Source organism: Staurois parvus, unplaced genomic scaffold, assembly GCF_062004578.1.
Source record: "Staurois parvus isolate SC_StPar_1 unplaced genomic scaffold, SC_StPar_1.0 ptg000221l, whole genome shotgun sequence".
NCBI classification, from domain to species: domain Eukaryota; kingdom Metazoa; phylum Chordata; class Amphibia; order Anura; family Ranidae; genus Staurois; species Staurois parvus.
In genome coordinates, this window is record NW_028318017.1 from 2,572,157 (window position 1) to 2,716,335 (window position 144,179).

Genomic DNA, 144,179 nt, shown 5'->3' on the forward strand with positions numbered 1-144,179 from the left:
TCCCTCCAAAGATGTTCTATTGGATTTAGGTCTGGCTAGGCCACTCCAGAACCTTGATATGCTTCTTACGGAGCCACTCCTTGGTTATCCTGGCTGTGTGCTTCGGGTCGTTGTCATGTTGGAAGACCCAGCCATGACCCATCTTCAATGCTCTGACTGAGGGAAGAAGGTTGTTGCTCAAAATCTCACAATAAATGGCCCCATTCATCCTCTCCTTAATACAGTGCAGTCGTCCTGTCCCCTTTGCAGAAAAGCACCCCCAAAGCATGATGTTACCACCCCCATGCTTCACAGTAGGGATGGTGTTCTTGGGATGCAAGTCATCCTTCTTTTTCCTCCAAACACGATGAGTGAAGTTTAGACCAAAAAGTTCTACTTTGGTCTCATCTGACCACATGATTTTCTCCCATGCCTCCTCTGGATCATCCAGATGGTCATTGGCAAACTTCAGACGGGCCTGGACATGCGATGGCTTGAGCAGGGGAACCTTCCATGCAATGCATGATTTGAAACCATGATGACGTAGTGTTCTACCGACAGTGACCTTTGAAACTGTGGTCCCAGATCTCTTCATGTCATTGACCAGCTCCTCCCTTGTAGTTCTGGGCTGATTCCTCACCTTTCTTATCATCAGTGATACCCCACGAGGTGAGATCTTGCATGGAGCCCCAGTCCGAGGGAGACTGACAGTCGTCTTTAGCCTCTTCCATTTTCTAACAATTGCTCCAATAGTTGATCTATTTTCACCAAGCTGCTTGGCAATTGCTCCGTAGCCCTTTCCAGCTTTGTGGAGGTCCACAATTTTGTCTCTGGTGTCTTTTGACAGCTCTTTAGTCTTGCCCATGGTAGTAGTTGGCGTCTGACTGACTGTGGGATGGACAGGTGTGATTTCCTGAATTTTTTTTTAAATTCTGTCTCTCAGAGTGGGGATGCACCTACAACGTGAATTTCAGACCCCTCCATGATTTCTAAGTGGGAGAACTTGCAAAATCGCAGGGTGTTCAAATACTTCTGTTCCTCACTGTATAAGGATCTATATAGATAAATCAGGACCTCCCTCCTCTTGCCAGTGACCGCTCTAGTGATCTAAAGATCTATATAGGGGAATCGGGACCTCCTTCCTCCAGTTGGTGACCCCTCTAGTGATATAAACATCTATGTGGAGGAATCAGGACTTCCTTCCTCCTGCTGGGGAACCCTCTAGTGATATAAGGAGCTATATAGAGGAATCGGGACCTTCTTCCTCCTGCCAGTGACCCCTCTAGTGATATAAAGATCTATATAGAGTGATCGGAACCTCCTTCCTCCTGCCAGTGACCCCTCTAGCGATATAAAGATCTATATAGGGGAATTGGGACCTCCTTCCTCCAGTTGGTGACCCCTCTAGTGATATAAAGATCTATATAGAGGAACCAGAACCTCCTTCTTCCCGCCGGTGACCCCTCTAGTGTTATAGAGATCTATATAGAGGAATTGGGACCCCATTCCTCTCACTAGGGACACTTCTAGTGATATAAGGATCTATATAGAGGAATCAGGACCTCCTTCTTCCCGCTGGGGACCCCTCTAGTGATATAAGGAACTATATAGAGGAATCAGGACCTCTTTCCTCCTGCCGGTGACCCCTCTAGTGATATAAAGGTCTTTATAGAGGAATCGGGACCTCCTTCCTCCAGTTGGTGACCCCTCTAGTGATATAAAGATCTATATGGAGGAATTGGACCTTCTTCCTCCTGCCGGTGACCCCTCTAGCTGTATAAAGAGCTATATAGAGGAATCTGGACCTCTTTCCTCCTGCCGGTGACCCCTTTAGTGATATAAAGATCTATATAGAGGAATCAGGACCTCCCTCCTCTCACCAGTGACCCCTCTTGTGATATAAAGATCTATATAGAGGAATCGGGACCTCTTTCCTCCTGCCGGTGACCTCTCTAGTGATATAAAGATCTATATAGAGGAATCAGGACCTTCTTCCTCCCGCCGGTGACCCTTCTAGTGATATAAAGATCTATATAGAGGAATCAGGACCTCCTTCCTCCTGCCGGTGACCCCTCTAGTGATATAAAGATCTATATAGAGGAATTGGGACCTCCTTCCTCCTGCCGGTGACCTCTCTAGTGATACAAAGATCTATATAGAGGAATCGGGACATTCCTTCCTCCTGCTGGTGACCCCTCTAGTGATATAAAGATCTATATAGAGGAATCGGGACCTCCTTCCACTATGCATGTCTGGGGGGTGTCTGTGGGGAAGAACACTGCCAGCTGCTTACAGCACTCGGAGACTCTCCATGAATACTTTGGAAGCATGGCTGTGCTGCCCAACATGGACGCAGATACAGGAACCGCCACACTCCTGACATCTTCTGGCCATACTGCACATGTATGTACACGGTCCATCATTCAGAGGAGGGAGTGGAGAAAGAATTCTGCCACCTCCCAATTGATGCTAAAAGTCTCCTAGGCCTCCCTGAGTGCCAATTGCAAGTTCTCCAGCAGCCCAGAGTGCAGCTCCATCAAGTGTCCATAGCATAGTAATAGTACCACAGTGCCTCATTATTACCACTACATCACGTGTGTCAAACACAAGGCCCATGGGACCAATTCAGCCCACCAGGCAATTTAATGTGGTCCTTGCACCTTTCCTACAGCTGTGGCACCCCCCTCACCTGCCCCCACCTTGTTTTAGCAGTCGGCAGCAGAGAGGACAGAACTCCACCAGATCCTGCACTTCTTTGTGCAGCCATGGAGAGGTTCATCTCTGCTACTCCCCATCCCAGCAGTCGGCAGCAGAGAGGAGGACAGAACTCCTCCACCAGATCCTGTGCTTCTCTGTGAAGCTGTAGAGAGGTTCATCTCTGCTACTCCCCATCCCAGCAGTCGGCAGCAGAGAGGAGGACAGAACTCCTCCACCAAATCCTGTGCTTCTCTGTGAAGCTGTAGAGAGGGTCATCTTTTCTACTCCTTGTCCCAGCAGTCGGCAGCAGAGAGGAGGACAGAACTCCTCCACCAAATCCTGTGCTTCTCTGTGAAGCTGTGGAGAGGGTCATCTTTTCTACTCCTCGTCCCAGCAGTCAGCAGCAGAGAGGAGGACAGAACTCCTCCACCAGATCCTGTGCTTCTCTGTGAAGCCGTGGAGAGGGTCATCTCTGCTACTCCCTGTCCCAGCAGTCAGTAGCAGAAAGGAGGACAGAACTCCTACACCAGATCCTGTGCTTCTGTTACCAGCCACAGCCCCCCCTCATCTCTGCCTCCCCTGACCTCAGCATCCAGACGCTGGCAGCTGATTCCAGTCTTCTTCCAGACTCTGCACTTTCTACTTCCCAGCAACCCCCCCCAGCTTCTTCCCAGGAGCAGCACAAGGTACAATTGGTAATATTTGTCTTTCATATACAGCCGGCCCTTTGAGGGCCCCCATATTGCTGGTGTGCCCGCAGTGACAGAGTCTGACAGCCCTGCACTAGATGGTCATAGGAAACCACTATATGAAATAAAATACAGACAACATCTGTCATGGCAGAGCAAATGCATTTTATATTTATTCCACTCATTTTATAAACATAGACCTCTAACAATTTGTGAAAGATTACATTGAAAAATGGCCAACCCGGTCCCACACTTCATCCATGTCTTTGGAGACCTCTGATCTCCTTATGAACTGTTTCTTCCATGATGAAGATCAGCCATGGAGTATATCTGAGGTGTATATCAGGGGGTGCTTCTTCCCCACATGAGAGCTGGGATGTCCAGCAACATTCATCTAGAAGACATTTCCCGCACTCAAGGCACTAATAAACCTCCAGGGTTGTCTGGGATCCCTGCTGTACAGGAAGACAGAACTTCAGTGAGGAACATTTCCCTCACTCAGGACAGGAAAGTGGCTTCTCTCCCGTGTGACATTTCTGATGTCTGTAAAGATGCGACTTCCGTGAAAAACATCTGCTGCACCCAGGACAAGAATACGGCTTCAACCCTGTGTGACATCCCTGATGTCTGGAAAGACCGGACTTCTGCGAAAAACATTTCCCGCACTCAGGACAGGAATACGGTTTCTCACGCGTGTGAGATCTCTGATGTATGTAAAGATAGGACTTCTGTGAAAAACATTTTCCGCACTCAGAACAGAAATATGGCTTCTCCCCTGTGTGAGATCTCTGATGGCTGTAAAGATTGGACTTCGCTGAAAAACATTTCCCGCACTCAGGACAGCAATGAGGCTTCTCCCCAGTGTGAGATCTCTGATGGGTAAGAAGATCTGATTTATGTAAAAAACATTTCCCGCACTCAGGACAGCAATGAGGCTTCTCCCCCGTGTGAGATCTCTGATGCATAAGAAGATCGGATTTATGTAAAAAACATTTCTCACACTCAGAACAGGAAAGGGGCTTCTCCACGGTGTGAGATCTCTGATGTCTGTGAAGAACAGACATCTGTGAAAAACATTTCCCGCACTCAGGACAGGCATACGGCTTCTCCCCTGTGTGAGATCTCTGGTGGCTGTAAAGATTGGACTTCACTGAAAAACATTTCCCGCACTCAGGACAGGCATACGGCTTCTCCCCTGTGTGAGATCTCTGATGTATGTAAAGATTGGACATCTGTGAAAAACATTTCCCGCACTCAGAACAGGAATACGGTTTCTCCCCTGTGTGAGATCTTTTATGCCTATTAAGACGGGATTTAGAATGGAAACCCTTCCCACACTCAGTACAGGAGAAGCTCTTCTCTGTTGGAAGGCTGGCCCGGTCCCGCACACTCTGAGGTTTCTCAGGATATGAGGAATCCGATGGTCCATCTACACTGGGTGGTGCTGGATGGACATTGGAGGGAGTTGGGTTTTCTCCTGGACAATACTGTGTGATGTCCTCATCTTCTACTTTCCAGTCTGGAGACAAAGTGAGACAATCCTCAGAGGTTTTCCTCATCTCCCGGCCATGGACTAAAATACAAAGACAAAGAGGATTACTAGACAGGAGCTGATTGGTTCCCCCAAACCAGGACTCCGCCCACATCAGGCAGCTTGGTCTCTAAGGAGCTTACAATTCCACCCTCAAGGGAACTAGGAAATGGAACCTCTGATCTCCTACCTGGTCATTTCTTTATTCATGGACCTTAGTCAGAGAGTGAGGAAACAACCAGAACTGTCTTTTATAGGAGGGACAGCGATGAGGGGATTATAGGACGAGGGTCCCCACCCCCTCTATCACTCATCGCCATCTTCCCAACACAAGAAGTACTGCACTTCCTTATTTAGTCCATGATTTAGTCATGAAGAACAGGGGGGCTGAGCCCCACCAGAGGTCAGAGAGTGAGGATGGGGGGAGAACAACCAAGATGAAGACTGGACTGATCCTGAAGACCACCATCATTGGGGTATTGACTCCTCCCTCATTATCACTTTCTGTTTAAGGGTCCAAAGTTTTAGGATGTTATCACATTATTATCACCATGTAAAAGTCTGTGCTCCAATCACATCATCCGATATAAAATGTCCAGCTGGTAGGAAATGGGGGGAACAAAAGAGAATCCATATTATGTGTATATATAGCAGTGGGGGGAGGGGGGAGAGCAGAATTTAGGACTATGTAATGTACAACATAGAGTATATAGTGCAGGGGTCAGGAGTATGTAATGTACAACATAGAGTATATAGTGCAGGGGTCAGGAGTATGTAAAGTACAACATAGAGTATATAGTGCAGGGGTCAGGAGTATGTAATGTACAATATAAATTATACAGTGTAAGGGTCAGGACTCATAATATTGGTATTCAGTAATCAGTGGAACATTAAATGTTTACTGTAGACAAGTTGCAGAGATACCACACCGCTGCCTCCCATCTCCTGAGACTGCACTCAGTGACTTGGGTCTGAGACTATACAGACATATCCCTCCACCCGGCACAGCCAGCAGACAACAGAGTAACCCTGGGAGAAATGATTGGTCAGTGATTTTACTAGACCTGCTGACATGTGGCAAAAGACCCAATACACATGTCCCAGGTCAACCAACACCTATGTTGAACATGAACATTTTTCTGCCAGCTGAACCCCAGAACCTCCATAAATCCAGTCTAGATACATAAATTGTGTCTGCAGCACAGAGAAGGAAGATTATCCGAGAGAAATCCAGGAATACAGGACGGGGAACACAGCTCAGGAAAGTGACCAGGGGATTACAGGCTGATATCACCCAGTCCCCGCCCTACTCTGGACCAATCAGTGAGCAGTATGGGTGGAGGAATGGATTTAGTGTTCATGACCCACCTGTGCTGATCTCTGTAGGAGTGTCCTCCTCTATAAATGTCCCCGTTATTCCATCCTCCTCCATAGACTGCTGATCATCCCTCACATACGCCTCTTCTTCTTCTGCTTTCACCTCAAATTCTATATCGATTGGATCTCCACTCTAAATCAAGGAAATGAAAGAGAATATCATCTGTAAAATAGAAGCTCACATAAACAATCCACACATCATCTTTAAAAGTCCATGTTCTAGATGCTCCGTCCCACCAACCTTGTAATGATGAGGGATGGTGTGACCTTCCTGTGTGGAATCCCGGGAATACAGAGGACGGGGACATCTCTCTGGGGGGTTCCTGGTATTAGGTGGCTCCATCATATCCTTGTGTCCTTCTGAAAACTCCTCCATCACTCCATACTCCTCATCCTCCTCTTTATACTCTTCTTTAACAACAACATTATCCCCGAGGATTCCACTCTGACAAAAATAAATAAATTATTGTAACAAACAAGCCTGTTAATAAAGCAGAACTTCCAATAATTATCAATCATCTACCTGATGATGGTGAGGGATGGTGTGACCTTCCTGTGTGGAATCCCAGGAATACAGAGGACGGGGACATCTCTCTGGTGGGTTCCTGTAGCTGGATGACTCCACCATGGTGTCCTGGTACAGATCTTTGTGTTTTTCTGGACCCTCTGACTCATCTGACATCCTGACACCTTATAGGAACCTGACACACACAATGATACAGTCACCATCCAGACACATCCCTTGTCTGTTACTGGAGAATGTCCCAGAATTCCCGGCACCGCTCACCTCTCCTGTCAGCAGCTCAGTGATCTCTCTGGTGACTTCTAGAATCTTCTTCTTCTTTCTCTCTTCTATCAGGGAGGGAGGTGGAGGCAATGTGATGTCATATGATCTCCAGACTTCACAGGAGGAAAACTCTACATCTGAACACAAATAGTCACATCAAATGATATTCCCAGAATCCTCCTCACCTCTCCATTCAGGTCTCCATTTTATTAAAGCCCCACTTCAGGCTGAGGTATAATTTCCCCCCACAGGACCCCCACACTACACAGGTTAAAATTTGTAAGCAATTCTGACGTCATTACATACAACATACATGACAAATAGTTCAACTTTGCTACAGATGATGCCAAGGACCCCTCACATTCTAAGAGCTATGAGGTCAGTGTGATGTCATAGAATTCTCTGACTCTGGATGGAGGGACATTGGGAGGAGCTGTGAGGTCAGTGTGATGTCATAGGATTCTCTGACTCTGGATGGAGGGACATTGGGAGGAGGAGCTGTGAGGTCAGTGTGATGTCATAGGATTCTCTGACTCTGGATGGAGGGACATTGGGGAGGAGGAGCTGTGAGGTCAGTGTGATGTCATAGATTATCTGGGTCTTGATGGCGGGGCATTGGGAGCAGGAGCTGTGAGGTAAGTGTGATGTCATAGAATTGTCTGACTCTGGATGGAGGGAAATGAGGAGGAGGAGCCGTGAAGTCAGTGTGTTGTTATAGGACATATAGACTCTGGATGGAGGGACATTGAAAAGAGGGCCTGTGAGGTCAATGTGATGTCATAGGATTCTCTGACTCTGGATGGAGGGACATTGGAAGGAGGAGCCATGAAGTCAGTGTGATTTCATAGGATTCTCTGACTCTGGATGGAGGGAAATGGGGAGGAGGAGCCATGAGGTCAGTGTGATGTCATAGGATTCTCTGACTCTGGATGGAGGGACATTGGGAGGAGGAGCTATGAGGTCAGTGTGATGTCATAGGACATATAGACTTTGGATGGGGAGATTTGAGGGGTCCTCTATATGAGGCTCCCATGCAAACCAAATCCTAGTTCCTGGGTGCGCCCTACCTCTCCTAAACTGAAGAGTGACCTTTGACCTTTACCATCCAGAAATCTGTCCGGAATCTGTGGAAGTAAGCTGTCATGTGATCAGGTGACATGCGGAGGAACGGAGTGTAAATAGTAGACAATTGTCTCCAGAGCCCCTAATGGTGGGGATGGATTTGGTGGCGTGCTGGTGCCAAGTTTCCTCCCCCCAGGGTCACTGCAGGTGTGGAGAAAAGCTGTGTAAGAGGATATGGAGGAGAGATGAGGAGGAGATCCAGGAATCAGGAGAAAGGTCAGGGCAAGCAACAGACGAGCGCATCCAAGAGACCAAGCCGGGGTCACTACACAGAAAATCAATCCAAGGAAACAACAGGCAGGACGAGGAATAGCAAGAAGGAGCTGAGAGACAAATGAGAATATTGCTCAGCCAATGGGAGATGATCTCAGCATGACTTCCATCATGAAGGAGATGAGGGGGAGGGGAGGAAGTCACTGAAGGTGACCATAGATCCATGGAAATTCAGCTGGTTCAGCAGGGATCGCTCACATTTCCATCCATGTGTGGCCACTGCCGGATAAAAGCCACTCCCCCAGCGGCTGCAGCCAATAGCTTCAGTGCTGATCCGTGTATTCTGAGAGCGGAGGAGTCCATCCATCATTTTCTTTTTCCCTTCTAATATGCCTTTTATTAGATATATGTTATTATATGTATACATACACACTCATATACTTTTTAACCCCAAAGCATTAAAGCTTTTCTCTCGTGTGTTTTTATATCTGTATTAATTCCTGTACAATGCAGGAAAACATGGAGGTTCTTAGGACCCCGGAACTACTTGCCTCCCCCATTCCCTTCACGCTATAAAATTGTCAGTGTTCTATTGGGGCTCAGGTCTGAAGAAAGAGCCTACTAAGCATGCTCCAAAATGCGTTAGAACCCCCTTCACCTACATCCGACTCTGCTCTCCAAGCCTCATTTTGATACACATCCTAGTTCATACTTCCTGATCCTATAGACTGAGCAACTGCTGGACAGTTGGAAGTCTCACCTGGATCCTATTACATCACACCATGAGTCTTTTTTTTTTTTTTTTATTTATCTTGTAAGTGCAATTCATCTATTGTTCACTAATAAATTGTCTATACTGCACTCAGAGGAGCCTTCCTCCCTTTTACATGTTTACTGCATTAGAGCCTTGCTTCCACTCTAAGAAGAGCTGCCTCAGTGTTACTGCTCCCATCCATCCATCCATCCCTGATATCCCTCTGGCACCTTTAACCTACAGCTACAAAGGTTGGGCTCTAACAAGCACGGCCTATATAATATACATTATCAGAAGAGGAAAGTGTTGAGGGAGGTTTAGTATAAGGTATGCTAAGTGGGATGGATGTCTGTGCAGTGGAGATGCCCCTATAAATTGCGTCAATCTTGTTGTTGAAATGATTTGCAATCTCGTGAGCAGTGAATGAGGTACTGGGTGGAGGTGGAGAAAGTAGAGAGTTAAAAGAGACGACAAGGACTGGATGAGAAGGTATTGATGAGAGAGATAAAGTAGGCTTGTCTGGCAGCATGGACGGAGGAATTTTATGTGAAGAAAGCAGATTTATATGGGTTGAATGCTTGCTGGGATTTGGTTTTCCGCCACAATCGCTCCAGCACATGGCTATGTCGTTTAAGATGTCCGGTGTGGTCAGTCTGCCAAGGTTGTAATGGTTGGGGCCTGATGCTTTGTATTGTTAGACGAGCAAGTGAGTCTAATGTGGATGACAGTGAACTGTTGTAGACAGCAGTGGCCAGGTCAGGGCAGGACAGGGGAGAGATTCTGTCATAGAGTTGGTCAGTTGCAGAGTGGAAAGGAGCCGGGTTCAAGTTGTGAAGGTTTCTGCGGGTAATTGTTTGCTGCTTGGAGGGATAGGTGTTTGAAGACGAGGAGACTGTGAAGGTGATGAGATTGTAATCAGAGAGAGGAAAGGGGGTGTTTGTGAGGTTGTAGGGAGTGCAAAGATGGGAGAAAACAAGGTCTAATGTATTCCCATCAGAGTGAGTGGAGGACGGTATACATTGTGATAGGGCAAAGATCAACTCATCCCCCTGAAGGGATTCATATACATATTACCTCCTCCGCCACCAGATCCAACAATGTCTCATCTGCTTCCTAATTCATGGAATGTCCTGTCTGTACCTGACATCACTTCCTGTCTGTACCTGACATCACTTCCTGTCTGTACCTGACATCACTTCCTGTCTGTACCTGACATCACTTCCTGTCTGTACCTGACATCACTTCCTGTCTGTACCTGACATCACTTCCTGTCTTCTATAGAGACTTCCTGTCTGGGTAGAAGTGAGATCCCCACCTTGTGGAGCTCAGAGGAACTGCAGCCCCGAGAAGCGTCTGGTAGTGTGACCCCGGCCTTGTGCTGGGTGTGTATGGACTGTAGATCCTTATAGAGGGGTCACCTCCACTCCCACCAAGGGGGACAGAAATATATGACTGCTCGGGGGAGGGGTTTTGGCCCCTTTGATTTTGCAGTAACATTGATTGCAGATTTAGTCCTGTAGAACATCTGGTATATGGATACAAAGCCCCCCAGCTGGGAGTAAAGGTTGGAGAGTGATTGAAGTAGATGCAAAGTGTAAGCGGTGGACTTGCAGAGAACACTACACTATACTATCCATGCATTTGCACAGGATTTGAGATGATTTCCTATAGCAGCAAATCTGATGAGATGAATGAAGTGGGTGTAAAGTGGAAGCAGTGGATCTGCAGGGAGCAGCATCTTGAGCACAAAGCACTTTATGTTGTGGATGGATTTGCACACGGTTCAGTTTCCTTCATTTATTGATAAACCCCATAAGACCAATGAAGTGGGTGTAAAGTGGAAGCAGTGGATGTGCAGAGAATAGGATTTGGAGCCCCGAGCTCTTTATCTCTGAATGTCTCCACATATTTGTAGTGTATTTGTGATGATTTCTGTGCACACACAATAGGACAGCGCTGTGACACATAATGCTCTTCTAGATGACAGGGAATCCTTCCCTTTGTTACAGCAGCAGTCCGCTAGAAGGTTTTTGTAGGTTTGGAGTTGTTACACATAGCGCGGGTTTTATCCATTTATAGTGATGACATCATTGCCCAAATCTGGGGGTCACCAGCCATTTCCACCCTTTACTCCCAGCTGGGGGGCTTTGTATCCATATACCAGATGTTCTACAGGACTAAATCTGCAATCAATGTTACTGCAAAATCAAAGGGGCCAAAATCCCTCCCCCGAGCAGTCATATATTTCTGTCCCCCTTGGTGGGAGTGGAGGTGACCCCTCTATAAGGATCTACAGTCCATACACACCCAGCACAAGGCCGGGGTCACACTACCAGACGCTTCTCGGGGCTGCAGTTCCTCTGAGCTCCACAAGGTGCGGATCTCACTTCTACCCAGACAGGAAGTCTCTATGGAAGACAGACAGGAAGTGATGTCAGACAGGAAGTGATGTCAGGTACAGACAGGAAGTGATGTCAGGTACAGACAGGAAATTACATGAATAAGGAAGTAGAGAATCCACATTCCTGGATCTGGCAGCAGAGGAGGTAATACGTAGATTATCCCCTTCAGTGGTTTAGTTGATGATAATATATTTGCTCCCAAAGCTGGCCTACATGGTTCAGTTTTATCGTTCAGCCAGCGGGATGAGCATAAAAACTGAAGTGATTCCCCCATCCACACATTGGATGTGGATGGGGGAATCCTCCCCGCTGCACTCTTGTATTCTGACAATGGGGGGACTCCTCCGCTCTCAGAATACACAGATCAGTACTGAAGCTATTGGCTGCAGCCGCTGGGGGAGTGGCTTTTATCCGGCAGTGGCCACACATGGATGGAAATGTGAGCGATCCCTGCTGAACCAGCTGAATTTCCATGGATCTATGGTCACCTTCAGTGACTTCCTCCCCTCCCCCTCATCTCCTTCATGATGGAAGTCATGCTGAGATCATCTCCCATTGGCTGAGCAATATTCTCATTTGTCTCTCAGCTCCTTCTTGCTATTCCTCGTCCTGCCTGTTGTTTCCTTGGATTGATTTTCTGTGTAGTGACCCCGGCTTGGTCTCTTGGATGCGCTTGTCTGTTGCTTGCCCTGACCTTTCTCCTGATTCCTGGATCTCCTCCTCATCTCTCCTCCATATCCTCTTACACAGCTTTTCTCCACACCTGCAGTGACCCTGGGGGGGAGGAAACTTGGCACCAGCACGCCGCCAAATCCATCCCCACCATTAGGGGCTCTGGAGACAATTGTCTGCTATTTACACTCCGTTCCTCCGCACGTCACCTGATCACATGACAGCTTACTTCCACAGATTCCGGACAGATTTCTGGATGGTAAAGATCAAAGGTCACTCTTCAGTTTAGGAGAGGTAGGACGCACCCAGGAACAAGGATTTGGTTTATACGGGAGCCTCATATAGAGGACCCCTCAAATCTCCCCATCCAAATGTCCCTCCAGCCAGAGTCTATATGACATCACACTGACCTCACAGCTCCTCCTCTCAATGTCCCTCCATCCGGAGTCAGAGAATCCTATGACATCACACTGACCTCACAGCTCCTCCTCCCAATGTCCCTCCATCCGGCTATTTTTTCTGATGCTTTTAGGATGTGGGGGGTCCCTTGGTATCCTCACATGTAAAGTGGGACTGTTGGTCCTGCGTTGTATGTAATGACACCAGAATGCTGCAACAAGCCTATACCCTGCGTAGTGTGGGGGTCCTGTGGGGGGGAATTATACCTCAGCCTGAAGTGGGGCTTTAATAAAATGGAGACCTGAATGGAGAGGTGAGGAGGATTCTGGGAATATCATTTGATGTGACTATTTGTGTTCAGATGTAGAGTTTTCCTCCTGTGAAGTCTGGAGATCATATGACATCACATTGCCTCCACCTCCCTCCCTGATAGAAGAGAGAAAGAAGAAGAAGATTCTAGAAGTCACCAGAGAGATCACTGAGCTGCTGACAGGAGAGGTGAGCGGTGCCGGGAATTCTGGGACATTCTCCAGTAACAGACAAGGGATGTGTCTGGATGGTGACTGTATCATTGTGTGTGTCAGGTTCCTATAAGGTGTCAGGGTGTCACTGTCTATTTCTCCATGGAGGAGTGGGAGTATTTAGAAGGACACAAGGATCTCTACAAGGACGTCATGATGGACAATCAGCCGCCCCTCACATCACCGGGTAAGAGGAGACTTTATTGTAAAGGAGAGAGCAGTACGGAGGATCCACCTAGATCCCCCATCATCTGATAAACACATAGAAACAATGGATTCAGTCAGTGTGTGTGTTTCCTACAGATGGATCCAGTCATGGGAACCCACCAGAGAGATGTCCCCGTCCTCTGTATTCCCGGGATTCCACACAGGAAGGTCACACCATCCCTCACCATCATCAGGTAGATGAGGAACAATCACTGATAGTATCATTAGGATCTGTACATTATCTGCATTGTTACCATTGATGTCATTTTTATTATATATTCAGAGTGGAAACCTGAGAGATCCTAAAGTTGAGGTTAAAGAAGAGATAAAAGAGGAGGAGGATGAAGATGGGGTGATGGAGTCTCCAAAAGTACACAAAGATCTGTACCAGGACACCATGGTGGAGTCATCCAGCTACAGGAACCCACCAGAGAGATGTCCCCATCCTCTGTATTCCCGGGATTCCACACAGGAAGGTCACACCATCCCTCACTATTACAAGGTTGGTGGGATGGAGCATCTAGAACATGAACTTATAGAGACAATGTGTGGATTTTGTATGTGATGTCACAATATTAATGCTTATGTCTTACAGAAGATATTTTCTCACTTTCTTGGTTTAGGGTGAAGATCTGATAGCTATAAAAGTTGAGGTGAAAGCAGAAGAAGAAGAGGCGTATGTGAGGGATGATCAGCAGTCTATGGAGGAGGATGGAATAACGGGGACATTTATAGAGGAGGACACTCCTACAGAGATCAGCACAGGTGGGTCATGAACACTAAATCCATTCCTCCACCCATACTGCTCATTGATTGGTCCAGAGTAGGGCGGGGACTGGGTGATATCAGCCTGTAATCCCCTGGTCACTTTCCTGAGCTGTGTTCTCTGTCCTGCCTAATGTGGGCGGAGTCCTGGTTTGGGGGAACCAATAAGCTCCTGTCTAGTAATCCTCTTTGTCTTTGTATTTTAGTCCATGGCCGGGAGATGAGGAAAACCTCCGAGGATTGTCTCACTTTGTCTCCAGACTGGAAAGTAGAAGATGAGGACATCACACAGTATAGTCCAGGAGAAAACCCGGCTCCCTCCAATGTCCATCCGGCACCACCCAGTGTAGATGGACCATCAGATTCCTTGTATCCTGAGGAACCTCAGATTGTGCGGGACCGGGCCGGTCTTCCAACAGGGAAGAGCTTCTCCTGTACTCAGTGCGGGAAATGTTTCCGTTATAAATGCTATCTTAATAGGCATGAAAGATCTCACACGGGAGAGAAGCCGTATTCCTGTCCTGAGTGCGGGAAATGTTTTTCAATGAAGTCCCATCTTTCTACACATCAGAGATCTCACACGGGGGAAAAACCTTATTCTTGTTCTGATTGTGGGAAATGTTTTGTACAAAAATCAGATCTTGTCACACATTGGAGGTCTCACACAGGGGAAAAGCCATATTCCTGTGCTGAGTGTGGGAAATGTTTTTCAAACAAGTCCTCCCAATCCAGACATCAGAGATTACACACAGGTGAAAAGCTGTATTGCTGTACTGAGTGTGGGAAATGTTTTTTAAAAAAATCAGAAATTGTCATACATCAGAGATCTCACACGGGGGAAAAGCCATATTTATGTCCTGAGTGCGGGAAATGTTTTTCAAAGGACTCCAGCCTTTACAGACATCAGAGATCTCACACGGGGGAGAAGGTATACTACTGTTCTGAGTGTGGAAAATGTTTTTCAGATAAATCCAGTCTGAATTATCATCAGAAATCTCACACAGGTGAGAAGCCATATTCCTGTTCTGAGTGTGGGAAATGTTTTATTCAAAAATCAACTCTTGTCAAACATCAGCGATCTCACACGGGGGAAAAGCCATATTCCTGTCCTGAGTGTGCGAAATGTTTTTCAGATAAGTCCAGTCTTTACAAACATCAAAGATCTCACATGGGGGAGAAGCCGTATTTCTGTCCTGAGTGCGGGAAAGTTTTTGTTCAAAAATCAGATCTTGTCATACATCAGGGGTCTCACATGGGCAAAACGCCATATTCCTGTCCTCAGTGCAGGAAATGTTTTGTACAAAGATCAGATCTTATCAAACATCAAAGAACTCACACAGGGGAAAAGCCGTATTCCTGTCCTGAGTGCGGGAAATGTTTTTCAGTGAAGTCCAATCTTTACAGACATCAGAGATGTCACACGGGGGAGAAGCCACTTTCCTGTCCTGAGTGAGGGAAATGTCCCTCACTGAAGTCCTGTCTTCTTGTACATCAGGGGTCCCACACAACCCTGGAGGTGTATTAGTGCCTTGAGTGCAGGAAATGTCTTCTAGATGAATGTTGCTGGACATCCCAGCTCTCATGTGGGGAAGAAGCACACCCTGATATACACCTCAGATATACTCCATGGCTGATCCTCATCATGGAAGAAACAGTTCATAAGGAGATGAGAGGTCACCAAAGACACGGATGAAGTGTGGGACCGGGTTGGTCATTGATGGCAGGAGAAGAATAACAATGGAGTCCTGCCTTGTGATTGGCTGAGTACATTTTGTGGTGGAAGCTTTTGTAACTGTTTAGAGGTCTATTAAGAAAAGTAGTTGAATGAATGTGAGCGGCATTCTCCCAGCTGTGATGAATATTGGATGTATTTTATCTCTCACACTGATTCCCTTGGCTCCATCTAGTGGTCATAATACGGTATTGAAATATTTTTACTGATTGAGTTATTTTCAGGACACATACCCCATTTTGGTCTCTAGATGGAGCTGATGATTATAGGAAATCACTGTATTACATTAAATTACAGCCAGAATTTGTCATGGCTGGATGAATTATTGTCACATTTTTTATAAGTGGACCCCTTAGTTTCTCTCTTCAGGCACGGTCTCATACTGATCCCTGAGATCATACTCCTGCAGGTATGAGTACATCAGACATAGAACAACATAAGTCCAATAAACCAGCCATTGATTTAACCCCTTCCATACCGGGCACTTTTGCCCCTTCCTGCCCAGGCCAGTTTTCACGTTTCAGCTCTCTCTCACACTGAATGACAATTGCGCGGTCATACAACATTGTACCCAAACTAAAATGTTATAATTTTCTTCACACAACTAGAGCTTTCTTTTGGTGGTATTTAATCACCGCTGGGGTTTTTATTTTTTGCTTAATTAACAAAAAAAGACCAAACATTTTGAAAAAAAAACACGTTTTTCTTTGTTTCTGTTATAAAAGTTTACAAATAAATAATTGTTCTTCATAAATTTAGGCCGAGATGTATTCTGCTACATGTCTTTGGTGAAAATAACCCAAATTAGGATGTATTATTTAGTTTGTAGGAAAGTTATAGAGTTCACAAACTATGGTATAGATCTGAATATTGATCAATCCTGAAGTACTGACAGCCAATCTAATTTCTTGAGGTCCAAGAATGTCAGCACAGTAGAGATATCCCCCAAATGTCAGGACGGTACGGATATCCCCCAAATGTCAGGACAGTACAGATATCCCCCAAATGTCAGGACGGGACGGATATCCCCCAAATGTCAGGACGGGACGGATATCTCCCAAATGTCAGGACGGTACGGATATCCCCCAAATGTCAGGACGGTACGGATATCCCCCAAATGTCAGAACGGTACAGATATCCCCCAAATGTCAGGACGGTACAGATATCCCCCAAATGTAAGGACAGATATCCCCCAAATGTCAGGACGGTACAGATATCCCCAAATGTCAGAACGGTACAGATATCCCCAAATGTCAGAACGGTACGGATATCCCCCAAATGTCAGGACGGTACGGATATCCCCCAAATGTCAGAACGGTACGGATATCCCCCAAATGTCAGGACGGGACGGATATCCCCCAAATGTCAGGACGGTACAGATATCCCCCAAATGTCAGCACGGTACAGATATCCCCCAAATGTCAGGACGGTACAGATATCCCCCAAATGTCAGAACGGTACAGATATCCCCCAAATGTCAGGACGGTACAGATATCCCCCAAATGTCAGAATGGTACAGATATCCCCCAAATGTCAGGACGGTACAGATATCCCCCAAATGTCAGAACGGTACAGATATCCCCCAAATGACAGGACGGTACAGATATCCCCCAAATGTCAGGACGGGACGGATATCCCCCAAATGTCAGGACGGGACGGATATCCCCCAAATGTCAGGACGGTACGGATATCCCCCAAATGTCAGAACGGTACGGATATCCCCCAAATGTCAGGACAGATATCCCCCAAATGTCAGGACGGTACAGATATCCCCCAAATGTCAGAACGGTACAGATATTCCCCAAATGTCAGGACGGTACAGATATCCCCCAAATGTCAGGACGGTACAGATATCCCCCAAATGTCAGAACGGCAAGCATTTACCTGAATGACATCGATTCATTCAGGTTTTTTTTTTTTTTGTGCTTTGCTGTGATTTGGCCACGGCTAATCACATGACATGTGCATGTGACCCGCTGTGACCATTCACAGCTAGGCACTAGTATACAATGGATGGCATGAATGAAGCCATCCATTGTATACAACTGTCATATGACCTGCTGATTGGTCGCAGCAGGTCACATGGTAACGGGGGCCGGTACTCAGATCTGTCATCGGCCGTGTCTGAGGTACACGGCCGGTGACAGATCGCGCCGCAGCACGGCTCTGCAACCGCGCGAATTGCGCATGGGCGGGAGGACGCCAAATGGCGTGCACCCGGAAAGCTACAGCATTTTTGCGGCTGCCAAACAGCTATAGGCCGGGCGGCTAATGGTTAATATGGAAAATACCACATTTGGCCTTTAGATGGTATTTTAGCAATAATCTCCATCTAGTGGCACGTGGTATTTTTCATTTTAAATCAATGGAAATCATTCGACCAGCAAATATCCTAATAACATCCATCATTCCCCCAGTCACACAGAAGGAATGGACACGCACTCTTGCCGAATAAATTGTTATGCAATTTTTTTTATGAATGGACCCCTAAATGTCAAGAGATCCTTATTATTAATATTTTTATTGCATGTTACAAAAAGTAATTGTACATCAAACTTGGTACAAAGAAGAACACGAAGAAAAGATAATAAAAAAATAATCTCATCCATTGTGTTGATCATCATTGACCAGTAGGGTGATGAACAGAAGACATTGGCCTGCAATGTGCACTCATCTTACTTGGACAGCAGACATATTATAGTAATGTACAACCAAGACAGCCAACAAAGTGCTGAACGTAACAACATCTGTATATTCAACCGAGATATAAAGGAAGAGGTGACAAAAGGAGGTTCAGATCCATTCACACCACAAACCAATGCAGTCACCAGTCATTCCAATTGAGATCAGGTGAACTGCATTGGAGGTGGGGAAGGAGGAGACGGCAAACCATGTTCCGGATGGTCCCATACTTTATGGAACAGGTCCAGCTGGTCAGCTTGGGTTGGTGTAAGGTGTTCCATGCCTGGAACCAATGTTATAGTATACGGAAGCTGAGTGTGGGGTTAGAAAGCCAAGACTTAGAGAAAACTCATCTGACACCAATAAAATATGGTGGGCTAATTCCTTAGACCAGCGGTTCTCAACCTGGGGGTCGCGACCCCTTCGGGGGTCGAACGACCATTTCCCAGGGGTCGCCTAAGACCATCGGAAAACTCATATTTCCGATGGTCTTAGGAACCGAGACACCGCTGCTGTCTCCGGCGATGTGTGGGCGGGATGATATGCTGCCCCTGTCACCGCCTCCTCGCCGCTGATTGGCCACCGGAACTGTAGCTCAGGAGAGGCACACAGGCGGCCAATCACCGGCGAGAAGGTGGAGCTTGGAGAGGAGGAGCCGAGCGGCAGCGCGCGGAGATCGAAGAAGATCGAGGGAGCTGCAGGAACGAGTGAAGAGAGAGGCCAGAGAAGGAAGACAGCTGACAGGTAAGTGCAAATTTTGCTGCTGCAGCCAGGTATGCTGGCTGTAGATGGGAGAGGGAGAGAGCGAGCCCAGGCTGGAGCAGGAGTCAGCAAGGTAAGTATCATTGGTGTCAGTGGAAGGGATAGTGCCCCATCATTTATGTCACTAACACCAACGATGGGGCACTATTCCTCCCCCCACTGACACCAACGATGGGGCACTATTCCTCCCCTCACTGACACCAACGATGGGGCACTATTCCTCCCCCCACTGACACCAACGATGGGGCACTATTCCTCCCCCTACTGACACCAACGATGAGACAGTATTCCTCCCCTCACTGACACCAACGATGGGGCACTATTCCTCCCCCCACTGACACCAACGATGGGGCACTATTCCTCCCCCCACTGACACCAACGATGGGGCACTATTCCTCCCCCCACTGACACCAACGATGGGGCACTATTCCTCCCCCCACTGACACCAACGATGGGGCACTATTCCTCCCCCCACTGACACCAACGATGGGGCACTATTCCTCCCACTAACGCCAATGATGGGGCACTATTCCTCCCACTGACACCAACGATGGGGCACTATTCCTCCCCCCACTGACACCAACGATGGGGCACTATTCCTCCCCCCACTGACACCAACGATGGGGCACTATTCCTCCCCCCACTGACACCAACGATGGGGCACTATTCCTCCCCCCACTGACACCAACGATGGGGCACTATTCCTCCCCCCACTGACACCAACGATGGGGCACTATTCCTCCCACTAACGCCAATGATGGGGCACTATTCCTCCCACTGATACCAATGATGGGGCACTATTCCTCCCACTGATACCAATGATGGGGCACTATTCCTCCCACTGACACCAATGATGGGGCACTATTCCTCCCACTCATACCAATGATGGGGCACTATTCCTCCCACTCATACCAATGATGGGGCACTATTCCTCCCACTCATACCAATGATGGGGCACTATTCCTTCCACTGACACCAATGATGGGGCACTATTCCTCCCACTCATACCAATGATGGGGCACTATTCCTCCCACTCATACCAATGATGGGGCACTATTCCTTCCACTGACACCAATGATGGGGCACTATTCCTCCCACTCATACCAATGATGGGGCACTATTCCTCCCACTGATACTAATGATGGGGCACTATTCCTCCCACTCATACCAATGATGGGGCACTATTCCTTCCACTGACACCAATGATGGGGCACTATTCCTCCCACTGATACTAATGATGGGGCACTATTCCTTCCACTGACACCAATGATGGGGCACTATTCCTCCCACTGATACCAATGATGGGGCACTATTCCTCCCACTGATACCAATGATGGAGCACTATTCCCCCCACTGATACCAATGATGGGGCACTATTCCCCCCACTGACACCAATGATGGGACACTATTCCTCCCACTGACACCAATGATGGGACACTATTCCTCCCACTGACACCAATGATGGGACACTATTCCTCCCACTGACACCAATGATGGGACACTATTCCTCCCACTGACGCCAATGATGGGGCACTATTCCTCCCACTGACGCCAATGATTGGGCACTATTCCTCCCACTGACACCAATGATGGAGCACTATTCCTCCCACTGACACCAATGATGGGGCACTATTCCTCCCACTGACACCAATGATGGGGCACTATTCCTCCCACTGACACCAATGATGGGACACTATTCCTCCCACTGACACCAATGATGGGGCACTACTCCTCCCACTGATACCAACGATGGGACACTATTCATCCCACTGACATCAGTGATGGGGCGCTAGTCCTCCCACTGCAAAATTACAGTTATGAAGTAGCAACGAAAATAATTTTATGGTTGGGGGTCACCACAACATGAGGAACTGTATTAAAGGGTCGCGGCATTAGAAAGGTTGAGAACCACTGCCTTAGACTGTTTAAAGATTCCCAAAAAAAGGTAACCCCAATAGAAAATGAACGGGGTCATTAGGAAGAGACACATCAAGAACTCTCTCATGCAGAGATTTTAGGGCTGGAGGGTAGGACATTGCCATAGTATATGGAATAATGAGCCCTCGCCTTGACGGCACCTCCATAGCCTGGGGTAAGGTTCCAGGCATGGAGCACTTCAGGTGTTCCATACCAAACCTTCATCACTTTGTAGGTAGGTAGTTAGTTTGATATAATAAAGAGTACCCGTCTGTTATATAAACACCCAAATGCCTGAGTACACCAATGGTATGGATAAGCAGACTGAAGGGAAGGTCATACTGGGGATATGTAAGGGAAGTGCTTCCATCTTGGATATATTTATTTTGTAGCCCAATAGTTTGCTAAAGGCAGTTAATGTTTGGTGGAGCACTGGAAGGGAACTATGAGGTTCAGTCAAGGTCAAAAGGATGTCATCCATAAATAGTGATCATTTATATTCCCTGTGACACAAGGACGCCTCATGAGTGTCCACATTTGAATGTATAGCAGCTGCTGGGGGTTCTAGGCACAGAACAAGTAATAGGGGTGAGAGCGGACATCCCTGTCTGGTGCCATTGCTCATAGGATTGTAAGATCAAAAGAGCAGGGCCCTCGAACCCCTCGTGTTTTGTCTTGTTACTGTATTGTCTCATGTTCTGTCCCCCACTATAATGTACAGTGCTGAGCAAATCTTTTGGCGCTATATAAATAATGTATAATAATAGGAAAAAAAGTGGAAAAGAAAAATGTGGGGTGAGAGTATACCGGATGGCATTTAAAAAAGTGCCCATGAAGCCAACACAAGTCAAGGACACTAACATGTAGGGCCAACCTAACCTATCCAACTCCTTTTGGGCATCTCAGCTCCATAGCAGTGCAGGTGTCTGAGTTTTGTTGAGAATGCCATCCAGGTTTTCCATCCATCGGGTGTTGTCCCCTGCTTGTCTAGTTGGGATAATCTCAACCTGGTCTCTGGATAAGTCATGGAAGGAGCCGGGAAAGCCTGTTGGCTAGAATCTTTGTGAAAATGGTATAATCAGAAATAATCCATGTTATCGGCCGGTAATTATCTGGGGAGGTGAGATTTTACCGGGCTTTGGAAAGACTGTGATGTAAGAATGCATAAAGTCTGAATGGGGAATCCCCCTTGAGTAAAGAGTGATAAAGGTCTAGTAGGTAGGGGGGCCAATATTGGAGAGAATTTCCTGTAATATTGATAGGAGTCCATCAGGACCTGGAGATTTATGAAGGGGGAATTTTTCAATAACCTCCATGAGTTCCTCAATAGTTATGTCAGAGATAAAAGTTTCAGATCAGAGGAGTTCAGTTTGGGTGTCTGTAAAGAGGCAGTAAATCCGTCAGATGTTTCTGGACTATAAGGTGGGTGCTCGCCCGCTGTAAGGCCGTCATACAAGTTATGATGAAACTTGGCACAGGTCCCAGCCATAGTATAGGGGCAGTAAATGGGGGAACCGTCTTGTTGGAGTGATCAGTGGGGGATGGATTGTGGTGGCCTAACTCTGACTTTGTTCTCCATCATCACATGTGACTTATTGGATCAGTCATACATTTCCTGTTGAGTCCAGAGATTTTAGTCCCGTATGTCTATCTAATTCTCTGATTTGGTTTTGCAGCTGTGACACCAGGCAAAGGCGTAACACTGGGATGGCGCTAAAGCTGCTCCTCTCTAGTTGGTGTAAAAGAAGGAGTCTGGACCGATTCTTATCACGTTTCAGACGGGTGAATGTGGAAATGCATTGACCTCAGAAGAAAGCTTTATGTGCCTCCCACAGGGTAGACGCCTTGTACACTGAGCCAGTATTAAGCTGAACAAATTCGGTCAGAGCGAAGGGAAGTGTATCCCGGATTTCTGGGACCTGAAGGAGGGACTCATTTATACTCCAGTGGTGGGATTTGGTTCCTGAGTCAGAGATCAGTATGTCCAGGCTAACAGAAGCATGATCTGACCAGGTGATTGGGTTTATGTCAGGGTTAAGCAGATTAGGGAGAAGGGGGCAGAGATGAGGAAGTAGTCCAAGCCAGAGGACATCTTATGTGGGGCAGAATAAAAGTTGTATTCATTATGGGTGAGGTGCTTGAGGCAGGTGAAGTCTGCTTTCTCCACTGTAGGTGGCGCTCGACCCGGGTGGCACCACAGCCTAGAGAGGGAGTCCAGGGGAAAAAGTTTCTCTATGGTTTCCTGGGGCAATGGAGCAGCCTTCTGGTTGGCTAAACTATGGCCATGTGACCTTTGGTGGCCATCTTGGGTAAGCAAAGTTTTTATAGGTCCCTGCTCCAGGGTTTTGGCACTCATTTTGCGAGTGGCTAGTGTAGGGAGTGAGACCCTGCTTGTTAGGGAAAGTAACTAGCAGTAGGGAAAGTTCCTAGAGTGGAGGTGGAAAGGCAACAGACTCATTAACCTGAAAAGAATTCTCCTCTCATGGGATCAAACTGGCCAGTCCATACTTCACCCTCTGAAACAGACGCTGTTGGCACCTCTCCTCAGCCACATCTTTGACTGCTTTGAAATGTGAGTTATTTCACTACAGCATCACTCTCCTACCGGGGTGTTTGTAACATTGGAATTCTGCTCAATGAAAGTTCAAGTTTTATTGCAACAAGACTAGTGTGTTCACTGCCCCCGCACCCGCACTGCACCTCTCCACATGCTTAACCCCTCGCCCTCCAGAGGATTTACCCCCCTTCCTGACCAGGCCATTTTTTGCAATACGGCACTGCATTACTTTAACTGACAATTGCGCAGTCATGCAACGCTGCAACCAAATGAAATTTATGTCCTTTTTTTCACACAAATAGAGCTTTCTTTTGGTGGTATTTGATCACCACTGTGTTTTTTATTTTTTGCTCTATAAACAAAAAAAACTGACATTTTAAAAAAAAAACACTATATTTTTTACTTTTTGCTATTAAACATGTCCAGTAAAACAAAATTTATAAAATCTAATTTTGTTATAAATTTAGGACAAAATGTATTCTGCTTCGTGGCTTTGCTAAAAAAAATCCCAATACGTGTAAATTAATTGGTTTATGTGAAAGTTATATCAGTATATATACTGCAATTTATTTTTTTTTACTAGTAATGGCTGCAATCAGCGACTTATAGCAGGACTGTGGTGGGCATTCTGACACTGGGGGGAACTGACTTGGTGTCACTGACATCCCCAGTGACATCAATGCTAATAAAAAGCACTGACACTATACTAATGACACTGGGCAGGAAGGGGTTAACATGAGGAGCAATCAAATGGTAAACTGTGCGTTTCACTGTGTGCATGCTGCTATGCAGAGCCATACAAAGCAGTGTGTAGGAGCTGACAGGGGAGAGATGTGTGTTGTTTATACACAGGTCTCTCCCTGGTCAGAGATACTCGGTGAACACCGGGTGCCAGCGAGTAATCACCATCCGGAACCCAGTGACTGACAGCCGAGGCGTGAATGGCGGTGCAGGTAGGGCGTGCGCCCCCTACCCGGAACTACAACACCACATATATATAGGTGATCTAGCGCAACCCTGCTGCCCTGTAGCAGTATTTCTTCTATAGGGGGAGGGGAAGCGGATACATTGGTATTTTATCAGGATGTCACCATGGAGAGCGTCTTTTCCTTTGTCATTCTACTATATCACACTGAGTCTATCTGCACAGCGATCTGATGGGACACAGCACAGCCATCGTCTGACATGGGGGTTGGAGGAAAGCTGGAGATCTCAGATTGATAGACAAGTGCTGGGTGATCCTCTGAATTGGGGGTCATAGGATTCTGGGAATCCCCCCGGTGTTGTACCCCGAGGTGCTATGTGCTTCATCATGAAGAAGTGTTGGTGACATCCACATCTGTCATTTCCCTCGTCATCGGAGAACCACACAATTCAACTTTTGGCTTCACATTTGCTTTATTTATTCAATTTGTGGTGAAACATAAGAAATTGATAGATTTCCATCATAGTATTGTATTGTGACCACTTCATCCATGTCTCTGGGGACCTCTGATCTCCTTATGAACTGTTCATTCCATGATGAAGATCAGCCATGGAGTATATCTGAGGTGTATATCAGGGGGTGCTTCTTCCCCACATGAGAGCTGGGATGTCCAGCAACATTCATCTAGAAGACATTTCCCGCACTAATACACCTCCAGGGTTGTGTGGGACCCCTGATGTACAGGGAGACAGGACTTCAGTGAGGAACATTTCCCTCACTCAGGACAGGAAAGTAGCTTATCCCCTGTGTGAGATCTCTGATGTCTGGAAAGACTGGACTTCACTGAAAAACATTTCCCACACTCGGGACATGAATAAGGTTTCTCCCCCGTGTGAGATCTCTGGTGTTTGTAAAGACTGGACTTGTCTGAAAAACATTTCCCACACTCGGGACATGAATATGGCTTCTCTCCCGTATGAGATCTCTGATGTATGTCAAGACTAGACTTCTGTGAAAAACATTTCCTGCACTCAGGACAGGAATATGGCTTCTCCCCTGTATGCAATCTCTGATGTGTGTAAAGACTGGCTTTTAGTGAAAAACATTTCCCGCACTCAGGACAGGAATACGGCTTTTCCCCCGTGTGAGATCTCTGATGTTTGTAAAGATTAGACTTCTGTAAAAAGCATTTTCCGCACTCAGAACAAGAATATGTCTTCTGCCCTGTGTGCAATTTCCGATGTGTGTAAACACTGGAATTGTCTGAAAAACATTTACCACACTCAGGACAGGAATATGGCTTTTGCCCCGTATGCAATCTCTGATGTGTGTAAAGAGTGGACGTCTGTGAAAAACATTTCCCGCATTCAGAACAGGAATACGGCTTTGCACCCGTGTGAGATTTCTGATGTGTGTAAAGACTGGACTTCTGTGAAAAACATTTCCCGCACTCAGAACAGGAATACGACTTCACACCTGAGTGAGATCTTTGATGTGTGTAAAGATTGAACTTCTCTGAAAAACATTTCCCACACTCAGAACAGGAATATGGCTTTTGACCCGTATGCAATCTCTGATGTTTGTAAAGATTGGAGTTCTGTGAAAAACACTTCCCACACTCAGGACAGGAATACGGCTTCTCCCCCGTGTGAGATCTTTTATGCACATTAAGACGGGATTTAGAAAGGAACCCCTTCCCGCACTCAGTACAGGAGAAACTCTTCCCTCTTGGAAGGCCGGCCCGGTCCCGCACAGTCTGAGGTTCCTCAGGATGGACATTGGAGGGAGCCGGGTTTTCTCCTGGACTATACTGTGTGATGTCCTCATCTTCTACTTTCCAGTCTGGAGACAAAGTGAGACAATCCTCGGAGGTTTTCCTCATCTCCCGGCCATGGACTAAAATACAAAGACAAAGAGGATTACTAGACAGGAGCTGATTGGTTCCCCCAAACCAGGACTCCGCCCACATCAGGCAGCTTGGTCTCTGAGGAGCTTACAATTCCACCTTCAAGGGAACTAGGAAATGGCTCCTCTGATCTCCTACCAGGTCATTTCTTTATTCATAGACCTTAGTCAGAGAGTGAGGAAACAACCAGAACTGTCTTTTATAGGAGGGACAGTGATGAGGGGATTATAGGACGAGGGTCCCCACCCCCTCTATCACTCATCGCCATCTTCCCAACACAAGAAGTACTGCACTTCCTTATTTAGTCCATGATTTAGTCATGAAGAACAGCGGGGCTGAGCCCCACCAGAGGTCAGAGAGTGAGGATGGGGGGAGAACAACCAAGATGAAGACTGGACTGATCCTGAAGACCACCATCATTGGGGTTTTGACTCCTCCCTCATTATCACTTTCTGTTTAAGGGTCCAAAGTTGGAGGATGTTATCACATTATTATCACCATGTAAAAGTCTGTGCTCCAATCACATCATCCGATATAAAATGTCCAGCTGGGAGGAAATGGGAGCAATATAAGTAAGGCCTATTTAATGTACAATTTATTATATCAGAAACAAAAGTTATGACTATACAGTCAGATAATGTATTGTACAACAGAGTATATAGTGCAGGGGTCAGGAGTGCGTAATGTACAACACAGAGTATACAGTGGAGACAATAATGATTTGACTCCCTGCAGATTGTGTACATTTGGCCACTTACAGGGAAATGAAGGGTCTATAATTTTTATCATAGATGTATTTTAAATGAGACAGACAGGATATCAACCTAAAATCCAAACAAACCACAATCCAAATGTTATAAATTGAGTTGCAGTTCAGTGAGTAAAATAAGTATTTGATCCCCCACCAACCAACAATGATTCTGGCTCCCACAGACTGGCTAGGTGCTCATGTGGTCACAGATCAGTCCTGTCAATATAAAGTGCTGCTAACGACAACTCATTATGTGTATAAAAGACACCTGTCCACAGAATCTCTTTCTTGGGCACCACCATGGGCAGGACCAAAGAGCTGTCAAAGGATGTCAAAGACATGATTGTAGACCTGCACAAGGCTGGAATGGGCTACAAGACCACCAGCAAGAAGCTTGGTGAGAAGGAGACAACTGTTGGAGCGATTATTCACAAATGGAACAAAGTAACCATCAATTGCCCTCAGTCTGGAGCTCCATGCAGAATGTCACCTCATGGGGTAAAGATGATCATAAGAAAAGTGAGGGATCAGCCCAGAACTACATGGGAGGAGCTTGTGAATGATCTCAAGGCAGTTGGGACCACAGTCACCAAACCATTGGCAATACAATCTGCTGCCTTGGACTGAAATCCTACAGTGCCCGCAAGGTCCCACTCCTCAAGAAGGTACATGTACAGGCCTGTCTGAAGTTTGCCAATGAACATCTAAATGATTCAGAGAAGGATTGGGAGAAAGTGCTGTGGTCAGAGGAGACCAAAATTGAGCTCTTTGGCATTAACTTGACTCGCCGTGTTTAAAGGAAGTAAAATTCTGACTATGACCCTAAGAACACCATCACTACAGTCAAGCACGGAGGTGGAAACATTATGCTTTGGGGCTGTTTCTCTGCTAAAGGTACAGAACAATGTTGCTGCCATGAGGGGCCAATGGACGGGGCCATGTATTGTGAAAACTTTGATTAGAACCTTCTTTCCTCAGCCAGAACACTGAAGATTGGTCGTGGATGGGTTTTCCAGTATGACAATGACCCAAAATACACCCCCAATGCAACAAAGGAATGGCTCAAGAAATAGCACGTTATGGTCATGGAGTGGCCTAGCCAGTCTCCAGACCTTCATCCTATAGAACATTTATGGAGGGAGCTGAAACTTTGTGTTGCCAAGCAACAGCCAAGAAACCTTCAGGATTTAGAGAAGATCTGTAAGGAAGAGTGGACCAAAATCCCTCCTGAGATGTCTGCAAACCTGGGAACCAACTACAAGAAACGTCTGACCTCTGTGCTCGCCAACAAGGGTTCCTCCACAAGTACTAAGTCTTCTTTTGCTCGGGGATCGAATACTTATTTTACTCACTGAACTGCCACTCCATTTATAACATTTGTATCGTGCATTGTTTCTGGATTTTTGGTTGATATTTTGTCTCTACAATTTAAAATACACGTATGACAAACGATATAGACCCTTCATTTCTTTGTAAATGGGCACATTTACAAAATCTGCAGGGGATAAAATAATTATTTTCCCCACTGTATAGTGCAGGGGTCAGGAGTATGTAATGTACAACATACAGTATATAGTGCAGGGGTCAGGAGTATGTAATGTACAACATGGAGTATATAGTGCAGGGGTCAGGAGTATGTAATGTACAACATGGAGTATATAGTGCAGGGGTCAGGAGTATGTAATGTACAGCATAGAGTATATAGTGCAGGGGTCAGGAGTATGTAATGTACAATATAAATGATACAGTGTAAGGGTCAGGACTCATAATATTGGCAATCAATAGAAGCTTAAATGTTTACTGTAGACAAGTTGCAGAGGTCCCACACCGCTGCCTCCCATCTCCTGAGACTGCACTCAGTGACTTGGGCCTGAGACACTACAGACATATCCCTCCACCCGGCACAGCCAGCAAGGAGAACAAGTAACCCTGGGAGAATTATTCTGTCAGAGATTTTGCTGGACCCGGGCATGGGGAAGGAGACCTAAATCACATGTCTATGTCCATAGACATCTATGGTGAAAATGAACATTTTTCTGCCAGCTGAACCCCAGAACCTCCATAAATCCAGTCTAGATACATAAATTGTGTCTGCAGCACAGAGAAGGAAGATTATCCGAGAGAAATCCAGGAATACAGGACGGGGAACACAGCTCAGGAAAGTGACCAGGGGATTACAGGCTGATATCACCCAGTCCCCGCCCTACTCTGGACCAATCAGTGAGCAGTATGGGTGGAGGAATGGATTTAGTGTTCATGACCCACCTGTGCTGATCTCTGTAGGAGTGTCCTCCTCTATAAATGTCCCCGTTATTCCATCCTCCTCCATAGACTGCTGATCATCCCTCACATACGCCTCTTCTTCTTCTGATTTAACCTCAACTTTTATATCGATTGGATCTCCACTCTAAATCAAGAGAATGAGAGAAAATAACATCTGTAAAGTGTCATGAGTACCCCCACACGCCACGCCCACAGCAACTAGCTAACCGAGGTGCGCACGTGCGGCCGTGACTTGGGGTAAGAGGGAACAAGGAGGACTTAACTTTGAATATATAAAACCGTATATAAGATCAGCCGTGATGTACTTCCACAGCCCGTACTACATTTTGGTCACCACCAGTGGGAGACTCCACTCAAATCCAGCTGGTCGACCACACACAGGCAGATACAAATCTTACATACAATCTGGTGCACTGATTAGAGTTGAGGAGCAACTTAGTAATTACACACCCTCTAGGGTCCCTCCAGCTATCCTACAGCTTGAAACCCGGTGTTAATCACTCTTCCACTGTCCACACACCCCCACACCAGACACAAAACAAATGGTAGCTTGCCACCACCCAACAGTTTGACCGCAGACTAGCCTGCTAGGCCACCACACACACACACACAGATCTCCATCTGGCACAAAAGGTAGCATGCCACCACCCAGCAGTTTATCCACAGAACAGTCTGCTGAGACACCCCACACACAGATCTCCGTCTGGCCGATCTGTTACCTTTACAATCTGCATGCAATCTGCCCACATGCAGTGCAATTGCATACAGATTGGCAATGAGCTTAACCGAGTGTTTAAAGGCACTAAAATACAATACAATCTAATCTAATCCAATACAATCTAATCTTTGCAATCTAATCTCTCTGAAGATATGAGCACGTGCTTAAATACACAGAAGTCACTAATTAATTTTAAGATTTAATATCCCAAAAGTGGGCAGTGCATAAAATATGTACAAAGTATAAAAAGTTACAGAAAATACAAAAAATACAAGAAGACACACAAATGACTATTCACTATAGAATAAAAGACAGAAGTAAAACTTCACCGAGATTTATCCTGCGACTGGAGCAAGCCAGAAAAGTCAGCAATCCGTTGGTCGATCAACCAGCTCCATACGAATTACCGTGTCCCAATGTCCGGGTACTCCATTTATGGGGATATGGACGTAGGCAGGACATTAGTCCTCGGCCAATTGACCCTGGGGGATTTTCCTGGAGCTGCCCACAGAATGTTCTGGGTGCTGACCTGCCCAAGTTCAATCGGACCAAGACTAGCTTGAAACACGAAGTCGGGGATTGGATTTCCGACACCAGTCCGATCGCGACAGTACCACTATTCAACTGTCGCACTCCAGCGCCACCTAACCATTTCCTGTATTTTCCTGGCCTTCTACCTAAACCACAAATATGGTTTTCATACGTCGGTGTGACGCACAGCGTGCATTATTAGAAGGAAGTATCTCCATCTCTCTGCAACTAATATTTTAGCTTTTATGAGAGATGAAACAAACCCCTTTGATGTATGGATATACTTTTATCTCCCCAGACAGATCGGAGACCCTCTGCTGTCATGAAGCCAAAATGTCTGGAGCCATTTCCTCCAAACCAGTTTCCCCAGAAGGTGACAAAACCTCATTAGCACTTAGGTGTCACATCCAGAGGAAGGCAGGCTTTTCAGCCACTAATTGATGAGCCTCCATGTCTGAGTACCTCTGACTGAATACATCTTTAATGACAATGGAATGCAACTACGGTTACGATTGCATATTGCTACTGATCACATCTTATCTACACATATCTGCACATTTATGTCACATGTACGTTACATAAAGTATAAGCTAATATAATATTATTGTGACTCACAAAAAATCCACATATTGTCTCTATAAGTCCATGTTCTAGATGCTCTGTCCCACCAACCTTGTAATGGTGAGGGATGGTGTGACCTTCCTGTGTGGAATCCCGGGAATACAGAGGACAGGGACATCTCTCTGGTGGGTTCCTGGTATTAGGTGGCTCCATCATATCCTTGTGTCCTTCTGAAAACTCCTCCATCACTCCATACTCCTCATCCTCCTCTTTATACTCTTCTTTAACAATATTATAATCCCCGAGGATTCCACTCTGAATATATAATAAAAATGACATCAATGGTAACAATGCAGATAATGTACAGATCCTAATGATACTATCAGTGATTGTTCCTCATCTACCTGATGATGGTGAGGGATGGTGTGACCTTCCTGTGTAGAATCCCGGGAATACAGAGGACGGGGACATCTCTCTGGTGGGTTCCCATGACTGGATCCATCTGTAGGAAACACACACACTGACTGAATCCATTGTTTCTATGTGTTTATCAGATGATGGGGGATCTAGGTGGATCCTCCGTACTGCTCTCTCCTTTACAATAAAGTCTCCTCTTACCCGGTGATGTGAGGGGCGGCTGATTGTCCATCATGACGTCCTTGTAGAGATCCTTGTGTCCTTCTAAATACTCCCACTCCTCCATGGAGAAATAGACAGTGACACCCTGACACCTTATAGGAACCTGACACACACAATGATACAGTCACCATCCAGACACATCCCTTGTCTGTTACTGGAGAATGTCCCAGAATTCCCGGCACCGCTCACCTCTCCTGTCAGCAGATGTCACAAATAAAATGAATAGTAAAATAAAATTACATTCCCAGAATCCTCCTCACCTCTCCAGTTAGGTCTGTGTTTTAGTGAAGGATCAACAGTTCTGCTTTAGTTGTGAAGATGCAAAGGGTCCGCCTACATCCTAAGAGCACCAGAAAAAAAGAACAAAGAGCTGGATGGAGGATATTGGGGGAGGAGCTGTGATGTTGGTGTGATGTCATAGGATTCTCTGACTCTGGATGGATGGACATTGGGAGGAGGAGCTGTGAGGTCAGTGTGATGTCATAGGATTCTCTGACTCTGGATGGAGGGACATTGGGAGGAGGAGCTGTGAGGTCAGTGTTATGCCATAGGATTCTCTGACTCTGGATGGAGGGACATTGGGAGGAGGAGCTGTGAGGTCAGTGTGATGTCATAGGATTCTCTGACTCTGGATGGATGGATATTGGGAGGAGGAGCTGTGAGGTCAGTGTGATGTCATAGGATTCTCTGACTCTGGATGGAGGGACATTGGGAGGAGGAGCTGTGAGGTCAGTGTGATGTCAAAGGATTCTCCGACTCTGGTTGGAGGGACATTGGGAGGAGGAGCTGTGAGGTCAGTGTGATGTCATAGGATTCTCTGACTCTGGATGGGGGGACATTGGGGGGAGGAGCTGTGAGGTCAGTGTGATGTCATAGGATTCTCTGACTCTGGATGGGGGGACATTGGGAGGAGGAGCTGTGAGGTCAGTGTGATGTCAAAGGATTCTCTGACTGTGGATGGGGGGACATTGGGGGGAGGAGCTGTGAGGTCAGTGTGATGTCATAGGATTCTCTGACTTTGGTTGGAGGGACATTGGGAGGAGGAGCTGTGAGGTCAGTGTGATGTCAAAGGATTCTCTGACTCTGGATGGGGGGACATTGGGGGGAGGAGCTGTGAGGTCAGTGTGATGTAATATGATTCTCTGACTGTGGTTGGAGGGACATTGGGAGGAGGAGCTGTGAGGTCAGTGTGATGTCATAGGATTCTTTGACTCTGGATGAGGGGACATGAGAGGAGGAGCTGTGAGGTCAGTGTGATGTCATAGGATTCTCTGACTCTGGATGAAGGGACATTGGGAGGAGGAGCTGTGGGGGGCGCTCTGTTCACAGAATCAATTCTCCCGGGTGCGTCCCACCTCTCCTAAACTGAAAGATGAACATTGTCTTTGGGCTTTGCCAGCACACATTATATTCCTGTGTTCTCCGGACACTTTACTGATCACATTTTAGGATAAATATCTGAGACTGGGGTCATTATGGAATAATAGGTTTATTAGGACATTCGGTACATAGTTAGTCTGGCTGAAAAAAGACAAAAGTCCATCCAGTTCAACCATAAAAATAAAAGTTATAATCCTACACCCACAGTTGATCCAGAGGAAGGCAAAGCGTGATCCAATTTGCTCCTACTGGGAAAAAAATTCCTTCCTGATCCCCCGAGAGGCAATCGGATGATATTTTTCCCTCTTTATCCTTTTTGATTCTAAACATAAATATTCCAATCCCCCTAAATAATTCCCCATCCCCCGCCACTAATAAGTGCCATATAATCCATTAGTATAGACCGATGAGGTGAGAAGGTGACCCATCTCCACAATGAGGAGAATGTTCCGGCCCCGGAAGTGGGGGAATGTTGTGCCCCTGAAGGGGTTAATCTGGGTTCCCACACTATATATGTGTGTATCATCATCTGCTGGAGATAAAAGATGTCACAGTGACTATGGAGGGAGAGGACGGACGTGACTATGGAGGGAGAGGACGGACGTGACTATGGAGGGAGAGGACGGACGTGACTATGGAGGGAGAGGACGGACGTGACTATGGAGGGAGAGGACGGACGTGACTATGGAGGGAGAGGACGGACGTGACTATGGAGGGAGAGGACGGACGTGACTATGGAGGGAGAGGACGGACGTGACTATGGAGGGAGAGGACGGACGTGACTATGGAGGGAGAGGACGGACAGGACTATGGAGGGAGAGGACGGACAGGACTATGGAGGGAGAGGACGGACAGGACTATGGAGGGAGAGGACGGACAGGACTATGGAGGGAGAGGACGGACAGGACTATGGAGGGAGAGGACGGACAGGACTATGGAGGGAGAGGACGGACAGGACTATGGAGGGAGAGGACGGACAGGACTATGGAGGGAGAGGACGGACAGGACTATGGAGGGAGAGGACGGACAGGACTATGGAGGGAGAGGACGGACAGGACTATGGAGGGAGAGGACGGACAGGACTATGGAGGGAGAGGACGGACAGGACTATGGAGGGAGAGGACGGACGTGACTATGGAGGGAGAGGACGGACGTGACTATGGAGGGAGAGGACGGACGTGACTATGGAGGGAGAGGACGGACGTGACTATGGAGGGAGAGGACGGACGTGACTATGGAGGGAGAGGACGGACGTGACTATGGAGGGAGAGGACGGACGTGACTATGGAGGGAGAGGACGGACGTGACTATGGAGGGAGAGGACGGACGTGACTATGGAGGGAGAGGACGGACGTGACTATGGAGGGAGAGGACGGACGTGACTATGGAGGGAGAGGACGGACATGACGGAGGTTACTGGGTTTAAATAGAACATAACACTTTATTACCTCTTCTGCTTCATGCCTCATGGAATTTCCTGCCTGTACCCAACATCACTTCCTGCCTGTCTTCCATAGAGACTTCCTGTCTGGGTAGAAGTGGGATCACCACCTTGTGGAGATCAGAGGAACTGCAGCCCCGAGAATCATCTGGTAGTGTGACCCCGGCCTTGTGCTGTGTGTGTATGGACCAGGAGCGGACTGACAACTCATGGGGCCCCCAGGCAATAGGGGCAAAAGCCTATGAAAAAGGTACCAGGGGCATCTCATGGGGCCCCCTACTGACCCCGGGCCCTCGGGCAGTGCCCGAGTTTCCAAATGGTCAGTCCGCCCCTGGTATGGACTGTAGATCTTTATAGAGGGGTCACCTCCACTCCCACCAAGGGGGACAAAAATATAGAAGTTCTCAGCCAGGGGTCCTCCAAAAGTTTCTAGGGGCTCCTTCAGCAATGAACAATTCCTGTCTCTCAGTAACATCTGACATCAATGATTTCTAAGGGAGGCAGTCTTCCTGCTGATGAAGTATTAAGAATGTCCTTCTACTGCCCACTGATATAAGGGGGCCCTTCTACTACTGATCACTGATAAAAGGGGGTAGTTTTCCTACTGATCACTAATATATGTGGTCCTTCTTCTACTGACCACTGATATAAGGGGGGTCTACTGAACACTGATATAAGGGGGTCCTTCTCCTACTGAACACTGATATAAGGGGTCCTTCTACGGACCACTGATATAAGGGGGTCCTTCTACTACTGATCACTGATATAAGGGGGTCCTTCTACTACTGATCACTAATATAAGTGGTCTTTCTCTTACTGATCACTGATATAAGGGGGTCCTTCTCCTACTGAACACTGTTATAAGGGGTCCTTATACTGACCACTGTTATAAGGGGGTCCTTCTCCTACTGACCACTGATATAAGGGGGTCCTTCTACTTATCACTGATATAAGGGGGGTCCTACTACTGACCACAGATATAAGGGGGTCCTTCTCCTACTGACCACTGATATAAGGGGGGTCCTTCTCCTACTGACCACTGATAGGGGGGATCCTTCTACTGACCACTGATAAGGGGGATCCTTCTACTGATCACTGATATAAGGGGGGCCCTTTTCCTACTGAACACTGTTATAAGGGGTCCTTCTACTGACCACTGTTATAAGGGGGTCCTTCTCCTACTGACCACTGATATAAGGGGGTCCTTCTACTGATCACTGATATAAGGGGGTCCTTCTCCTACTGATCAATGATATAAGGGGGTCCTTCTACTGACCACTGATATAAGTGGGGTCCTTCTCCTACTGACCACTGATATAAGGGGGTTCTTCTACTGACCACTGATATAAGGGAATCCATCTCCCATTGGTCACCAATAAGGTACCAATAAATGGACCACTTGGAATGAGCTTTGGGTTTGGACTAAACCCATGTCTCTACAGAATTTGTCTTTTTGGGGGGTCAGAGAATGGCTGAACTAAATGGGTATTCAGCCATGTCGATGGGGTTCAGGCTGGTGGAGGGGTACAGGCTGGCCATTCCTTGTGCAAAGTGCCATTCCAATGCTAAGTGTATGGCACTTTGAACATCTCACCATCCTCTGATCAAGTCTCCTCCACTGTTCAGGTAACCACTGATTTCCTCCTCTCTCAAACACTAAGCTACTTTGTCTGCAACTGACACCTGCTTGCTGTTGCCCTCGGTAACCACATGTTCCCTCCTCTCTCAAACGCTAAGCTATTTTGCATAACTGGAATCATCGTCTTTGTTACTGTAACTGCTGTCTATACTTGTCTGTATTACATGAACTTACTCTCTTAGAGCCTTGATGGAGATCAAACACGGTGCCTTATCTTGTGTCCACTCTGCTTGCAATTTGTTGAGGGCAGAAAACCTTCACCATGTGTCATTTATCAGCCCTTAATTGAATAGTTATCTAACCTCCCCCAGTCCATCCAAGTATCAATTCAGTCCAATGCTTGGGACGGCTGGTGAGGGGGTATAAGCTGGCTATTCCTTATCCTAAGTATTCGGCACTTTAACTAAGGCAAGTACAAACAGTAGTGCTCCACCCCAAGTTGTCTGAAAATGCTCTTTTCTCTCCCATCTCTTCTCCTCACCCTCCAACATGCTCTTGCTAACTTTCCCTTTTGCTATAATGTCCTCCCTCCTCAAACTTTCATTCCTTCACCCCTCCACCTGTACATATCACCCTTACTTCTGCCCTCTCAACGTTACAGCACTTATCTCCTGCTCTTTCTGAGCCCAGATAATGTCACTGATTCCAAATCACTGTGGCATCTTCCCACATATAAATCCCACTCTCACCCTCCTACTAACTTCTGGAGACTTTTGCCCTAAACCCTGGCCCTCCACCTTTAAATGCCCACCCACAGTACCAGCAGTCTCCCTTCTCTGGCACCAGCTGCAACCCTCAATCTCTTATCTCAATTCCCATGCTTCCACAAGACAGCTCCCCTTTTATGTGCCCTCTGGAATGCCCCAATCAACTTGCCTCTGTCATTTACCTCTTCCACTCTCTCTATTTACTTGCTATTACAGAAACTAGGAATCTGACTCCTCAGCTGCTCTCTCCTATGGTGGCCTCCTCTGGACTCACTCGCCAAGACCCAAAGGATGGAATTGGAGCAGAGTTGGACTTCTTTCCCCAGAAAGCACCTTTCAGATTCTTCCTACACCTCCCTCTCTGTCCCTCTGCTCTTTTGAAGTGCACTGTATTCATCTTTTATTTCCTGTTGGTCTACGCAATGCAGTAATTTACCACCTTTTGGCCTCGTGTCACACTTTCTTGATGACTTCTCTGCATGGCTAGCCTACTTTCTCTCCTTTGAGGTCTCCATCATCCTTGGTGACCTTAACATTCCAGTCAGTGTTAACACCTCTCAACTGCTCAACCTAACCTCCTCTTTTAACCTAGCACAATGGACACAAACCATGCACTCCCTAACTCCCCCTTTCCTCTCTCTGATCACATCTTTATCAGTTTCTCACTGTCTTCTACCTTCAATGCCTCCAACCTGTAGAAACCTCCACCATCTCAGCCCTTCCCTTCTTCATTGTGCTACTGAGTGTCTTTATGATAAAATTGCAGCCCTGTCCTGCCTACAACTTACTCTCATCCTCCTGGGATGCACTTGCTCCTTTCTACACACAGATCCAGGCCTCACCTGCTACAACCCTGGCAAACAAAGGACACCAAAAGTCTCAAGAGACACAAACGAGCTCTTGAGTGAGCATGGTGTGAAAACAAATCCCTACAAGACTTCACCCTCAGCAAATCCACCCTTTTCAAATACAACTCCGGCCTCCACGCTGCCAAACAAACCTACTACACCACTCTCATAAAAACCCTATATTCAATCCTTGTCCACTATCTTCCACCCTTAATTCCTTACTTCACCCTCACTGCCTCCACCCACCAACTTACTGCCCAGGAGATTGCCAGTGATTTCAAGAAAAAGATTGACACAATTCCTGATGAGATATCCAGTGTCAAGCTTTTTCCTCCATCCAGCATACCAGGCCCAACACCACACTCAAAACTCTTCTCCTTTTGTCCCTGTTACCACTGCGGAAGCTCCCAAACTTCTTTCCGAGGCCCACCTCACCATTTGTCCCCTGGACCCTGTCCCCTCACAATTATTGTGGCCTCCTTCCTGCTAAACTCTCTAACCCACATCTTCAACCTCTACCTCTCCATTAGCACCTTTCCCTCCCTGATCAACAATGCATTGGTTATTCCCATACTTAAAAAAAAAAAAAACATGCTGAACCTCCCCTGTTTGAATAACTTAAGACCCATCTCCCTGTAGCATTACCCCATAGGAGTCGCTTGAGATTTGGGTCCCCCTATTGTCCCGCACAGCCAGGCAACACGCATTTTCCATTTAGACTTGCATCCAGGAAACCGTAACCAGTCCTTTAGCTTGTATTTTGGATTTTATTAGGGGAATTCAACTTGGATGGGGTAAGGGGTGTATGGCTTCCAATACCACCTTTGTGATGATGACACCCAAATCTATCTCTCCACTCCCCAATCCCTCAGATATCACAAATCTACTGAGCGACATATGGATGTCACATCACACCCTCAAACTCAGTCTGTCTAAAACCGAGCTTGTAACTTTTCCTCCTCCCCAATCCTCTCTTCATGACTTTACCATAAAGATCAACAGACCAGCTTTTGGTCTTTCCCCACATGCCAGGGTGCTAGGCGTAATCCTAGACTCTGACCTCTCCTTCAGCTAGGGTTGCCACCTCATTCCTTTAAAACCAAACACATTAATTACACAGATTCTGTGGCTGATTAAGGTGGTAATTAAACACACAGGCTAGTGGAAGTATTGACTTATATCCGTAGTCAGCAGCAGAAGGGCCCCCTTATATCAGTAGCCCGTAGGAAAAGGACCCCTCATATCAGTGGTCAGTAGGAGAGAGAGACCCCCTTATATCAGTGGTCAGTAGGAGAAGGACATCCTTAATCTTCATCATCAGGAAGACTGCCCCCCATTCCTCAAGGGACCCTGGCTGAGAAAGACTGGACTAAGCAGTAATATATTTCTGTTTCCCTTGGTGGGAGTGAAGATATCCCCTCTAAAAGGATCTACAGTCCATAAACACACAGCACAAGGCCGGGGTCACACTACTAGACAATTCTCGGGGCTGCAGTTCCTATGAGCTCCACAAGGAGGTAATCTCACTTCTATCCAGACAGGAAGTCTCTATGGAAGACAGGAATAGATGTCAGATACAGACAGGAAGTGATGCCAGGTACAGACAGGAAGTTCCATGTGATATGAAGTAGAGAGGAGACATTGCTGGAAGTGACAGCAGAGGAGATAATAAGATTTTTTTTTTCCTATTTACACCCAGTAATCCCCCGTCATGTCCGTCCTCTTCCTCCATAGTCACTGTGACGTCTTTTATCTCCAGCAGATGATGATACACACATATATAGTGTGGGAACCCAGATTAACCCCTTTGAGGCAGAACATTCTCTTCATTGTAAAGATGTGTCACCTTCATACCTCATCAGTCTATACTATTGGATTATACAACTTATATTAGTGGCAGGGGATGAGGGGTTTATTTAGGCGGATTGGAATATGTCTTTTATTATTATTTAGGCATTCTCTAGCACCAACAGTTTGTACAGTGCTTTACAATATAAAGGGAGATATTACAGCTACAAAACAAGAGGATTAAGAGGGCCCTACTCATGAGAGCTTTCAATCTAATAGGGTGGGGCAATTGGTACAAAAGGTTATAACTGTGGGGGATGGGCTGATGGAAGTGATATCTATTCAGAGGCATGATGAGCTTCTCTAAAGAGATGAGTATTCAGGGATAGCCTAATGGTAGTCAGAGTAGAGGATAGCTGGACAGACTGGGGTAGGGAGTTCCAGAGGATGGGAGAGGCTCTGGCAAAGTCCTAGAGAAGAGCATGAGAGGAGACAAGTGACCTAGAAAGCAGGAGATCATGAGAGGAGTGAAAAGGACAGTTTGCGTGATACCTGGAGACAAAATTAGTGATGTAGCTTGGTGCAGAGTTGTGGATGGCTTTGTGTGTTAGTTTTTTTTTATTTATTTAGTTGGGAATTTGGAATCCATTGGAGGGATTGGCAGAGAGGGATGGCAGACACTGAGTGGAGGCCAGTGGAGGGATTGGCAGAGAGGAGTGGCAGAAACTGAGCGGAGGCCAGTGAAGGGATGGCAGACACCGAGTGGTTGGTAAGGTGGATGAGTCTGGCAGCAGCATCCATGATAGACTGAAGAGCAATAGCTTAGGTAGAGGTCGGCCAATGAGAAGGGAGTTGCAATGGTCAAGGCAAGAGATAAAAAGGGAGTGAAGGAGTATCTTGGTGGTTTTGTTGGTTAAAAAGGGGCAAATTTTAGAGATGTTACAGAGGTGAAGTCTACGAGCTTTTGATAGCGATTGGATTTGGGGCCAAAAGGATAGGTCAGAGTCCAGGATTACACCTAGTACCCTCATGTGAGGGGGAGAACTTATAGTTGTAGTATTGATCTTTATGGAAAGGTTATGTGGGAGTGTAGCGGAGGCCACCATGGGAGAGGCAGAGTCAGATTCTTGATGCCAGGTTTCAGTTATGGCAAATATGTTAAAGCAATGGGAGATAAAAAGGTCAGGGACAGATGTGAGCTTGCTACATCCTGACCTGGCATTCCAGAGGGCAAATGAGATTGGGGGATAGTTTTTGGGAGCAGGGGGATAGAAATACATTGAGTAGATTGCGGCTGTTGCCAGAGGAGGAAGGGTGTCAGATATGGGGTTTGCAGTTAGAAAATGTCGGGCCAGAATTGGGGGGGGGGATGTCCCTAGAAATTAGGAAGAGAAGGAAGGTGAGGAAAGTAAGATGGTAGCGGGCTGTATATGAGCGCACATATCTCACTGCCCAGTGTTTGTGTCAGCATGCGGGTTCAGTATTTGCAGGGGATGATGGGTGTAGTAATGGGGAGGGTAGGAGTGAGGGTGATCTGTAGAAGCTGTGGGGTGGAGATGAGGGGTAAAGTAAGGACAATTGGAGGACAGAGAATACTAATGTGAGAAGGAAGAGTAGAGGGAACATATTAGTGGGAATCTATGTCATAGGAAAGGAAATATCAAATGTTGATTTGTTTGCCATCCTTCCAGAGTGGAGCCGAGTTCTTGTGTCTTCATACAGCTTTCCTTCTCCTGATTTCATTATCTTGGGGCAGTAAAACTGCAACAACACTCGTAAAAGACACACTCCTGAAAGAAAGATGGTATCCCGTCTGCCACTTCCCCATATGCTGAACTATATTTATAGGGAGATGGGGCTGGCAAACATTTGTCACTTGATGAAATTAGGATCTGATGACACAAACTTGAATGGGAAGGGAGGGGAAAAGACCAGACACAGGCCAAAGTCATGAAAGGGATTGATTCTTTGATTACCAAGTGTAACATAAAGGTAAGATTTGGGTAGCTGAGATGTGATTAGTAGAAATATGTCATTGTATATCTAGCTTAGTTCCATGTTATTAAAGATAACAAGTTAAGTGATCAGTATTCATTCATAGACATATGTTCACCAATTAGCATCTGAAAGGACATACAGCTTCTAGACTGGAGGTGACACCTGGATGCCAATAAAACCTTGTCACCTATGTATTCACCTTCTTGAAGTCTAAAAGAGGAGCTCCAGCCATTCTAGCTTTGGTAAGCAGCAGGAGACTAGGAGTGGCTCCGATGTGTCTGGGAGCTCTGATGTATACCCACAGATCAAAGGAATAGATTTCATCTCTCATAAAAGCTAAAATATTAGTTGCAGAGAGATGAAAATACTTCCTTCTGATTGGACACACCGTAGGCTACATCGTCATGTAACTGTATTTGTAGCCTCTGAAGAATCCCAGAGAAACACAGAAAATGGTTATATGGCGCCTGATTGTGACAGCTGAACAGCAATTGGTACTGTCGCGATCGGACTGATGCTCTGGTGTGGGAAATTCTATCCCTGACTTGGTGATTCAAACCATTCCTGGTCCAATCGACTTTGGGCACTTCAGAACTCAGAACGTCCTGTGGGCTTCTACAGGAACACCCCCCAGGGTTGATTGGCCAAGGGCTAATGTCCAGCCTATGTCCATATTTCAATAAATTGAGGACCCTGAGATATGGAAGGGGTAATTCGTATGGAGCCGGTTCTATTTGACTGGCAAATCGCGGACTTTCTCTGACTTGCTCCAGTCACAGGATAACTCTTGGTAAAAGTTTTATTTCTGTTTTTATTCCCTTTTATTTTATAGTGAATAGCCAATGTGTGTCTTTTTGCATTTCCGTAATTGTTTTTTTCTTTGTGCATATTTTATGCACTACCCACTTTCTGGATATTAAATCATAAAATTAGTAAGTGGCTTCTGGGTACTTGAGCTCGGGCTCATATCCCTGGATAAATTGTATTGTATTGAGGTGTCTATATATGCTCAGTCAAGTTTATTGCCAATCTGTATGCTATTGCACTGCATGTTGGCAGATTGCATGCAGATTGTAAAGTAGCAGATCTGGCAGACAGATCTGTGTGTGGTGGCCCAGCAGACCAGTCTGCGGACAAACTGTTGGGTGGTGGCAAACTACCGTTTGTTGTGTGTCCTGGTGTGGGGGTGTGTGCACAGTGGAAGAGTGATTAACACCGGGGTTCTAGCTTGTAGGATAGCTGGAGGAATCCTAGAAGGGTGTGCCAATTGCTAGGCTGCAACTCAATGCTTAGAGTGCACCAGATTGTATATAGGATTTGTATCTGCCTGTGTGTGGTGAGCCAGCTGGATTGGAGTGGAGTCTATCTCTAGTGGTGGCCAGAGGTAGTGCGGGCTGTGAAAGTGTATCACGGACGGTCATAAGTATTCAAAGTTAGTCCCCCTCATTCCCTCTTTACCCCAAGTCACGGCCGGACATGCACGCCATCGGTTAGCTAGTCGCTACGGGTGTGTGGGTGGAATCAGTGACACCAAGGCAAAAATGAGGTAAGAATCAAATCACCGAGTATATAGACAAGTGTGAGGGATATTGCACAGGGACATTTCCCATATAGCAGTGTAAATGAGCAGTTATACATGGCAAGGAGGCATAAAGATGGAGAGGTACAGATGCATATTGCACACAGACATTTACCTGAGAATGAGCAGAGAAGACATGACGAGCAGAAAGTGATAGAAGTGGCGATAATACTGAGACAACACTTGTACAAAAATCACTCAGGATAGAACCATATTGTCTGTGACTTACCCCTGTATGTCTTTATTTTATAAGATTCAGAGGAAGAAAGAGAGAAAAATGTCATTTGTAGTGAATGTCCTAATAAACCAATTTCTCCATATTGTTCCCAGTCTCAGGTATTCATCCGAAAATGTGATCAGTCTCTGGAGAGCACAGGAATATAATGTGTGCTGGCAAAGCCCAAAGGCAAAGTTCATCTTTCAGTTTAGGAGAGGTGGGACGCACCCGGGAGAAATGATTTTGTGTACAGAAACCTCACTGTGTGCCCCCCCACAGCTCCTCCTGCCAATGTCCCTCCATCCAAAGTCAGAGAATCCTATGACATCACACCGACCTCACAGCTCCTCCTGCCAATGTCCCTCCATCCAGCTATTTGTTCTTTTTTTTTCCAGTGCTCTTAGGATGTGGGTGGACCCTTTACATCCTCACAACCAAAGCAGAACTGTTGATCCTGAATGTTATGTAATGATGTCAGAATTCCTTATACCTCAGCCTGAAATGGAGCTTCACTAAAACAGATGTTGCACATACGGTAAATAATTCAACTGTGCGAAGGATGGGTCGGGTGAAACCAGAAGTGTTTTATTAGGAATGGCTGTAACAAACACAGAAAACCCTTAATTACATGTGACTGGATATGTTCACTGTAATCACTGTCCTGTAGGAAACAAAGTGTTAGACTTTTAGTTCCTACTTCTGTGTCTTCCTATTATCACAGGAAGTAGTTCTGCCCTCTTGTGATGGTACAATAAAAATGCAATCACTAGTATCTTCTATTGACAAAGATAGATTACTGTTATATTAGGTATTAGGCTTTAGATTTAAATTTTATGGGGCTGCCTATTTTCTACACCTCTTACACAGACCTGAATGGAGAGGTGAGGAGGATTCTGGGAATATAATTTGATTTTACTATTTGTGTTATTTGTGACAAAGGATGTGTCTGGATGGTGACTGTATCATTGTGTGTGTCAGGTTCCTATAAGGTGTCAGGGTGTCACTGTCTATTTCTCCATGGAGGAGTGGGAGTATTTAGAAGGACACAAGGATCTCTACAAGGACGTCATGATGGACAATCAGCCGCCCCTCACATCACCGGGTAAGAGGAGACTTTATTGTAAAGGAGAGAGCAGTACGGAGGATCCACCTAGATCCCCCATCATCTGATAAACACATAGAAACAATGGATTCAGTCAGTGTGTGTGTTTCCTACAGATGGATCCAGTCATGGGAACCCACCAGGGACATGTCCCCGTCCTCTGTATTCCCTGGATTCTACACAGGAAGGTCACACCATCCCTCACCATCATCAGGTAGATGGATCCAGTCATGGGAACCCACCAGAGAGATGTCCCCGTCCTCTGTATTCCCGGGATTCCACACAGGAAGGTCACACCATCCCTCACCATCAGGTAGATGATGACAATTATTGGTAGTTGTGATTTATACACAGCATGTTTGTTACAATGAATGTTTTATTATATATTCCGAGTGGAATCCTCGGGGATGATAATATTGATGTTAAAGAAGAGTATAAGGAGGAGGATGAGGAGTATGGAGTGATGGAGGAGTTTTCAGAAGGACACAAGGAAATGATGGAGCCACCTAATACCAGGAACCCACCAGAGAGATCTCCCCGTCCTCAGGATTCCACACAGGAAGGTTACACCATCCCTCACCATTACAAAGTTGGTTGAATGGAGCAACTAGAGCATGGACTCGTGGAGATCATTTGTGCATTTTTCATGTGAGATTATTTTTTTTTTTCTTGGTTTAGGGAGAAGATCTTATAGATGTTAAAGCAAAAGAGGCGTATGTGAGGGATGATCAGCAGTCTATGGAGGAGGATGGAATAACGGGGACATTTATAGAGGAGGACACTCCTACAGAGATCAGCACAGGTGGGTCATTAAAGTGGAGTTCCACTCACTCTAAAAAAAAAATAAGTCAGCAGCTAGAAAAACAGCCACTCGCCTGTCCCATGATCCCTCAGTGCCCCCACCACAGCCTGTTTCACTGGCCGTCCTGTATTCCAGGCTCCGTCATCTTCAGTGTGGGCACCTGTCTGTAACAGTTTGCGGCTTCACAGCCGGATTTCCATTGCACATGCGCGAGTAGCGCTGCACTTCCTGAATGGCCCCATCTTCTTCTGGGACCTGCCATGTGTCCCACAAGACTTCAGGGAGGGAGGGTAGGAGGACAACTTCCGCTTCCGACCACCTAGGCCAGGGGTGGGCAACTGTTGCCCTCCAGCTGTTGTAGAACTACAAGTCCCATGAGGCATTGCAAAACTGACAGTTACAAGCATGACTCCCAAAGGCAGAGGCATGATGATGTGACGGTGTGCGGCGGCAGACCCCAGCCCTTCTCACCAGCTTGTGACTGAAGGACCAGCCGATCGCAGACTGCGCTGTCACTTGCATAACAATGCCACTCTCAGCTGCACCCTGCACAAAGATTTTCCAGCTCACTGGACCACAGTCTATGTGCCAGCAGCCTGAGAGCGATTGTTACTGGGTCAGGTTAATTACACAATTGACACTTCAAAGTGCCGCCACCACCACCTTTTTACAGAGAAGGAGGAAACTCACAAATCTTAGCAGTGACACTATGATAATAGTATAAGCGTCTGTAACACACACTGTCATCTCAGACAGGGATATTCAGAGGATTATCACATACAGGAACACTCTCCAGAGACGGGGATTCTTTTAGTTTGCATTAAAAGCTTTACAGCCAGTTTCAACACTTTTCAGAAAATAGGATTTATTACATCACCACATTACTGCAACTGGCAGATTAATATGTAGAATTATATTCCAAACGTACAGATACTAGACGGTAGCATATCCTGCCACTCCGGATAAGATATTGTTTTCTACCCTCTTGTAGATGCTACATAGTGATGTAAGGTGTCATGTGACTCGTATTAAAATGTCCTATCGAAATATATACTTCTTATCAATGTGCCCAGTTTCTGCTGAAGTTTATGAGTTTGTATGAAAAATGACTCATGTGGGATGTATGTTTTATGGCCCCTGCTGTCATGCTTACAGGTCGTGACCGACTGAGTTATGGTTTTACGACCGGGCAGAGGAAAGTTTGTCACTCTGGAACCAGGCTAATTAAGGATTGCAACCATGAAGTTTTTTTCAGCTTGTGCCTATGCACTTGTGACCCCCAGTTCACATACAGACCACATTCCATTCAGCAGGGAGGGGGTAGGACGGAGTGTAATGATATTTGCAGGTTATGATACAAAATGGTTGTCAGTGTCCATGTATCTAAGCGCACAATTGTCACAGATGGGACTTGTAGTTCACCAACAGCTGGAGGGCCACAATTACCCACCCCTGGCCTAAGCAATTGCAGTGGGAGCGGGTACCTGTCAATTTTAGGTACCCGCTCCCCAAAGGTGCCAATCCTTAATGGGTAGCGGGGATCAGTCTTTTAAAGCAGAACTTCCCCTTTTGACCGGCGCCATTTTGCCGAAGAGCGGCCATCTTAACTAATGGTCAGTGCACCCATTTTATCCTTTACTGTAATTTTCTGGTTTTAAATAAATTAATTGATTTGACAATACTACACTATGGGCACTTTTCTTATGGCTTCTTTATGGAGCCTTTAAGCCTGCAGGACCTGTGGAGAGCACAAATCTGAACCAGTATCCAGAGGAAGGGAATCCCTGTAAACAGATGGCTGACCCTATCCAAACCTAAAGGGGACCTGTGGAGCTAAGCAGACATCATCCATTGATCGCAGAGCTGCCCATTCCTAGACGGATGTTCCATATACACCTACCACACATCACTACCCTAAGTTCTCGAGGTCGATATATTAATGCGCACTGGCGGACTGACAACTCATGGGGCCCCTGGGGAATGGGGGATCATGGGGGGGGTCCCTGTGTCCTTGCCCAAGCTCAAAAAAGCCTATGAAAAAGGTAGCAGGGGCATCTCATGGGGCCCCCGGGGAATGGGGGATCATGGGGGGGGTCCCTGTGTCCTTGCCCAAGCTCAAAAAAGCCTATGAAAAAGGTAGCAGGGGCATCTCATGGGGCCCCCGGGGAATGGGGGATCATGGGGGGGGTCCCTGTGTCCTTGCCCAAGCTCAAAAAAGCCTATGAAAAAGGTAGCAGGGGCATCTCATGGGGCCCCCGGGGAATGGGGGATCATGGGGGGGGTCCCTGTGTCCTTGCCCAAGCTCAAAAAAGCCTATGAAAAAGGTAGCAGGGGCCCCCGGGGAATGGGGGATCATGGGGGGGGTCCCTGTGTCCTTGCCCAAGCTCAAAAAAGCCTATGAAAAAGGTAGCAGGGGCCCCCGGGGAATGGGGGATCATGGGGGGGGGTCCCTGTGTCCTTGCCCAAGCTCAAAAAAGCCTATGAAAAAGGTAGCAGGGGCCCCCGGGGAATGGGGGATCATGGGGGGGGTCCCTGTGTCCTTGCCCAAGCTCAAAAAAGCCTATGAAAAAGGTAGCAGGGGCCCCCGGGGAATGGGGGATCATGGGGGGGGTCCCTGTGTCCTTGCCCAAGCTCAAAAAAGCCTATGAAAAAGGTAGCAGGGGCCCCCGGGGAATGGGGGATCATGGGGGGGGTCCCTGTGTCCTTGCCCAAGCTCAAAAAAGCCTATGAAAAAGGTAGCAGGGGCCCCCGGGGAATGGGGGATCATGGGGGGGGTCCCTGTGTCCTTGCCCAAGCTCAAAAAAGCCTATGAAAAAGGTAGCAGGGGCCCCCGGGGAATGGGGGATCATGGGGGGGGTCCCTGTGTCCTTGCCCAAGCTCAAAAAAGCCTATGAAAAAGGTCGCAGGGGCATCTCATGGGGCCCCCGGGGAATGGGGGATCATGGGGGGGGTCCCTGTGTCCTTGCCCAAGCTCAAAAAAGCCTATGAAAAAGGTCGCAGGGGCATCTCATGGGGCCCCCGGGGAATGGGGGATCATGGGGGGGGTCCCTGTGTCCTTGCCCAAGCTCAAAAAAGCCTATGAAAAAGGTCGCAGGGGCATCTCATGGGGCCCCCGGGGAATGGGGGATCATGGGGGGGGTCCCTGTGTCCTTGCCCAAGCTCAAAAAAGCCTATGAAAAAGGTCGCAGGGGCATCTCATGGGGCCCCCGGGGAATGGGGGATCATGGGGGGGGTCCCTGTGTCCTTGCCCAAGCTCAAAAAAGCCTATGAAAAAGGTCGCAGGGGCATCTCATGGGGCCCCCGGGGAATGGGGGATCATGGGGGGGGTCCCTGTGTCCTTGCCCAAGCTCAAAAAAGCCTATGAAAAAGGTCGCAGGGGCATCTCATGGGGCCCCCGGGGAATGGGGGATCATGGGGGGGGTCCCTGTGTCCTTGCCCAAGCTCAAAAAAGCCTATGAAAAAGGTCGCAGGGGCATCTCATGGGGCCCCCGGGGAATGGGGGATCATGGGGGGGGTCCCTGTGTCCTTGCCCAAGCTCAAAAAAGCCTATGAAAAAGGTCGCAGGGGCATCTCATGGGGCCCCCGGGGAATGGGGGATCATGGGGGGGGTCCCTGTGTCCTTGCCCAAGCTCAAAAAAGCCTATGAAAAAGGTCGCAGGGGCATCTCATGGGGCCCCCGGGGAATGGGGGATCATGGGGGGGGTCCCTGTGTCCTTGCCCAAGCTCAAAAAAGCCTATGAAAAAGGTCGCAGGGGCATCTCATGGGGCCCCCGGGGAATGGGGGATCATGGGGGGGGTCCCTGTGTCCTTGCCCAAGCTCAAAAAAGCCTATGAAAAAGGTCGCAGGGGCATCTCATGGGGCCCCCGGGGAATGGGGGGGTCCCTGTGTCCTTGCCCAAGCTCAAAAAAGCCTATGAAAAAGGTCGCAGGGGCATCTCATGGGGCCCCCGGGGAATGGGGGGGCCCCTGTGTCCTTGCCCAAGCTCAAAAAAGCCTATGAAAAAGGTCGCAGGGGCATCTCATGGGGCCCCCTACTGACCCCGGGCCCTTGGGCAATGCCCGAGTTTCCAAATGGTCAGTCTGCCCCTGTTAACGCGCATAATCCATGCACATCTGGTAAACACGCAATCCTACCATTTTTCCAAAGCACCTTATTGATATTGGCATACTCCTGGATTTATCATATCTAAACAGACTGATCCATATCTAGTTTGTATCGCAATTATATCTTTATTTATCCTACCGCTGCACTTTATTATTTATTGATTGCTAGGCTGCTCCCCAATCCTTAGTGTGCACCAGATTGTATATAAGATTCGTGTCTGCCTGTGCGTGTGGTCAGCCAGCTGGAGTGGAGTCTCCCTCTAGTGGTGGCCAGAGATAGTGTGGGCTGTGAAAGTGTATCAAGGCTGATCTTATACACTTATTTATATTCAGAGTAAGTCCCTCTTACCCCAAGTCACGGCCGCATGTGCACGCCTCGGTTAGCTAGTCGCTGTGGGCGTGTGCATGTGTGTTTGGATCCGTGACTCTCATATTTTTTATATATATATATATATATATTAATTGCACCATTTTTGACTTTTTTTTTTTTTTTTTGTAATAAATCCTATTTTCTGAAAAGTGTTGAAACTGTCTCTAAAGCTTTTTAATGCAAACTAAAATAATCCTTGTCTCTGGAGAGTGCTACTGCATGTATAACCCTCTGAATACATCTGTCTGCGGTGGCAGTGTGTATACAGATGCTTATTTAAATATCATAGTGTTACTGCTAAGATTTGTGAGTTTCCTCCTTCTCTGTAAAAAGGTGGTGGCAATGTGAAGGGTTAATTGCGTAATTAACCTGACCCAGTAACAATCGCTCTCAGGCTGCTGGCACATAGATTGTGGTCCAGCGAGCTGGAAAATCTTTGTGCAGGGTGAAGCTAAGAGTGGCATTGTTACGCAAGTGACAGCGCAGTCTGGGATCGGCTGGTACTTCTGTCACAAGTTGGTGAGAAGGGCTGGGGTCTGACACCGCGCACCATCACACTGACCCTTACACTATATAATTTATATTGTACATTACATCCTCCTGACCCCTGCACTATACACTCTGTTGTACATTACACACTCTTGACTTCTGCTCTCCACCCACTGCTATATATATATATATATATATATATATATATATATATATATATTACACACACATAATATGAATTCTCTTTGGTTACACCCATTTCCTCCCAGCTGGACATTTTATATCGGATGATGTGATTGGAGCACAGACTTTTACATGGTGATGATAATGTGATAACATCCTCCAACTTTGGACCCTTAAACAGAAAGTGATAATGAGGGAGGAGTCAATGCCCCAATGATGGTGGTCTTCAGGATCAGTTCAGTCTTCATCTTGGTTGTTCTCCCCCCATCCTCACTCTCTGACCTCTGGTGGGGCTCAGCCCTGCTGTTCTTCATGACTAAATCATGGACTAAATAAGGAAGTTCAGTACTTCTTGTGTTGGGAAGATGGCGGTGAGTGATAGAGGGGGTGGGGACCCTCGTCCTATAATCCTCATCACTGTCCCTCCTATAAAAGACAGTTCTGGTTGTTTCCTCACTCTCTGACTAAGGTCCATGAATAAAGAAATGACCTGGTAGGAGATCAGAGGAGCCATTTCCTAGTTCTCTTGAGGGTTGAATTGTAAGCTCCTCAGAGACCAAGCTGCCTGATGTGGGTGGAGTCCTGGTTTGGGGGAACCAATCCATTCCTTCTAGTAATCCTCCCTTTTTTTTTTTTTTTTTTTTGTATTTTAGTCCATGGCCGGGAGATGAGGAAAACCTCCGAGGATTGTCTCACTTTGTCTCCAGACTGGAACGTAGAAGATGAGGACATCACACCGTATAATCCAGGAGAAGACCCGGCTCCCTCCAATGTCCATCCGGCACCACCCAGTGTAGATGGACCATCGGATTCCTCGTATCCTGAGGAACCTCCGACTGTGCAGGACTGGGCCGGCCTTGCCACAGGGAAGAGCTTCTCCTGTCCTGAGTGTGGGAAGGGTTTCCATTATAAATCCCATCTTAACATCCATAAAAGATCTCACACAGGGAAGAAGCTTTTTTCCTGTCCTGAGTGCGGGAAATGTTTTTCATGTGAGTCCCACCTTTCAACACATCAGAGATTTCACACGGGTGAAAAGCCATTTTCCTGTCCTGAGTGCGGGAAATGTTTTTCAGTGAAGTCCAGTCTTTACAGACATCAGAGTACTCACAGACGAAGAAGCCGCTCTCCTGTCCTGAGTGAGGGAAATGTTCCTCACTGAAGTCCTGCCTTCCTGTACATCAGGAATCCCACACAACCCTGGAGGTGTATTAGTGCCTTGAGTGCGGGAAATGTCTTCTAGATGAATGTTGCTGGACATCCCAGCTCTCATGTGGGGAAGAAGCACACCCTGATATACACCTCAGATATACTCCATGGCTGATCTTCATCATGGAAGAAACTGTTCATAAGGAGATCAGAGGTCACTAAAGACGTGGATGAAGTGTGGGACAAGGTTGGCCATTGATGGCAGAAGAAAGTGTTTTTTTAATCAATGGAAGACATTCCAGCAGCTCAGATGTGATCGTAATAACATTGGTTCCCCCATTCACACAGGAGGAATGGACATCAACACTGATTGACTGAATGGACACTGATTGAATTGCTATACAAATGTTCTATGAATAGACCCCCAAATGTCAGGAGACGTTTATATAAAGACGGGAAGTATGGAACAGAGAAATGAATAGACCTCCCAGCAATGTTATTACCAGGCTGCAGCTAGGGGGAGCTCTGTCACCCCAGCAGAGGGATCCCATCTAGCCCACATTAACCCTCTCACTGCCAGAGCTGTTTCTGCATGATTTTGCACAGATGGGAAAATGCAGATTTTGGTCCTGAAGATGAGATAAACCCCCAAACATCTATTTTGTGACATCAGAGGCCCTGGAGAATAAAATGGTGATTGTTACAGTGTATTGTACCCCAATAATGACTGCGCCCCACATTCCACACAAGGAATCTTCCTGACCAATCAGATTTCTTTCTTTTACGATTTCCTGATTTTTATGCTTCAATCTTGTTAAATGTAAAATTATAATAAAACATTTATTGAACAAAAACTATTGTGTGTGTCGGTGCAATGACGGCAAACTTCAATATAGAACATTGCTCCTCGGTGACACCTCACACCCTTCAATAATGGCGCAGAGTGCGGGGGTCAGCAGTATATCATATACAGCCCACCATACAGAGTGCAGAGGTGGGCTGTAGTGTCGTCCCCCCCCCCCCCCCCCCCCCCCCCGAACCACCATACCAGGCCACATACCCACAACATGGGGGTCACCTTACAAGTGGGATTCCCCCAGGCACCTTGTCACTGTGGCTGTGGGTATCAGAATCATATTGGATTCTGGAACCCCCCCTTTAATAACAAGGGGCCCCCATATACCGTTCCCCCCACATGAATGAGTATGGGGTATATAGTACCCGACAATAGCACCAGCCCAATGACAGCTCCCTAAACTGTCATCATCTACATAAGTGAAGGGACAGGGATGGTGGGGACCTTATTACCCAAATGTGACCAGTGACCATATTTGGTCAGTGATGTCACTGCTATCCCCACCCCCTAACTTACATGGCAGGGATTCCCAATGACATCACTGATTCCTGGGGGTGTGGCCACTGTACCCATCCATGTCTTCCTCAGGCACCAGTGACAGCGGGAAGCTGTTATATATAGAAGTGGTAGAAATGTCTCTTCTATATGTGATGATCGGCTCCTGCAAAACACGGGACCAGAACAGGCAAAGTTTGGTTTGAACTGTCATCTCATCCCTACTCTCCGACAACTAAACCCAGAGCTCTTCCCAAGTGGTCATTGTAGTTGTCCCTTAGATGGGTGACCAATGGGAGAAGGACCTCCTTATATCAGTGGTCAGTGTAGTGGTCCCTTACATTGGTGACCAATGGGAGAAGGACCCCCTTATATCAGTGGTCAGTGTAGTGGCCCTTTACTCTGGTGACCAATGGGAGAAGGATCCTCTTATATCAGTGGTCAGTGTAGTGGTCCCTTACATTGGTGACCAATGGGAGAAGGACCCCCTTATATCAGTGGTCAGTAGGAGAAGGACATTGTTACATGCCAGTTTGTAGACAGGTGCAGTTTGTCCTCCATCCATAAAGTGGCGCTGTGCAGTTGTACTAATGGAGAGGAATCACTGAAGGAACATTTTTCCCTGAGAGACTCCATAGTTGTCTCGGAGGCTGCAGCTGTCTGATTGGTTGCTGCAACTTCTGATGACCTCTGTCAGCCAGAAGTGTTATAAATCCGAAAACGTTCTTCCTCCCCACAGGGACTCTATAAATGAGGGTGTCCATGTTACTATGGGGTTCCTGGAGGAAATGGTGAGGTGGGGGACAGAGACCCATTGGTTCGGGGTAGTAACAATGCAGGGAGAGGTTCCTGGTGGAGTAGGGACAATGTAAGGACACCTCTGGTCTCTCTGCAGGCACTCCTCTATCCGGTCAATATTTGGGGATCTCTCTAGCAGAATGCACAGCCCACCACCCCTCCAGCAGACGCCGTCCTCTTGTAAATCAGGCCAAGCCTGGAATATGGCCTTCCTGCAATGCCGGGCCACACTGACTATACTATGATTGTGCCAATAATGACCGTTCTCCTCCAACTGGATGATCTCCCACACGGGGTTTCCTGGATACGACTTCCTGAAACAACCAATTACATTCACTTCTGTTCATTATATTACATTATAAAAGAAACCATATAACTTCCTGGACTGGGTGTGATTTCTCTGAGATCGGAGAGCTCCGCCTACAAGCTGTTACTAGGAGACAGGAATTGTTCATTGCTGAAGGAGCCCCTAGAAACCTTTGGAGGACCCCTGGCTGAGAAAGGCTGGACTAGGCAGTCATATATTTCTGTCCCCCTTGGTGGGAGTGGAGGTGACCCCTCTATAAGGATCTACAGTCCATACACACCCAGCACAAGGCCGGGGTCACACTACCAGACGCTTCTCGGGGCTGCAGTTCCTCTGAGCTCCACAAGGTGGGGATCTCACTTCTATCCAGACAGGAAGTCTATATGGAAGACAGGAAGTGATGTCAGGTACAGACAGGAACTATAGAGATGTTGGTGGAAATGGCAGCAGAGGAGGTAATAAGATGTTATGTTCTATTTACACCCAGTAACCCCCCGTCACATCCGTCCTCTTCCTCCATAGTCACGTCCGTCCTCTTCCTCCATAGTCACGTCCGTCCTCTTCCTCCATAATCACGTCCGTCCTCTTCCTCCATAGTCACGTCCGTCCTCTTCCTCCATAGTCATGTCCATCCTCTTCCTCCATAGTCATGTCCGTCCTCTTCCTCCAAAGTCACTGTGACTATGGGAGGGAAATGTCATCTGCAGAACATTTCAAACTCTTCTCTAGATCTGTAAATGTCAGCGATGTGCGATGATTGACACCCCTTTACCCAGGTAATGGGGACTTGTAATCTGAGAGATTCACACAGGAATTGTTCATTGCTGAAGGAGCCCCGAGAAACCTTTGGAGGACCCCTGGCTGGCAAAGGCTGGACTAGGCAGTCATATATTTCTGTCCCCCTTGGTGGGAGTGGAGGTGACCCCTTTATAAGGATCTACAGTCCATACACACCCAGCACAAGGCCGGGGTCACACTACCAGACGCTTCTCGGGGCTGCAGTTCCTCTGAGCTCCACATGGTGGGGATCTCACTTCTACCCAGACAGGAAGTCTCTATGGAAGACAGGCAGTGATGTCAGGCACAGACAGGAAGTGATGTCAGGTAAGGACAGGAAGTGATGTCAGGTACAGAGAGGAAGTAGAGAGGAGACATTGGTGGAAGTGGCTGCAGAGGAGGTAATAAGATGTTATGTTCTGTTTAAACCCAGTAACCACCCCCCTGTCATGTTCTCCCTCTTCCTCCGTAGTCACGTCCGTCCTCTTCCTCCGTAGTCACGTCCGTCCTCTTCCTCCGTAGTCACGTCCGTCCTCTTCCTCCGTAGTCACGTCCGTCCTCTTCCCCCTTAGTCACGTCCGTCCTCTTCCCCCATAGTCACGCCCGTCCTCTTCCCCCATAGTCACGCCCGTCCTCTTCCTCCATAGTCACGCCCGTCCTCTTCCTCCATAGTCACGCCCGTCCTCTTCCTCCATAGTCACGCCCGTCCTCTTCCTCCATAGTCACGCCCGTCCTCTTCCTCCATAGTCACGTCCGTCCTCTTCCTCCATAGTCACGTCCGTCCTCTTCCTCCATAGCCATGTCTGTCCTCTTCCCCCATAGTCATGTCCGTCCTCTTCCTCCATAGTCACGTCCATCCTCTTCCTCCATAGTCACGTCCGTCCTTTTCCTCCATAGTCACGTCCGTCCTCTTCCTCCATAGTTATGTCCGTCCTCTTCCTCCATAGTCACTGTGACGTCTTTTATCTCCCCAGATTAACCCCGTATATTCCAATGAGGGAATTTCTGGTCTGTACCAGGAGGGGAGGTATTGGTGTCATGAAATGCCGGTTCCAGACATTGTATGTGGGGGGAATGAAATGATAAGGAAAGGTTGGGATTCGGGAAGATTTCTTTGCTTGAGGTGATTGTAGCCGTATTAGTGCATTTGCGACAGAAAAAATTGAGTACTGTCTGTGATACTTTTTTTATTTGCACTAACATACAATTTTGAGGACAAGCTTTCAAGGAGTGTCCCCTTCTTCAAGGTACTGCTTAGACCTTGAAGAAGGGGACACTCCCCGAAAGCTTGTCCTCAAAATTGTATGTTAGTGCAAATAAAAACAGTATCACGGACAGTACTCAATTGTTTCTGTCTGGGAAGATTTCTGTAAGATTTTACACGGGAATGATCAGCGCCCTCCAGAGACACTATGATGAGTCTCACAATAGGAGTCTGAAAGGGACTGGATTTTGGGGGATGAGATGGTGAACCCAGAGTGGAGGGGGAGGGGCAATTTTATCAAAAAGACGTCCAGATGGGAATCAAAATGGATTTTTCAACTGAATACAATTGTTCGGACTGGACTGAAAATTGATATTGAGCTGGTAGCTTTTGAGTCATCAGTTTTATGCATTTTTATAGTGTTTATCATTTTACCAGTTATTGATGATAATAAATGAAGTTTTGTATGAATTTAGTGATATATGATGATATAGAAAATGTTATACGTTATTCTGTGGGTAAGGAATGTGGGGGGGTAGGAGCTCTTTTTCGGACCTCTTCACCTGCCAATAGCCCTCCTGGACCAAGATTGGCGTTTCCCAATCCAAACACATTGGATGTCACCAGGTTAGGAGAGCGCCCTTTCTGTTTACATCTAAGCGGTATCCCACCCGTCATCCACTGGAATATCTGTGATCGGGACCCTGGTGGTGGATTAGTACTTCTGCCCCTTATGCCGGTATTCCCCCTTTACTGCAATAGAGGTGTCTATTTCTTCACAGGCACCATGAACTCTGCGGGACTACAGAGCCCAGCACACCTAGTCATCTACAGTCGGGGTTTTTCTGAGTAAGTGCGGCCAGGTTACCCCAGGAGTTGTCTGACACTTTGTGATCAGAAGGTTTTATTGGAACCATCGTGTTGTGGATTCAGATATTTTGTCCATAGTGCCAGCGCTGACCGAACATTTATTATTTGTAGATTAACCCCTTCAGGGGCAGAACATTCCCCCACTTCCGGGGCCGGAACATTCTCCTCATTGTGGAGATAAATTCTAGTAATATGGTCCTCTAAACAAACAGCACTGACAATAAATAGACAAGACAAGGACCATCCTGACCATACATGGCCTACAAAGGGCAATGATGACACTACACAGGCAGCCAATGGGCAATCATTACACTATGCAGCCAACACAATGATGGAGTGCCGGGGTCAGGAGTATGGAGCCTTTTTGGAAGTACTAGGACTGAACAACTCTGAGAGGTTAGTGGGGCTTAAGGACTGTGGGGGCCACTAAGGGCATAGTCAGGCTGCAAGGACCAGAGGTAAGAGGGGGCTTTAGGGCTCATAGGGGATATTGCTCTCTGATGGTCCTCCCACCCCACCTGTGCTTACTTCTCTGACCTCCTTAACCACTTCAGGTCTGGACACTTTTACCCCTTCCTGCCCAGGCCAATTTTCAGCTTTCAGTGCTATCACACTTTGAATGACAATTGCGCGGTCATGCAACCATGTACCCATATTAATTTTTTAGCATTTTTTGAGACTATTAAAGTTTTATTTTGGTGGTATTTATTAAGCACTGGGACTTTTATTTATTTTTTTTTGCTATATAAATAAAAAATCCAAAAATGTTGAAAAAAAAAAGTGTTTTTCTCATAAAATTTTGTAAATAGAGAATCTTTCTTCTTAAATCTTATCCAAAATGTACTCCGTTATCTTTTTAGTAAAAAAAAAAAAATAACCCAAATTAGTTTATAACCAAAAATTATCATTTAAAAAAAAAAAATTTACATTTTTATTTTTTCTTTATATTATTATTATTATTATTATTTTTTTTTTTACATACTGTCACCCTAGCAGTGTACTACTTGTGGGGGGTTATGAAGTTTTTTTGTTTTTTTTTTACACTGATTGCTTTTACATCCATAAAGGCTGTAAAAGCATTAATTTCTCCTTCTCTCTGGTTGCATTCTTGTAGCCGTTGAGAAATACTGTGTGGGCTGTGATTGGTCACAGCTTATCACATGGTACAAGGTTGTTGTGAACAGCCCTGTACCATGTGACCTCGGTGATCATTCACAAATTTCACACGTAGTAAGCAATGTTATCAGAAGTGATATTTTGCTTACTACTCTTCTTGTGATCACTGATTGGCCAATCAGTGATCACATAATTGGGACATCACACAGAGGTCCCGTACAATGATTGGTGTTCCACTGTGTTCGGAGGACACAGCGGACACTGGATCATGGTGCTGCGCTCTCCCAGGGAGCACACACAAGCAGGGGGCAGGGAGGCCATTTATAAAAGGCCACCCGCCCCTGCACTGATTCTGTTAGGTTGTTTATGTACATGGGCCAGACGGGAAGTGGTTAAAGAACTCCTGCCCACAAGTGAAGGAAGCTTTCACCTCACCATCTCACTGGTCAAAAATATGTTTCAGGATACAAAATAGACCAAGACCAAGAGAACTAAGTAAACAAACCCCACCCCCGCTGTCCTCCTCCTACCCACACTGGGCTGCTATTGGAGAGAACAGAACAGATTTCTCCCCCACAGATCTCTACTCCACCAGCAGCATCCTCCTGCTATCCCATCCAATCTCTTCTCTTATTGCAGAGAGTGACAGTGACATCACTCCTGTCAGTCAGCAGTCTGCTGAAGATTGGAGCCTTGCAGCCGGAGTTCTGCCAATTATCCTGCTTAGCCAGCAACCGCAGCCAAAAGTCTGCAAGTTCCCATTTCTGGACATCACAATGACCCTACATTGACCTCACAGCACCGCCTCAGAGCAAACGTGTCATAGGAAGGATCATATTTATCATTCCTTGTCTGCAGATCTAATACTCATCAAAACCAGTTCAGAGACCAAACAAACCCAACAGAGAAAAGGGGATTTCTGATCCGATAGGACAAGAGGGTCCCAGGACCTCCAAGATGTAACAAACACTAGACAGTCCAGGCTCAATGTGTTGCCATGGGGGGAGTAGTCCATAAATGTACAGCATCTTATACCAAGCTCATTTCCCCTCTTTATTTCCAGATATACATTTGTCCTTGAAACAATGGGACTCATAATATTTCCTGGCTGTACTCCCCCAACTGTTGTACTTGTTTGACACTCTCCCAGTCCAGGTCCTTCTCTTTCATCTGAAAGCACTTCAAAGAGCCTTTGTTAAATTTATATGACACCACAAGTATCATGGCATGACACAACCCACTTTGCTTTTGCTGAGATCTCAGGGTAGTCTGGGAGTGCCTGACCTGTTCAAATATATTCTGCCCCCCCACCTCCACACAATTATATCCTGGTCTGCCCATTACCTACCCAGTTGTTGGTCTAAAATAGAATTTGGGCTTATCTACCCCATGCTCTTTAATATGGTTAGTCGAACCCACCGTGTCCGCTCCACCCAAAATCCACCGTGTCCGCTCCACCCAAAATCCACCGTGTCCGCTCCACCCAAAATCCACCATGTCCGCTCCACCCAAAATCCACCGTGTCAGCTCCACTGAAACAATCCTCCCCTATGTTAGTTTATTATTATCCATATGGAAAAAATGCTGCACACAATATTCTCTTTCTTCACCGTGTTCTCCCCTGATTAACCCTGAGTATAGTCCTTCAATCCCACACTCACTGTCCTATGGAAGAATGATGCCTTGGACCAAAGCAAATCGATTTCAGTTGCGTCATTTTGTAAATCCGGTTACACATACACTCAGACCCTTTGGGGAATTCCACACTAAGCTCCATATTCCCAATAACCTCTTTTACTCTTATCTTCAGTGTGAGCATTTTTTTCTTCACCCTCCCTCCATCATTCGCTTTAGAACGCCCAACCAAATTGGAACGCATATGAATCCAAGGCCCGCACCAACTACATCTCATATCCTCCATCTACAAACAAGTGCAGGAAACACTCCCATTTACTGAAAATCTTCACTTATATAAGTGAGCCCAAACTCTCCAACGCCCTATCCCTGATATCTTGGTTCGGCTACTAAATCTTCCAGATGCATGGTTTATAGGGAGAACGCATACAAACTACTGGTACAAGACACCTGAGATGCTCCACACCACTAACCCTACTTTACCTGACTCCTTCTAGAGGTGTGGCCGAGACTAAGTCTCTTTATTTCACTTACTATGGACATGTCTTAACCTTCAGCCTCATTTCTGGCTTTATGTTATCTCTATGCTTGAAAAGGTCATTGACACCTCCTTGCCTGACAACCCCATCCACTATCTTCTGGGATTACCTTTATTAGGCATTTCTTATCTTAAAAGCAGCTGAAAGAGCCATCTCTAGGTGCTAGCTTTCCACTCCCTCATTCCATTGCCAACTCATACATACTATAACTATGGTTCAAGGCATGGAGCATCTCAGCGCAACCTAACCTGACAAATTGGATCTATTCCGCAAAGTATTGTCATGGAAATTTTGTATTTACAGGTTGAACTTTAAATGTGTCATATATTAGTGTTATTCATATGTCTCTCGTGTGGCTTAATTAAAGCTCTGAAGGCTTACAATGTATGTATTACAGTACTCAGCTCGGCAATGGATGAGATGGCAGATCTGCGCTTATAGACCGGCGTGTATGCCACCACAGCATGCGATGCGAATGCCGCCGGCGGTAGGCCGCGGGCCTGTATCCACATATCAGCAGCATAGTACCACATGGACTTCGTACCGCCAGGCGCCAAGCAGTGCGAACTCCGTGTGTAGGCTCATGTGTATCTTACAAGCCATTACCGACCTGAACTGTATCTGGATGGATGTGTTTTAATAAAGATCGTATTGGGCCCATTCAGATACAGACTGACACTGTTTAATCTAGGGGATGCTTGTACAGGGAATGTACATACTACTAGGAGCTGATAGGATGGGAAGCCTGCTCTCCACAGAGAGCTCACCATGGGAAAGGGGGAGGGGAGAACTGGTTTCCAGTATAGATAAAAGGAAAGGCTATGCTCCAATCAGGATGTACATTCTGTGTATAGACACTCCCCATTGCATTGTTCTGTGGGAGGGGATTGACCTGACCCCCCCCCCCCCCCGCGTGGGGGGGGGCATGTGTGTACTGGTAATAAAACAAGAGGCTGAGAATACAGACACTCTCTATGTGAATTCCAACAGCAACCTGAGTGTCATGTGATCATTCCTAGGTAACTGGAGCTCCATTTTCCCCACAAATCTCGAGATAGCTAAACCAGTTGGAGGCGCAGGAATCGTGGAGTTTAGCTGAAGTCACGGTAAGCGAGATTCGTACAGCTTTATGAGGGATTGCTGCGCATCCAACTGCGAGTACTCACGGTAAGGAGAAATTTGTTAAAAGCGAATTTCCAAGACAGTATCGGATTCTTGGAAACAGTCAGAATATGGCTCTCCATCTCTTCTAAGCCACTACCTATGTAACTGCTTTGATCTACCCCAGTAAAGCTCAGCCTCAGTCAAATCTGGTGTGTTCTTCGATAAACATGCTTATTACCTTTTACCAGTCCTTCTATACTTGTATAATTGTGATGTTGCTCATGTTCTATCCAGGACCTTGAGGGTAGCTCTGGACATATTCCAGCTTACTTCATATGTTGTCCAAGCATGTTGTACATCTTTTGACTTTTGGAATCCACAGAACTTATGAAACCTCTTCAAGCTGTTTGTGTTGCTTACTTAATTCAAACCATTCTTTATTTCCCATTATTGTTCTGTGAACCATATTGGATATAACTCTTTTCTTGTGAAATTCAATATAAATACAACTGCAAAAAAATACAGCAACCCTCCTATTCCCCCCTCACATCCACATCCTATTATTGTGTGACCAATACCATCCAAATCATTCTTACTTTCATTTCCCAAAGTTATCCATCTACAAGGAGACCTGTATAGATCACATGATGGCACCAATGAGGATGGAGGAGGACCGGAGTCATATGACTGAGAAGATACTAAACCTCACCCTGGAGATCATCTACCTGCTGACCGGAGAGGTGAGGAGGATTCTGGGAGGTCACATGACATCACTCTTATCTCTATTAATAAAACACAGACCTGACCGGAGAGGTGAGGAGGATTCTGGGAGGTCACATGACATCACTCTTATCTCTATTAATAAAACACAGACCTGACCGGAGAGGTGAGGGGGATTCTGGGATTCTAACATGATATTCCTATTGGTTCCGCAATACAGAGATTTCCTCTTCTGAAGTCAGGTGATCATATGACCATCACAGTGCCTCCATGTGACTCCCTAAACCCTGAGAGACACAACATGCAGAAGATTCTAGAAGTCACCAAGAAGATGATGGAGCTGCTGACAGGAGAGGTGAGCGGTGCTGGGAATTCTGGGACATTCTCCAGTAACAGACAAGGGATGTGTCTGGATGGTGACTGTATCATTGTGTGTGTCAGGTTCCTATAAGGTGTCAGGGTGTCACTGTCTATTTCTCCATGGAGGAGTGGGAGTATTTAGAAGGACACAAGGATCTCTACAAGGACGTCATGATGGACAATCAGCCGCCCCTCACATCACCGGGTAAGAGGAGACTTTATTGTTATGGAGAGAGCAGTACGGAGGATCCACCTAGATCCCCCATCATCTGATAAACACATAGAAACAATGGATTCAGTCAGTGTGTGTGTTTCCTACAGATGGATCCAGTCATGGGAACCCACCAGAGAGATGTCCCCATCCTCTGTATTCCCGGGATTCCACACAGGAAGACCACACTATCTCTCTCTTTTATAAGGTTGGTAGGTTGGAGCATCTAGAACATGGACTCCTGGAGACAATGTGTAGATTTTGTTTACAGTGTGGGATATCATGAAATTAATTTTTTTTACAGATGATCTTTTTCATAATTTTTTGGTTTAGGGTGAAGATCTGATAGATATAAAAGTTGAGGTTAAAGCAGAAGAAGAAGAGGCGTATGTGAGGGATGATCAGCAGTCTATGGAGGAGGATGGAATAATGGGGACATTTATAGAGGAGGACACGCCTACAGAGATCAGCACAGGTGGGTCCTGAACACTAAATCCATTCCTCCACCCATACTGCTCACTGATTGGTCCAGAGTAGGGCGGGGACTGGGTGATATCAGCCTATAATACCCTGGTCACTTTCCTGAGCTGTGTGTCCCCGTCCTGTATTCCTGGATTTCTCTCGGATATCTTCCTTCTCTGTGCTGCAGACATAATTTATGTATCAGTTTCCATTGTTTCTTCACTCTCTGACTGAGGTCCATGAATAAAGAAATGACCTGGTAGGAGATCAGAGGAGCCATTTCCTAGTTCCCTTGAGGGTGGAATTGTAAGCTCCTCAGAGACCAAGCTGCTTGATGTGGGCGGAGTCCTGGTTTGGGGAACCAATCAGCTCCTGTCTAGTAATCCTCTTTGTCTTTGTATTTTAGTCCATGGCCGGGAGATGAGGAAAACCTCCGAGGATTGTCTCACTTTGTCTCCAGACTGGAAAGTAGAAGATGAGGACATCACACAGTATAGTCCAGGAGAAAACCCAGCTCCCTCCAATGTCCATCTGGCACCACCCAGTGTAGATGGACTATTGGATTCCTCGTATCCTGAGGAACCTCAGACCGGCTTGCCAACAGAGAAGAGGTTCTCCTGTCCTGAGTGTGGGAAGGGTTTCCATTTTAAATCCCATCTTAAAGTGCATAAAAGATCTCACACGGGGGAAAAACCATATTCCTGTCCAGAGTGCGGGAAATGTTTTTCACAGAAGTCCCATCTTTACACACATCAGAGATCTCACACAGGGGAAAAGCCGTATTTCTGTCCTGAGTGTGGGAGATGTTTTTCCATGAAGTCCAATCTTTATAGCCATCAGAGATTGCACACAGGGGAGAAGCCTTATTCCTGTCCGGAGTGCAGGAGATGTTTTTCATATAAATCAGATCTTGTTACACATCAAAGGTCCCACACGGGGGAAAAGCCATATTCCTGTCTTGAGTGCGGGAAATGTTTTTCAGTGAAGTCCAATCTTTCCATACATCAGAGATCTCACACAGGGGAGAAGCCGTATTCCTGTCCTGAGTGCGGGAAATGTTTTTCACAGAAGCCCCATCTATACAAACATCAGAGATCTCACACAGGAAGAAGTCACTTTCCTTTCCTGAGTGGGGGAAATGTTCCTCACTGAAGTCCTGTCTTCCTGTACATCGGGGTCCCACACAACCTTGGAGGTGTATTAGTGCCTTGAGTGTGGGAAATGTCTTCTAGTTGAATGTTGCTGGACATCCCAGCTATCATGTGGGGAAGAAGCACACCCTGATATACACCTCAGATATACTCCATGGCTGATCTTCATCATGGAAGAAACAGTTCATAAGGAGATCAGAGGTCACCGAAGACATGGATGAAGTGTGGGAACGGGTTGGCCATTGATAGCAGGAGAAGAATAAAATGGAGTCATCACCTTTCATTAGCTGAGTACATTTTGTGGTGGGAGATTTCACAAACACTTGGAAGTTTTTTAACCATCTGCCCTCTAGAGGATTTACTCCCCTTAATGACCAGGCCTCTTTTTGCTACTCGGCGCTGCACTAATTCAACTGATAATTGCGCGGTCATGCAATGCTGTACCCAAATGAAATTTACGTCCTTTTTTTCACACAAATAGAGCTTTCTTTTGGTGGTATTTGATCACCTGTGCGCTTTTTATTTTTCATGCTATAAACAAAAAAAGACCAAACATTTTGAAGAAAACCTATATTTTTTACTTTCAGCTATAAAAAATATATAGTAAACTCAAAGTTAGTTATAAATTTAGGCTAAAATGTATTCTGCTCCATGTTTTTGGTAATAAAAATCCCAATAAGTGTATATTGATTGCTTTGTGTGATAGTTATAGCATCTACAAACTATGGTATAGATAATGGAATTTACACAGCTTTTACTTTCTGACTGCGTATCACATTTCCTGAGGTGCTAAAATACCAGGAAAGTACAAACACCCCCAAATTACCCCTTTTCAGAAAGTAGACACTTTAAGCTATCTGCTGAGAGGCATTTTGAGTCCATGGAAGATTTATTTTTTTCTACAAGTTTCTGGAAAATGACAAAAACTTTTTTCTTTTTTTTTTTACACAAATTTGCCATTTAAATTATTTATTTCTCATAAAAGCCATGGGCATATGTGGAATTACACCCTAAAATACATTCCGCTACTTCTACCAAGTATGGGTATACCACATGTGTGAGACTTTTTGGGAGCCTAGCCACATACAGGAGCCTGAAATCCAATGACCACTTTGAAAGCCTGAAGGTGCGTAACGTCCCCATTTCACTTCCTCACTACCTATGACAGTTTTGAAGGCCCTGACATGCCAGGATAGCACCAAAGCCCCCCAAATGACCCCTTTTTGGAAAATAGACACCCCAAGAAATTTAAAAAGAGGCATGGTGAGTATTTTGCAGATCTCATTTTTTCTCACAAGGTTTTGAAATATAAAATAATAGAAAAAATATGTTTTTGTTTTTTTTCTTCATTTTCCAAAAACTTGTGGCAACAAACGAGATCTGCAAAATACTCACCGTGCTTCTTATCAAATTCCTTGTGATGTCTACTTTCCAAAAAGGGTTCATTTGGGGGGGGATGGTGCTATCCTGGCATTTCAGGGCCTCCGAAACTGTGATAGGTAGTCAGGAAGTGTAATGAGGAAATAAAGCCCTTTAAAAGCCTGAAGGAGCTTATTGGATTTTGGGGTCCTGTACTTGGCTAGACTGCCAAAACGTCTCTCACATGTGGTACCCCCATACTTGGGAGAAGTAGCAGAATGTATTTTGGGGAGTAATTCCACATATACCCATGGTATGTGTGAGCAATAAATCATTTAAGTGACAATTTTGTGTAAAAAAAAAAAAAAATGTTGTCATTTTCCAAAAACTTGTGGTAAAAACATAAATTCCTCTATTGATTCAACATGCCTCTCAGCAAATAGTTTGGGGTGTCTACTTTCCAAAAAAGGGTTGTTTTGGGGGGTGGGGGCATTCTATGCCCAGCATTAGAGGTTTATGCCACACATCATTCACTCTTCTAACCACCTGAAGACCAAGCCTTTTCTGACACTTTTTGTTCACATGAAAAAAAATCTGTATTTTTTGCTAGGAAATTAATTGAAACACCCAAACATTATATATTTTTTTAAAGCAAACACCCTAGTGAATAAAATGGCGGGTGCTTCAATTTCTTATGTCAATAGTACTCGTGCAGTGATTTTTCAGACGCAATTTTTTTTTTAACAAAAATACATTTTTTTTACTTTTAATGCACAAAAACACAATATATTGGCCAATTATTTGGTAAAATATAAAAGATGATGGTATGCCGAGTAAATAGATACAAAACATGACATGCTTTAAAACTGTACATGCCCTGTGCAACGGCGACAAACTGCATACGTTTTTAATATCCATAGGCAATGTTTTAAAAGCCTTTACAAGCTACCATTTTAGATTTACTGAAGAGGTCTAGTGTTAGAATTACTGCCCTTGATCTGACGTTCATGGCGATACCTCACATGCATGGTGCAACTGCTGTTCCCATACTGGCACAGGGTCAAGGCTCACGACTGCAGATGCGTGCGTGGGAGTGAGGGTACTTTTTTTTTAAGTTATTTTGATTTTTTTAATTATTTTAACACTGTCCCTTTATTTTATTTTATTTTATTTTTTGATCACTTTTAATGCTATCACAGGGAATGCAAATATCCCCTATAACTTCAATGGGCATTGTCATATATTCTTTTTCGAGAAATCTGAGGTCTATCAGACTCTAGATATCTCCTCTGCCCTTACATTATCTAATCAAACCAAAATCGGTGTGATCAGATGCTTTCCCAATTTACAAATGGCGCTGTTTATATCCTGCAAAACTGAAGTGATGAAATGCTCGTAGCTTCTGATTTCTTAGGCTAAAGAGATGATTGGCACCATTCTGGTCTCCAATCAGGTCTATGGTCAGCTGGCAGAAACACCGGCTGCATTCTCAGGTTCCCTCGATGGCATGGGACTAAAGAACCAGCAAACACAAATGCTCCTGCACTTGGGGATGGACTCGATGCAGGCTACAACCACATTAAGAATGTCCTGGAACATGCACACCTTGCTGCCCTCAAATGGACCGGGGGAATCCAAATATACTGAATGAGGAAAGAACAAAGAGAGGGCGCACAGGCCTAGTGCATTACCATAAAAAATGTTTAATAAGAAATAAAGTAGGTGTTGTACTCACAAACGACAATATAGTCAAGGCACATCATAAAAGAACAGCTGGATCAACACCGCGCTGAGTAACAGTCCACAATAGGGAGTTTAGACATCCAAAAGACTGATGCGTTTCGAGGACTTGCCTCTTCCTCAGAGCCCAGGAAGAGGCAAGTCCTTGAAACGCGTCAGACTTTTGGATGGCATGGGACTGCCTGAGAAGGCCCATGGGGGAGGGGGGGGATTGTCTCCTGCTGCTTGTAAAGGCAATCCTGTAGCTAAATAGCCACTAGGATTGTTTTTACATAAATGCTGATCGCAAGCTGAAAAAAATGACACCAGGATGATGCCTGCAGCTGTAGGCATCATCCTAGTATAACCATTCAAAGTCCAGTGATGTAGCAGTACGTCACTGGTCCTTGTTCGGTATATATGCTATGTTCTATTTTTTTTGTATGCAGGCTGTGGGCTGAATGAAAAAAAAAGAGAAGAAACCTCTGCCCAAAAAAAAAAGTGTGGTATGCCCACCATTAAAATATACCGCCCTGCATCCACCCACTTCTGATGGTGGGCATACATTAGGTCGCACTTTGCCAGTTCCAAGATTGTACAAATGTCTAAATAGTGGCACGCTTGAATTGTCCACGTATAAGTGGTACCCTGTATGGAAAAAGGATGACACCAAGTCCCAAACTATCTTGCCACTACTCCTTATGTAGTCTGGGCATCTGGGGTGCTCCACCTGACTATCTTTATTTTTTCATTTAACTTTTTATTTCATAATTACACAAACATTAACACATTCCATCTTCCAAAATATACTTTTTTCTTTTCTCCCCTAAATGAATAAATACATTCTATAACCCCCCCCGCCCATCCCACCATCATTATCGTATCTTTCTCTATCTGTATCCATTTCTCCCTAACTTGTTCCGACCAATCTCATCGTGATTTCTTAGGTTACCTCCTTTACCTTAATTAGTTCTGTATAGGATTCCGAGGTTTTGAAATTTAACCAAACACTCCATATGCTTTTATTTATTCCCATCTTATCCTCTTCTAAACTTCTCAGTTCTTCCATTCTGAAAATGCCTTCCACTCTATCTATCCAATCCACCACCCTCGGAGCCTCTGCCACTAACCAAAATTTTGGTATCAAACCCTTTGCTGCACTGATTAAATGGTACAATACTTTATTCCTATTTACTTTCACCATGGGCTCAGAATAATAAAATAAGCATTTCAGGAGATCCCCTTGAATATTTACCCCACATATTTCCTTGATATAATGCGCTATTTCCCTCCAATAAACCTATATCTTCGGGCAGCTCCACCAGATGTGCTCCATATTACCCTTCTTTCCACATCCTCTCCAGCACCATGGGGGCTTTCCCCTTGCTGCTTGTGGGTTATACTGGGTGATAAATACCATCTCGCCAAGCATTTATAGTTCATCTCTACTGTGCGCATGTTTATTACCTTGTGTGTTAGATTAAAAATACCTTCCCTTTGCTGAGGGTTGCTTTTTATTCCTAGTTCCCTTTCCCATTTACTTAAATATCCAGGGGGCTGTATATCCTCTAAGTCCACAAGGATTTTATATATCCTAGAGGTGATATGTTTTGGGCTTAATTCAGCATTCATTAGTTTTTCAAGCGGGTTCATTTCTTCTACATCCCTAAAGGGTTGTGGTAATTTTGCAATGAAATGAGATAACTGGTTATACTTCCATTCATCTATTCTAACAAACAAATCCTTATTCTTTTTTAAATTCTGAAACGTGCATAGTCTCCCCCCTTTTAATATCTTTCAAACGTGCGTTTTTATCCTTTATCCACCTTCAACTTATTTTAACCTTTCCTGGTACAAAAAAATCTGTTCCCACTAATGGCATCAATAGTGAATTAAATTCCCATTTTTCCTTATTGTGTAATCTGTCCCATGTATCAAACACTATCCTAGTCAATTTACTTGTTTCTACATCTAATGTGCAAAACTGTCAGGGCAGGAGCTATGAAACGGACTCACTGACTGATGACAACCACCACCCACAGACCGGAGTCCCTCAGGGCGCGGAGTCTAAGTCCCAGGCTGCCCTTCACCAGGGCCCCTGATGGTGGGGATGGACTTGACGCAGCCAGGAACCAGGTCGTGGCCCCTGAGACACCCCAGCTATGGTAATGGCCATCGCCAATGGTGTGTAGCTGGTAGGAACCAGATCAGACAATAGCGTAGTCGGGCAGGCCGGGTCGACAACAACGGGACAAATGGTACAGAACAGTAGACAAGAATAACAGGTCACAGGCCGGGTTCAGCAACGGGAGGTCAGAGCAAAGGAAAACGCAGAGAATGGTCTAGTCAAAAGCCGAGTCAGATTCCAGGAGAGTCACGAGAGTATAAACCGAGCTGTTGCAACACTAACACACAAGACACGAATGCAAAGAGCACGTGTGGGCAACATGCTTATATGTGATCAACTACACCCCTCTGGGGGATGGACCGCAGAGGCCTGAAGGCATAAAAGACTCCCACCATGCTCTGCAGAAACCCAATATGGATGCCAGCACATGGAGCAGCATAATCTCTGGGAAAAGGTAGGACCTTGACAGAAACCCATGAGGTATCTAAATCATTTTATCTAATTGTGATTTAGTTCATTCCCCTTCTATCTTTACCAAACTTTTCCCTTGTGAATTAAAAAAACAATCTATCACCCGTGAATATTACAGCTGTATAATACTTTTTTATATTCGGTAACCCCTCTCCTCCATTTGCTTTTGCTCTGCATAACACTTTATAACTAATCCTAGTCCTCTTATTTGCCCATATGAACTTAGTAATCATCTTTCTAATTGTTACAAAGAAAATTCCCAGTAAAGATATCGGGAGCATCTGAAACTTATACAGAATTTTTGGAAGTATCACCATCTTGACTAAATTATTATTCCAATCCACGAGGCCCCCCTTTTACTAGTCTTTTCAGCTCGTCTTTTATTTCATCTATCAGGGGAATATAGTTTGTTTGGTATATGCTTTTTACTGAAGTCGTTAATTTTTTTCCAAGATATCCTATTTTTTTTTTCATCCAGGAAAAGGGGAACACGTTTTGTAATCTTTGCTTTTCTATGACTGTGAGATTGATGTTTAGGATTTCCGATTTAACCGGATTTATCTTCAAATTTGATACTCCTCCATATTGTTTAAGTTCTTTCATTAAGTTGGGTAAAGTTATCATAGGGTTAGCCACGTAGAACAGCATGTCATCTGCATAAGCAGCAACTTTGTATTCCGTATCTCCTATTTTTAACCCTTTTATGTCATTACTTTTCGTGATCCTCTCCAACAGTGGTTCCAATGACAACACAAAAAGTATGGGGGAGAGGGGGCAACCCTGCCTAGTTCCATTGTTCATCCTGAAAAACTGGGATAAGGTTCCATTTACTTTTACCACCACTGATGGGTTCTTTTATAATCCTTTTATCCAATTCATCATTTTAGGTCCCAGCCCCAATTTTTCAAGCGTGTCAAACATAAACTTCCAATTGACCCTATCAAATGCCTTTTCCGCATCGATCGACAATACGATCGCAGATGTTTTTTCCTTTTTAGCTTTTTGTACCAACATCAAAGATCTCAGACCGTTGTCCCTCCCCTCTCTCCCTGGTATAAAACTGACCTGATCTAAATGCACCCATTCAGACATCCAGTCCTTCAACCTTGCAGCCAGTACTTTTGCATACAATTTAGTATCAGCGTTTAGCAATGAAATTGGCCTATAGCTTGCACACTGAGAACTATCCTTCCCCTATTTCAAAATGAGGATGATATAAGCCTTGAGGGATTCTTCCCTCATTCCTACTCCCTCTCCTATCACATTCATGTATTTACATATTTTGGGAACCAAATATCTCTTTACATTTTTTCAGGTATCTTTCAAGATTTTCTAGTTTTTCCTTTGCTATATTTGGGAGCTCCACCTCACTTAAATCGTCCTGTATTCTTTTCTCCTCCTCCTCTTCACTTCCCCCATACTTATCCTTTCTTACATGATAAAGTTCGCTATAGTAATTATGAAACCTCCTAGCAATGTCAGATGTTTTAAACAAATTCTCTCCCTTCCCGTCACTAATTTTATCAATAAAATTCTTTGCCTGTTTATTCCTGAGTCTTCTCATTAAATATTTTCCTGGTTTATTCCCCCATTGATATCTTTTTTAGCCATTCTATTAACTATCCTCCTAAAATCCTGTTCCATCAGTTCTTTCAACTCACCCCCTTTTTGTATTATCTTCTGATATTTATCCGTCCCCTTTTCCTTTTTGTGAGTTTGTTCCAATTTTTGCAGTTCTTCTATGGCCTGTTTTATTTTCTATGCCTATAGAAAACAATATTCCTCTGATGTAAGCTTTATGTGACTCCCACACTATTGCCTCTGACATTCCCTCTGTCTCATTTATCTCACAAAATTGTACAATTTCCCTTTTTATCCTCTTCTCCACTTCAGGATCCTGTAAAAGTGAATCATTCAATTTCCAAGATAATGTTTTATCTTCTCCACTCCCCGTTTGAAACCTCATCATAACTGGGGCATGATCTGATAATGACATAACTTCAATCTTAGATCCTTTTACTATCTCCAACTGTCTATGCTCCACCATTATATAGTCCAATCTTGAATATGTACCATGGGCATGGGAGAAGAAGGTGTAATATTTTTCTCTCGGATGGTTTATCCTCCACACATCAACCAGCTGATATCTATACAATACCCCTTTCAAAGATTTAAGACTCCTCTCTCCTTCTCGTCTCCTCCCCCCGGATGACACATCCCATCTGGGATCCAAACACAGATTAAAATCCCTTGTCATGACCAGGTTCCCCTTTTTAAACTCCATATGTTTCCTTAATGTTCCTTCCAGAAATCCCGCTAGATTTTTATTTGGGCAATATATGTTAGCGAGTGTATATTCCTTTCCTAATAATTTCCCCCTGATAAACAAGAATCGACCTTCCAATTTTCCATTCTATCCTCCAATTGGAAATCAACTTTTACTGAAAAACTGATTGCTACTCCTTTTGCCCCCTTTACAGGTAAATCCGCATATATCCATGTTTGGTAATGCTTTGAATATAATTTCACATTTATATTTCTAGTTAGGTGAGTCTCTTGGAAGAATATTATATCTATTGAGTATTGTTGGACCACCCTCAATATCTTATGTCTTTTGCAGGGTGAATTTAGCCCTTTCACATTATAGGTCATAAACTTAAGCTCATTCATAACCTCTGTTCTTTTTTTTTATCTATTCCCTTTGACTCCTTTCCACTTGAATACAGATAATTCCTACTAAACACTTTCTCTACCCCATCTCCTCCTTCTCCCAACCCTCCTCCCCTTCCCCCCTCCCCAACCCTCCCCTCCACCTTCATCCCCCCCCACTCCCCTGGCTAATCTTAAGCCTAAGAATTTGACTAGAAGGATACCCCCTAGCAATTCCTTGATTGGGGTGAGACTCGCACTATGATGACCTCCCTTTCATCTGTACAGATAACATCTCTAATTGTCAAATAGTCATGCGCTGAGCCTACCGGACTGCCAGCCTGCTCTAACCCTCCCTATCCCCTTGATCATCAGCACAAGGAGATATAGACCAATGAGGAACTACAAGATTCTAATGAGCCCCTGGATGGAGAGAAGGGAACAAAAACACCTCTATGTATCCCCACCCCTCCCCACATCTCTATCCCATAGCCCCCTCCCCACACTCATCTTCTAAAATCGTCGTCATATCTACTAATTGCCCTCTGCCAATTGCCGTCTAACTGGGGCCCGGGTGTCTCTTTCTCTAATCCTCTCAAACCACCCCTCTATGTTAACTTTCTGTAAGTCCAATTTTTCATAAAAGTCATTATAGTCTTCTGGGAATCTCAATCTTGCCAATCTTCCATCTCTCCATCCGACCAAACAAGAAGGAAATCTCCAACTATATCTGACATTTTTCTCTCTCATATGGATTAGAAGTGGTTTTAGGGCTCTCCTTCTCACCAATGTCTGTGGAAATATCAGCGTAAATTTGTATGACTGAATCTTCAAATTTTATTTCCGGAAAGTCCTGCAACCCTTTCTATATCTGATCCCAATCTCCAATATCCTGAAATCTGGCTATCACATCTCTGGGTCTTTCTGCTGATATACCCTTTGGCCTTCTGACCCTATATACTCTGTCAATTTTTATACAATCTGTCTCTGGTCTTCCCATAATTGGGTTGCAAATTCTTTTCATTTTCCCCAGCAAGTCTTCCTTCTGTCCTTTTTCTTCCAGAATACCTCTAAACCTCAAATTAGACCTTCTACTGCGATTCTACTGATCTTCCATTTTGAATAAAACTTCTCTCATTTCTAATCACCTCTTTTCTATTTGCATTTCTAATCTCTCAATTTGTAGTGTATGTTCCTCTACTCTTTTCTCCGACTCCTCCAAACGGGACAGGACATGACCCAGGTCACCTCGGAGGTTCCCGATCTCCTTTTTGACAACTATCTCCAATTTTGTAAACATTTCTATCAGATCCTTTTTTGAAAGGGTATGTACTGAGGGCTCTTCCTGTTCAACTTTTCTTTGTTCCCCTCTACTCTCTGAAATTGGGCTTCCTTTATCTTGGACCTCCTCCATATTACCAAGTGACATTCTTGATTGATCACCTCTATGTTTATAGAGCACCTCGCCCTGGTTCTCTTGATTTTGCGATTCTGGACTTTTTTTCCCCTGTGCCGGCATATATTTTTTTATCGTAAGGGAGTTTCCACTTGCCTGGGGTGTTTTAGGGCCACCCCCTTTGGTTGGTTTACTTCTCATTTTCTTAATAGGATTTTCGTTTAATGACTTATTTGTTATTTCAGACTGGGGTAGGCCTTCTATATTTATATATACAGTATATAATATAGGTCTACTGTATAAGACTAACTTGGGTCTTCTGTATTGAATTTGCGTAAATCTGCTATATATGGCTAATACGTGTCTTCTATATAGTACTTGACTTCAGTCAGCAGTATATAACTTGATGCAGATCAGCTGTATACCATTTGATGTGTGTCTACTATTTGAAATTTTGTGTGGATCTACTATGTAACACTTGACAGAATTCCGCTGTATGGACCTTGGTGCAGGTCCCTTGTTTAGCCTTCCATATGAGTCTATTGTTTGGAGCTTAGTGCCGGTCTGCTGTGTTGTATTTAACAAGAGCCTGTTATTTACGGCTTAGTACAGGTCTGCTATATAAAATTTGGTGTGAGTCTGCTGTTTGGAGCTAGGTGCGGGTCCGCTGTGTACCATTTGGCGTCAATCAGCTGTATAAAGCTTGTTGCAGGTATGTGCTTTGGTATTAATCTGCATTTAAAAGCTTGGTGTGGGTCTGCTGTATGGTGCTTGACGAGAATCAGCTGTAACTATCAGTCATTAGACTTCCACCCGCACCGACAGACATTAGTAATACAGTTCACAAACATATGTACCCAGTGTGCTGGGAAATATCTGCAGCAACCCTTAACCATTAGCCGCCCGGCCAATGGCCGTTTGGCGGCTTCAAATGCGCTCCTCCATTCCGGGTGCACGCCATTTGGCGTGCTCCCGCACATGCGCCGTTTGCGCTAGTGCAGAGCGGCGCAGCAGTGCGATCTGTCGGCGGCCGTGCACCTCGGACACGGCCGATGACAGATCCGAGTACCGGCTCCCGTTGCTGGTACCATGTGACCTGCTGTGACCAATCACAGCAGGTCACATGACAGTTGTATACATGGATGGCTTCATTCATGATGCCATCCATTGTATACTAGTGCCTAGCTGTGAATGGTCACAGCTAATCACATGCACATGTCATGTGATTAGCTGCGACCAAATCACAGCTAAGCACAAAAAAAAAAAAAAAAAAAAGCTGAATGAATCGATTTCATTCAGGTAAATGCTTGCTTATAGCAAAGTAATTCTTTGCTATAAGCAAATTGTGTAAAAAAAAAAAAAAAAATACTGATCACTTCCCCATAGTACAATGTTACTATGGTAACATTGTACTATTTTGGTCATAGTAAAATATGAAAAAAAATCTTAAAAAAAATAAAAAAAATGTAATAAAAAATTAAATATAATAAAAAAATAAAAAAATATATATATTTTTTTTTTTTCATACTGTGACCAGTCAGTGTCCCTGTTCACCGCCATGCCAGTTATATGATGACGCTGTACTGCACTGGTGACAGTATGTAAAAAAAAAATAGTTAAAATAATTTTTTTCATTTTTTCATTTTCGGAAAAATTATGACAAAAAAATACAACTTCAAAAAACTTGCCATGCCTCTTATGAAGTACGTCGGACTGTCTACTCTGCAAAAAGGGGTCATTTGGGGATATCTGTACTATTCTGACATTCTTGGATCTCAAGAAATTAGATTGGCCGTCAGTACTTCAGGATTGATCAATATTCAGATCTATACCATAGTTTGTGAACTCTATAACTTTCCTACAAACTAAATAATACATCCTAATTTGGGTTATTTTCACCAAAGACATGTAGCAGAATACATCTCGGCCTAAATTTATGAAGAACAATTATTTATTTGTAAACTTTTATAACAGAAACAAAGAAAAATGTGTTTTTTTTTCAAAATTTTTGGTCTTTTTTTGTTAATTTAGCAAAAAATAAAAACCCCAGCAGTGATTAAATACCACCAAAAGAAAGCTCTAGTTGTGTGAAGAAAATGATAAAATTTTAGTTTGGGTACAATGTTGTATGACCGCGCAATTGTCATTCAAAGTGTGAGAGCGCTGAAACCTGAAAAATGGCCTGGGCAGGAAGGGGGAAAATTGCCCGGTATTGAATTGGTTAATCACCCTCCACCAGGCAATCTGCACCAACCTTTATGTATATATTTTATTTTATATGCCAGGTGGAATAGATGTAATTGGGAACTGACCATATATCCCCAGGCTCCGGTCCCACTGCTGCTGCTCCCTTCCACTTCTAACCTGTGACCGCCTTCCATACCTCTCTGGGTCCTTGCTTCTTCTCTCTCCTTCAGCCGCTTCCCCTCACACTCCAGCTCAAGACTCACATGGGAGCGGACTCTCACTCCGCTCCCCCAGCACACCAACACCGCTCCTTTGCCGCACCGCCGTCCTCCACCGCTCCGGATCAGATGACACCTGGGCTCTGCGTCCTCTCACTACAGGGAAGGGTAAGCTCCTTCCACACTTAGGGCACAGATCCTCATATTCCTTCTAGCAGGCCGGTGCCTGTAGCCTCCCAGCCATGCTGCTACAGCGTCCTGCTGCGGCTCATCCCCATTTCCTCCTGACAGATTCTACCCCCACGTGATGATCTTTTCCCTCATAAATCCAAAACTTATAAGTATAGCCTGTTGTCCTCTCACAGGTCTTCTACATCGTGACCCCATATCTGGCACGCTTGCTGGGGAGAAATTGTTTGAATGCAAGGCGGCCAAAAAAATGAATGAGGGACTCATCAATGCAGTTTTTTTGCTGGGGAATATAGACATCTGCAAATTTTTGGTTACGGTGATTTGTGAGGGGCTGAATTTTGTGGAGCCGGTCAAATTCAGGGTCACCTCGAGGACGACAGAGTGTATTGTCATTGAAATGCATAAAACACATTACACTCTCATATCTATGCCTGGCCATGGCAGCAGAGAACACGGCATATGATGAATCAGGTCTGTGGACCAATACAACTGCAATTCATTTTTTTAGTAATGCCCATGTTGAGGGTTAGGCCCCAAAAAAATATAAATTCGAAAACTGTAATGGGTTTCCATGCGAATGGTCTGGCAAGGTATGAATTTGGGTTGGCGGTGATACATTGTTGTGCATATAAACTGCTTTGATCCACAATCAATGCATACAGATCTTCCGTGAAAAACAGCTCCAAAAAAATCAAGGGGAGTAGTTAAATTTGCTATTTCCACCTGAATTCCGGGTTGGGCAGTGAATGGGGGAAGTTCAAGTGCTGCAGAATTTGTGGGCTGCCAATCGGGATTTGCAAGCACATCCAGAAGGATACTAGGGGCTCTACAGGCCTGTGTGTGAATTCTTGGTGGTTGTGGGACAATACTTGTGCTCACCACCGCACCAGCTTGTACTGCACTTAGGGGACTCACCACGTCGCCAAGTGATACTGCAGTGCTGGTATTATTATTATTATACAGGATTTATATAGCGCCAACAGTTTGCTCAGCGATTTACAGTATAATGGGAGACAATACAGCAATGATACAGTTCAATACAATTGGGTTAGGAGGGCCCTGTCCCTTGAAGCTTGCAATCTAAGAGGTATGTGAAGGACCAGGATGTACTAGACCGCTGGTGCTCACCAGTTCACCAAAAGGTAGCGTGGCACTAGTACTGGCACTCTGCTGCACATGAGAGTCATCAAAATTTACCGCCAAGTGCTAACAAAGATCAGGCCTGATTTTGTGAACACTGCGGTTTTGTATGCAATGTATCAAGTGACAGTGACCTACTGGCATTGCACTTGCTGGGGGAGAAGGGGGGGTAAGAGTAGGGGCTAAACGCAGGTGCTGGCAGGTGCCGGGGCTGATCCCGCTAACGCTGCATTTTTGGGGACGCTATACTAATGTGAACGCGGGTATAGTGCTGATCTGATCAAACATTGATCCGTTCAGACACTATACTAGCAATGGAGGTTTATTGTGTATGAGCGTCTTCCTGGCAATTGAGGGGTTAAATGTGATGACTGGTGTACTGACGGGCAATCTGATGCTATCTGGGAGGGGTGTGAAAACCACAGGAGCGCAAATCACATATATATATGTGATTTTGTGTACCTGTGCTGCCCTGTAGCAGTATTTCTGCTATAGGGCAGTCAGGAAGTGGTTTGTGTTATGGCGCTGCGTCACTTTAACTGACAATTGCACGGTCATGCAACGCTGCACCAAAATTAAATTTACATCCTTTTTTCCCCATGAATTGGGCTTTCTTTTGGTGGTATTTGATTGCCTGTGCGGTTTTTATTTTTTTGCGCTATAAAAAAAGACTGACAATTTTGAGAAAAAAAAATATTTTGGACTTTTCGCTATAAAACATGTCCAATAAAAAAATTTTAAAATCAAATTTCATCATAAATTTTGACCAAAATGTATTCTGCGACATGTCTTTGCAAAAAAAATCCCAATACGTGTAAATTAATTGGTTTACGTGAACGTTATAGCATTTACAAATGGCAGTATAGATACTGGATTTTAAATTTTTTTTATACTAATAGTGGCAATCAGCGACTTATGGCGGCAATCAGCGACTTATGGTGGCAATCAGAGACTTATGGCGGTGATCAGCGACTTATAGCGGGACTGCGGTGGACATTCTGACACTGGGGGGAACTGACTTGGGGTCACTGACATCCCCAGTGACACCAATAAAGTGATCAATGCAAAAAAAACACTGATACTGTAATAATGGCACTGGGGAGGAAGGAGTTAACTTCTGGAGACAATCAAAGGGTTAATTGTGTGAGAGGAGTGTTTCACTAGGGGGTGGGGGTGTGTACTTCACTGTTACACACTGTTCCTGGAGGCTGTGTCCAGCCATCACAGAACAGTGAGCTGAAAGCTGACAGGGAGGAAAGCTCCATTGAAAACAATGCAGCCTTCCTCTCTGTCTGTGATTGCCGGCTTGCTTCTTGGTTTGCTTTGATTAAATATGTATTCCAGCACGTTATCTATTGATTTTAATTTCCCATCCTGCTCCAATGTGAATGCGGCCGACGAACTGTCAATCACCCGTGTGCCACCTTTTTTGCCCATAAATGCTATTTCCAATATGGCACACCGTGCCTGAGGAAGAAGGAGCAAATGCTTCATAACGCATCGCCATTATTGCTCGTCACATTTGGTCATGAGGTCACTTCCATCCACCGCTGCGTTCCACACTGATCCGAACGCCCTGGGAGTCACCGGAGTGGCCTGACAGCAGGACCTCTGTCTCTTTCATCTGGCGGACCGGGACCGTGATTGATGACATCCACCTGTCCAGCGCCACATGCCTGTATATATTAACTTCCTTTGTGAGTGCATCTACTCTGAATTATTAAACGTATGATTGTAATACTACACTCAGATGGCACTTGTCCTCCCTGCAAGCTGTCGGCTGTAAGTAGGACAGCATATCTCCCAGATATGGCTATAGGAGGGGATTTATATTTGAACTGGTCCCCCTTTAGAGACAGGAGCTTTCTCCTTCCTCCTTTCTCAAATTGGTTAGGGAGTATAAGCTTTTTTGACGCATGGACAATTAACAGCTTCCCCGATGCCCTACAGCAGAAATACTGCTATAGGGCGGCAGGGCTGCGCAAAATCACACACATGATTTCCCATCGGCACCCGTTGATTGCAGAGATTCACTGATGGGGGAAAGACCTGTATGTAAACAATACACATCTCTCCCGTCAGCTCCTTCACACTGCTTTGTATGGCTCTGCATAGCAGCATGCGTACAGTGTAACAGCACACAGTTAACCCTTTGATCACCCCACATATCCTTAGTACAGTGTCAGTTATTTTTATTAGCACCGATCACTGTATTGGTGTCATTGGGGATTTCAGTAACACCAAATCCGTTCCCCCCAGTGTCAGAATGCCCACCACAGTCCTGCTATAAGTTGCTGATTGCAACATTACTAGTAAAAAAAAATTACAGTATATATACCGCCATTTGTAGGCGCTATAACTTTCATGTAAACCAATTAATTTTTTTAGCAAAGACATGGAGCAGAATACATTTTTGCCTAAATTTATGATGAAATTGTCCGTTTTTTTGTTTATGGTGAATAAAATCCACACAGGCGATCAAATGCCACTGAAAGAAAGCTCTATTTGTGGGGAAAAAGGACATAAATTTAATTTGGGTGCAGCATTGCATGACCGCGCAATTGTCAATTAAATTAACACATCGCTGTATCGCAAAAAATGGCCTGGTCAGGAAGCGAGGTAAATCCTCTGGAGGGCAAATGGTTAAGCATGTGGGGAGGTGCAGCGGCAGTCCTGTTGCAATAAAACTTGAGCTTGTAATGAGCATAATTCCAATGTTACAAACACCCTGGTAGGACAGCAACGCTGTAGTGAAATAACTCACAGTTCCAAGCAGTCAAAAGTGTGGCTGAGGAGAGGTGCCGACAGTGTCTGTTTCATAGGGTGAAGTATTGCCTGGCCAGTCTGGTCCCAAGAGGGGAGGCTTCTTTCCAGGTTAGTGAGTCGCTTGCCTTTCTCCCTCCACTTTAGGAACTTTCCCTACCGCTTGTTACTTTCTCCAACAAGCAGGGCCTCTCTCTCCCTACTTTAGACATTCACAAAATGTGTGCCACAACCCAAGAGCAGGGACTTATAAAGACCTTGCTTACACAAGATGGCCACCAAGGGTCACATGGCCACAGCGTAGCAAACCAGAAGGCTGCTCCATTGCCCCAGGAAACCATAGAGAAATTGTATTCCCCTAGACTCCCTGTGATGCTACTCGGGTCAAGCACCACCTACAGTGGAGAAAACAGACTTCACCTGCCTCAAGCACCTCGCCCATAAGCAATACACCTTTTATTCTACCCCACATAAGATGTACTTTGGCTTGGACTACTTCCTCATCTCTGCCCCCTTATCACCTGGTCAGATCTGCTTCTGTTATCCTGGACATACTGATCTCTGACTCAGGAACCAAATCCCACCACTGGATTATAAATGAGTCCCTTCTTCAGGTCCCAGAAATCCAGGACACACTTCCCTCCGCTCTGACCGAATTTGTTCAGCTTAATACTGGCTCAGTGTACAAGGCGTCTACCCTGTGGGAGGCACATAAAGCTTTCTTCTGAGGTCAATGCATTTCCACATTCATCCATCTGAAACGTGATAAGAATCGGTCCACAATCCTTTTACACCGACTAGAGAGGAGCAGCTTTAGCGCCATTCAAGTGTCACGCCTTCGCCTGGTGTCACAGCTGCAAAACCAAATCAGAAAATTAGATAGACATACGGGACTAAAATCTCTGGACTCAACAGGATTTGTATGACTGATCCAATAAATCACACAGGATGATGGAGAACAAAGAGTTAGTCCACCACAATCCATCCCCCACTGATCACTCCAACAAGACGGTTCCCCTATTTACTGGGATCTGTGCCAAGTTTCATCATAACTTGTATGACGGCCTTACAGCGGGCGAGCACCCACCTTATAGTCCAGAAACATCTGACGGATTTACTGCCTCTTTACAGACACCCAAACGGAACTCCTCTGATCTGAAACTTTTAAATTCTGACATATCTATTGAGGAACTCATGGAAGTTTCTCACCCTCCAGCCCTAAAATCTCTGCTTGAGAGTTTTTGATGTGCCTCTGCCGAATGACCCGTTCATTTTCTATTGGGGTTATCTTTTTTTGGGAATCTTTAAACAGTCTAAGCAATTAGCCCACCATATTTTATTGGTGCCAGATGAGTTATCTCTAAGTGTTGGCTCTCTAAACCTCCCCCCTCACACTCAGCTACCTGATACTATAACATTGGTTCCAGGCATGGAACACCTTACACCAACCCAAGCTGACCAGCTGGATCTGTTCCATAAAGTATGGGACACATAGGACCATCTGGAGCACAGTTGGCCATCTCCACCTTCACCACCTCCAATGCAGTTCACCTGATCTCCCTTGGAATGACTGGTGACTGCATTGGTTTGTGGTGTTAATTGATCTGAACCTCCTTTTGTCACCTCTTCCTTTATATCTCGGTTGAATATACAGATGTTGTTGTTATGTTCAGCACTTTATTGGCTGTCTTGGTTGTACATTACTATAATATGTCTGCTGTCCAAGTAAGATGAGTGCACATTGCAGGCCGGAGTCTTCTCTTCATCACCCTACTGGTCATTGATCATCAACACAATGGAGAAGGTTTTTTTTTTATTATTATTATTATTATTTTTCCTTCATGTTCTTCTTTGTACCAAGTTTGATGTACAATTACTTTTTGTAAAATGCAATAAACAAAATAAAATAGCTGATTTTTGAACAAAACATTTTCTGCACTCAGAATAGGAATATGGCTTCTCCCCGTGTGAGATTTCTGATGATAATTAAGACTGGATTTATCTGAAAAACATTTTCCACACTCAGAACAGTGGTATACCTTATCCCCCGTGTGAGATCTCTGATGTTTGTAAAGACTGGAGTGCTTTGAAAACCTTTTCCCGCACTCAGGACACAAATATGGCTTTTCCTGTGTGAGATCTCTGATGTATGACAATTTCTGATTTTTTTTAAAAAACATTCCCCACACTCAGTACAGAAATATGTTTTTTCCCCATGTGACTTCATTGAAAAACATTTCCCGCACTCAGGGCAGGAATACGGCTTCTCTCCCGTGTGAGATCTTTTATGCCTATTAAGATAGAATTTATAATGGAAACATTTCCCGCACTCAGTACAGGAGAAGCTCTTCCCTGTTGGAAGGCCGGCCCGGTCCCGCACAGTCTGAGGTTCCTCAGGATACAAGGAATCTGATGATCCATCTACACTGGGTGGTGCCGGATGGACATTGGAGGGAGCCGGGTTTTCTCCTGGACTATACTGTGTGATGTCCTCATCTTCTACTTTCCAGTCTGGGGACAAAGTGAGACAATCCTCGGAGGTTTTCCTCATCTCCCGGCCATGGACTAAAATACAAAGACAAAGAGGATTACTAGACAGGAGCTGTGTCACGGTCTGTGTCAGGTTCAGAGACCAGTTGCTACAGCAGTTGTAAGGCTTACCTGAAACCAGCAGGATTGGTACACCAGCGGGTCACCCTGGGAATGACACAGGCTCACCTAAGGTGCGGGGTCTAAGTATCCACTGATCTTCCCCAGAGCTCCTAATGGTGGAGATGGATTTGGCTGTGTGTGAATACCAGGTCGCAGTCTCAGGATCATCCCACCAGGGAAAGGGCAAGCTGGAAACCAAGAGCGGATCAAACAGTTTAGGGATGACAAAAGCAAAGTCAGTCACTAGCCAAAAGTCGGTCACAAACTAGACAAGGCAGAATTATCCAATAGATCAGGCAGAGTATAGTCCAGCATCCCAGGTAGCTCAGTGAGAAGAAACATTGCCTCTCACTGCAGAAGGCCCAGGTTCAATCCCAGGCTCTGACAGTACTCCCTTCCTCACAGGACATCCCCTGGACATTTTAGGACCAGGCTTGTGGGGAAACCTCTGGTGGAATTCTCTTGTTAGTCTAGGAGCATGGACATTTTCCTCAGTCTCCCAAGAATTTTCCTCTTGCCCATATCCTTCCCATTGGACAAGATATTGCAGTTTTCCTCTAAACATCCTAGAGTCAAGAATGTTCTCCACCACATATTCTTCTTCACACTGTACCTCAACAGGTGGAGGAGGAGGAAGAATTCAGAGAAAGGATTTTCATGAGATGGCTTGAAAAGTGATACATGAAAAACTGGATGAATCTTCATATTGTCAGGAAGTTTTAAGCGAAAGGTGACTGGGTTAATCTGAGCAGAAATCTGGAAAGGTCCCACAAACTTTTGGCCCAACTTTGCAGATGGAACATGAAGCTTCAGAATTTTAGTAGATAGCCAAACATCGCCCACATGAAAGGTAAGAAGTGATCTGCAATGACTGTCGGCAGCCCTTTTATAACTGTCCTGAGCCTCTCCAAAGGTCTCAATCAACTTCGACTGAGTCTCCTGCAAGGTAGTTAATCTGTTGGCAACAGCAGGAATTTGAGTTGTGATAGGGAGCTCCGGGATAAAAACTGGATGATACCCCATATTGACGAAAAAGGGGCTTTGGGAAGTGGAGCTATGTTTAGCATTGTTATAGGCAAACCCTGCCGTAGGTAGATAGTCCACCCAGTCATCCTGAAGATAACTGACAAAACACCGAAGGTACTGTTCCAAAGTTTGATTGGTCCTCTCAGTCTGACCATTACACTGCGGATGAAAAGCAGAGGACAATAATACATGACTGCTCGGGGGAGGGATTCTGGCCCCTTTTATTTTGCAGTAAATGTGATTGCATTAGTCCCGTTGATTTTCGTATTTCCATGTAATAAAAGGTGTCACATGATGTCGGGTTCCCCTTTTTCTCCTCCCTGAGTGTGTATTTAGAGGCGGAGCTCCTGCTGGAACCTATACTGGTACTCTAACCCTGTACGTTTTACTGTTTTATCATAATGATATATACTCAATAAATACTTTTTATAATACTACACCATGAGCGTTTTCATCTCTATCACCTGGCACTGAGCCTCCACATCTCAGCCCAGCATTCTAGGAGTCCACCCAGGCAGGACAATTTGGGATATTGGTCCAGATCAACTTCTCTGGCAGCCGTCACCCCATCTACCACCAGAGGGCACCTTTATCATCAGGCTATACCTTCATGGGACCTCCGGCTTCATGGAATTTCTATGTGCACATTAAATTGCACTTCCGGTGAGTGGGCAATTTTTCTACACCTTCATGTTAGGATGCTGGAATATACCCATTTGGATTGAAGTTATTTATACTCCATCACTGGAGTATACCTTTTGGACTGATATTTTACTACCTTGGACTGTTTAACATTCAGTTTATAGGACTTTTCCATTTCTGTCATATTTTGTCATACTTTAGATAGTGTGTTTTATTTGTATAGCGCTGCACACCCTATTTTCATGTCATATTCCTAGAAAGGCTTTGTGGTTCCTTTTTGTGCATCAGCAGCTTTTTATTGGTGCGCTCGCTAACTCACACATTTATGTGGCTACACTACAGCTGACACAGTTTGAAGGGCGGAGCACTTTCACACCTTATCAACTTTTCACTGATTGGTGGATTTTTGGAGCAAAATAAGTGGACTGAAGTAGATGCAAAGTGGAAGCGGTGGACTTGCAGAAAACACTATACTGAGCACACAATATTGTCCGTCTCCATGGATTTGCACAGGATTTGAGATGATTTCCTATAGCAGCAAATCTGATGATATGAAGTGGGTGTAAAGTGGAAGCAGTGGATCTGCAGGGAGCAGCATCTTGAGCACAAAGCACTTTATGTTGTGGATGGATTTGCACACGGTTCAGTTTCCTTCATTTATTGATAAACCCCATAAGACCAATGAAGTGGGTGTAAAGTGGAAGCAGTGGATGTGCAGAGAATAGGATTTGGAGCCCCGAGCTCTTTATCTCTGAATGTCTCCACATATTTGTAGTGTATTTGTGATGATTTCTGTGCACACACAATAGGACAGCGCTGTGACACATAATGCTCTTCTAGATGACAGGGAATCCTTCCCTTTGTTACAGCAGCACTCCGCTAGAAGGTTTTTGTAGGTTTGGAGTTGTTACACATAGCGCGGGTTTTATCCATTTATAGTGATGACATCATTGCCCAAATCTGGGGGTCACCAGCCATTTCCACCCTTTACTCCCAGCTGGGGGGCTTTGTATCCATATACCAGATGTTCTACAGGACTAAATCTGCAATCAATGTTACTGCAAAATCAAAGGAGCCAAAACCCCTCCCCCGAGGAGTCATATATTTCTGTCCCCCTTGGTGGGGGTGGAGGTGACCCCTCTATAAGGATCTACAGTCCATACACACACAGCACAAGGCCGGGGTCACACTACCAGACGCTTCTCGGGGCTGCAGTTCCTCTGATCTCCACAAGGTGGGGATCTCACTTCTACCCAGACAGGAAGTCTCTATGGAAGACAGGAAGTGATGTCAGACAGGAAGTGATGTCAGGTACAGACTTGCCGTTCCAAGAATAAGGAAGTAGAGAGGAGACATTCCTGGATCTGGCAGCAGAGGAGGTAATACGTAGATGAACCCCTTCAGGGGGAGGAGTTGATGATAATATATTTGCTCCCAAAGCTGGCCTACATGGTTCAGTTTTATCGTTCAGCCAGCGGGATGAGTGAACACACTGAACGGATTCCCCTATCCACACATTGGAGGTGGATGGGGGAATCCTCCCCGCTGCACTCTTGTATTCTGACAATGGGGGGACTCCTCCGCTCTCAGAATACACAGATCAACACTGAAGCTATTGGCTGCAGCCGCTGGGGGAGTGGCTTTTATCCAGCAGTGGCCACACATGGATGGAAATGTGAGCGATCCCTGCTGAACCAGCTGAATTTCCATGGATCTATGGTCACCTTCAGTGACTTCCTCCCCTCCCCCTCATCTCCTTCATGATGGAAGTCATGCTGAGATCATCTCCCATTGGCTGAGCAATATTCTCATTTGTCTCTCAGCTCCTTCTTGCTATTCCTCGTCCTTGTCAAAGTTCACTCTTCAGTTTAGGAGAGGTAGGACGCACCCAGCAACAATGATTTGGATTGCATGGGAGCCTCATATAGAGGACCCCTCAAATCTCCCCATCCAAATGTCCCTCCATCCAGAGTCTATATATCCTATGACATCACACTGACCTCACAGCTCCTCCTCCCAATGTCCCTCCATCTGACATTTTTCTGATGCTCTTAGGATGTGGGGCCCCTTGGTATCCTCACATGTAAAGTGGGACTGTTGGTCCTGCGTTGTATGTAATGACATCAGAATGCTGCAACAAGCCTATACCCTGCGTAGTGTGGGGGTCCTGTGGGGGGGAATTATACCTCAGCCTGAAGTGGGGCTTTAATAAAATGGAGACCTGAATGGCGAGGTGAGGAGGATTCTGGGAATATCATTTGATGTGACTATTTGTGTTCAGATGTAGAGTTTTCCTCCTGTGAAGTCTGGAGATCATATGACATCACATTGCCTCCACCTCCCTCCCTGATAGAAGAGAGAAAGAAGAAGAAGATTCTAGAAGTCACCAGAGAGATCACTGAGCTGCTGACAGGAGAGGTGAGCGGTGCCGGGAATTCTGGGACATTCTCCAGTAACAGACAAGGGATGTGTCTGGATGGTGACTGTATCATTGTGTGTGTCAGGTTCCTATAAGGTGTCAGGGTGTCACTGTCTATTTCTCCATGGAGGAGTGGGAGTATTTAGAAGGACACAAGGATCTCTACAAGGACGTCATGATGGACAATCAGCCGCCCCTCACATCACCGGGTAAGAGGAGACTTTATTGTAAAGGAGAGAGCAGTACGGAGGATCCACCTAGATCCCCCATCATCTGATAAACACATAGAAACAATGGATTCAGTCAGTGTGTGTGTTTCCTACAGATGGATCCAGTCATGGGAACCCACCAGAGAGATGTCCCTGTCCTCTGTATTCCCGGGATTCCACACAGGAAGGTCACACCATCCCTCACCATCATCAGGTAGATGAGGAACAATCACTGATAGTATCATTAGGATCTGTACATTATCTGCATTGTTACTATTGATGTCATTTTTATTATATATTCAGAGTGGAAACCTGAGAGATCCTAAAGTTGAGGTTAAAGAAGAAGTAAAAGAGGAGGAGGAGGAGGAGGATGGGGGAATGGAGGAGTCAAACTTTCTAAAAGAACACAAAGATCTGTACCAGGACACCATGGTGGAGTCATCCAGCTACAGGAACCCACCAGAGAGATGTCCCCGTCCTCTGTATTCCCGGGATTCCACACAGGAAGGTCACACCATCCCTCACCATCATCAGGTAGATGATGACAATTATTGGTAGTTGTGATTTATACACAGCATGTTTGTTACAATGAATGTTTTATTATATCTTTCAGAGTGGAATCCTCGGGGATGATAATATTGATGTTAAAGAAGAGTATAAAGAGGAGGATGAGGAGTATGGAGTGATGGAGGAGTTTTCAGAAGGACACAAGGATATGATGGAGCCACCTAATACCAGGAACCCACCAGAGAGATGTCCCCGTCCTCTGTATTCCCGGGATTCAACACAGGAAGATCACACCATCCCTCACCATTACAAGGTTGATGGGACGGAGCTTATAAATAATAGACTCATGGAGTCAATGTGTGGATTGTTTATGTGATGTTATAATAATACAGGTTATATTTTACAGATGATATTTTCTCTCATTTCCTTGATTTAGAGTGGAGATCCAATCGATATAGAATTTGAGGTGAAAGCAGAAGAAGAAGAGGCGTATGTGAGGGATGATCAGCAGTCTATGGAGGAGGATGGAATAACGGGGACATTTATAGAGGAGGACACTCCTACAGAGATCAGCACAGGTGGGTCATGAACACTAAATCCATTCCTCCACCCATACTGCTCACTGATTGGTCCAGAGTAGGGCGGGGACTGGGTGATATCAGCCTGTAATCCCCTGGTCACTTTTTTGAGCTGTGTTCCCCGTCCTGTATTCCTGGATTTCTCTCGGATAATCTTCCTTCTCTGTGCTGCAGACACAATTTATGTATCTAGACTGGATTTATGGAGATTCTGGGGTTCAGCTGGCAGCAAAATGTTGATTCATAACCTCAGCACCTGGGGCCTGTGCTTCGAGCCTTCTACCCCATATCCTGAATCTAGCAAGATCTCTGACAGAACAATTCTCCCAGGGTTCCTTGCTCTGTGGTCTGCTGGCTGTGCCGGGTGGAGGGATATGTCTGTATAGTCTCAGACCCAAGTCACTGAGTGCAGTCTCAGGAGATGGAAGGCAGCGGTGTGGGATCTCTGCAACTTGTCTACAGGAAACATTTAATCTTCCACTGATTACTGAATACCAATATTATGAGTCCTGACCCTTATACTGTATAATTTATATTGTACATTACATACTCCTGACCCCGGCACTATATACTCTATGTTGTACATTACAAACTCCTGACCCCGGCACTATATAATCTATGTTGAACATTACAAACTCCTGACCCCGGCACTATATACTCTGTTGTACATTACATAGTCCTGACTTCTGCTCTCCACCCTCCCCCCACTGCTATATATACACATAATATGGAGGAGTCAATAACCAAATGATGGTGGTCTTCAGAATCAGTCCAGTCTTCATCTTGGTTGTTCTCCCCCCATCCTCACTCTCTGACCTCTGGTGGGGCTCAGCCCCACTGTTCATGACTAAATTATGGACTAAATAAGGAAGTGCAGTACTTCTTGTGTTGGGAAGATGGTGATGAGTGATAGAGGGGGTGGGGACCCTCGTCCTATAATCCCCTCATCACTGTCCCTCCTATAAAAGACAGTTCTGGTTGTTTCCTCACTCTCTGACTAAGGTCCATGAATAAAGAAATGACCTGGTAGGAGATCAGAGGAGCCATTTCCTAGTTCCCTTGAGGGTGGAATTGTAAGGTCCTCAGAGACCAAGCTGCCTGATGTGGGCGGAGTCCTGGTTTGGGGGAACCAATCAGCTCCTGTCTAGTAATCCTCTTTGTCTTTGTATTTTAGTCCATGGCCGGGAGATGAGGAAAACCTCTGAGGATTGTCTCACTTTGTCTCCAGACTGGAAAGTAGAAGATGAGGACATCACACAGTATATTCCAGGAGAAAACCCGGCTCCCTCCAATGTCCCTCTGGCACCACCCAGTGTAGATGGACCATCGGATTCCTCGTATCCTGAGGAACCTCAGACTTTGCGGGACCGGGCCGGCCTTCCAACAGGGAAGAGGTTTCCCTGTACTGAGTGCGAGAAGGATTTCTGTTCTAAATACCATCTTAACGTGCATAAAAGATCTCACACAGGGGATCAGCCACATTCCTGTCCTGAGTGCGGGAAATGTTTTTCAGTGAAGTCTATTCTTTACAAACATCAGAGATCTCACACAGGGGAGAAGCCGTATTCCTGTCCTGAGTGCGGGAAATGTTTTTCACAAAAGTCTAATCTTAAAACACATCAAAGGCTTCACACAGGTGAGAAGCCATATTCCTGTCCTGAGTGTGGGAAATGTTTTTCAGAGAAGTCCAGTCTTCATAACCATCTGAGAATGCACACAGGGGAGACGGCTTTTTCCTGTTCTGAGTGTGGGAAATGTTTTTCAGTGAAGTCCAGTCTTCGCAAACATCTGAGATCTCACACAGGGGAAAAGCCGTTTTCCTGTTCTGAGTGTGGTAAATGTTTTTCAGTGAAGTCCAATCTTCACAAACATCTGAGATCTCACACAGGGGAGAAGCCGTATTCCTGTCCTGAGTGTGGGAAATGTTTTTCACAGCAGTCCAGTTTTTGCAGACATCTAAGATCTCACACGGGGAAGAAGCCGTTTTCCTGTTCTGAGTGCAGGAAATGTTTTGTACAAAAATCAGATCTTGTCAAGCATCAGATGTCTCACACAGGGGAAAAAAACATATTCATTTCCTGAGTGCAAGAAATGTTTTTCAGCTAAGTGCAATCTTTATACAGTGAAGGAAATAAGTATTTGATCCCCTGCTGATTATTAATATTTGCACACTTACAAAGAAATGATCGGTCTAAAAATCAAATAGTAGGTGTATTGTAACACTGAGAGACAGAATAGCAACAACAAATTCAGCAGAAGTGCATGTCTAACAAATGACTGATTTGCATGTTCATGAGGGCAATAAGTATTTCATCCCCTATCATTCAGCAGGATTTCTGGCTACCAGGTGTCTTTCATACAGGTAACGATCTGAGATTAGAAGCAGTCTCTTAAAGGGAGTGCTGCTAATCTCATTTTGTTAGTTGTATAAAAGACACCTGTCCACGGGAGCAATCAAACCATCAGATTCCAAACTCTCCACCATGGCAAAGACCAAAGAGCTGTCCAAGGATGTCAGGGACAAGATTGTAGACCTACACAAGGCTGGACTGGGCTACCAAACTATGGCCAAGCAGCTTGGTGAGAAGGTGACAACAGTTGGTGCAATCATTCACAAATGGAAGAAACACAAAACAAGTGTCAGTCTCCCTAGGTCTGGTGCACCATGCAAGATCTCACCTCGTGGAGTGTCAATGATCATGAGAACAGTGAGGAATCATCCCAGAACTACACGTGAGGATCTTGTCAGTGATCTCCAGGCACCTGGGACCACAGTCACCAAGAAAACAATTAGTAACACACTATGCCGACAAGGACTGAAATCCTGAAGTGCCCGCAAGGTCCTTCTGCTCAAGAAAGCACATGTCCAGGACCGTCTGAAGTTTGCCACTGAACATCTGAATGATGCAGAGGAGGACTGGTGGAAAGAGTTGTGGTCAGATGAGACCAAAATCCAGCTCTTTGGCATCAACTCAACTCGCCGTGTTTGGAGGAGGAGGAATGCTGCCTATGACCCCAAGAACACCATCCCAACTGTCAAACGTGGTGGAAACATTCTGCTTTGGGTGTGTTTTTCTGCTAAGGGGACAGGACAACTGCACCACATCAAAGGATCAATGGACGGGGCAAGGTACCATCAAATCTTGGGTGAGAACCTTCTTCCCTCAGCCAGGGCATTGAAAATGGGTCATGGATGGGTGTTCCAGCATGACAATGACCCAAAACACATGGCCAAGGCAACAAAGGAGCTGCTCAAGAAGAAGTACATTAAGGTCCTGGAGTGACCTAACCAGTCTCCAGACCTTAATCCAATTAAATCTGTGGGGGGAGCTGAAAGTTCAAGTTGCCAAACGTCAGCCACCAAACTTAGATTTGCCACCAAGTACTAAGTCATGTTTTGTGAAGGGGATCAAATACTTATTTCCCTCATGAACATGCAAATCAGTCATCATTTGTTAGACATGCATTTCTTTTGAATTATTTGTTGCTATTCTGTCTCTCAGTGTTACAATATACTGAACATTCAATTTTCAGACCGATCATTTCTTTGTGAGGGGGCAAACATTCAAAATCAGCAGGGGATCAAATCCTTATTTCCTTCATTGTAATCATCAGAGATTACACAAGAAAAAGAAACTATTCCTATTCTGAGTGTGGGAAATTTTTTCGTACAAAAATCAAAACTTGTTATACAGTAAAGATCTCACATATGGGAAAAGCCACATTCCTGTCCTGAGTGAGGGAAATGTTCCTCACTGAAGTCCTGTCTTCCTGTACATCAGGGATCCCACACAACCCTCGAGGTGTATTAGTGCCTTCAGTGTGGGAAATGTCTTCTAGATGAATGTTGCTGGACTTCACAGCTGTCAGGTGGGAAAGAAACACACCCTGCTATACACCTCAGATATACTCCATGGCTGATCTTCATCATGGAAGAAACAGGTCATAAGGAGATCAGAGGTCACCAAAGACGTGGATGAAGTGTGGGACCGGGTTGGCCATTGATAGCAGGAGAAGAATAAAAATGGAGTCAATGTTCTAGCGTAAGCTCTCACAAACACTTGGAGGTCTGATGGAAGTGTGAGGTCCTGCCACTGTGACAATGACACCAGGTCCTCCTGGCTGCTGTTTGAGAAGCTCCAACATGTATTTTGTGAGCAGAGAAAACTCTGTTCTAGGTTTTCAATAGATTTGGTAGTTCCGGGTCGGGACCTGGAGCTTGAAGATTCCAGAGATTCTTGACGAGGACAAGACCTTCAGTCCCATGTCCAGGCTTTGCTAGATGCCTGCAGCCTGTGTGAGTACATAGGTGGGCAGGATCATTATAGGCCAGGTCTTCTGCCATTTGGAGAAAGGACCCTGTCAGGAGAGTTGGGGGTTCTTGCTGGAGACTGCATCCCTTGTGAGGTGGGATTCCTTGCCCAAGGACTGGGAAAGTCAGGACAGCTCCAAGAGTCTGGGGGACCTGAAGTGACTTGTGAGTCCAGGGGGCTGGACAGAGTCCAGAAGTCAATGGAGCTTGAGGGGATCTGGGGAACCCAATTCAGAGGCCAGGAGTTGACCTGTGTAGTGAGGTGCTGCATCCAAGGCTGAGTAGTCCTGAAGAAGTCCTAGTCTGGGGGACCAGTGTAAAGATCAGTGGTGCTGCTGAAGTGTAGCCAGGTGAGCTAGCATTTTCAGTTATCTGATGTATTGACAAAACTGGACAATCCCCTGCGTGGGAAACCTTATGGTGTAAAGACTTTTATTTTCCTTCTTAATAAAAGTGGGCCACCGTGCCGATAAACCGCAAGTCTTGTCTGACGTGGACTCACTTACAAACATCTACCACAGGAGCTAACAAACCTCCATATTACAGAGGGATTTCAGGAAAATACTGCATTGAGGCCACTAGATGGAGCTGACCATCATAGGAAATCATTGTGTAAAATAAATGATGGCCAGAATGTATCTCGGCGGGGCAAATGCTCCTCACATTTGTCCAACTAACTTTCACTTGCAGTAAGTTTTTATTAAAGTTTTGTAGGATACATTGTGCAACTCGTACAAATATTCAGAAGTAACCAACCCATGAAAACAATTCCAGCGTGCATCCGTAAATCATACAAGAGAATACAAGTGATGGATATAAAGATCAATGAGCGCGGCGTGTTACAAGATCGGGTTTACAATAACGATACACATTGTAAGAATGGCAATAAGAGGATAGTAAGGGAAGAAGAGAAAAAGAGGAAGAGGGTAATTCTTGAGTTAGCCATAATTTGGGAGACTCTCTTGGACTGGGTGTGAGAGTCGGGTCCTGCACAGAGGATAGGCAAGATACCCAGTAACCAAGGCCTCCCAGGTCAGGGGGCTGAGAGAAAAGGAAGAGGGAAGGGAATTAGAAGGCTCTAAGACAAAAAGGAGAACAGAAGGAGGACATCGGGGACCTCTTACCAGAAACCTGGGGCCTCAATGCCTATAGCAGTGTGTAGGTGTCAGGGGACATGGAGGGGTGAGTGTAATGTATTCACGGGGCCCAGGTTTTAAGATTTTCTTATTAAGCATCTTTGTTAGATGAAATCTATGCTAAGATGGACTTCAACGAGGGGGCCAAGCTCTTGTTTCCAAGTCTTTGTTTCACCGCTAGTAAAACATTTATAGCCAATTTAAATTGGGATCTCGTGAGGCCTGAGGGTTTTAAATGCCATAAGACGTACCAAGGGTTCCTAGGAAAGAGGCAGATTAGTAACATTTGTAACTGTTTTAGGACCTTTGTCCAAAATCAGGAAAGCATGGAGCATGACCACCATGTATGAAGTATGTCCCCTGGGTGGGAACATCCCTGAAAAGAGGTGTTGGAAGAGATAGGGCAAAGGTGCACTAAAAAGGTTGGAACATAGACCACCTGGAGATGGATTTAAAGCCCAAATTGAGAGCAAGTGTGTTGATAGAGCAGGAGCCTATCGTGGTCCAAATCTGTATCCAGTCTTCCCTGTCCCTAGTGCCTTTAAGGTCATGTTCCCCCTTATGGACATAGGTGTGGCCTCTTGGACTTTTCTTTTCTAATGGTTTTTATTAGATTTTCAGTAGAGGTGTAAATAATCCAATAGTTACACATGTAGAAAACCGTTCACATTATTCTCATATCAAAATACAATCATCAAATAAACAAAAGGGTCGCGTGTTGTCAACAGTCACTATTTCCTTCAAACACAGAATAAATGTCTCTGACCTTTTACAGTGAGGATATATAAATGTAGTCCTGATCATACCCTAACCCCACCAATGATATTCACAAGATGGGGGGGACAATGGGGTGGTACAGCTGTAGTACTGGGGTAAACCAAGCCATCCATTGTGGGCCCAGTGGATGAAGGGCAGAGTAGACCAAACAGCACTATTAGTTCCTGTAAGTCTGCACTACTCCCCTAGTATACAGGTCTAAGGTTAACTCATAATCAAGGTTACCTCCCAACAGGTGTCCTGGGGGGCCGGGACTCTAGGACTTTTAAGATCATTCAGTTGTGATAATTGAGGTAAGTTTGATGGCAAGAGGAGTGCATTGGCAGATATGTTCAAACAAGGAGAGTTGAGTTGAAAGATCTTTAGTAGTTAGTAATTATGGTAGTCATCCAGTGTTTAATTTGGAGGAAACAAAAAAGTTCAGTGGGTGGGGCTTGGTATTTTTTGTAAATTTCCTTCTGGGTGTATACAGAGCAACCGGCAATAAAAGAGTAGATGTAATGTAAGTTGTGGGAACCCCACCTGTGAAATGCAGTAGCAGACTCTAAACTCTGAGGAAATATTGGATCTCCCAAAAGAGGAAAGAGAGGCAAGTGAGGTGATATTAAGTTGCTGGAATATTTATTAGAGTTCCAGGCGCAGAGTGTGTGACCCATCAAGAGGCTGATAGACAGAGGTCTGGATTTTGGAGGAAGCCATGGGAGTGAACGATGAGAGGTTGAGAACAGAGCAATGCTTCTAAGTCAGCCCATAAGGGGGCATGTTTGAGTGTAAAGGGAGGTTAGTGGGGCAATCTTTGCACCAAAAAATATTTAGTAAAATTTGGAACACCCAAACCTCCTTGTTCCTTATGTATAAATATAGTATATCTTGAGATTCATTGAATCACAAGACCTGATTTTAAAAAGATTGCAGAGTATAGGAGGAGATGGAGATTGATGGGGGTGGGGATGGGGAAGAGTACAGAATAAGTAAAGGAGTTTTGGTAAAATTGTCATTTTTCCATCACTAATCCTCCTTATCCAGGAGAGGTGAAGATGAGTCCAGGACAGAAGTAGGACTCTCAAGTATTTGAAAGTGGGATGTAGTTGGCCTAATGGAGTGTGTTGTACGAGCGAGGGAGATGAATGCCCAAATAATTCATGTAGGAGGTGGGCCAAGGAAACTATAATTCTGTTTTACAGAGGAAAGGGAAATGTATGGAGTATAGAGAATAGGACTGGCAGCGAGGTGTTGCTTTGGACCAAAGTTAGCAAAAGATCGTCGGCAAATAAACTGAATTTAAAGAAATTCTAAAGGTTCACTTTTTTGGGGGAAAAGAACAAACATGTTATACTCCCATGCTGTTTGCAGTGGTTTTGCACATAGCAGTGGGGAACCTCTGCTTCTCAGGTCCCCCACAGGCTCTCCTGGCCCATCCCTCCTATCGGGTGCCCCCACAGCAATAAACTGGCTATGGGGGCACCTGCTGCTCCATGTGTCCATTCACACATAGAGCCATGGCCTGACCACGCCCCCTCTTTCTCCTCATTGGCTGACTGGCTATGACAGGAGCCAATGGCTCCCGCTTGCTGTCTCAGCCAATGAAGAGGCAGAGACCCAGCACAGCCGAGGTTGTTCACATCGCTGGATTGTGATGAGGCTCAGGTAAGTATTGAGGGGGCTGGGGGAGCTGCTGCACACAGAATGCATGAAGATAAAAAACCTTGAGCCTTTACAACCACTTTGCCCAGTTCAGGACCGCCCACCACACTTATACTGCAGCAGGGCAGTCCCGCTGCCCCAGATCACATACATGTATGCTTGCAAGCCCACCCCCCTGACTGTGCTGTCATTCGGTACAGAATAAGTCGATTATGAGGTCCAGGCAATTGATTCATGGCCTGGACCTGCTGATTACCTGTACTGATTCAGAGATCAGCCTGTGACCATATCTGTAGACACAGACACAGGAGCCACACAGATCTTCTCTTCAGGAGCCATTTTCAGATCAGAGAGAGAAGAGATCAGACCTGTGTGAGTACAAACAGCACACCTACACTTACAAAGATCTAGTTAGGCACATTTAACCCCTTGATCACCCTTCAGTTAACCGTTTTCACTACCCTGTCACCAGTGTCATTAGTACAGTGTACAGAGTTTTTTGCTGATCACTGTATTATAGTTACAGGTGATATCAGATAGGATCAGCGTCAGTGTCCCTCCCAGACTGCATCAGATTGCCCTCCACATTATCACACACACACTATAACTGCCATTGCTAGTATAGTTTCTAAATAAATTAGTATCTTTGACCAGAACTATACTAGCGTCCCCAATAGTATCGTTTTTTAAAAAATGCAGCGTTAGCAGGATCAGCCTTAATATCTTCCAGAACTTGCATTCAGCCCCCTCAATAAGTGCAGTGTCAGTAGATCACTGTCACTTCTGATACATTGTACACAAAACCACAGCATTAGCAGAATCAGGCCTGATCACTGCTAGCACTAGCAGGTATATTTTATTTGTAGCAGATCAAGCAGTCCCTGACAGCCAGGAGCTTTTTTGATGGTTATGCTCACTAGGTATCTGTAAATTTAATGGCCAAAATGTTCAAAGAAAGGTACACTAGTGAAGAGGCCTACAGGATTCTGAGTATGTCAGATGAGATCAAAGGGGAAGCCCCACTGTCAGAATCAGGCACAGAACACAAACCTATAGAAAGCAGTGGCATCCTGACAGGGAGCTCAGATGATGGAGAAGAGGTCCTTGCTAAGGTCAGGAATACCTGACCCCATGCCAAGGTTGCTGAGGTGTTAGAAATGCAGGATTATTCTCATATGCAGCAGAGTGCCAGTATTAGCGCTGCACTACCTTTTGGTGAGCTGGCGGGCACCAGCAGCCTAGTACATCCTGGTCTTTTACACACCAGCACTGCAGTATCATGTTGACGTAGCAAGTCTCTGACGTGCAGTCCAAGTTGGTGAGGTGGCAAGCACTAGTAGTGTTCCCCAGCCACCAAGAATTTGAACACAGGCCCATGGGGCCCATAGTGTCCAGAGGTGCTTGCAAATTGTGATTGGCAGTCTCCAAATTCAGCAGCACCTGTACTTCTCCCATTCATAGCCCAACCCAAAATTATGGTGAAAACAGCCAATTTAACCACTTACCCTTCAGAGGATTTTCCCCCCTTCCTGACCAGGCCATTTTTTGCGATACGGTGCTGTGTTACTTTAACTGACAATTGCACGGTCATGCAATGCTTTACATAAATGAAAATGATGCAGAGAAATACACAGCAGCATGTTACTGCTGGCAGGAGAGAGACCTGTGTAGTTTGTTTACAGATAGGTCTCTCCCCTGTCACCGGATGTCTGCAGGGAATCTCCAGCTGGGACCCGGTGATCAACATCTGTATCCTCCAATGGCGGCGCAGGTTGTGCCCCCTACCCGGAAATGCAAAATCACATATATACATGATTTTGCGCAGCCCTGCCACCCTGTAGCAGTATTTCTAATATAGGGCGGTCAGGAAGCAGTTAACAACCCCCCATTTTTTATTTTCTTTAACTATATGATTTCATTGTGGACCAAAGCAATCTTTATGCTGATCAGTACATTGCCGCAAACCTGAATTTGTACCTTGCCAGACCATTCGACTGGAAACATTATCACAGTTTCAGAATTTAAAATTTGGGGGGCCTAATTCTCAACATGGGCATTATCTAAAATAATTAATTGCGGTTATTTTGGCCCACAGACCCAGTTCAACATATGCTCATGTTCTCTGCTGCAATGGCATAGATATGAGAATATAATGCATTTCATGCCTTTTAATGACAATACCCTCTGTCGTCCTTGGGGTGACCATGACTATGATTGGCTCATCAAAATTTGGCCCCTTGTAAAATACTGGTCCCAGAAATTTGCAGATGTGAACCTAATATCAGGGGCATCCCCCAACAGCTCTTTAACACCTGGCTTAGAAAGAGGAAGTATTAGGGTGCTGCTCTCAGAATACATAAGTCAGTGCTTGCAGTGCTGCAGGAGAAGATTTCTCATCTGCAGTTAAAAAAAAGTGTATACCCAAGCATGAGGGGCCTAGGGTGGTCAGTGGGCATATCACTCCTATGCTTGGGCCTAATTTTTTTTCTGGCAGAGTTTTCTTCATTTACATCAATTGATGAATGAAATGAAAATGGGCTAAATGAAAAAAATAAATTATATGTTGTGGCAGTGCGGTATCCTGCCACGGTGGAAATCATCATGGAGACCCAGGATTCTCAACTATACAGGTTGAGGGGCTCCAGGCAGTTCTCACAACGCAGAGGAAACTGATTTATAAGTTTCCTCTTTGGTTTGTAAAGCCTGTTTTGGGACCTGTAGCCTGGAGATTTCTTAGAGATTTGGGAGGGATGAAATCTCCAATCCTGGGCCCATATTTTGGGAGCAGCCAGCGTGCTGATTGCACAGGTGTGTGCAGGCCTTTTAGTGGAGGCCAGGCCATGATTCTGGGCTCCACCCCGGCAGTTAGGAGGGCTCCACCCCGGCAGACGGGAGGTCTCTGCCGTGGAGTCAGGTGGGCTACACCTAGGAGAGGTGGAAGCCAGACTAGCTGTGTGCTAGTGCCATACTTTGGGAAGAGTCTGCAGGAGGCAGACTTAAAACTGCGTACAAGCCAGGAGGCTGAATATTATTTGAATTCGTGTGATGGTGGATACCCCTGCGTGGGAAATCTTTGTGTTTTCTTGAACTTTCTTAAATAAAAGTGGGTAAAAAAGCCCTGAAAAGAAAGCGAGTTGCTGTGTGCTTTGAAGAGCTCTACCACTTGAAGCGAGTTCCCACAATGTATACTCAACATTAGAATTGGGTGGATGCAGGGCAGTGGATTCTAATGGTGGGCATATCATACCCTTTTTCTGGTGAAGATTTCTTCATCCACAGCAATCAATGTGAATGGAGGAATCTGTTGTTTTTTTTCTTTTTGTGTAGCTCACAGGCTGCATAAAAAAAAGAACATTGTATGTATGCCCAAAAAGGACCAGCGATGTACCGGTATGGCTCAGTTAATCTCTATAGTCTAAGAAATCAGAAGCAATGAGAATTTAATCACTTACAGTTTTGCCAGATGTAAACCGCGTCATGTGATAGGTAGTGTGGAAGTAAAATGAGGACGCTCTTTGAAAGCCTGAAGGTGGTTATTGGTTTTTGGCCCCCATACTCAGCTAGGCTCCCAAAAAGTCTCACACATGTGGCATCTCCATACTCGGGAGAAGTAGAAAAATGTGTTTTGGAATGTAATTCCACATATACCCAAGTAGGAGAATGTGCTTTGGGGTGTAATTTCATATATACCCAAGAAATATCTTATTAAAAAGACAATTTTTGTGATTTTTTAAAAAACTTAAAAAAATAAATTCTTCCATGGACTCAACATGACTGTCAGAGAATTCCTTGGGGTGTCTAATTTCCAAAAAGAGGTCATTTGGGGGGTGCTTGTATTGCCCTGGAATTTTAGCACCTGATAGTCCATCAGAAAGTAAAAGCTGCGTAAATTCCAGTATATATACCATAGTTTGTAGACGCTATACCTTTCACACAAACCAATTAATATACACTTATTGGGATACATATTAACAAAGATGTGTCAGAATACACTTTAACCTTAATTTATGATGACATTTAACCGCCTCCCGCCCGCCATATAAGGAAATGATGGGCACAAGGCAGTTCTCTCATTCTGGGAGGATGTCACATGACGTCCTCCCGCTCTAACCATGCATGCGCTCCCCTGGGGGTGCGCAGCATGGCAATTGGTGGTGCGCTGTGTCACTGGGACACAGCGGATCACCGATCAATGGAAAGAGCCGAAGACATCGGCTCTGTCATGTGATCAGCTGTGTCCAATCACAGCTGATCATATGTAAATAAGGAAATGCCGGTTATCTGCATTTCTCTCCTCACGAGCTGTCACGCTAACAGCTCATGAGGAGAGCCAGTAATCGACATTCCTCAGAGGGAATGTGTACACTGATCATCAGTGCACGGGCACGCGCATGCGTATTCAGGCCTCTATATTGCATGGTGTGTGAGGGAATAGCTTTACCTTGGAAAGTAGCTATGAAGCATCAGTTGGGCGCAGTGTTTGCCTATTGGGCTTGTGGTGTCGGGGGTTAGAAGGGAGAAGTCTGACACAACAGAGAGTCATTCTTCTGCTCTCCTCCTGCTTGGACATCATAGAGCCAAATCTATGTAGAGGAGGTAAATCCACTTTGAGGTCCCATTTAAGTGTTTCCTCTGCTCTTGGGGTTATTCACGGTTGGAATCCCCTGAAAGCAGCCTGAGTGTAAAAGTGAGTTATATTGCTTCTGGTCTCAGTATTTGCTGTTCTCTTGATTCACCGAACGTATACCTGTTGTTCATGTTTTCCCATAGAGGTCTTACAGTAAAGCTGATCTCTGTGTTTATTATACCGTGTGTGCTTTTCATTGGTCCTTGTACTTACACTATTGTCAGGGGTGTCAGTGGGGGCTGAGACAGTTCTTGGGGTTGAGAAACAGAGTAATGGAGTGAACAAACTTAAGCAGCCCCTTCAGGGATATCACTACACCTATCTCAGCCCATAAGAAGTCTGTGTTGTCAGCTGCAGCCACTGATGGGGTCAGATTTTCAACATCATTCTGTTGTCTTCCTTCTGTGGTCCACAGCAATGAGTCTGTGCTGGCAGCACTCATGACTGTGTTGACAGAGGAGGTCACAGGAAACTGGATTCCCTTTAGGGGTTCTCCTCTGGCCCATATCACAAACCTCCAATCTGTCTTTCCCAGTAGAAAGCTGGTCAACACAACACCTGGGCTCTCCCAGGCTGACATCAATTATATCAGCCTGTAAAGCCTCAGTGCTGTCAGCTGTAGTTGAGGAGAGAGTAGATTCAGATTGTGTCACATTTAATCCCACACCCTGCGGTCCTTCCTCTATGACGTACAGCCCAGAATCCGCAATGACAGAACTGGTAACTGGGGTAACAGAGGAGAAGACTACAGAAAACTGTCTAATAAAAGGTTACAGGCACATGATACTGGGCATTACCAGGATCAACTGAAACACAATGTGCCTTTTCACTAGGTACTTCAGAACATTCTATTTCTTTATACATGGGTACAGAACCAAAATCCTGTTCCCGGTACACCCTCATCCTGCCAACTGCTGCTGGCAATCCATCAGCCAGAGCCTTGAGATCTTATGGGCTGCCATCAATTCTTATAGCTTTTGGGGACTCAGAGCTACCCGCCTCCAGTGCCAGGGAGACAACAGTCTGAGGAGATCTCAGGTCCTCTGGGCTAGGTACACAAGAGTCTGACCCAGTTGGATCAGGCCCTTCCACAGGCAGTTCCTCTGCAGTAGTTGGTAGTGACTGGTCTGGCACACACCAGTGGGCACCACGAGTCACCACTGCAGCAGAGGGAAGGTCTGAATTGCAAGTCATTGTGACTGTAAGTTCTTTTCCAGGCCTTAACTCCAGAAACCCACTAGGGCTGGGACCTGGTAAACAGTCATTCACCCCCCGACCCTCCCCAGAACTCCCAATGTGCACTGAGCCACCTAACAATACATTACATGAATCTAGGGCCTCAGATGGAGATATAGACTTCAGAGGGTTTGACTTTGGCTTGTACTGGGCTACCAATTGCCCTAGGTCAGTACCCAATAGTACTTTAATGGCATCTGCTATGCCCACTTCTCTCACTTTGCTTTAAGATCCTTGGGACAAAGCAACACAAGCTGTAGGTAGCACAGGGGTGACTCCTCCAACCCCTGTGATAACTGTGGCTTTCTTTGGGACCACATTCTCATGGCTTCTCAATCCTGGAAGAGCTAGGACATCCTTGGATCCCATATTTCAGAATCCAAAAGAAATGTTGTTACATGGTGTAACCATCTGCAGGCTATCTACATGGCCTCCTACATTAGTGGGATCTGCTCTGCCCACTTCTTTCACTTGACTTTCAGATTCCTGATTTAAAGAAACACAAGCCATAGGCACGGCAGGGATTGCTCCTCCTCCCCCTGTGACGATCATGGCTTCCACTGGGATCACATCCTCACAGCTCCTTATGCAGGCCATAGATGGGTCGAAAATCGGCCGATTTTTCTTTTAAAAAAACGAACAATCGGTCGTTCAAGTGGCCGACGTTACCACCAATGGTAAAAAAAATCGGCCGATTTTCATCCCTTCTACAGCTGGCAAAAAGTGTATCTGCAGAGAGCTCCGCTATTTCTGACAGTTCTCTGACAGTTCCTTCACATTTACAGCGGTTGAAACATTGTATTTATTTGTTTCCATTTAGGATACAGATGTTTTTATTCGGAAACAAATAGATACAATGTTGCAACCGCTGTAAATGTCAGAGAACTGTCAGAAATAGCGGAGCTCTCTGCAGAGACACTTTTTGCTGGACTGGAATTCTTCTTATTTTCTTCCTACTTCTTCTTCTTCTTCATCATCCTCATCCTCTTCTTCTTCTTCTTCTTCATCTTCATCCTCATCCTCTTCTTCATCCTCATCCTCTTCTTCTTCATCCTCATCCTCTTCTTCTTCTTCATCCTCATCCTCTTCTTCATCCTCATCCTCTTCTTCTTCTTCATCCTCATCTTTTTCTTCTTCATCCTCATCCTCTACTTCTTCTTCTTCTTCTTCTTCTTCCTCATCCTCTTCTTCGTCTTCTTCTTCTTCCTCATCCTCATCCACTTCTTCATCCTCATCCTTTTCTTCTTCTTCTTCTTCCTCATCCTCTTCTTCTTCTTCATCCTCATCCTCTTCTTCTTCTACATCCTCATCCTCTTCTTCTTCATCCTCATCCTCTTCATCATCATCCTCATCCTCTTCTTCATCCTCATCCTCTTCTTCTTCATCCTCATCCTCTTCTTCTTCTTCATCCTCATCCTCTTCTTCTTCTTCTTCCTCACCCTCATCCTCTTCTTCTTCTGCTTCTTCTTCATCCTCATCCTCTTCTTCTTCATCCTCATCCTCTTCTTCTTCTTCATCCTCATCCTCTTCTTCTTCTTCACCCTCATCCTCTTCTTCTTCTTCTTCTTCTTCCTCTTCTTCTTCTTCTTCATCCTCTTCTTCTTCTTCTTCTTCATCCTCATCCTCTTCTTCTTCCTCATCCTCTTCTTCTTCATCATCCTCTTCTTCTTCTTCCTCTTCCTCATCCTCTTCTTCTTCATCCTCTTCTTCTTCCTCTTCTTCTTCTTCTTCATCCTCTTCTTCATCCTCTTCTTCTTCTTCTTCTTTTTCCTCTTCTTCTTCTTCTTCTTCATCCTCATCCTCTTCTTCTTCCTCATCCTCTTCTTCTTCTTCATCCTCATCTTCTTCTTCCTCATCCTCTTCTTCTTCATCCTCTTCTTCTTCCTCTTCTTCTTCTTCTTCTTCATCCTCTTCTTCATCCTCTTCTTCTTTTTCTTCTTTTTGTCTTCCTCTTGCAGGTCACTGCTCATGCGCAGATTTTTTTATCGGCAAAAAATCGGCCGATTTGCTCACTAATTGCCTCGAAAATCGGCCGATCTGCAAAATTGGCCGATTTTTTTCCAACTTTACAGAAAAAAAAAAACGGCCAAAATACCGAAAAACGGCCGACCAAATAGCCCACTGACGATCTGAAAATCGGCCGATCTTATTTTCGGCCGAAAAATCGGCCGATTTTCGACCCATCTATGGCCTGCATAAGGCTGTTACTTGCGCTAACTGGCTTCAAGTTATCTGCCCGGTCTCCTACATTTTCCCCAACAAGCAACACAGTAGGGGGTGCACTCTTCACACTTGCTGGTGGACTAGGCCTCCTCATCTTTGGATAAAGGCCTGAGTAATGTCCAGCTTGGTTACAGACAAAGCACTTCAAGGTCTCCATAGATGTAGGTCTGGCTCCTGTAGTTCTTGATGCAGATGGAGGTAACAATGCATTCCCCTGCTGGATTTGGGTCCTCTTGAGTTTGTGCCCTCTCTATTTGCTTCATCCGCTGTTGCTGCTCTTTTTCCATTTATAGTAACCTGGAGATGAGCTGAAACTGCAACTCTGGGTTATGACTTTCCAAAAGCTGTAGGGTTGTTCCCAGAGAAAAATCTTTTTTGCCCGGTTATTTCCTCTGCCGAGAAGGTTTGAGAACAGAGTCACCCTGATTCATACAGTTATTTGAACTTATACAGTTGCAGAGTTTCACTGATATGATGAGCTGTTCTCATTTTCTATATCAGCACACCTAGGAGCTGGTACCTTGTCTTGCCAACTATATTGATGCCCTTTAGATCACAGAGGTCAATCACGGTCTCATCGGATTGTCTTGGGTACCAGAGTATTAACTCATCTTCATGGGTTACCATCTTCATGTTTTCTCCCAAATAAAATATAGAAAAGAAAAACAAGAGTGGTTGGAGGGCAAATAGCCAAGTATGTCCATTACAAAAAACAAAAATGATGCACTGAGTGAGCTTCTGTACACCCTGTTCCAAATTATTATGCAAATTCTATTTAAGTGTCACAAAGATTAAATATTTTGTTTTTCAGTGTAACTCATGGATGGCATTGTGTGTCAGGGCTCTGTTGATCACTGAAAACAATCTTGGACTCCTGTGATAATTACATTGGCCGGTGAGCCCAATTTAAGGAAAAACTACTATAGGAGGGGGTTCCACATTATTAAGCAAAGCACCATTTTCAAGCAATATGGGGAAGAAAAAGGATCTCTCTGCTGCTGCCAAAAAGAGTGAAATAGTTCAATGCCTTGGACGAGGTATGAAAACATTCGATATTTCATGAAAACGTAAGTGTGATCATCACACTATGAAGAGATTTGTGGCTGATTCAGAGCAGATAAAGGCACGTTGAGGAAGATTTCTGCCAGATCCATGCATCGTATCAAGAGAGCAGCTGCTAAAATACCATTACATAGCAGCAAACAGATATTTGAAGCTGCTGGTGCCTCTAGAGTCCCACGGACATCAAGGTGTAGAGTCCTCCAGAGTCTTGCAACTGTGCATAAACCTTCTATTCGGCCACCACTAACCAATGCTCACAAGCAGAAACGGCTGCACTGGGCAAAAAAATACATGAAGACTAATTATCAAACAGTCCTGTTTACTGATGAGTGCCGTGCAACCCTGGATGGTCCAGATGGATGGAGTAGTGGATGGTTGGTGGACGGCCACCCTGTTCCAACAAGGCTGCGACGTCAGCAAGGCAGTGGTGGAGTCATGTTTTGGGCCAGAATCATGGGAACAGAGCTGGTCGACCCCTTTAGGGTCCACGAAGGTGTAAAGATGACCTCTGCAAAGTATGTGGAGTTTATGACTGACCACTTTCTTCCCTGGTACAGAAGAAAGAACTATGCTTTTCGTAATAAAATCATCTTCATGCATGACAATGCACCATCTCATGCTGCAAAGAATACCTCTGCATCAATGGCTGCTATGGGGATAAAAGGAGAGAAAGTCATGGTGTGGCCTCCATCTCCCCTGACCTCAATCCTATTGAGAACCTTTGGAGCATCCTCAAGCAAAAGATCTATGAGGGTGGGAGGCAGTTTACATCCAAACAGCAGCTCTGGGAGGCTGTTCTGACATCTTGCAAACAAATTCAAGCAGAAACTGTCCAAAAACTCACAAGTTCAATGGATGCAAGACTTGTGATCTGCTATCAGATAAGGGGTCCTATGTTACAATGTAACGTGACCGGTTCAAATGTTTAAAAAGTTCAAATGTTGTTAAAAGTTTGATTGAAATAGCTTTTGATTTCAGTAAATATGCTGCAAACACAACAAATGACAATTTTCAGTTCTTTACAACCTATAAAGTGTTTTGAAACTTCCTGTGCGGAATAATTTGGAACAAAAATCCTGTTATCATTAGGAGGTTTGTTCAATAAAATTTGAATTGTACTCTTAATAGTTGTAACATGAGAATTATGCTGACTGGTATTTACATCAATTATTTAGGGAAATGATAAAAATATAATTTTCATAATAATTTGGAACAGGCTGTAGGTCAGTCACTTCTACCAAGCTTCCAACCTTTAGTACACAGGTTCAATGAATAAACCATGCACTGATGTACTAAGCAGATCTGCTTTCTGCTGACAATCTGTCATGAAACTGCACGCCCATGGTGGCTAGCTAACTGGGGTGTGGTCCTTGAATGGAGTATAAGGAAATGAGGGGGCTTAATTTGAGCAATAAAAATTGGCCGTGATACACTTTCACATCCCCCACTACCTCTGGCCACCACTAGAGGAAGACTCCACTCCAATCCAGCTGGCTGACTACACATAGGCAGATATGCATCTTATATACAATCTGGTGTACTCTAAGGGTTGTGGAGCAGCCTAGCAATTGGCACACCCTTCTAGGATTCCTCCAGCTATCCTACAAGATAGACCCCCGATGTTAATAACTTTTCCACTGTCCACCCACCCCCACACCAGACACACACAAATGGTAACTTGCCACCACCCAACAGTTTGTCCACTCTCTGGTCTGCTGGGCCAACACACACACCACACACACACAGATCTCCATCTGGCAGATCTGCTAGTTTAGAATCTGAATGCAATCTGCCAACATACAATGCAATTGCATAGACTGGAGATGAACATAGACACTAAAATGTAAAAATATCTCCAGGAATATGAGCCGGAGCTTAGTGCACAGAAGTCACTTATTAATTTTATAATTTAATATCCCAAAAGTGGGCAGTGCATAAAATAATGTATATTACAAAAAAGACAAAAATACACTCAATTGGCTATTCACTATAAAATAAAAAGGGAACAAAAACATAAAAAAAACTGTTATCAAGATTTATCCTGTGACTGGAGCACCTCAGAAGAAAATCAACGATTCACCAGTCATATGAAACCGGCTCTGTACGAATCACCCCGTTCATATCTCTGGGTCCTCAATTTATTGAAATATTATGTTCCTGTCCCTACCCACAGGACTTTCTGTGTTCTGAAGTACAAGTCTCAAATGAGCCAAGAACGGTCCTGATCACTGGGTCAGGGATAGGATTTCCGACACCAGCGCATCAGTCCGATTGTGACAGTATCAGTCACTGTTCAGCTGTCGCAATCAAGCACCATATAACCGTTTTCTGTGTTTCTCCGGGATTCTACATACATTGCAAATAAAGTTTTATAAGTACATGGAGCCTAAAATGTGTCCAATCAGAAGGAAGTATTTCCGTCTCTCTGCAACTAATAATTTAATTTCTATATTATCTATATTTTTAACATTTTAGCTTTTCTGAGAGATGAAATGGATTCCTCTGATCTGTTGGCATAATAAATCAAAGCTGGCAGACATTCTGGAGCCTTCTTTCTGGTTTCCTGCTGATTCTTGTAGCTGAAATGGCTATAGCTCTTCTTTGAGCTTCAGGAAGGTGAGAAATCCATTTCCACATAGATGAGTTCTATTAACATCTCGGTGTCACTCCTGGCCTAGAAGCTGCTTTGTCCTTTCAGATGCTAATTGGTGAACATATGTCTCTGACTGATTACTGAATACTGTATCTCTAATAACACGGAATGAAACTAGATCTACAATCACATCCTTCTACAGATCACGTCACATCTCAACTACTGGCAGTACTACCCGACTCTCACATTTATGTTACAAATATATTTTTATATCATTATCATATCTCCTCTGAAGCGTCTCGTCTCCAAGGAGAATACATTTCATGTTTGTAGTCATTCCTCATAACTGAGGTCTTCCAGCCCCTTTATTAGCTTTGTTACCCTTCTCTGGACTCACTCCAGTTCCAGCACATCCAACCTGAGGACTGGTGACCAGAACTGGATGCCATACTCCAGTTGTGTCCAAACCAGCATTTTGTAAAGTGGGAGAATTATCGTTTTATCTCTGGAGTAAATTCCCTTTTGAATTCATGCTGATATTCTGCTGGCCTTGCTTGCTGCGGCTTGGTATGCATGCTATTGCTGAGTCTGTGATCCACTAGGACCTCCAGATCCTTCTCCATCCTCGATTCCCCCAGAGGTTCATCCCCTAGCGCAGTGGTTCTCAACCTTTCTAATGCCGCGACCCCTTAATACAGTTCCTCATGTTGTGGTGACCCCCAACCATAAAATTATTTTCGTTGCTACTTCATAACTGTAATTTTGCGGGGGGAGGAATAGTGCCCCATCGTTGGTGTCAGTGGGGGGAGGAATAGTGCCCCATCGTTGGTGTCAGTGGGGGGAGGAATAGTGCCCCATCGTTTGTGTCAGTGGGGGGAGGAATAGTGCCCCATCGTTGGTATTAGTGACACAAATGATGGGGCACTATTCCTCCCACTGACACCAATGATACTTACTTTGCTGACCCCTGCTCCAGCCTGGGCTCGCTCTCTCACTTACCTGTCAGCTGTCTTCCTTCTCTGGCCGCTCTCCTCTTCACTCGCTCCGGCAGTTCCCTCGATCTTCTTTGATGTACGTGCGCTGCCGCTCGGCTCCTCCTCTCCAAGCTCCACCTCCTCGCCGGTGATTGGCCTCTCCTGAGCTACAGTTCCGGTGGCCAATCAGCGGCGAGGAGGCGGAGCTGCTGAGCGATCCCGGAGGTGTGGCCAGGTGACAGGAGCAGCGTATCATCCCGCCCACACATCGCCTGAGACGGAGGAGCGGTGTCTCGGTTCCTAAGACCATCGGAAATATGTGTTTTCCGATGGTCTTAGGCGACCCCTGGGAAATGGTCGTTCGACCCCCAAAGGGGTCGCGACCCCCAGGTTGAGAACCGCTGCCCTAGCGTGTAGCTGGCATTCATATTTTTAGCCCCCAAATACATTACATTTTCCTACATGAAACCTCCTTTGTCATGTAGTTGTCCACACCTTTATTTTATTGAAGTCTTCCTGTAAAGTTTCTGTATCCTGTGGTGAAGGTTTTGAGCTTCTTACCTTTGTATTGTCAGCAAACATTGAGACTGAACTATTTATACCGACCTCTATATCATTTATGAACAAGTTAAACAGAATTGGACCCAGAACAGAGCCCTGGGGTACCCCACTTATAACTCAGACCATTCAGATGTACATTTATCACCACCCTTTGTACACACCCCAGTAACTAGTTTTCTATCCATGTACATACACTATTGTCAGCACCAACATGCCTCAATTTGTGGATTAAGCATTTATGGGGTATGATGTCAGATGTTTCGGCAAAGTCTATATACATTACATCCATGGGTGTTCCATTATCCAGCCTACAGCTCACCGCCTCATAGATTGTTAATAAGTTGGTCTGGCAAGAATGATCTTTTTTCATAAATCCATGCTGGTTACTACTAATGATACTATTTTCATCAGCAAATTCTTGGATATGGTCCCTTATCATCCCTCCAATAGTTTACAAACTATTGATGTTAGGCTGACTGGCTTAGAGATTCCAGGTATGTATCTCAGCACTTTCTTAAATACTGGTACCATGTTAGCTTTTCACCAATCTGCTGCCACCATTCCAGTCCATAAGCGTTCCTAAAGATTAGGAATAAAGTCTAACAATGACCTGGCTACATTCTTTGAGGACTCTCGGGTGCAAGCCATCTGGTCCTGGTGATTTGTTCACATTTAGTTTTTTTTTACTTTCTAGTCTTTTGTAAGGGACCACGACACTGACCACTGATAAAGGGGATCCCATTAGTCAACGATGTAAAGGACCACTACTCTGACCAATAATGTAAGGGGATGTTTCTCCCATTGGTCACCAATGCAAGGGACCACTACACTGACCACTGATATAAGGGGGTCCTTCTCCCATTGGTCACCAATGTAAGGGACCACTACACTGACCACTGATATAAGGGGTCCTTCTCCCATTGGTCACCAATGTAAGGGACCACTACACTGACCACTGATATAAGGGGTTCCTTCTCCAATTGTCACCAATCAGCTCTGGGTTTAGTTGTCGGAGAGTAGGAATGAGACGACAGTTCATGGTGGGCTGTATATGATATACTGCTGACCCCCGCACCCTGCGCCGTTATTGAAGGGTGTGAGGTGTCACCGAGGAGCAATGTTCTATATTTAAGTTTGCCGTCATTGCACCGACACACAATAGATTTGTTCAATAAATGTTTTATTATAATTTTACATTTAACAAGATTGAAGCAAAAAAATCAGGAAACAGCAAAGGCAGAAATACGATTGGTCAGGAAGATCCCTTGTCTGGAATGTGGGGGTGGAGTCATTATTATTGGTGTACAATACAATACACAACGTGTTCCATTATTATAACAAAGTATTGTAGAAAAGATCCCAACATAGAAAATGGGGGAAAGAAGGAAATAAAGGCGGATATGAAGGGGAATCTGTGTACGGGGAACACCTTAACAATCACCACCATTTTATTCTCCAGGGCCTCTGATGTCACAGAATAGATGTTTGGGGGTTTATCTCATCTTCAGGACCAAAATCTGCATTTTCCCATGTGTGCAAAATCATGGAGAAACAGCTCTGGCAGTGAGAGGGTTAATGTGGGCTAGATGGGATCACTCTGCTGGGGTGACATTAGAGCTCCCCCTAGCTGCAGCCTGGTAATAACATTGCTGGGAGGTCTATTCATTTCTCTGCTCCATACTTCCCGTCTTTATAGAAACGTCTCCTGACATTTGGGGGTCTATTCATAAAGAATGTGTAGAATCATTCACCTGGTGAAAGTGCATGTCCATTCCTTAGCAGATCTGGAGAGGTAAGTGTGCATGGATGGGGTGTAGGTCAGTCCTTACCCTAGATGAAATCTCTCATACAGACACAATGGGACTCATTGAACTTTATAAAGAGGAACTGCAGAAAACATATCAATAAAGATCTTCCAATGTTTTCTTCCCAATCAGCGTAGAAATCATAAACCCCTCCCAGCAGGTGTACAAGGCCATGAAATCTATCACAAAGTCCATCAATGGACAATTCCTGGACAACAATCACCGTGGGACAGAATTCTGAGCACCATGAGAAGGATCCAGCAACGTCATCCATCTCCACGCGTTTCGTGGTGCAGCGCTCACTTCTTCAGGAGAAATGATTCCTGCTGATCAGAGTATACACCAATAATAAAACAAATGGCGGCAGGACCATCACTGGCTGGATGGAAAGTGGAGCAGGAAGATGGCTTCAGGTAAGTCTTCCCAGTAGTTCTGTGCTGGGCCAGCTCCCTTGTTTATGGCGGTCGGTGGACATGCTGGTGCTCAGGTCTATGACACTTCCAGCCTACCATGGTAAGCCAGCCCCCCTCTGTGTTCTCACTGGATGCCCCCGGATCTGCCCCTCCCCCCAATTTATACGCATATTGCACCGAAAACATTGGAAGATTTGATTGATGTGTTTTTCTGACGTTCCTCTTTATAAAGTCACATGACCATTCTGTCTGTATGAGAGATTTTATCTCCTGTCCATTCCTTCTCTGTGAATGGGGCTAAAACACCGATGTCATTAGGAGATTTGCTGAGCCGGGGGAATGTTTTCCATCATTACAGAGCATTTCACACTCCATTTATATTCTTCTCCTGATATCAAAGGCCAACCCGGTCCCACACTTCATCCATGTCTTTGGGGGCCGCTGATCTCCTTATGGACTGTTTCTTCCATGATGAAGATCAGCCATGGAGTATATCTGAGGTGTATATCATGGTGTGCTTCTTCCCCACATGAGAGCTGGGATGTCCAGCAACATTTATATAGAAGACATTTCCCGCACTCAAGGCACTAATACACCTCCAGGGTTGTGTGGGACCTCTGATGTACAGGAAGACAGGACTTCAGTGAGGAACATTTCCCTCACTCAGGACATGAAAGTGGCTTCACCCCCGTGTGACATCTCTGATGCCTAGAAAGATTGGACTTCTGTGAAAAACATTTCCCGCACTCAGGACAGGAAAGTGGCTTCTCCCCTGTGTGAGATCTCTGATGTCTGTAAAGATGGTACTTCTGAGAAAAGCATTTTCTGCACTCAGGACAGGAATACGGCTTCTCCCCGGTGTGAGATCTCTGATGCTTGTAAAGATTGGACTTCACTGAAAAAGATTTCCCGCACTCAGGACAGGAATATGGCTTTTCCCCTGTGTGAGATTTTTGATGTTTGCAAAGATTGGACTTCACTGAAAAACATTTCCCGCACTCAGGACAGGAATATGGCTTTTCCCCCGTATGAGATCTCTGATGCATAGCAAGTCCTGATTTGTATACAAAACATTTCCCACACTCAGGACAGGAATACGGCTTTTCCCCCGTGTGACATCTCTGATGTTTGTAAAGATGGGACTTCCGTAAAAAGCATTCCCCACACTCAGGACAGGAATATGGCTTTTCCTCCGTGTGAGATCTTTGATGTCTGTTAAGATTGGAATTTAGTGAAAAACATTTCCCACAGTCAGGACAGGAATATGGCTTTTCCCCTGTGTGAGATTTCTGATGCGTATAAAGATTGCCCTTCTGTGAAAAACATTTTCCACACTCAGTACAGGAAAACCTCTTTTCTCCTGGACTATACTGTGCGATGTCCTCACCTTCTACTTTCCAGTCTGGAGACAAAGTGAGACAATCCTCGGAGGTTTTCCTCATCTCCCGGCCATGGACTAAAATACAAAGACAAAGAGGATTACTAGACAGAAGCCCCACCAGAGGTCAGAGAGTGAGGATGGGGGGAGAACAACCAAGATGAAGACTGGACTGATCCTGAAGACCACCATCGTTGGGGTATTGACTCCTCCCTCATTATCACTTTCTGTTTAAGGGTCCAAAGTTGGAGGATGTTATCACATTATTAGCACCATGTAAAAGTCTGTGTTCCAATCACATCATCCGATATAAAATGTCCAGCTGGGAGGAAATGGGTGTAACAAAAGAGAATCCATATTATGTGTATATATAGCAGTGGGGGGGAGGGGGGAGAGCAGTAGTCAGGAGTATGTAATGTACAACATAGAGTATATAGTGCAGGGGTAAGGAGTATGTAATGTACAACATAGAGTATATAGGTCAGGGGTCAGGAGTATGTAATGTACAACATAGAGTATATAGTGCAGGGGTCAGGAGTATGTAATGTACAACATAGAGTATATAGTGCAGGGGTCAGGAGTATGTAATGTACAGTATAAATTATACAGTGTAAGGGTCAGGATTAATAATATTGGTATTCATTCATCAGTGGAAGTTGCCTCCCATCTCCTGAGACTGCACTCAGTGACTTGGGTCTGAGACTATACAGACATTTCCCTCCACCCCAGAATGCAAGTGTACAATCCAATACGCACACATTCCTGCATTAAAAATGGCTGTATGTGTATAAGTGGGTGCTGCAGCGACCGTCGGCTGGAACTGAACAGAATCAGCAAGGGAGAATGTCACCAGCACACCGAGGATCACCAATATGGATCCAAACGTTTTAATGAACAATCACATAGTTACAGCAAGGCAATGTTTCGGAGTCTTGCAGGACCCCTTCATCAGGCAGGTCACATGCCTGATGAAGGGGTCCTGCGAGACTCCGAAACATTGCCTTGCTGTAACTATGTGATCGTTCATTAAAACTTTTGGATCCATATTGGTGATCCTCGGTGTGCTGGTGACATTCTCCCTTGCATATCCCTCCACCCGGAGCAAGCCAGCAGAATTCAGAGCAAGTAACCCTGGGAGAATTGTTATGTCAGAGATATTGCTAGATTCAGGATATGGGGTAGAAGTCTCAAAGCACAGGCCCCAGGTGCCGAGGTTATGAATCAACATTTTTCTGACAGCTGAACCCCAGAATCTCCATAAATCCAGTCTAGATACATAAATTGTGTCTGCAGCACAGAGAAGGAAGATTATCCGAGAGAAATCCAGGAATACAGGACGGGGAACACAGCTCAGGAAAGTGACCAGGGGATTACAGGCTGATATCACCCAGTCCCCGCCCTACTCTGGACCAATCAGTGAGCAGTATGGGGGGAGGAATGGATTTAGTGTTCATGACCCACCTGTGCTGATCTCTGTAGGAGTGTCCTCCTCTATAAATGTCCCCGTTATTCCATCCTCCTCCATAGACTGCTGATCATCCCTCACATACGCCTCTTCTTCTTCTCCTTTCACCTCAAATTCTACATAGTTTAAATCTCCACTCTAAATCAAGGAAATGGGAGAAAATATAATCCGTAAAATATAACCTTTATTACTATAACATCACAAAAAAATCAACACATTGTCTCCATGTGTTTAATTTTTATAGGCTCCGTCTTACCAACCTTGTAATGGTGAGGGATGGTGTGATCTTCCTGTGTGGAATCCCAGGAATTAGGTGGATCCATCATAGCCTTGTGTCCTCCTGAAAACTCCTCCATCACTCCATACTCCTCATCCTCCTCTTTATACTCTTCTTTAACAACAATATTATAATCCCCGAGGTTTACACTCTGAAAGATATAATAAAACATTCATTGTAACAAACATGCTGTGTATAAATCACAACTACCAATAATTGTCATCATCTACCTGATGATGGTGAGGGATGGTGTGACCTTCCTGTGTGGAATCCCGGGAATACAGAGGACGGGGACATCTCTCTGGTGGGTTTCTGTAGCTGGATGACTCCACCATGGTGTCCTGGTACAGATCTTTGTGTTCCTTTAGAAAGTTTGACTTTTCCATCACCCCATCCTCATCCTCCTCCTCTTTTATCTCTTCTTTAACCTCAACTTTAGAATTTCTCAGGTTTCCACTCTAAAATAAAAATGACATCAATGGTAACAATGCAGATAATGTACAGATCCTAATGATACTATCAGTGATTGTTCCTCATCTACCTGATGATGATGAGGGATGGTGTGAACTTCCTGTGTGGAATCCCGGGAATACAGAGGACGGGGACATCTCTCTGGTGGGTTCCCATGACTGGATCCATCTGTAGGAAACACACACACTGACTGAATCCATTGTTTCTATGTGTTTATCAGATGATGGGGGATCTAGGTGGATCCTCCGTACTGCTCTCTCCTTTACAATAAAGTCTCCTCTTACCCGGTGATGTGAGGGGCGGCTGATTGTCCATCATGACGTCCTTGTAGAGATCCTTGTGTCCTTCTAAATACTCCCACTCCTCCATGGAGAAATAGACAGTGACACCCTGACACCTTATAGGAACCTGACACACACAATGATACAGTCACCATCCAGACACATCCCTTGTCTGTTACTGGAGAATGTCCCAGAATTCCCGGCACCGCTCACCTCTCCTGTCAGCAGCTCAGTGATCTCTCTGGTGACTTCTAGAATCTTCTTCTTCTTTCTCTCTTCTATCAGGGAGGGAGGTGGAGGCAATGTGATGTCATATGATCTCCAGACTTCACAGGAGGAAAACTCTACATCTGAACACAAATAGTCACATCAAATGATATTCCCAGAATCCTCCTCACCTCTCCATTCAGGTCTCCATTTTATTAAAGCCCCACTTCAGGCTGAGGTATAATTCCCCCCCCACAGGACCCCCACACTACGCAGGGTATAGGCTTGTTGCAGCATTCTGATGTCATTACATACAACGCAGGACAAACAGTCCCACTTTACATGTGAGGATACCAAGGGACCCCACATACTAAGAGCATCAGAAAAAAGTCAGATGGGGAGACATTGGGAGGAGCTGTGAGGTCAGTGTGATGTCATAGGATTCTCTGACTCTGGTTGAAGGGACAATGGGGGGAGGAGCTGTGAGGTCAGCATGATGTCATAGGATTCTCTGACTCCGGATGGAGGGACATTGGGAGGAGGAGCTGTGAGATCAGTGTGATGTCATAGGATTCTCTGACTCTGGATGGAGGGACATTGGGAGGAGGAGCTGTGAGGTCAGTGTGATGTCATAAGACATATAGACTCTGGATGGTGGGACATTTGGATGGGGAGATTTGAGGGGTCCTCTATATGAGGCTCCCATGCAATTCAAATCATTGTTCCTGGGTGCGTCCTAAATTTCCTAAACTGAAGAGTGAACTTTGACAAGGATAAGGAATAGCAAGAAGGAGCCGAGAGACAAATGAGAATATTGCTCAGCCAATGGGAGATGATCTCAGCATGACTTCCATCATGAAGGAGATGAGGGGGAGGGGAGGAAGTCACTGAAGGTGACCATAGATCCATGGAAATTCAGCTGGTTCAGCAGGGATCGCTCACATTTCCATCCATGTGTGGCCACTGCCGGATAAAAGCCACTCCCCCAGCGGCTGCAGCCAATAGCTTCAGTGCTGATCTGTGTATTCTGAGAGGAGGAGTCCCCCTATTGTAAAGATACAACAGTGCAGCGGGGAGGATTCCCCCATCCACCTCCAATGTGTGGACTTCCATTTTTTATGCTCATCCCGCTGGCTGAACGATAAAACTGAAGCAGCTTTGGGGGCAAGATATATTATCAACTCCTCCCCATGAAGGGGTTAATCTACGTATTACCTCCTCTGCTGCCAGATCCAGGAATGTCGACTCTACTTCCTCCTTATTCACCTCTCCCCAGGAACTTCCTGTCTGTACATGACATCACTTCCTGTCTGTACCTGACATCACTTCCTGTCTGTCTTCCATAGAGACTTCCTGTCTGGGTAGAAGTGACATCCCCACCTTGTGGAGCTCAGAGGAACTGCAGCCCCGAGAAGCGTCTGGTAGTGTGACCCCGGCCTTGTGCTGGGTGTGTATGGACTGTAGATCCTTATAGAGGGGTCACCTCCACTCCCACCAAGGGGGACAGAAATATATGACTCCTCGGGGGAGGGATTTTGGCCCCTTTGATTTTGCAGTAACATTGATTGCAGATTTAGTCCTGTAGAACATCTGGTATATGGATACAAAGCCCCCCAGCTGGGAGTAAAGGGTGGAAATGGCTGGTGACCCCCAGATTTGGGCAATGATGTCATCACTATAAATGGATAAAACCCGCGCTATGTGTAACAACTCCAAACCTACAAAAACCTTCTAGCGGACTGCTGCTGTAACAAAGGGAAGGATTCCCTGTCATCTAGAAGAGCATTATGTGTCACAGCGCTGTCCTATTGTGTGTGCACAGAAATCATCACAAATACACTACAAATATGTGGAGACATTCAGAGATAAAGAGCTCGGGGCTCCAAATCCTATTCTCTGCACATCCACTGCTTCCACTTTACACCCACTTCATTGGTCTTATGGGGTTTATCAATAAATGAAGGAAACTGAACCATGTGCAAATCCATCCACAACATAAAGTGCTTTGTGCTCAAGATGCTGCTCCCTGCAGATCCACTGCTTCCACTTTACATCCACTTCATGACTGTAGCCCCCTCCTGGTCAGGTCTAGGATGTGTAGAGTCAGGTAAAGCATAGCTGTGTTTCTCTGCTCACCAGAGAGGCTGTCAGGTAAATTCAGTTGGTATTCTACATTACAGAGAGCTGTGATTGCTTAGTCAGGTCTGCTCATGCTGCTCTGGTTCTGTTGGAGTTTGTCTGAGTTCTTCCTGCCTTCAGGAAGCTATGAGAGTCTTCCAGAACATGGGAATTGGCTAGACAAATGACCAGCATGAATATGCATACAGTCCTGACCAATTGCAGGGGAGGGTGGCCCCATTGCATGCTGGGAGTGGTATTTATACTCTGAGAGTACATGGGTTCAGTGTCTTTCCTCGGAGAGGATTGCACCAGCCAGGCTGGAGGCAGGCTGCCTCGCCTGGCACTTGCTGTTATGTGGCCTCGGGTGGGTGACCTGAGGGCCTGAAGTTAGAGAGAGTGACCCTGATTCTACAGTAAGCTGACTGAGGGGAGCTGTCTGCCAAAGCTCTGTCTGGTATCACTGGAGAGAGTCGCTTGGAAGATTGGAAGGAGGCAACCATTCTGTCTTTGGACCTGTGAGTGCAAACTCTGAGAGATCTGGGGGGCTCTGTGTGCTTGTTACTCCTCTGATGCTAGATAGTCAGCCTGGGTCTGAGAAAGGGAGCCCTGCCTAGTGTTCTGAAGAGCTTGTCCAAGTCTTGCTACTGCTAATGGGACTTCGCTCTCCTACAACTACTTGCTGCTATTTGTTACTGAGAAGTCTGCTATCTACTGTCAGCCGAGACTTCACAAGGGTTCTACTAAGAGATCAGCTAGATGTCCTCAGTGTGAAGAGTTCTGATTCTGGAGGATCCGACTACATTCCCCATCCCTATCCCCAGTTCTACAATAAACTCCAAACACAAAACATCCCCTAGACTGGTCATTGGAGACAACGAGCAGAAGTGTGTGTGTTTGCCTTGCTGTGGGGCAAAGCAAAGGGAAACCAGGGGCAACATTCAGCTCCTTCTGAGGTAGTGCTACATGAAGTCGGTGTAAAGTGGAAGCAGTAGATCTGCAGGGAATTGCATCTTGAACACAAAACACCAAAGGTCAGGTGCAATGCTTTGGCCAATAACAACTGAGTTCTCAGGAAGAGCCATGATTGGCCAAAGTGCTGGCTGTATTATTGAACCACAACATGCAGAAGAGGTGGTGGAGTGGATAAGTCAGTTATCCTCATCCTCTGTCACCCAGGCTCATACTATTTTGCCTTCCACCACAGCTGCCAAAGTGTCCTGTTCCTCCAGCTCCTTGTCCACCACAGCTGCTCCTTCCGTAGTCCCACCATCATGCATGGAGGAGTCACCAGAATGATTTGATCATAGTGTCAGTCCCATGCTGCTGGAGGATGTGCAGCAATCTGAATGCTGTGATGTTGGTTCCCAGGATGAGGAAAGGAGTGACGTGAGCCTAGAGAGAGGGGGCGCCAGTGAGGGAAAAGAAATTGTCAGTCCTGTTCCCCCAGCCGCAGCACACTGCCAAGTTGGCTCCATTGATGAGGAGGAAGGGGATGATGAGGTCACTGACCATACTTGGGTGCCTGAGAGAACAGAGGAGGACAGTGAGGAGGAGGCAGAACTCCAACAAGGCAGGATGTCCTCCAGGGACAGGCATAAGGGCAGCCAACCAATGGCATGACACGACAGAGCTCCACAGGTGCAGGGCGCTGCTGACTCCTGGCAGACTTCCAAAAGTTCTCTGGTGTGGGCTTTTCTCAACACGTGCAGCATTGCTGTTTGCAGTCTTTGAGTGAAGCAGACCAAGCGTGGCCAAAACACCAGCCACTTGGGCACCACATGCTTGACAAGACATATGATGAGCTGCCATGCAGCCCGCTGGTAACAGTACCTGAAAGACCCAGAAAAAGTGCAGACTTCTCCTTGTTCCTCATCTGGGATCTCTACTGTAAAATGTCAGGTCTTCTCAACAGCCTCCACTGAGAGGAGTGATGGTACAGCAGTGGGTGGCCCATCTGACAGCAGGACACCACCTGTTGAGTTCAGCAGGCAAATTTCACTACCCCATTTACTGAACCGTGAAAAAATAGACTGTCCCACCCATCCACATTCTATCCTGGCCAAATTGCTGCATTACAACTGCTGCCTTTCCATCTGGTGGACTCTTCCCCCTTCCGGGAATTTGCAGAATGTGCTGTATCACAGTGACAGGTTCCGAAAAAACAATTCATTTCATGCAAGGCCATTCCAGCTCTGTACCATCATGTAGAAGGTAATGTTTTGGCCTTGTTGGACAAGGCGGTCAGCAGCAAGGTCCACATTACTGACACGTGGTCCAACAGGCACAGTCAGGGATGTTACATATCCGTCACGGCACACTGGGTAACTCTGCTAGCAGCTGAGAAGGATGCAGGACAGGGTTCAGTTCTGGAGCTTGTTCCACCACCATGCCTCCAAAAACATAGTGGTGATTCTGCCACATCTGTCTGCTCCACCCCATCCCCTTCCTCTTCCTCTATGGCCTCTTCTGCTGAATTGTCGTCTGAACTAGCAGTGCTCCATAAGCATTCAAGGGGCTACATAAGCAGTCAGGCTAAAAGATGCCACGTGGTGCTTCAGCTGGTCTGTCTAAGGGACAGGAGCCACACCAGGCCAGAGATTCTGTCAGCTCTGCAGGGGCTCTCCCCCCTCCAACAGGGACACTTGAACATGTTCCATGCTTGGCACACAAGCTGAATTTGGTGGAGCAGCACTTCTTGAACAGGTACCCAGGCTTTCAAGATCTTCTGAGGCAGACCAGAAAAGTCTGGCCATTTGTGGTGGTCATACATGGCCAGTGTCAGGAATGGACTCGCCAATAGTGGTGGGACTCACCTGTCTTGTGGGTTGCAGTACCAGGACTGGCCAGCAGGTGCTCTCAGCAACCAGAGGCTCACTCCTGCAGTCAGCCAAAACACCTGAGGCTGATTGCAGAAGGTGCATATAAGGAATGGCCAGACTTGCATTCAGGGCCTTGATGTATGTTTCCCAAGAGCCCCTGTACCTGCATCCTGTCTGCTTCCTGTCTGATCCTGCTTGATCCCTGACTCTGATTGAACTCCGCCTGTCCTGACCTCTGCTATTCCTGACCACTCTCCAGTCTGCTCCTTTGTACCTTGTCTGCCTGATTGTTCCTGACCCGGCCCGTCTGACTACGCTCTGCCTGCTCCTTTGTACCTTATCTGCCCGTTTGCTACCGAGACGGATTGCCCGACTACGATTAGTATTGTTCTTTTGTTATCTGTTGGGGGTTTTGGTTTGGTTGCACTGTGTTTATGTTTAGTCTTGCACTGTGTTTATGTATTGTTTAGTCTTAAATAAATTATATTGTTTATACTATATCTGAAGCCTGCGTTTCCCTGTGTCAGTCCACACACCTCTGGTCATAACCGGGAGCCCTGACATTACACCAAGGCCAATCCTGACCAGAAGTGGCTGCACAGGGAAGCCATCTTGGCTTATTGTTGTTGGGAAGGATGCATCTTGATGAGGTGATATATTTGTCTCTGCTAGTGTTTGATAACAGAGATTATGCCTATCAGACTCTGAAGGAGTATACCCGGGATCAGCTGCTAGAATGCATAAGGATCGCTCATTGCCTAGTAGATCAGGGCACAGTGTTCTCTGAGGTGCAACCATTGATTCAGGTTTGTGCAGAGTTGGCTTCATCTGGTACCCCCGAATGCAAGGATGAATTTTTGCCGCCATTTAGTGCCGACCAGGTAGAGTCCCTGGTGTGGTTATTAGAGGATGATGTGGGTTATTTTCTGGAGCGTTATTCTGCATGTTCACAACAGGTACTAAGAGATTGTATAAATGCAGTGCAGTCTTTGATAAGACAGGCTTTGTGTAAGCTGAGCTTTGTTCAACCCACACTGCAGACATGGTCAGACTTGTTGCACCCAGCCTCAGCCAGCTTGCAACGTCATTCCTCTGCTCAAGGCACTCTTCCTGCATCCCCGACAGCACCCCCAGTGACGGGCCAGTATACTCTGCTAACTACCACATATCAGTCCCCTGCTCCCACTCGCTGTACCTATCCTTTCTTTAACCCTGTAAAGAAGTCCTCTGTAGCAACTGCTCCCTCCTTTGTTCCATTCCCCAGCTCTTCTCTGCCTACAGCTGTTCTATCCACTTACAAACCTGCGCTTACTTCCTGTGCTCCAGTAACTAAAACCAGGAAAAAGCGAAAATTCTTTCCAACCAGTACCCAAACCGGTCAGCCTGCCGTCTGAGAACCCGCCTTCCGTGGTTCAGCCATATACCCTGATGCCCGATGACCCAGTGTACCCTACCCAGCTTGATGTGTCTACCCAGCCTGACGATCCAATGCCTGATGACTCGGTGCCCGCAGTCTTGCCAGATGACTCGGCACCCGCAGTCTTGCCAGATGACTCGGCGCCCGCAGTCTTGCCAGATGACTCGGCGCCCGCAGTCTTGCCAGATGATTCGGCGCCCGCAGTCTTGCCAGATGACTCGGCGCCCGCAGTCTTGCCAGATGACTCGGTGGCCGCTGTCTTGCCAGATGACACGGTGCCCGTTGTCGAGCTTAAAGACCCGGTGCCCGCTGTTTTGCCAGATGACCCGGTGCCCGCTGTTCTGCCAGATGACTCGGTGCCTGCAGTTTTGCCAGATGACTCGGTGCCCGCAGTCTTGCCAGATGACTTGGTGCCCGCAGTCTTGCCAGATGACTCGGTGCCCACAGTCTTGCTTGACGACCCGATGCCCGCTGTCTTGCCAGATGACCCGGTGCCCGCTGTTTTGCCAGATGACTCGGTGCCCGCTGTCTTGCCAGATGACTCGGTGCCTGCTGTCTTGCCTGATGACTCAGTGCCCGCAGTCTTGCCAGATGACTTGGAGCCCGCTGTCTTGCCAGATGGCCTGGTGCCCGCTTCTCCGCCTGGTGGCCCGGTGCCCAGCCTGATTTGCCTCTGTCCGGTGCCCAGCCTGATGTGCCTCTGTCCGGTGCCCAGCCTGATGTGCCTCTGTCCGGTGCCCAGGCTGATGTGCCTCTGTCCAGTGCCCAGCCTGATGTGCCTCAGTACGGTGCCCAGCCTGATGTGCCTCTGTCCGGTGCCCAGCCTGATGTGCCTCAGTCCGGTGCCCAGCCTGATGTGTCTCAGTCCGGTGTCCAGCCTGATGTGCCTCTGTCCAGTGCCCAGCCTGATGTGCCTCTGTCCGGTGTCCAGCCTGATGTGCCTCTGTCCGGTGCCCAGCCTGAAGTGCCTCTGTCCGGTGCCCAGCCTGATGTGCCTCTGTCCGGTGCCCAGCCTGATGTGCCTCTGTCCGGTGCCCAGCCTGATGTGCCTCAGTCCGGTGTCCAGCCTGATGTGCCTCAGTCCGGTGTCCAGCCTGATGTGCCTCAGTTCGGTGTCTAGCCTGATGTGCCTCAGTTCGGTGTCCAGCCTGATGTGCCTCAGTCCGGTGTCCAGCCTGATGTTCCTCTGTCCGGTGTCCAGCCTGATGTTCCTCTGTCCGGTGTCCAGCCTGATGTGCCTCTGTCCGGTGTCCAGCCTGATGTGCCTCTGTCCGGTGTCCAGCCTGATGTTCCTCTGTCCGGTGTCCAGCCTGATGTGCCTCTGTCTGGTGTCCAGCCTGATGTGCCTCCTTCCGGTGCCCAGCCTGATGTGCCTCCTTCCGGTGCCCAGCCTGATGTGCCTCCTTCTGGTGCCCAGCCTGATGTGCCTCCGTCTGGTGCCCAGCCTGATGTGCCTCTGCCCGGTGCCCAGCCTGATGTACCAGTCCTTGATATCCCGCCAATTACCGGATCCGGGCGGTGGAACATTTTGCCCATTTAGGACGGTTTGGTGCGTCCTGAGGCCGCTCCTTGAGGGGGTGGGGTACTGTCAGGAATGGACTCGCCAATAGTGGTGGGACTCACCTGCCTTGTGGGTTTCAGTACCAGGACTGGCCAGCGGGTGCTCTCAGCAACCAGAGGCTCACTCCTGCAGTCAGCCAAAACACCTGAGGCTGATTGCAGAAGGTGCATATAAGGAATGGCCAGACTTGCATTCAGGGCCTTGGTGTATGTTTCCCAAGAGCCCCTGTACCTGCATCCTGTCTGCTCCTGCTTGATCCCTGACTCTGATTGAACTCCGCCTGTCCTGACCTCTGCTATTCCTGACCACTCTCAAGTCTGCTCCTTTGTACCTTCCCTGCCCGTTTGCTACCTATCCGGCCTGCCCGATTACGCTTAGTATTGTTCTTTTGTTATCTGTTGGGGGTTTTGGTTTGGTTTGTTTGCACTGTGTTTATGTTTAGTCTTGCACTGCGTTTATGTATTGTTTAGTCTTAAATAAATTATATTGTTTATACTATACCTGAAGCCTGCGTTTCCCTGTGTCAGTCCACACACCTCTGGTCATACCCGGGAGCCCTGACAGCCAGTGTTCAGCTGGCTGAAATTCAATCTGCCCACCAACCGACTCATTTGGGACATGTCCTCTCAGTTGAACTCCACTTCGGTGATGCTGCAGTGGCTGCACACACAGCAGAGGGTCATCAATGAGCACCTGTGGGAAAATGGCACAAGGACAGGCTCAGGGAAGCTTGGCTTCTTCTCACCTCGCCAGTGGCTGCTGACAATGGATGCATGCACTGTCCTGTCACCATTTGAGGAGGCCACAAGGATGGTGATCTGTGACACTGCATGCATCAATGACACTATCCCTCTAGTCTTCCTGCTGGAGCACACGCTGCATGGAATCATGGACAGGGAACTGGAGGCAGAACAGCGGGAGGAAGAGGAGGATTTCCTGTCCTCTCAAGGCCCCCTTTATGCAGAAACCATTCCTGTGGGGCTGCAGAACACACAGAAGGAGGAGGAAGTGGAGGAGGAGGAGGAGGATTGCAGAAGCATGGAAGTAGAGGATCACATAAAGCAGTCTTCAAGGGGTGGTTTTCAGTCCCCAGAAACCCAGCCAGAAATAGTACATGGCTGGGAGGAGGTAGTTCCTGACAATGTCATCCTCAGTGACCCAGAGGACTCAGAATCTCCTGCCTCCTCAAACTTACACTGCATGAGCTCCCTGATTCTGCAAAGCCTGAGTAAGGACCCAAGGATTCATGTTATGAAGAAGAGGGATCAATACTGGTTGGCAATGTTTCTTGATCCACGTTACAAGGGTAAAGGTGCAGAGCTCATCCAGTCTTCCCAGAGGGAGCAGAGGATGAAACATCTTGAGGACGCCTTGAAAAAAAAATTGTGCAACACCTTTCCAGACACTGGAAGGTTACCATTTCCTGGACAACGTGTTTCTGAGGCTTCATTCTGTCAAAGGAAGAGCGGTGGAGAAGGCGGCCAGCTGACCGATGCCTTTAAACAATTCTTTAGTCCTCAGCGCCCAGGACTGTTAGGTTTAAGCACCCGTCGGCAGTGTCTGCATCATATGGTGCAGGATTATCTAGGGGCAAGAACAGACTTGGAGACCTTTCCAGCTGAATATCCACTGGGTTACTGGGTCTTGAGGATGGATCACTGACCAGAACTTGCTCAATATGCCATCAAGCTACTGGCCTGTCCTGTGCTGCTAGAGGTTTTGTGACAGATAAAAGAGTGCGTCTGTCCACAGACAATTTTGAGAAAAAAACATTTTAGACTTTTTGTTATAAAACATGTCCAGTAAAAAAAATTAAAATCAAATTTTGTCATAAATTTTGGCCAAAATGGCCAATTGGTTTATGTGAAAGTTACAAATGGCGGCATATATACTGGAATTTTTTTATATACTAAAAAATGGCAGTGATCAGCGACTTATGGCGGCGATCAGCGACTTATGGCGGGACTGCAGCGGACATTCTGACACTCTGACACTGGGGGGGAACTGACTTGTGGTCACTGACATCCCCAGTGACACCAATACAGTGATCAATGGAAAATGGTACTGGGGAGGACGGGGTTAACATTTGGAGGCAATCAAAGGGTTATCTGTGTGATGGGAGTGTTTCACTAGGGGGAGGGGGGATGTGCTTCACTGTAAGCACACTGATCGGGATGGCTGAGCTCATCCATCTAGATCAGTGTGCCCAAACTGACAGGGAGGAGAGCTGCATTGTAAACAATGCAGCCCTCCTCCCTGTCAGTGTTTGCTGGTAATCACCGGGCTCCAGCAGGTAATCACCGGGCACCAGGGGGTAATCACCGGGCACCAGGGGGTAATCACGGGCTGGGACTTGGTGATTGACACCCGTGGCCACGATCAGTGGTGCGGGTATGGTGGTCACATGCCTCACGTACACCCCCTACTCAGAGACAAAATCACATGTATGTATATATACATGTGTATATATATATATATATATATATATATATGTATGTGTGTGTGTGTGTGTGTGATTTTGTGCACCGGTGCCGCCCTGCTGCAGTATAAGTACTGTGGCTTGTTGGCAACCAGTTAATATCCAGACAGAGCATAAAATATATACAAAGAAAGAGGGTTACAAAGAATACAAAAAAAGACAGAAAGACACACAATTGGCTATTCACTGTGAAATAAAAGTTTTACCAAGATTTATCCTGCAACTGGAGCAAGTCAAAGAAAGTCTGCGATTTGCCAGTCATATGGAACTTGCTCCGTATGAATCACCTCGTCCATATCTCAGGGTTCCCAATGTATTGAAATATGGAAGTGGGCTGGACTTTAGACCTTGGCCAATCAACCATGAGGGTGTTCCTGTACCAGCCCACAGGACATTCTCTGTTCTGAAGTGCCCAGAGCTGAATGGGCCAGGAACAGTTCTGATGGCCGGGTCCAGGATAGGATCTCTGACACCAGAGCTTCAGTCTGATCGTGACAGTACCAATCTTTTTCAGCTGTCACAATCAGGCGCCATATAACCGTTTTGTGTGGTTCTGCAAAATTCTACAGAGGCTACAAATACAGTTTTACATGTAGATGTAGCCTACAGTGTGTCCAATCAGAAGGAAGTATTTTCATCTCTCCGCAACTAATATTTTAGCTTTTATGAGAGATGAAATGGATTCCTCTGATCTGTTGGTATAATTCAAAGCTGGCAGCCTTCTCCCTGTCTCCTGCTGGCCATCTTCTTTGAGATTCAGGAAGGTGTGAAATCTATGTCTACATGGATGAGTTTTATTGGCATCTCAGTGTCTCTCCTGGCCTAGAAGCTGCTCTGTCCTTTCACATGCTAATTGAAGAACATATGTCTCTGACTGATTACTGAATACTGTATCTCTAATAACACGGAATGAAACTAGATCTACAATCACATCCTTCTACAGATCACGTCACATCTCAGCTACTGGCAGAACTCCCTGAATCTCACATTTATGTTACAAATATATTTCTATATCATTATCATATCTCCTCTGAAGGGTCTCGTCTCCAAGGAGAATACGTTTGATGTTTGTAGTCATTCCTCATAACTGAGGTCTTCCAGCCCTTTTATTAGCTTTGTTGCCCTTCTCTGGACTCTCTCCAGTTCCAGCACATCCAACCTGAGGACTGGTGACCAGAACTGGATGCCATACTCCAGATGTGTCCAAACCAGCATTTTGTAAAGTGGGATAATTATCGTTTTATCTCTGGATTAAATTCCCTTTTGAATTCATGCTGATATTCTGCTGGCCTTGCTTGCTGTGGCTTGGTATGCATGCTACTGCTGAGTCTGTGATCCACTAGGACCCCCAGATCCTTCTCCATCCTCGATTCCCCCAGAGGTTCATCCCCTAGCGTGTAGCTTGCATTCATATTTTTAGCCCCCAAGTACATTACATTACATTTTCCTACATGAAACCTCCTTTGTCATGTAGTTGTCCACACCTTTATTTTATTGAAGTCTTCCTGTAAAGTTTCTGTAACCTGTGGTGAAGGTTTTGAGCTTCTTACCTTTGTATTGTCAGCAAACACTGAGACTGAACTATTTATACTGACCTCTATATCATTTATGAACACGTTAAACAGAATTGGACCCAGAACAGAGCCCTGGGGTACCCCACTTATAACTCAGACCATTCAGATGTACATTTATCACCACCCTTTGTACGCACCCTACTAACCTGTTTTCTCTCCATGTACATACACTATTGTCAGCACCAACATGCCTCAATTTGTGGATTAAGCATTTATGGGGTATCGTGTCAGATGTTTCAGCAAAGTCTATATACATTACATCGATGGGTGTTCCATTATCCAGCCTACAGCTCACCTCCTCATAGATTGTTAATAAGTTGGTTTGGCAAGAACGATCTTTTCCCATAAATCCATGCTGGTTACTACTAATGATACTATTTTCATCAGCAAATTCTTGGATATGGTCCGTTATCAGCCCTCCAATAGTTTACAAACTATTGATGTTAGGCTGACTGGCTTGGAGTTTCCAGGTATGTACCTCGGCCCTTTCTTGAATACTGGTACCATGTTAGCTTTTCACCAATCTGCTGGCACCATTCCGGTCAGTAAACTTTCCTAAAGATTAAGAATAAAGTCTAAAAATGACCTTGCTTCATTCTTTGAGCCATCTGGTCCTGCTGATTTGTTCACATTAAGTTTTTTTTAGACTTTCCAGTCTTTTGTAAGGGATCACTACACTGACCACTGATATAAGGGGATAACATTAGTCAACGATGTAAAGGACCACTACTCTGACCAATAATGTAAGGGGATATTTCTCCCATTGGTCACCAATGTAAGGGACCACTACACTGACCACTGATATAAGGGGATCCTTCTCCCATTGGTCACCAATGTAAGGGACCACTACACTGACCACTGATATAAGGGGATCCTTCTCCCATTAGTCACCAATGTAAGGGACCACTACACTGACCACTGATATAAGGGGATCCTTCTCCCATTGGTCACCAATGCAAGGGACCACTACACTGATCACTAATATAAGGGGGTCCTCCCATTGGTCACCAATGTAAGGGAGCACTACACTGATCACTGATATAAGGGGTTCCTTCTCCCATTGTCACCAATGTAAGGGACAAATACAATGACCACTTGGGATGATCTCTGGGTTTAGTTGTTGGAGAGTAGGGATGAGATGACAGTTCAAAACAAACTTTGACTGTTCCGGTCCCGTGTTTTGCAGGAGCCAATCATCACATATAGAAGAGACATTTCTACCACTTCTATATATAACAGCTTCCCGCTGTCACTGGTGCCTGAGGAAGTCATGGATGGGTACAGTGGCCACACCCCCAGGAATCAGTGATGTCATTGGGAATCCCTGCCATGTAAGGAAGGGGACGGGGATAGCAGTGACATCACTGACCAAATATGGTCACTGGTCACATTTGGGTAATAAGGTCCCACCATCCCTGTCCCTTCACTTATGTAGATGATGACAGTTTAGGAAGCTGTCATTGGGCTGGTGCTATTGCCGGGTACTATATACCCCATACTCATTCACATGGGGGAACGGTATCTGGGGGCCCCTTGTTATTAAAGGGGGTTTCCAGAATCCAACATGACCCCCACCCACAGATTCCCACAGCCACCAGCCAAGGTACTCCCCCCTGGTAAGGTGACCCCCATGTGGTGGACATGTGGCCTGGTATGGATCAGGAGGGGGGGACACACTACAGCCCCCCTCTGCACTCTGTATGGTGGGCTGTATATGATATACTGCTGACCCCCGCACTCTGCGCCGTTATTGAAGGGTGTGAGGTGTCACCGAGGAGCAATGTTCTATATTGAAGTTTGCCGTCATTGCACCGACACACACAATAGTTTTTGATCAATAAATGTTTTATTATAATTTTACATTTAACAAGATTGAAGCATACAAATCAGGAAATAGTAAAGGCAGAAATCTGATTGGTCAGGAAGATCCCTTGTCTGGAATGTGGGGGCGGAGTCATTATTATTGGTGTACAAAACAATACACAACGTGTTCCATTATTATAACAAAGTATTGTAGAAAAGATCCCAACATAGAAAATGGGGGAAAGGAGGAAATAAAGGCGGATATGAAGGGGAATCTGTGTACGGGGAACACCTTAACAATCACCACCATTTTATTCTCCAGGGCCTCTGATGTCACAGAATAGATGTTTGGGGGTTTATCTCATCTTCAGGACCAAAATCTGCATTTTCCCATGTGTCCAAAATCATGCAGAAACAGCTCTGGCAGGGAAAGGGTTAATGTGGGTTAATCTCTCATACAGACACAATGGGACTTTATAAAGAGGAACTCCAGAAAAACATATCAATAAAGATGTTCCAATGTTTTCTTCCCAATCAGTGTAGAAATCATAAACCCCTCCCAGCAGGTGTACAAGGCCATGAAATCTATCACAAAGCCCATCAATGGACAATTCCTGGACAACAATCACCGTGGGACAGAATTCTGAGCACAATAAGGAGGATCCAGCAACGTCATCCATCTCCACGCGTTTCGTGGTGCAGCGCTCACTTCTTCAGGAGTAATGATTCCTGCTGATCAGAGTATACACCAATAATAAAAAAAATGGCGGCAGGACCATTACTGGCTGCATGGAAAGTGGAGCAGGAAAGTGGCATCAGGTAAGTCTTCCCAGGAGTTCTGTGCTGGGCCAGCTCCCTTGTTTATGGTGGACATGCTGGTGCTCAGGCTATGACGCTTTCTGCCTATGTGCTTCTCCCCTGTGTGAGATCTCTGATGTCTAGAAAGATGGGACTTCCGTGAAAAACATATCCCGCACTCAGTACAGGAATACGGCTTCTCCCCTGTGTGAGATCTCTGATGTCTGGAAAGATGCGATTTCCGTGAAAAACATATTCCGCACTCAGGACAGGAATACGGCTTCTCTCCCGTGTGAGATCTTTGATGTGTGTAAAGACTGGACTTCTCTGAAAAACATTTCCCGCACTCAGGACAGGAAAATGGCTTCTCCCCCGTGTGAGATCTCTGATGTCTGGAAAGACTGGAGTTCTCTGAAAAACATTTCCCACACTCAAGACAGGAATATGGCTTCTCCCCCGTGTGAGATCTTTGATGTGTGTAAAGACTGGACTTCTCTGAAAAACATTTCCCGCACTCAGGACAGGAATACGGCTTCTCTCCCGTGTGAGATCTTTGATGTGTGTAAAGACTGGCCTTCACTGAAAAAAATTTCCCGCACTCAGAACAGGAATACGGCTTCTCCCCTGTGTGAGACCTCTGATGACTGGAAAGATGGGACTTTACTGAAAAACATTTCCCACACTCAGGACAGGAATACGGCTTCTCCCCTGTGTGAGATCTTTGATGTCTGACAAGAGCTGATCTTTGAGTAAAACATTTCTCACACTCAGGACAGGAATATGGCTTCTCCCCCGTGTGAGATCTCTGATGACTGGAAAGATAGAACATCAAAGAAAAACATTTCCCACACTCAGGACAGGAAAATGGCTTCTCCCCCGTGTGAGATCTTTTATGCCCATTAAGACCAGATTTAGAACAGAACCTCTTCCCGCACTCAGTACAGATGAAGCTCTTCTCTGTTGGAAGGCCGGCCCGGTCCCACACAGTCTGAGGTTCCTCAGGATATGAGGAATCCGATGGTCCATCTACACTGGGTGGTGCCGGATGGACATTGGAGGGAGCCGGGTTTTCTCCTGGACTATACTGTGTGATGTCCTCTTCTTCTACTTTCCAGTCTGGAGACAAAGTGAGACAATCCTCTGAGGTTTTCCTCATCTCCCGGCCATGGACTAAAATACAAAGACAAAGAGGATTACTAGACAGGAGCTGATTGGTTCTCCCAAACCAGGACTCTGCCCACATCAGGCAGCTTGGTCTCTGAGGAGCTTACAATTCCCCCCTCAAGGGAACTAGGAAATGGCTCCTCTGATCTCCTACCAGGTCTCTTCTTTATTCATGGACCTTAGTCAGAGAGTGAGGAAACAACCAGAACTGTCTTTTATAGGAGGGACAGTGATGAGGGGTGTCACGATATGGGTCTCAGCCAGTCCCAGGTATTAATTCCTTGTTCCTAATCCCTGCTGGCCATAGGAAGAGCTTCCTTCAATTAGTATTCACTCCTGTGTACCAAAGACCCCTAGCTGTAATTAACGTGCCCCCTCCACAAAAGGTCCCAAATTCAATTAGTGTATACATCCCTAATTAGTGCCTTACTTTTGTATTAATGTATTTCCCCCCACTAATTATCCTGCCCAACCAGTCCTTTCTGTGTACAGCCACAAATTAAATTACTGTAGTTCCATTCTCTTCATTGTCACCTGCTAATGACCCCCCTCTTGCCTCTCTTCCTTCTCAGGGGGTTTAAGAGGCCAGTGCTGGTCTCTCTTGTTGTGCCATTCTGCTGGGCAACCACTGAGAGGTCCAGCTGGACTCTAGTGGTCCCCCGGCTCTGCCTGAGCCCACTGGAGGAAGGGGGACCCCAGAAGCTGCATCAGCCCTGCCTGGAACGCTGTCAGCTCTGCCTGAGACTATCGCATCAGCTTTGCGTGAGTGTATGCTCCCCTTGTGCTATCTGACTGCTTATGAACTGCCTCTTGGATTACAAATTGCTGTAGAGCCTTTAACTTTGCCCACCAGGGCTGGATTACAAGTATTTTGGACTCTCTCCCTGCACTACTCCCCATTGAGTGACTGATGTCTGTTTTAATAAATCTTTAAGTTTTTTGCCGTCTGCCTTGTGTGTTCTGTCCCACTTACCCTCCGTCATACTGTTTGGCAGCGGTGGGATCAGGACACTGAGGAGATGGCAGACAGCAAAAGCCAGCAGATGCAGGAACAGGCCCGGTGAATACAAGAAGTGGAATGTGGCCTATCTGCAGGAGAGGGCCGAGCAGCTGTCCCTTTCCTGGAGGGGCCTAGCCAAAGAGGATCTGATCGCAGCCATTGAGGAAGCTGCTCCCCAGGACGCCCCAGCAAGGGAGGAGAGCAGAACAACCCCAGCCTCCCCAGCACGCCATGACCCAGGGCCCAAGAGCCCCTGGCTGACTCGGGTGGAGGAAGAGATGGCCCTCCTGGGGTCAGACGCCACAGCAGAGGACAAGAGGGCTCTAAAAGAGAGAGCCAAAGAAGTCACCGTGAACTAAGCTGCCCTTCCAGCCCCAGGGCTGCAGGTTACCCCCCTCCCCAGGTCAGCCGCAAGGACTTTAAACCCTTCAACGAAGCCACCGGGGATGTGGAGGGGTTCTTTCAGGACTTTGAGCAGCAGTGCCAGCTCATGGAGGTGCCAAGCACGGATTGGATACGGCACCTCGTGGGTCTGCTAGAAGGGGGTGCAGCTGCGGCCTACCGCACTCTGGATTATGTGGATGGTCGGGATTATGCCCGGGTCAAACAGACTGTGCTGGAGTATTATGCAGTGACCCCAGAAGTGCACCGGGTGCGCTTCCGTGACCTTCCCTGCCATGCGGTGCCGTCCTATCGGATGTATGCGCACAAGATGTCGCAGTCCTGTCGGAGGTGGCTAGAGAGGGAACAGGCCCGCTCCGCAGAAGAAATCCTTCAGGCCTTCCTGAAGGAGCAATTCTATAACCAATGCCCGGTGGAGGTGCGTGGATGGGTAAGAGAAAGAGCCCCTACCACCCTCGTGAAGGCCGCTGCCCTGGCTGATGAGATCCTGGCCATCAACCACATTGGAAACGGTGGGCCCCTGAGCCACCAAGGGCCCCACCCCCCATCCGGCCACCCCTCCATCCTGCCTCCACCTCTGCCAAAACGGCCCCCCCACCTACCACTGCCAACCCCACGGGCCCGCCACCCAGAGCCCAGTTCACAGGGCCACCCATAAGACCATCGCTGCTACGGGTGCAACCAGCTGCAGCACTTCCAAGCCAACTGCCCAACCTCCCGAAGCCGCCGCTTCACACGTCTGGTCCACTACCTGGAGCTACATCCTGCAGAAGAACCCCTGCCCCTGCCCCCCAGCGATTGGATGGACCCTCCAGAGGCCAACCACCTTCGGGGAGTCTACGGTGTCCACCCCCTGGGGGCTACATACCCCGCCCAGAAGCAATGCCACCTGCAGGCCGTGCGGGTGGACGGGCACCCCGCCACCGGGTTTTGAGATACGGGGGCCTTCTTGACCATCGCCGACCCTCGAGTGATCCGGACGGAACCCATCCACCCCGGCCCTGGATTCGCCATCGAGCTAGCAGGAGGAGCCAGACATCATATTCCCAGGGCATCCGTACGCCTCGACTATGGATTCGGGGAGCAACAGTGCCAGATCAGAGTCATGGGTGGCCTCCCGGCGGATGTTCTGCTCAGAAATGACGTAGGGGAGCTACGATGCCAGTACGTCGGGGCGGTGACCCAGAGCCAAGGAGGTTGAGGTCCTCCAACAGACGAAACCACCACAGGACCTTCCTCCCGCATGGACTCAGTGAGTGACCCCCCACCTGACCCAGACACTCCCCTGACCTGGGACCGGAGACCTTTAAGAGAGAGGTAGCCACAGACCCCAACTTGACCAAGTTTAGGGCCCAGGCCACAGAAGGGCTGAAGGAAGGGGATGGAGATCGGCTTTGGTGGGAGCAGGGGCTGTTGTACCGCCAGGCAGGCCCAAGGCTGAGCCCCACCAGAGGTCAGAGAGTGAGGATGGGGGGAGAACAACCAAGATGAAGACTGGACTGATTCTGAAGACCACCATCATTGGGGTATTGACTCCTCCCTCATTATCACTTTCTGTTTAAGGGTCCAAAGTTAGAGGATGTTATCACATTATTATCACCATGAAAAAGTCTGTGCTCCAATCACATCATCTGATATAAAATGTCCAGCTGGTAGGAAATGGGTGTAACAAAAGAGAATCCATATTATTATTATTATTATACAGTATTTATAAAGCGCCAATAGTTCGCTCAGCGCTGTACATTACAAAGGGGGACAGAACATGTGACAGAACAATACCAATACAATGCAAAACATGAGGGGATCGAGGGCCCTGCTCTTTGGAGCTTACAATCTAGGAGGGAGGGGATGGTGGTACAGGAGGAGATAGCTGTGGGGGATGGAGTGGTAGGAAGAGTGGAGGAGGTCAGCAAGTTAGCAGAGGGTGGTGTAGGCTTCCCTGAAGAGATGGGTTTTCAGGGTGCGCCTAAAGGAGAGGAGAGTAAATGATAATCTGATGGGTTGGGGCAGGGAGTTCCAGAGGATGGGTGACACCCTGGAGAAGTCCTGGAGGCGGGCATGGGAGGAGGAGACCAGGGAACTAGAGAAGGAGGTCTTGTGAGGAGCGGAGTGTGCATGCTGGGCGGTACTTGGATATTAGGTTGGTGATGTAGTTCGGGGCAGTATGGTGGACAGCTTTGTACGTCAGTGTTAGGATTTTGAATTTGATCCGTTGTGCAATTGGAAGCCAGTGGAGGGATTGGCAGAGGGGGGTGGCGGAAATGGAGCGGTTGGAAAGGTGAATGAGTCCGGCAGCCGTATTCAGGATGGACTGAAGCGGGGATAGCCAGCGGTGAGGCAGGCCAGTGAGGAGGGAGTTGCAGTAGTCGAGTCGTGATATGATGAGGGAGTGGATTAGCTGTTTAGTGGTTTCTGGGGTTAGGAACGTGCGGATTTTGGCGATGTTGCGGAGGCGGAGTCTGCACGAGTTTGTTAAACATTGGACTTGGGGCTGGAAGGATAGGTTGGAGTCCAGAATGACACCAAGTACTCTGGCCTGCGGGGCAGGTTTGATGGTGGCGTTGTTGGATGTGATGGAGAAGTCAATGGGGGGGGGGTGTCTGGGCTGGGGGGGAAGACAAGAAACTCGGTCTTGGAGAGGTTCAGTTTAAGGAAGTGGAGTGACATCCAGTCTGATAGGTCGCTCAGTAGGTGTGTGATTCGGGCGGAGACCGAGGGGGTGAGGTGGGGGGGTTGAGAGATAGATTTGTGTGTCGTCGGCATAGAGGTGGTAGTTGAAGCCGTGAGAGTGTATGAGTTGGCCAAGGGAGGAGGTGTAGATGGAGAAGAGAAGGGGCCCGAGGACGGAGCCTTGAGGGACCCGAACAGAGAGGGGGAGTGAGAGGGAGGTGGTAGCATTATAGGTAACGCTGAAAGAGTGTTGTGACAGGTAGGATGAGAGCCAGGAGAGAGCAGGATCTCTGAGGCCGAGGGAGTGTAGTTTTTTTGAGGAGGGGGTGGTCGAAGGCCGCAGAGAGGTCAAGGAGTAGGAGCACTGAATAGTGGCCATTAGCTTTGGTGGTTAGAAGGTCGTTGGAGAGTTTGAGTAAGGCGGTTTCGGTGGAGTGTAGGGGACGGAAGCCGGACTGTAGGGGATCGAGGAGGTGGTTGTCGTTGAGGTGAGAGCATAGGCGGGTGTAGACGAGACGCTCGAGGAGTTTAGATGTAAATGGGAGCAGGGAGATGGGTCTGAGGTTGTTCGGGTCATTATATGTATATATAGCAGTGGGGGAGGGGGAGAGCAGAAGTCGGAAGTATGGAATGTACAACATAGAGTATATAGTGCAGGGGTCAGGAGTATTGAATGTACAACATAGAGTATATAGTGCAGGGGTCAGGAATATGTAATGTACAACATAGAGTATATAGTGCAGGGGTCAGGAGTATGTATTGTACAACAAAGAGTATATAGTGCAGGGGTCAGGAGTATGCAATGTACAACATAGAGTATATAGTTCAGGGGTCAGGAGTATGTAATGTACAACATAGAGTATATAGTGCAGGGGTCAGGAGTATGTAATGTACAACATAGAGTATATAGTGCAGGGGTCAGGAGTATGTAATGTACAACATAGAGTATATAGTTCAGGGGTCAGGAGTATGTAATGTACAACATAGAGTATATAGTTCAGGGGTCAGGTGTATGTAACGTACAATATAAATTATATAGTATAAGGGTCGAAACTCATAATATTGGTATTCAGTAATCAGTGGAAGCTTAAGGCCTAGTTCACACTGGCTTTGAAAGCAAGCATTTGAGGGACATTTTTAACGCTCCTCAAACGCCTATGCAAATGATACTGTGGGCAGCACAAAGTGTTAGAGTCACATTGCTTCAAAATTGAAGCATCGCATTGAGTCAGGAGGAGTTTGAAGCCTTTCAATGCCTCCCATTCAAGTTTATGGTGACGCTCTTCAAACTCCCTGGCAGGCATTTGCGCTGTGCGGCTGCGGAGCGTTAATAACATTACAGTATCTTTAGTTTGTGGTGCAGTTTTAACATTTGTCAAATCCTTATAAAACACTTCAAAACTGCACATAGGGTGTTTGGGGAGCTTTTAAAAAAGCCAGTCTAAAGCTCATTTCCGCCTGTCTAACGCCAAATGCTAAAGCTAGAGGAGCATTTGTGTGAACAAGTCCTTAATGTTTACTGTAGACAAGTTGCAGAGATCCCACACCGCTGCCTCCCATCTCCTGAGACTGCACTCAGTGACTTGGGTCTGAGACACTACAGACATATCCCTCCACCCGGCACAGGTGACAAATACTGGGAGAATTGCTATGTCACCACCATGAGGAATAAGATCAAAAGAACATGTCCAGGTGCCTAGGTCTAGTAACGTCTATGGTGAAATGAACATTTTTCTGCCAGCTGAACCCCAGAATCTCCATAAATCCAGTCTAGATACATAAATTGTGTCTGCAGCACAGAGAAGGAAGATTATCCGAGAGAAATCCAGGAATACAGGACGGGGAACACAGCTCAGGAAAGTGACCAGGTTATTACAGGCTGATATCACCCAGTCCCCGCCCTACTCTGGACCAATCAGTGAGCAGTATGGGTGGAGGAATGGATTTAGTGTTCATGACCCACCTGTGCTGATCTCTGTAGGAGTGTCCTCCTCTATAAATGTCCCCGTTATTCCATCCTCCTCCATAGACTGCTGATCATCCCTCACATACGCCTCTTCTTCTTCTGCTTTCACCTCAAATTCTATATCGATTGGATCTCCACTCTAAATCAAGGAAATGAGAGAAAATATCATCTGTAAAATATCCACACATCATCTTTACAAGTTCATGTTCTAGATGTTCTGCCCTTTCAACCTTGTAATGATGAGGGATGGTGTGACCTTCCTGTGTGGAATCCCGGGAATACAGAGGACGGGGACATCTCTCTGGTGGGTTCCTGTAGCTGGATGACTCCACCATGGTGTCCTGGTACAGATCTTTGTGTTCTTCTAGAAGCTCTGACTCCTCCATCCCCCCATCCTCATCCTCCTCCTCTTTTATCTCTTCTTTAACCTCAACTTTAGGATCTCTCAGGTTTCCACTCTAAAATAAAAATGCCATCAATGGTAACAATGCAGATAATATACAGATCCTAATGATACTATCAGTGATTGTTCCTCATCTACCTGATGATGGTGAGGGATGGTGTGACCCTCCTGTGTGGAATCCCAGGAATACAGAGGATGGGGACATCTCTCTGGTGGGTTCCTGTAGCTGGATGACTCCACCATGGTGTCCTGGTACAGATCTTTGTGTTCTTCTAGAAGCTCTGACTCCTCCATCCCCCCATCCTCCTCCTCCTCCTCTTTTATCTCTTCTTTAACCTCAACTTTAGGATCTCTCAGGTTTCCACTCTAAAATAAAAAAATAAAAATGCCATCAATGGTAACAATGCAGATAATGTACAGATCCTAATGATACTATCAGTGATTGTTCCTCATCTACCTGATGATGGTGAGGGATGGTGTGACCTTCCTGTGTGGAATCCCGGGAATACAGAGGACGGGGACATCTCTCTGGTGGGTTCCCATGACTGGATCCATCTACCTGTTGATGGTGAGGGATGGTGTGACCTTCCTGTGTGGAATCCCAGGAATACAGAGGACGGGGACATCTCTCTGGTGGGTTCCCATGACTGGATCCATCTACCTGATGATGGTGAGGGATGGTGTGACCTTCCTGTGTGGAATCCCGGGAATACAGAGGACAGGGACATCTCTCTGGTGGGTTCCCATGACTGGATCCATCTGTAGGAAACACACACACTGACTGAATCCATTGTTTCTATGTGTTTATCAGATGATGGGGGATCTAGGTGGATCCTCCGTACTGCTCTCTCCTTTACAATAAAGTCTCCTCTTACCCGGTGATGTGAGGGGCGGCTGATTGTCCATCATGACGTCCTTGTAGAGATCCTTGTGTCCTTCTAAATACTCCCACTCCTCCATGGAGAAATAGACAGTGACACCCTGACACCTTATAGGAACCTGACACACACAATGATACAGTCACCATCCAGACACATCCCTTGTCTGTTACTGGAGAATGTCCCAGAATTCCCGGCACCGCTCACCTCTCCTGTCAGCAGCTCAGTGATCTCTCTGGTGACTTCTAGAATCTTCTTCTTCTTTCTCTCTTCTATCAGGGAGGGAGGTGGAGGCAATGTGATGTCATATGATCTCCAGACTTCACAGGAGGAAAACTCTACATCTGAACACAAATAGTCACATCAAATGATATTCCCAGAATCCTCCTCACCTCTCCATTCAGGTCTCCATTTTATTAAAGCCCCACTTCAGGCTGAGGTATAATTTCCCCCCACAGGACCCCCACACTACGCAGGGTATAGGCTTGTTGCAGCATTCTGATGTCATTACATACAACGCAGGACCAACAGTCCCACTTTACATGTGAGGATACCAAGGGGCCCCACATCCTAAGAGCATCAGAAAAAAGCCAGATGGAGGGACATTGGGAGGAGGAGCTGTGAGGTCAGTGTGATGTCATAGGATTCTCTGACTCTGGATGGAGGGACATTGGGAGGAGAAGCTGTGAGGTCAGTGTGATGTCATAGGATTCTCTGACTCTGGATGGAGGGACATTGGGAGGAGGAGCTGTGAGGTCAGTGTGATGTCATAGGACATATAGACTCTGGATGGAGGACATTTGGATGGGGAAATTTGAGGGGTCCTCTATATGAGGCTCCTGTATAAACCAAATCCTTGTTCCTGGGTGCGTCCTACCTCTTCTAAACTGAAGAGTGAACTTTGACCTTTACCATCCAGAAATCTGTCCGGGATCTGTGGAAGTAAGCTGTCATGTGATCAGGTGACGTGCGGAGGAACGGAGTGTAAATAGCAGACAATTGTCTCCAGAGCCCCTAATGGTGGGGATGGATTTGGCGGCGTGCTGGTGCCAAGTTTCCTCCCCCCAGGGTCACTGCAGGTGTGGAGAAAAGCTGTGTAAGAGGATATGGAGGAGAGATGAGGAGGAGATCCAGGAATCAGGAGAAAGGTCAGGGCAAGCAACAGACGAGCGCATCCAAGAGACCAAGCCGGGGTCACTACACAGAAAATCAATCCAAGGAAACAACAGGCAGGACGAGGAATAGCAAGAAGGAGCTGAGAGACAAATGAGAATATTGCTCAGCCAATGGGAGATGATCTCAGCATGACTTCCATCATGAAGGAGATGAGGGGGAGGGGAGGAAGTCACTGAAGGTGACCATAGATCCATGGAAATTCAGCTGGTTCAGCAAGGATCGCTCACATTTCCATCCATGTGTGGCCACTGCCGGTTAAAAGCCACTCCCCCAGCGGCTGCAGCCAATAGCTTCAGTGCTGATCTGTGTATTCTGAGAGCGGAGGAGTCCCCCCATTGTCAGAATACAAGAGTGCAGCGGGGAGGATTCCACCCTCCACCTCCAATGTGTGGATGGGGGAATCGCTTCAGTTTTTTAAAATTCTCATCCCGCTGGCTGAACGATAAAACTGAACCATGTAGGTCAGCTTTGGGAGCAAATATATTATCATCAACTCCTCCCCCTGAAGGGGTTCATCTACGTATTACCTTCTCTGCGGCCAGATCCAGGAATGTCTCCTCTCTGCTTCCTCATTCATGGAACTTCCTGTCTGTCTTCCATAGAGACTTCCTGTCTGTACCTGACATCACTTCCTGTCTGTCTTCCATAGACTTCCTGTCTGGGTAGAAGTGAGATCCCCACCTTGTGGAGCTCAGAGGAACTGCAGCCCCGAGAAGCGTCTGGTAGTGTGACCCCGGCCTTGTGCTGGGTGTGTATGGACTGTAGATCCTTATAGAGGGGTCACCTCCACTCCCACCAAGGGGGACAGAAATATATGACTGCTCGGGGGAGGGGTTTTGGCTCCTCTGATTTTGCAGTAAATGTGATTGCATTAGTCCCATTGATTTTCATATTTCCATGTAATAAAAGGTGTCACATGATGTCGGGTTCCCCTTTCTCTCCTCCCTGAGTGTGTATTTAGAGGCGGAGCTCCTGCTGGAACTGCGGTCGGAGGCGGAGTCTAAGAGGGAGACTGACAGAACCCGCAGCAGACTTGCAGGAGTGAGCGAGGAGGATCCGGTTCCTTTACCATCGGAGATGAGGAGAGTGTGAAGGATGTTTCTGACTCTGGGAGCTGAAAAGCTGGGAGTCCTATTGGTGTGGTGAGGGGGAAGCACTACTAGGGGGCGCCCTCACCATCCCGTGTACAAGAGGTGGAAGAAGGCGGGGATACACTACAGCCGACACAGTTTGGAGGGCGGAGCACTTTCACACCTTATCAACTTTTCACTGATTGGTGGATTTTTGGAGTAAAATAAGTGGATTGAAGTAGATGCAAAGTGGAAGCGGTGGATCTGCAGGGAGCAGCATCTTGAGCACAAAGCACTTTATGTTGTGGATGGATTTGCACACGGTTCAGTTTCCTTCATTTATTGATAAACCCCATAAGACCAATGAAGTGGGTGTAAAGTGGAAGCAGTGGATGTGCAGAGAATAGGATTTGGAGCCCCAAGCTCTTTATCTCTGAATGTCTCCACATATTTGTAGTGTATTTGTGATGATTTCTGTGCACACACAATAGGACAGCGCTGTGACACATAATGCTCTTCTAGATGACAGGGAATCCTTCCCTTTGTTACAGCAGCAGTCCGCTAGAAGGTTTTTGTAGGTTTGGAGTTGTTACACATAGCGCGGGTTTTATCCATTTATAGTGATGACATCATTGCCCAAATCTGGGGGTCACCAGCCATTTCCACCCTTTACTCCCAGCTGGGGGGCTTTGTATCCATATACCAGATGTTCTACAGGACTAAATCTGCAATCAATGTTACTGCAAAATCAAAGGGGCCAAAATCCCTCCCCCGAGGAGTCATTTATTTCTGTCCCCCTTGGTGGGAGTGGAGGTGACCCCTCTATAAGGATCTACAGTCCATACACACCCAGCACAAGGCCGGGGTCACACTACCAGATGCTTCTCGGGGCTGCAGTTCCTCTGAGCTCCACAAGGTGGGGATCTCACTTCTACCCAGACAGGAAGTCTCTATGGAAGACAGACAGGAAGTGATGTCAGGTACAGACAGGAAGTAGAGAGGAGACGTTGGTGGAAGTGGCAGCAGAGGAGGTAATAAGATGTTATTTTCTATTTACACCCAGTAACCCCCCGTCATGTCCATCCTCTTCCTCCATAGTCACTGTGACGTCTTTTATCTCCAGCAGATGATGATACACACATATATAGTCAGAACCAAAATTGTGAAGCGAGTGCTCACTGCAGCAGCTGATGCACAAAAAAAGCAACCACAAACTTTCTCAAATGAACAACTCATAAATGTAGTGCAGCGCTAAACAAATAATTGCCAATATAATACATAGGCAGGGGCAGACTGACCACTTGGAAACTCGGGCACTGCCTGAGGGCTCGGGCTCAGTAGGGGCCCCATGAGATGCCCCTGGTACCTTTTTCATAGGCTTTTTGGAGTTTGGGCAAGGACACAGGGGCCCCATGATCCCCTATTGACCGGGGGCCCCATGAGTTGTCAGTCTGCCCCTGTACATAGGTGACTGTAAATTACAAATTTCCATATATAGAGTCCAGAATATAGCCAATCAAATGGTGGTGGTTAATCCACTGGTAAATGATGGACCAATCTTAAATAACTCTCCGTGTGTATAAATCTCGAAATCCGGTGAAGTGCGATCACAGTGGATATAGAAAGATTGCCCACTCACCAGAAGCACAATCTTGTTGTGCAAGAATCAGATAAACAGAAGCAGGGGTTCCCTTGATGGTACAGCCTGGAGCAGGATCCTCTCCTCTGCAAATATGGGTGATGGAGATGTCCCTCCTAGACGCCCTGGAATGGGTAGGGTCTGGTCACTGGTTCCCTCCTCTAATCATGGTGGTGCACCTGGGGTCCTGGATGGATTTAACTGCTCGGCACGGAGCAAAGAAGATGGATTCCCATAGTGTAGTATTCAACGATATTTATTATGGATGATAGGTTAAAATATAGCAAGTATTACACATACAGAATACATTCTGGTGGACGACTCCTAAATATAGTGCAGATAAGGTGAAGCAGTAATAATACTGTTGTGTATACACTGACCAGCTGGAGTGAGAACATGGCCGCCGGACCTCCACGATCCGGCGGCGTGACGTCATGGCATGTATGGGCTCCTCCTTGACGAGTTTCGTATGCGAATACGTCCTCATAAGGGGTGCTGCCATAATCGCCGGACGTCTGTGTATGCTCTTATATAGATTCCCGTCACGCGCGGTAATTAGCCGGCGCCATCTTGCCGCTGATCGCGCATGCACGAGAGAGCGGCGCCATTTTCCTGTGGGTCAATCTCTATTCCCTCAGTATGCCTCTGGATTCTACGAGGGTGCGTGCGCAGTGCATACGCCATTTACTAGTGGATCAATCTGAGGTTAAAACTCTTACCCTGTGCGTGTACACCGGCGCGATCGTTACATCTATAGTAGTGCAGACCTGAATTATCATTTCAGTGTGTATAGAGACAGGACTGAAATATCATATAGAATGTCATTATAGATATACGATAAAATATAGTTACAACCATTACTGGGCACTTAAATGTTAAACTTAAATGTTAGATATTTAAAAATTAGAAAAAGTGAAAAAACTGTCAGCGCCATGTTGCCGGCGATTGCGCGTGTGCGCATGCGCGAGAGTGCCGGCACCATCTTCCTATGGATCAATCTTTATTCCTTCAGTGTGCATAATGATAATGGCATGTGCCCTACTGCGCATGCGCCTACACTTA

At 46.1% G+C, this 144,179-nt stretch overlaps 5 protein-coding genes and 1 pseudogene across 5 annotated transcripts; 1 reads left to right on the forward strand and 5 right to left on the reverse strand.

Moving 5' to 3' along the window:
• Positions 1-3,510: 3,510 nt before the first annotated feature.
• On the reverse strand, positions 3,511-5,019 carry LOC149460773 (uncharacterized). The gene has a single exon (XM_089679289.1). The coding sequence runs from the start codon at positions 5,009-5,011 to the stop codon at positions 3,860-3,862; it is 1,152 nt and encodes a 383-aa protein (XP_089535415.1). The 5' UTR covers positions 5,012-5,019; the 3' UTR covers positions 3,511-3,859.
• Positions 5,020-6,451: 1,432 nt separating this feature from the next.
• LOC149460774 (uncharacterized) lies at positions 6,452-7,408 on the reverse strand. Its single transcript, XM_089679239.1, has 3 exons — positions 7,061-7,408; positions 6,797-6,974; positions 6,452-6,718 (listed from the first exon to the last, which is right to left on the reverse strand). The coding sequence occupies exons 2-3, from the start codon at positions 6,953-6,955 to the stop codon at positions 6,452-6,454; spliced, it is 426 nt and encodes a 141-aa protein (XP_089535365.1). The 5' UTR covers positions 6,956-6,974; positions 7,061-7,408.
• A 2,422-nt stretch (positions 7,409-9,830) lies between these two features.
• LOC149460775 (uncharacterized) lies at positions 9,831-93,527 on the forward strand. Its single transcript, XM_089679240.1, has 4 exons — positions 9,831-9,855; positions 14,322-15,565; positions 63,615-64,440; positions 90,204-93,527. The coding sequence occupies exons 1-4, from the start codon at positions 9,831-9,833 to the stop codon at positions 90,815-90,817; spliced, it is 2,709 nt and encodes a 902-aa protein (XP_089535366.1). The 3' UTR covers positions 90,818-93,527.
• Positions 25,145-26,663, reverse strand: LOC149460776 (uncharacterized; annotated as a pseudogene).
• Positions 93,528-111,043: 17,516 nt separating the features above from the next.
• LOC149460777 (uncharacterized) lies at positions 111,044-114,237 on the reverse strand. Its single transcript, XM_089679308.1, has one exon. It carries the CDS (start codon positions 113,538-113,540, stop codon positions 112,758-112,760), a length of 783 nt encoding a protein of 260 aa, XP_089535434.1. The 5' UTR covers positions 113,541-114,237; the 3' UTR covers positions 111,044-112,757.
• Positions 114,238-114,547: 310 nt separating this feature from the next.
• On the reverse strand, positions 114,548-117,477 carry LOC149460778 (uncharacterized). The gene is made up of 5 exons (XM_089679241.1): positions 117,444-117,477; positions 115,760-115,857; positions 115,449-115,676; positions 115,202-115,369; positions 114,548-115,079 (listed from the first exon to the last, which is right to left on the reverse strand). The coding sequence occupies exons 1-5, from the start codon at positions 117,475-117,477 to the stop codon at positions 114,927-114,929; spliced, it is 681 nt and encodes a 226-aa protein (XP_089535367.1). The 3' UTR covers positions 114,548-114,926.
• Positions 117,478-144,179: the final 26,702 nt, after the last annotated feature.

Coding starts and splice junctions, on each gene's coding strand:
- LOC149460778 (XM_089679241.1), bottom strand. CDS start 117,477: ATGTCATGTACAGACAGGAAGTTCCTGGGGAGAG. Junction 115,858..117,443: donor CAGGAAGTTCCTGGGGAGAG/GTGAATAAGGAG, acceptor TGTTTCCTACAG/ATGGATCCAGTCATGGGAAC. Junction 115,080..115,201: donor CCATCCCTCACCATTACAAG/GTTGGTAAGACG, acceptor TCCTTGATTTAG/AGTGGAGATTTAAACTATGT.
- LOC149460774 (XM_089679239.1), bottom strand. CDS start 6,955: ATGTCAGATGAGTCAGAGGGTCCAGAAAAACACAAAGATCTGTACCAG. Junction 6,719..6,796: donor CCATCCCTCACCATCATCAG/GTAGATGATTGA, acceptor TATTTTTGTCAG/AGTGGAATCCTCGGGGATAA.
- LOC149460773 (XM_089679289.1), bottom strand. CDS start 5,011: ATGTGGGCGGAGTCCTGGTTTGGGGGAACCAATCAGCTCCTGTCTAGT.
- LOC149460777 (XM_089679308.1), bottom strand. CDS start 113,540: ATGAGGAAAACCTCCGAGGATTGTCTCACTTTGTCTCCAGACTGGAAA.
- LOC149460775 (XM_089679240.1), top strand. CDS start 9,831: ATGCTTTGTATTGTTAGACGAGCAA. Junction 15,566..63,614: donor AGCCACTTTCCTGTCCTGAG/TGAGGGAAATGT, acceptor GAGCCATTTCCT/AGTTCCCTTGAGGGTGGAAT. Junction 64,441..90,203: donor GAGATCTCACACAGGAAGAA/GTCACTTTCCTT, acceptor GATCTCACACAG/GGGATCAGCCACATTCCTGT.